This window comes from Martes martes, assembly GCF_963455335.1.
Source record: "Martes martes genome assembly, chromosome: 15".
NCBI lineage: Eukaryota > Metazoa > Chordata > Mammalia > Carnivora > Mustelidae > Martes > Martes martes.
Window position 1 is genome coordinate 23,874,159 of NC_137903.1, and position 144,179 is coordinate 24,018,337.

The 144,179-nt window shown below is 36.7% G+C and overlaps 2 protein-coding genes across 5 annotated transcripts in view; both read left to right on the forward strand.

Moving 5' to 3' along the window:
• The first annotated feature begins 337 nt into the window (after positions 1 to 337).
• Positions 338 to 48,169, forward strand: LOC308355514 (complement factor H-like). The gene is made up of 8 exons (XM_080823785.1): positions 338 to 498; positions 28,814 to 28,996; positions 33,554 to 33,730; positions 34,462 to 34,644; positions 42,044 to 42,226; positions 43,187 to 43,360; positions 47,171 to 47,353; positions 47,779 to 48,169. Exons 1-8 carry the CDS (start codon positions 417 to 419, stop codon positions 47,979 to 47,981), a joined length of 1,368 nt encoding a protein of 455 aa, XP_080679911.1. The 5' UTR covers positions 338 to 416; the 3' UTR covers positions 47,982 to 48,169.
• A 51,435-nt stretch (positions 48,170 to 99,604) lies between these two features.
• LOC308355511 (complement factor H-like) overlaps positions 99,605 to 144,179 on the forward strand; it is a 52,877-nt gene continuing 8,302 nt past the window's right edge. For 2 of the 4 annotated variants that reach the window (XM_080823778.1, XM_080823780.1), the window contains exons 1-10: positions 99,610 to 99,769; positions 127,041 to 127,223; positions 128,859 to 129,032; positions 131,761 to 131,937; positions 132,680 to 132,862; positions 132,970 to 133,152; positions 135,555 to 135,728; positions 140,699 to 140,881; positions 141,356 to 141,565; positions 143,445 to 143,621. In XM_080823778.1, the coding sequence (XP_080679904.1) occupies positions 99,712 to 99,769; positions 127,041 to 127,223; positions 128,859 to 129,032; positions 131,761 to 131,937; positions 132,680 to 132,862; positions 132,970 to 133,152; positions 135,555 to 135,728; positions 140,699 to 140,881; positions 141,356 to 141,565; positions 143,445 to 143,621 (1,702 nt within the window). In that variant the 5' untranslated portion in view covers positions 99,610 to 99,711. Of the gene's footprint in view, positions 99,770 to 127,040; positions 127,224 to 128,858; positions 129,033 to 131,760; positions 131,938 to 132,679; positions 132,863 to 132,969; positions 133,153 to 135,554; positions 135,729 to 140,698; positions 140,882 to 141,355; positions 141,566 to 143,444; positions 143,622 to 144,179 lie in introns of all 4 variants that reach the window. The other 2 variants (XM_080823777.1, XM_080823779.1) reach the window with 2 other exon arrangements.

The window sequence follows — 144,179 nt, forward strand, 5'->3', positions numbered from 1 at the left end:
CTCCTTAATACCCACCACCAGGCTCACCCATCCCCCCACCAAGAGTTTCTATTCTTTTATCTTTTGAGGGTTTACGAAATCCAGAGGATATCAGCAGTTACTGCTTTGCACATTCCACGAACTTGAACGTATTCCATCGGAGAACATGCCTGGGTTAATGAAACAAATGAAAAGCAGTCACAGCATTAACATTCAGTGGGAATGCAGGGAGAATCAGATTCAAACTCAGATAGAGCTGGGGTTTGGGGTTAATTTTTTTCTTCTACCTTGCAAAATTTCTGATGGGCGGAGCATCTGGTAGTCCCTTTAATTCCCGAGTTGTGTTTCAATTTCCTTTTGAGCAAGTGCTTTCCTGCACTAATCACATTTCTTAGAGGAAGAGAATTTGACATAGTGTGAGCACTGTCAGCTATTAAATGTACTCCTCAAAGATCCTCAGAATGAGATTTCCAGGGGAGATCATTTGGCTTATATTGTGGGCTGTTTATGTTTCAGAAGGTAAGAGTAAGAAAAGGGAGACTTTTTCCTATATTATAAAACACTTGGTAATATGCTTTTCACGGTGGTAATAGGAATTTGGTCTAGAAAACATGATTTAATTACTGTTCTCTAGCTTTGTGTGTGTGAGTGGCTTTTGACATTGCTAGGTTTAAAAAATTGTAAGTAGCTTATTTAAAGGATATGATTATCATAATTTTATTTAATGTAAAAACTCAAAAATTGGTTTTTTTAAGATTGTATTTATTCATTTGCGAGAGAGAAACAGAGAGGCAGAGAGAGAACAAGCAGGGGAAGAAGGCAGAGGGAAATGGAGAAGCAGACTCCCCGCTGAGCTGGAATGACCCCCTCCCCCCACAAAACACACACCCTGAGGCTCCATCCCAGGACCTGGAGATCATGACCTAAGCCAAAGGCAGACACTTAACCATCTCAACCACCCAGGTACCCCTCAAAAAATGTTTTAATAAACATTTTGAAAACTAATTATCATAATAATTTCCCTTGAAATTATCATAATTTTTTTCTGCTTAGAATTTTCACCAAAATGTTTTGGGTGAAGATATTAAGAAGCATATGAACATATATAGAACCAGAACAGAAATTAGAAAATAGAAGCCGTCAAATCATGTAATGATGGAATTTATTTCAGAGATTGTTGTTAACTCTCTCTAAAGAAAAATCCATGTATCATTTACAATTGATATTGCCACAGCCTTAGAAGTCTTGTAGTGAAGCAAGCATTACTTGTATCATTAGAATGAAAATATCACATACATTTGAAAAAGTTGAACATGCAATGTTTGTAACACTGAGTTATTCAAAAGGGTTTCTTCCTGTGGTGTATTTGAGATATATTCTAGAACAGTCTTTAGGAGTAGTGAATATGAATGTAGAAAGTTTTTTTTCTGGTATCAGTAAGACAATTACCAGATTTATAATTAAATTTAATTCTAACCTTCCTTCTCAATAGATTAAAAAGTTTCTTTGGAAGAAATTTGGTTTCTAATTCATAATAGGTAACTAAGTTATGTGATAATATTTGACTAACATTTTTAAACCAAATTAGTTACCTATCATTCATCAATTTCCAAAACTTTTCACTAAGTCGACAAGTTTTGATTGAACCCTTACTTCATGTCAGCCTCTAAGAATTGAGAAATATTAGCAAATAACAGAAAACCTCTCTCCCTGAGCATCTTGCAATCTAGAAAATAAAGGTAGGTATCTCTTTAATTATATCCTTTAGTCATTTTTGTAAGGTTTATTCAAATGTGTTTAATTTTTTTCTAGGATAGAGCCTTTTTTCAGTTTTGCATTCTAATATACTACTGCTTGATTTTTACCTTGGAAACCTTAAATCTAGTCACCTTGTAAACTAGGTATTCCATCGTTCCTCTGCACACATAAATATTACAGTTAGTATTCAAAAGTAAAATATTGTATTGGCAAAGACTTCCAGAATCCTGTTAATGTTACCAACCATACCAAATATCTTTTTCTTTTTTTTAAAGATTTTATTTATTTATTTGACAGAGAAAGAGAGCACAAGCAGGGGGATCACCAGACAGAGGGAGAGGGAGAAGCAGACTCCCTACTAAGTAGGAGCCCAATGTGGGACTCGATCCCAGGACCTTGGGATCATGACCTGAGCCAAGGGGAGATGCTTACTTAACCAACTGAGCCACCCAGGGACCCCACAAACATCTTTTTCTTTACCTAAGCTTTTTGTGTGTGTGTCTTTTCTTTAACAGGAATATTTTCAGTGTCTCAAAATTTACATATTATTTGCTGAGGCTTTATGTAGATATCATTTGTCACATAAGGAAGATTTGTTTTATTTGTAGTTCATGTTTAAAACTCAAGAATCGAGGCCAAGTTTAATTTAACAGTTTAAGAGGTTACAAAGTGGAATTGGAATTAAATTTGGTGCTACAAAATATGTAATAAAAATTACATATTTTTATTAAAATATGTAATATTGTAAAATACATATGCAAAATATGTAATAGTAACTTAAACTCCTTACTTACATAATTGATTCTAGCTGACTCATTTTATCTGTATTTTATATTTCATCAAAATGTGTTTAACTGTCATATAGGTTTCTTCTGGTTGAATACTGGCCTGAATACTATCACAATCTGCTTTATTCAAAGGAGCTTGACATTTTAGCTTTCATAAATGACCTCTGGTCTGTTTAAAACTGAACATTCCTCAAGAAATGCTACTCACCAGTAAAGAGGAATAACAGACAATAGCAAGAATATATTGGCCCAAGTTTCTCAGAGACCAACTACTACCTTTTTAATGTGATGCGCTCTCTGCATTCCCATTGCCATTTGTATAGAAACGTGAGCTGCTTCCTTATAAAACATCATGTTTGCAGGAGTCCCCACAGGCTGCTAAGAATCTGGTCAGATTTACAGGACAGAGTTGAGAATAACAGCCCCTTAAACATACCACATACTCTTTGAAATTAGCCACAGCCCAGAAATTCCTGGCTGATAAATGTGAAGAAATTAAAACTTATTGAAACATGTCCATGTATACACAGGCTATTTTGTGTGGAGAGATATATGTGTTATCTAATTCTGGAAGTTTAAAGGGCAAAAAAGTTCTTTCATTAAGGGCTTAAAATATATTATAGATCAAAGTTAGACAGATTCTCTTCAATCAGAAGAGGAAGAAAAGAAATTTTATATATGGTTTCAAATACAGGGTGATTTCAAATTTGAGTTAACCCTAAAAAGGAAAAAATAATTGATGTTATAAAATCATGAGAATTAATTCTAAACTATCTTCTTTTATGAGGTTATATGTGAATGTAATACACGGTTATCTAATTCAGAAAACTTGAGGTAGAGGTTTTTAAACCAAAATTCTATGTTTCCATTCCAATATCATAAGCTTTCTCCTTCTCCTTTCACCAAAAAACTCCATTTTCAGAGATAGTTGCCCGGTGTTTACCTTTATGGTGTGATTTAAAGTTGTGCATTGACCCAACTGCCTTCCATATTCTCTCTTCTTCAAAAATTTGAGATCACCAGATTGAACAAACCTGAAGTTTATGTGGAATGAACAAATGCTTTAGAAGAGTGAAAGCTAGTGTTACTCGCTGCAGTTCACTGTGAATTATAAGTTGATAACTTCTCTAGCATTTGAGTAAAGAAAGGTAGAAAGGGATGATTAGAAGAACTGGACTCAGCAAGTCTGGCCCGTGGGGTATTCCTGAGGAGGGAAGATCCGAGCAGGAGAGCCCCATGAGAAGGGTCAGAGCAGATGTCCCAGAACGTCATGAGAGGGAGAGGTCAGCCGAAGCGAGCCTTGTTTATTTTAAGGGTAGGCATGTCCGGAGAACGCACGTGCTACTCTTCTGCCTCCACGTAATGTTCAACTAGAACTGAATTACTGAGTATCGCTGAAATTATTCTTAGCCAGAAGTAAGTTCCCAAATGACACACGAATTAATAAAAGTCTTCGTTTTTGGCTTTTGATTGCTAGGGCTTGAGCCAAAGTCTAAATCGATCCGCTTTTCTTTGCTCAGCCCCTGATTGTAGGACAGTCTTTGCACTTCTCCTTCTTCCCAGCAATGCCTCCCCCTCCTCACCCCACACACCATCCCCCACCTGCCCAGGCCTGTGAGATTCTTGTGAACCAATCTCTCCTGTGCTCACTTTACCCATTTACAACTTTAACTGGTTTCAGAATATGGTGCACAAAAAGGACATGAAGTAATTGGGGGTGAGAGGAAGTGTTACAATTCAGCCGAAAATTATAAGGAAACATTATAAAAATGGCTCAGAGAAATTAATGTAATAGAACAGAAAAAAAATAACAGAAATAACAGAAGTAAAAAGATTTGTTAGAACACTTCTATTTGCTTTGACATTTTAACTCAGTGCACCAAGTTTCTCAAACCTTGCTGACCAAAAATATAATAGACAGAAAAGTGGTTACTGAAATGTTCACTTCGTAGCTCCCAAAAGTTTTTATTTTTTGAACTAAACTAAAATGATTCCTGACTTCAAAATTATAAATTAAAATTTAGGACATGTGGACAAGACATACAATGGAATTACAGATATCAGAGTTTCTTGAATTCATGCAATAGAGCTTTAAGATCACTAAATATTTGTTCCCAAGTCTTATGTATTACATTTGCTACCATCCACTATGCTCTTTCCTGAGGTTGTCTATAATCTGCAGATGTAATGGAAAGGCTCCATGAGAATTCTCTGGTCTTCCACTCATTTTTTTTTTTAATTTCATTTCTTTGTTCGTCCAATGATCATTTTTTGAGTAACTGTTAAGTGCCAGGCCCCATGACCAGAATTTTCTAAAAGACCATTTTTAGTAAGGAAAACAAAAGGAATGGTTATTATATTTTATTAACATACTGTATTTTATCATATAAGGTATTGTGATGGAGAAAGCAAAAAGAGAGACTATAGGATCATTTAGAGGAGGCAAGAAAACCAAATAGGAATGAGAGGATGGAGTGGGATAGGGTTGGGGAGTTGATTTGTAAGAGTCGGAATGGAGAGAGGGAAATAGGTCAGGGTCACGATGGCATCTTGGGTAGGCTTTGCAGGTTGAATAGGAGTTAAACAGATAAGGATGATAGGAAGGAGGACATTTAAGACTGAAGAAACATCAATTGGTGTACCAAAGACTAACAGTAGATCTGCAAAAATGGAGGATTGAGATCAGCCCCCACATTTCTAAATCTTCCATTAATGGCATTTCCACAAGTGCTGCAGGTGTAACTGGGTACAGTGTGTGTTGCTTTTCTTCTTTTTCTTTTTCAATTCTTATCCTTCAAGATTGTCATGAGAATTATTCAGATGCCAAATCATTCCTGCTACAGAGTTTTCAAAGGTCCGCAATTAATGTCACCCTCTGACCCAGCTCCATTTTACAACAACCAGTCGGTATAGACTGTTTTAAGAAGCTACCATTTTGACTTGAACAATAATTGACATTAGGTTTTAGTGATCCAAACACTACACATTCTAAGAAACTTGATTTCAGTGATATTCAAGCTTATCCGGAGTGTAGCTTGTTTCAGCCCTCATTATTGCATACTTGTTTTCTGCCTGACTTCTTTCAGCTAGTACCTGTTCTCCCATTTGTTTCTCATAACCCTGGAATTATCTTCATGGCATTTACACTGTTAAAATTTCAAGAAGAAATTGTATAATCATACTTCTAAATTTTAAAAATATTTTATTTCTTCAAATGCTTTAATAATGCAATATAATCTCTCTTTTTCTAGAGTTAATTTTTGAAACTTTATTTGTGGACACCTGAGGGGCTCGGTCGGTTGAGAAACCACCTCTTGATTTCAGCTCAGGTCATGATCTCAGGGTCATGGGATCGAGCCCTGAATAGTGCTCTGCAGTCAGTACAGAGGGGCTGAGATGCTCTCCTCCCTTTGTCCCTCCCCCAACCCCTCACCCCTGCTCACATGTGCACACAATAGTGCTCCCTCTCTCTCTCTCTCTGTCTCTCTCTCTCTCTCAAAATAAATAAATAAATAAACTCTTTTAAAAAATTAAAACAAAAAATAAAAACTTCATTACAACTGTTTTCTTTATATGGATATATATATTATTGGCCAAATACCTTTAATTATTCTCATGTTATTTATAAAATACTTTGAATATGTTTTATTTTAAAAAGCTAATTGGATCATATATATGTGCACATATAACTAATATGCATATATACCAATAAGAAGTTGGGAAAGAAATTTAATATAAAATACCTACTTTTGCTATTTCCATTTTTTCCATTTGATTTATTTTTTCTAATTTGATTTTTAGTTTTCTTAATAATATATTTTAATATCTACTAAATTTAAAATTAGACTAGCTGAAAGATATTATCTCCTGGGTTTTTTTCCCCCAAATTATTTTAGAAAAACAGAGTAATTGTCTGAAGAGAACAACTTTAGTCTACCAAAGCAATCTGGTACACATTTCATTAAGGTTTTCTTAAGTATATAATTTATCATGATTTATTTCATTTGATTAAGAATACTTATCAAATAAGAGTTTATAGATACACTGATTTAAAAATGAGTAATTAGCTCTCTGTTTTATGTTACTAATATCCCTTTAAAATTTGAAATTGGAAATATTAAATAAATGATGATTATTAAATTATCAAGGATACTTGTTTTTAACTTGAAGCAATTATTTGTAACTATGTCCCTCAAATAAGAAGCAAAATGAATCCTAGTCCTATCCAATAGTCAAAACCATTCTCACTCTTATTTATGGAAAGAATAATCTTAAATTACAAAATCAGGCCAAGAGAATAAAAATTTCACCCAGACAGTTTTACAATTTTTTAAAAAAATTTAAGTGACTACATAAACATATAAGTTGAAATATTTGTTGTTTAAACTTAAAGAGTACATAAGACAATAGAAAGTTTAGTTCACTCATTAACTTAGAACTTGAGAAGAGAGATATTATTAAAAAAAAAAATAGAGTCGTCAGCTAATTCTTCCCTGGAAGTGTTTGTAGGACTTTGAAATATGTTTATGTTACCTACTTAAAACTGCCAACTTAATTCAAACAATAGTGGTAACTGTAAATTCATGCCAATAGTTTGACTGCATGGGCTGAAATTACTGTTTTGTCTAATTAAAAAAATTTTTTGAGAATGTAGTTTAACTAAACTTGCCTTTTTTTGGTCAATTCAGGCAAGTAAAAGTCATGTTTTGTAAGATATGCCTAATTCCTGTTAGAACACAAGATAGTAAATCATTTAAATACTTTGTTATGACATGAGCTGACAGTGCTCAGCGTATTGAAGATTAGGACCAAAGTAGACAGGAGGTGAATTTGAGGTTAGAGGATCTGAGTATTACTGAGAATCGATCCTTCTGTAAAACAGGATGGAGATGGTTGTTCTTCTCAGGGAGGCTGCATTTTGATGTCAGGATAGTTGAAATCCTTGTAAACAAAAATAATTATGAATCGTGAACTATGTTGGGAAGGAAGTAAAGTAGGGGCTGAGGGAGGACAACAGAGGTGGGGTGGTGGGGTAAGAGCCTTTAGCTGGGCTGGTCTGAAGTGGGTCACTTTGAGGAAATAATATTTGAGCAGAACCTGAAAGATGAGCAAAGGCAATCACCAAAAGTCTCCGGTGCACGTGTTGCAGGAGAGAAAACAATCAAAAGACCTACAGGAAAAAAATACACTTGAGATGCTGGACAAAATATGAACAAACCAGGGAGGCTTTGGTGCAATGAGCACATGGTAGAGGAGACAAGATGATGTCAGAGAGAACGACAAGAGCCAGACAGGGGGTTCCAAGGGCAGAGTAAGGAGTTTCGAATGTCTTACACGTTAAAGGGAAAGTCACCAAAGAATTTTAAACACAGGAGCTGCGTGACCAATTTTGCAGGCACTCCTATGTAGCCCTGTGGAGAATGGGAGGATGAAGGCATGGAGACTGGTTAGCAGCCGTTTCACAGTCAAAGTGGCAACTGATAATAATCAGAACTAAGATTCTGGAGATGGCAGTAGAAGGATGGACAAAAGGAGTAGGGGGTGGTGATACCATTTTCTTACAGTCAAGAGGTGCCATTTAAAATTCATGGAAGGGGGGCCTGTGTGGCTCAGTGGGTTGAGCCTCTATCTTTGGCTCAGGTCGTGATCCCAGGGTCCTGGGATGGAGCCCCCCATCGGGCTCTCTGCTCAGCAGGGAGCCTGCTTCCCTTCCTCTCTCTCTGCCTGCCTCTTTGCCTGCTTGTGATCTCTGTCTGTCAAATAAATAAATAAAATCTTTAAGTATTTTATTATTTTATCTATTTTATTTCTTTGACAGAAAGCACAAGTAAGCAGAGCGGCAGGTAGAGGGAGAGAGAGAAGCAGGAAGCCCGATGCGGGGCTCGATTCCAGGATCCTGGGATCATGACCTGAGCCAAAGGCCGCTGCTTAATTGACTGAGCCATCCAAGTGCCCCAAGAATTACTTGAAGTAAAAAGGGTAATAGATAGGAGAATTCTTCCTCTGTAGTAAACATATATAACAGTAAATACTCTGAGAAGGTGGTAGGAAGATGATGTCAAAGAGATATATCCTTGTCTTTTATATCTGGTTGCTAAAAGTGGTTAATAAAGTTGAAAATTCAAGAATTATCTTGAAATACAACCAAGAAGAAATGCATTTGGCTTAGGCTACCTAATGGGCTGACCCTGTGTGTACGTGTCTGTGTATTGGTTAGTGCTTTGTGGATGGATTACTCCTTTGGTAGGATTGTTACTTTTTAAAAAATACTTTAGAGGAACCTGGGTGGCACAGCCCACTAAGCACCATACTCTTGGTTTGGACTCAGGTCATGATCTCAGGGTTCTGAGATCAAGCCCTCTGTGGGGTTCAGAGCTCAGTGCAGAATCAGGTTAAAGCTCTGTCTTTCTCTTCCTAGGCCCTTTCCCCTTCCCCATCTCTCCCCTCCCCACCCCATGCAAGCTTGTGCTCCTGTGCTTTATCAAATAAATAAATACTTTTAAAAAATAGTAATCTAAAGTGAGTAAATTAATTGATAAAAAATTTATTACTCCTCCCATGCATTAACTTAATAGGATAGGAAATAATTCTATCAAATGTTAATACTCTAGTGAAAGATAGTTCTGTACTCACAATATAGCAACCTTGTTTGAAATTTAACTAATTTATTTTTCCAGTAATCTGAATGCCATGAAGTAGATCTGAATTTCTACTCTGAAAAATACACATATTAGCCTGTAACTAAGCAAAAAATTTTCATACATGAAAACATGAACACTAAACTAAAAACTAACAACTACCAAAAAAAATCTGTATTGGAGAGGGGAGAGATGCAGAAATGCTTGAAGAGCAGGTTTGTGTTGTTTTATAATGGGGCATCATCACTATGTAGTGGAGAAAAAGTATGTTTACTTAAATTCTAAAAATCAAAGCTATACTGTGGAATCATTTATTAAAAGTTCCCTAACAAAAATGTGGTAAACATTTGCTAAAACTGCAAGGAAAAATGACTATATATGAAATACAACACACTTATTATTTATGACACAAAATACAGTTTTATATGGAGCTTCTATGAAATGTTAAACATTTTCACAATGAATATGTTCCATGATGGGATTCAGCTCAGTTGGTTATTTGCCCTCTGCCTTTAAAAAGAAATTCTAGAATGGACTGTTAAGCCATTTTCATAAAACCAAGTAAAGAAATGAGTTTAGCAATTAAAGTAATACTAATAAATATGTATGGTGATAAATATTATTGAATTTCCCATTTTTTTATTTGAATTCAATCAGCCAACATATAGTACATCATTAGTGTTCAATGATTCATCAGTTGCACATAACAGCCAATGATCATCACATCACATGCCCTCTTTAATGCGCATTATCCAGTTACTCCATCCCCCCACCCACCTCCCTTCTGTACCCCCCAATTTGTTTCCCAGAGTCAAGAGACTCTCATGGTTTGTTTCCCTCTCTGACTCTTTCCCATTCAGTTTTCCCTCCCTTTCCCTATGGTCCTCTGCACTGTTCCTTATGTTCCATATATGAATGAAACTATATGATAATTGTCTTTCTCTGATTGACTTATTTCACTCAGGGTGATACCCTCCAGTTCCATCCATGTCTATGCAGATGGTGGGTAGTTATCCTTTCTGATGGCTGAGTAATATCCCATGCATATATAAACCACATCTTCTTTATCCATTCATCTGTTGAAGGACATCTCTGCTTCCATAGTTTGGCTATTGTGGACATTGCTGCTATGAACACTTGGGTGGAGGTGCCCCTTTTTTTCACTACATCTGTATTTTGGATGTAAATAACCAGTAGTGCAATTGCTGGATTGTAGGAAAGTTCTAATTTTCAATTTTTTTTAAAATCAACATATAATGTATTATTAGCCCCAGGGGTACAGGTCTTTGAATCACCAGGTTTACACATTTCACAGCACTCACCATAGCACATACCCTCCCCAATGTCCATAACCCCACCACCTTCTCCCTACCCCTGTCCCCCCAACAACCCTCAGTTTGTTTTGTGAGATTAAGAGTCTCTTATGGTTTGTCTCCCTCCCGGCCCCATCTTGTTTCATTTATTTTTTTTCCTACCCCCCAAACCCCCACGTTGCTTCCCCACTTCCTCATATCAAGGAGATCATATGATAGTTGTCTTTCTCTGATTGACTTATTTCGCTAAGCGTAATACCCTCTAGTTCCATCCACATCATCCCAAATGGCAAGATTTCATTTCTTTTGATGGCTGCATAGTATTCCATTGTGTGTGTGTGTGTGTGTGTGTGTGTGTGTGTGTGTGTATTGAGGTCCTTTGTCCATTTAGAGTCTACATTCGTGTGTGGTGTAATGAATTGGTCCAGTTTCATTTTTCTGCATGTGGCTGTCCAATTTTCCCAACACCATTTGTTGAAGATATATATATATATATATATATATATACACACATACATACATACATATACACATACACATACATATACATACTACTTCTTCTTTATCCATTCATCTGTTGATGTACATCTTGGTTCTTTCCATAGTTTGGCTATTGTGGACATTGCACCTATAAACATTCGGGTGCACGTGCCCCTTCGGATCACTACATTTGTATCTTTAGGGTAAATACCCAGTAGTGCGATTGCTGGGTCATAGGGTAGCTCTATTTTCAACTTTTTGAGGAACCTCCAGGCTGTTTTCCAGAGTGGTTGTACCAGATTGCATTCCCACCAAGAGTGTAGGAGGGTTCCCCTTTCTCTGCATCCTCTCCAGCATCTGTCATTTCCTGACTTTGTTAATTTTAGCCATTCTGATGGGTGTGAGGTGGTATCTCATTGTGGTTTTGATTTCTATTTCCCTGATGTTGAGTGATGTGGAGCACTTTTTCATGTGTCTGTCAAACATCTGGATGTCTTCTTTGCAGAAATATCTGTTCATGTCCTCTGCCCATTTCTTGATTGCATTATTTGTTCTTTGGGTGTTGAGTTTGAAAAGCTCTTTATAGATTTTAGAACTAGACCTTTATCTGATATGTCATTTGCAAATATCTTCTCCCATTCTGTCAGTTGTCTTTTGATTTTGTTGACTGTTTCCTTTGCTGTGCAAAAGCTTTTGATCTTGGTGAAGTCCCAATAGTTCATTTTTACCCTTGCTTCCCTTGCTTTTGGCCATGTTCCTAGGAAGAAGTTCCTGCAGCTGAGGTCGAAAAGGTTGCTGCCTGTGTTCTCCTCAAGGATTTTGATGAATTCCTTTCTCACATTGAGGTCCTTTGTCCATTTTGAGTCTACATTCATGTGTGGTAGAAGGAATTGGTCCAATTTCATTTCTCTGCATGTGGCTGTCCAATTTTCCCAACACCATTTGTTGAAAAGACTGTCTTTATTCCATTGGACATTCTTTCCTGCTTTGTTGAAGATTAGTTGACCATAGAGTTGAGGGTCTATTTGGGCTCTCTATTCTGTTCCATTGATCTATGTGTCTGTTTTGGTGCCAGTACCATACTGTCTTGATGATGACAGCTTTGTAATAGAGCTTGAAGTCTGGAATTGTGATGCTACCAACTTTGGCTTTATTGTTCAATATCCCTCTGGCTATTTGAGTTTTTTTCTGGTTCCATACATATTTTAGGATTATTTGTTCAATTTCTTTGAAAAAAATGGATGGTATTTTGATAGGGATTGCATTAAATGTGTAGATTGTTTTAGGTAGCAGAGACATTTTCATAGTATTTGTTTTCCATGACCATGGAACATTTTTCCATTTTCTGTGTCTTCCTCAATTTCTTTCATGAGTACTTTATAGTTTTCTGAGTACAGATTCTTTGCCTCTTTGGTTAGGTTTATTCCTAGGTATCTTGTGGTTTTGGGTGCAATTGTAAATGGGATTGACTCCTTAATTTCTCCTTCTTCTGTCTTGTTTGTTGGTGTATAGAAATGCAACTGATTTCTGTGCATTGGTTTGATATCCTGACACTTTACTGAATTCCTGTACAAGTTCTAGCAGATTTGGAGTGGAGTCTTTTGGGTTTTCCACATATAAGTTCATATCATCTACAAAGAGTGATAGTTTGACTTCGTTGCTGATTTGGATGCCTTTAATCTCTTTTTGTTGTCTGACTGCTGAGGCTAGGACTTCTAGTACTATGCCGTACTTCTAGTACTATGCCACCATAGCAGTGGTGATAATGCACATGTTCCTGACCTTAGCGGAAAAGCTCTCAGTTTTTCTCCATTGAGAATGGTATTTGTGGTGGGTTTTTTATAGATGGCTTTGATGATATTGAGGGATGTACCCTCTATCCCTACACATTTGCAGAGTTTTGATCAGGAAAAGATGCTGTACTTTGTCAAATGCTTTTTCAGCATCTATTGAGAGTATCATATGGTTCTTGTTCTTTCTTTTATTAATGTATTGTATCACATTGATTGATTTGCAGATGTTGAGCCAATCTTGCAGCCCTGGAATAAATCCCACTTGGTTGTGGTGAATTATCCTTTTAATGTCCTGTTGGATCCTATTGGCTAGTATTTTGGTGAGAATTTTCACATCTGTGTTCATCAAGGATATTGGTCTGTAATTCTCTTTTTTTGATGGGCTCCTCATCTGGTTTTGGGATCTAGGTAATGCTGGCCTCATAAAATGATTTTGGAAGTTTTCCTTCCATTTCTATTTTTTGGAACAGTTTCAGGAGAACAGGAATTAATTCTTCTTTAAATGTTTGGTAGAATTCCCCTGGGAAGCTGTCTGGACCTGGGCTCTTGTTTGTTGGGAGATTTTTGATGACTGCTTCAATCTCCTTACTGGTTATGGGTCTTTTCAGGTTTTCTATTTCTTCCTGGTTCAGTTGTGGTGGTTTATATGTCTCTAAGAATGCATCAATTTCTTCCAGATTGTCAAATTTGCTGGCGTATAGATGCTCATAATATGTTCTTATAATTGTTTGTATTTCTTTGGTGTTGGTTGTGATCTCTCCTCTTTCATTCATGATTTTATTTATTTGCATCCTTTCTCTTTTCTTTTTGATAGGTCTGGCCTATCAAAACCCTATTGGGTTTTGATAAACCCTATTGGGTTTACCAATCTTATTAATTCTTTTAAAGAACCAGCTCCTAGTTTCGTTGATTTGTTCTACTGGGTTTTTTTGTTTGTTTGTTTCTGTTTTGTTGATTTCTTCTCTGATCTTTATGATTTCTCTTCTCCTGCTGGGTTTAGGCTTTCTTTGTTCTTTCTCCAGCTCCTTTGGGTGTAGGGTTAGGTTGTGTATTTGAGACCTTTCTTGTTTCTTGAGAAAGGCTTGTACCGCTATATATTTTCCTCTGAGGACTGCCTTTGTTGTGTCCCACAGATTTTGAACTGTTGTGTTTTCATTATCATGTGTTTCCATGAATTTCCTCAATTATTCTTTAATTTCCTGGTTGACCCATTCATTCTTTAGAAGGATGCTCTTTAGTCTCTATGTACTTGGATTCTTTCCAAATTTCCTCTTGTGATTGAGTTCTAGCTTCAGAGCATTGTGGTCTGAAAATATGAAGGGAATCATCCCAATCTTTTTTTTTTTCTTTTTTCTTTTTTCCATCCCAATCTTTTGATACTGGTTGAGACATGATTTATGACCCAGGGTGTGATCTATTCTGGAGAATGTTGCATGTGCACTAGAGAAGAATGCGTATTCTGTTGCTTTTGGATGGAATGTTCTGAATATATCTGTGATGTCCATCTGGTCCAGTGTGTCATTTAAGGCCTTTATTACCTTGTTGATCTTCTGCTTGGATGATCTGTCCATTTCAGTGAGGGGAGTGTTAAGGTCCTCTACTATTATTATATTATTGCCAATTAGTTTCCTTGATTTTGTTATTAATTTGTTTATATAATTGGCTGCTCCCCTGTTAGGGGCATAGATATTTAAAATTCTTAGATTTTCTTGCTGGACAGACCCTTTGAGTATGATATAGTGTCCTTCCTCATCTCTTCTTATAGTCTTTGGCTTAAAATCTATTTGATCTGATGTAATGATTGCCACCCCAGCTTTCTTTTGATGACTATTATCATGGTAAATTGTTTTCCACCCCCTCACTTTAAATCTTTGAGTCTAAAATGAGTCTCTTATAGACAGCATAGTGATGGGTTTTGTTTTTTTATCCATTCTGATACCCTGTGACTTTTGTTTGGGGCATTTAGCCCATTTACATTCAGGGTAACTATTGAGAGATATGAATTTAGTGCCATTATATTGCCTGTAAGGTGATTATTACTGTATATTGTCTCTTTTCCTTTCTGATCTACTACTTTTAGGTTCTCTCTTTGCTTAGAGGACCCCTTTCAATATTTCCTGTAGAGCTGGTTTGGTGTTTGCAAATTCTTTCAGTTTTTGTTTGTCCTGGAAGCTTTTTATCTCTCCTTCTATTTTCAATGATAGCCTAGCTGGATATAGTATTCTTGGCTGCATGTTTTTCTTGTTTAGTGCTCTGAATATATCATGCCAGTTCTTTCTGGCCCTTATGTGTGGATAAGTCTGCTTTCAGGATTTTCCCTTTGTCCTTAAGACTTGTAAATTTTACTATTAGATGATGGGGTGTGGACCTATTCTTATTGATTTTGATTAGGTCCCTGGCCTTCAGTCCTGCCTCTTGTTCTTTTTTTGTGGTGAATTTTTCTGCCTAGTCATTTTATCCAGATAAGAATATATGAAGAAGTGAATGAAATACTAAAAGGGTGGCAAAGACCCCAGTAAAATGTGCTTTAACCAAATCAGAGGAGACCCCAAATCATGGGGGGAAGAAAGGGAGTAAAAAGAAGTTTAGGGGAAAAAAAGAAAATTAAAAAGAGGAAAAAATAAAGAAAAAATATAAAAATTTTGGGAGTGTTTTGGTCTCTGAGAAGAAACTACCTGCCCAAATTTTAAAAAATGAAAAACATATATAAGGGTAAACACGATGAAGGGATGGAATATGATTATAATGATGAAAAAAAATTTTTTTAATTTCTAAAAAAGGAGTTGATAAGATAAATTGGTTGGGAGATTAAGAAGAAAGTGGAGAGAATTTGCTCAGTCTGGAGACTAGAACAAAGCCCTGTGCTAGATTTAGGGTATAATTTGATCTATTAGAAGAAGTTGTTTCCCAAATTTTTTTAGAAGAAAAAACCCTATGTGTATTCAAAAAATAAAGTTAAATACAATGAAGAATAAAGTATGAGTTTAATAATGAAGGATCAAAAAAGATTTTTTTTGAAAGGTATTGTTAAAATAAACTAGTTAAAAGACGTTAAAAGAGGAAAGGGTAAAAGCTTTTAAAAAAATTAGCAGAAGAAAAAAATAAAATGAAAAAAAATTAATTAACTTTGCAAGACTAAAGAATCATGGGGAGAAAGCCATGAATCCATGCTTTGCTTTCTCCTCCTATGGAATTCCACTGTTCTCCTTGGTAAGCGAACTTGGTCCTGCTGGATTTCTTGCTGATCTTCTTGGGGAGGGGCCTGTTGTAATGATTCTCAAATGTCTTTGTCCGAGGCAGAATTGCACCACCCTTACCAGGGGCCAGACTAAGTAATCTGCTCAGGTTCTCTTTCGGGAGCTTTTGTACCCTGAATGCTTTCCATAGAGTTCTGGAGGATGGGAATGAAAATGGTGGCCTCCCAATCTCCGGCCTGGAGGAGCCGAGAGCTTGGGCCCCCACTCCTCAGTGCACCCTCAGAGAAAAGCGTTCAATCCCTCCCACCTCCCTGGCCTCCAGCCACGCTCCGAGCTCACCCAGCCTGTGACCAAGCATCTCTGTCTCTGGCACACAGCCCCACCTGGAGTCTCTGAACCCTGCAGATCCCTGCGCTCTTCCAGAGGAGTCTCCCCGGGGCTTGTGGGGTCCCCGTTCACAGAGCAGTGACCAGTGCCACGGATCACGATAAGGTAGCCCAGAGTTGAGAGCTCACTCCTCAGCTCCATCTTTGTAGCCAGCTTCCCTCTCTAATACCTGTGAGCTCTGTGACACTCAGACACCCCCAATCCTTCTGTGACCCTGCGGGACCTGAGACCACACTGTCCCCACGTGGGCTTCACCCCTGTTTAGTCTCTGGAGCGATGTCCCTCAGTGGAGCAGACTTTTAAAAGTTTGGATTTTGGGCTCTGTTGTTTCGCCACTTGCCAGGAGCCGGACCCTCCCCCCACGGTCTATCTTCCTGTCGCTTTGGATTCACTTCTTCGCCAGTCCTACCTTCCAGAAGGTGGTTGATTTTCTGTTTCTAGAATTGCTGCTCTTCTTCTCTTCGATCTCCTGTTGGATTTGTAGGTGTTCGGAATGGTTTGATAAGCTATCTAGCTGATCTCCTGCTACCTGATGTCATCTCAGCCTGCTACTTCTCCACTATCTTGACTCCTTCCCCTATTTTCAACTTTTTGAGGAACCTCCATACTGTTTTCCACAGTGGCTGCATCAGCTTGCATTCCCACCAACAGTGCATGAGGGTTCCCCTTTCTCCACATTCACCAGCACCATTGTTTCCTGTATTGTTAATTTTAAACATTCTGACGGGTGTGAAGTGATATCTCATTGTGCTTTTGATTTGTATTTCCCTGATGACAAGTGATGTTGATCATCTTTTTAAGTGTCTGGTAGCCATCTGTATGTCTTCTTTGGGAAAATGCCTATTCATGTCTTTTGCCCATTTCTTGCTTGGATTATTTGTTCCTTGGGTATTGAGTTAGATAAGTTCTTCACATATTTTGGATGTTAACCCTTTATCAGATATGTTATTTGGAAATATCTTTTCTCATTCTGAAAGTTGTCTTTTAGTTCTGTTGATTGTTCTCTTCACTGTGCAGAAGTTTTTACCTTGATGAAGTCCTAACATTTCATTTTTTCTTTTGTTTCCCTTGCCTCTGGAGATGTGTCTAGTAAGAGGTTGCTAGGTCAAAGAGGTCAAAGAGGTTGCTGCCTGTGTTCTCCTCTAGGATTTTGGTGGTTTCCTGTCTCACATTTAGGTCTGTCATCCATTTTGAATTTATTTTTGTGTATGGTGTAAGAAAGTGGTCCAGTTTTACTCTTTTGCATGTGGCTGTCCAGTGTTCCCAACACCATTTGTTGAAGAGACTGTCATTTTTCCACTGGATATTCTTTTCTGCTTTGTCAAAGATTAGTTCACCTTATAGTTGTGGGCCCATTTCTGGGTTTTATTTTATTCCATTGATTAATCTATGTATCTGTTTTTGTACCAGTACTAATCTGTATGGATGGCTGCAGGTTTGTAATACAGCTTAAAGTTAAAGAATCCAGCTTTGCTTTTCTTTTTCAACATTCCTTTGGCTCTTTGGGGTCTTTTGTGCTTCCATGAAAACTTTTGGATAGGTTGTCCTAGCTCTGTGAAAAATGCTGGTGGTATTTTGATAGGGATTACTTTAAATGTGTAGACTGCTTTGGGTAGTGGAGACATCTCAACAGTATTTGTTTTTCTGATCCATGAGCATGGAATGTTTTTCCAATTTTTTGTGTCATCTTCAGGTTCTTTCATCAGCATTCTATAGTTTTCAGAGTACAGATCTTTTACCTCTTTGTTTAGGTTTATTCCTAGGTATCAGGTGGGTATTGGTGCAATTATAAATGGGATCAATTCTTTGATTTCTCTTTCTGCTACTTCATTATGGGTGTATTGAAATGCAGGAGATTTCTGTATGTTGACTTTGTCTCCTGCAACTTCTATGAATTGTGTATCATTTCTAGCAAATTTTTAGTGGAGTCTTAAGGGTTTTCCACATGGAGTATCATGTCATCTGCAAATAGTGAAATTTGACTTCTTCCTTCCCAACGTGAATGCCTTTTTTGTAGTTGTTGTCTGATTGCTGAAAGCTTTGAGTTCTAGTACTATGTTGAATAGCAATGGTGAGAATGGACATCCCTGTCTTGTTTTTGGTGATAGAGGAAAAGCTCTCAGTTTTCCTCATTAAGAATTATATTACCTGTGGGTTCTTCATATTGAGCCTTATGATGCTGCAGTACATTACATCTATCCCTACTTTGCTGAGGGTTTTCATCAAGAATGGTTACTCCACTTTGTCAAATGTTAATCTTAGACAAAAATGCCAGGACCAAGGAAATTCATCCCAAAAGAAAGAAAAAGAAAAGTCACAGGGGCAGGGAATGCTGCCAGCCCTCTCCCCTGTCCCTGGAAAAGGGAGTTCGTGCCCACTGCTGCCTGGGAAGCCCTCGCAACAGAGGGAACAGTCTCCCCTTATGTGTTTCAGATGTCCCTCAGATCCTGCCTTCACCCTGACTGTGTCTGGGCCATCTGCTTGCCCAGCAGCACAGTGCACTTTGTTCTATCCCAGGCAGACCAGCTGAGTTTTAGAACTCAAAACTTTAAGGACCTGACATGGTGCAGACCCACACTGGTCCTCTGCAGAAGGATCTCATCATGCTGGGACTAAGGCAGGTTTGACCCAAAAGGGCAGTTGCACCAAAGAACAAGGGCATGGAGTTTGGAGCAAAGTGCATCAAAGAACAGGTGTTTGGGTTAGCGGCCCTCAGCAGGTGTCTTGGGAAATGGTGCCTGTCAGCTCCTTTTTCTCCCAGAGAGACAATGAATGCTAGCTCTCCCAGAAGTGCTTCAAGAGGAGGAAACAGTCTCTCACAGGACATCCCAGGGGATCCTCAGACTGCATCTTCTGCCCCCAAGCTATCTGCCCTCCTTCTCCACAGGAACTCTGCAGGGCCCACAAGACTCTGCACTGGCCATGCTGCAGACTTCTAAAACTCTAGTCTTTGAGCCCACTGGTTGTAAAAACTCACAAAAATCAGCCCCTCTCATTTTCCCAGTCAATGTCTTTGGGGAAGTGTTTTCCTTGTGCAATCCCCTGTGTGCTTCTCTCTCTCTCTCATTCTCTCTTTCTTTCTCCTGTCTCTCTCCATGACCATGGCTCCCCTCCACAGCACCTGTGATCCATTTCTCCCCTAAATCCAGTCTCCACAACTCCTACCTTCCATGATGTGGCCCCTTCTCTCCTTAGTTGTGCAGTTTATCAATATGCAGACCGATTTTGTGGGTGTTCAGAATGATTTGATATTTCTCTAGCTGTGTGTAAGGGATGAGGCAAGCCTAGGGTCCTCCTACCACCCTGCCATCTTAGCTCTTCCTGTAGTCATTGTAGTAGCAAGGGTATTTATACCCGAATTAAACAGCAGGCAGTATTAAAAATATTAGCAATTATACGCAGTAGGCATGAGCTTCCTATTAACATCCTGTGATCTCTTTATATGAAAGTTAGTTAATTTTTGCAAAATAAGAATCATACTCTGTATGCAGATTCTGTTACTTTAATACATTTATTGTGAGATATAAGATGTAAGGGTGAACAAAATATGAAGGTACTGTATTACAAATAGGACAAATCACCCATATACAAGGAAAACATTCCCAGTATCCCAGAAAACCCCAGTGGCTTTCTGTTATGTCAATAGCCCTACCTTTCCTCTAGAAGAAAACGTTATCTTAATATTTCTGGTAATTACATTTTTGCTCTTCTTTAATAGCTTCACAGCCCATGGACACATCTCTAATATGTATGTTTGTTCTTGAATTCTATATAGATGAAATCATCCCATAATACCAATGTACCTATGTGCCTTTTTAGTTCATGTGATTATTATTTTATCTCTTCATGTCATTTTGAAGCATTGGTGTACTATTCCATTGCATGAATATACCATAGATTTTTATCCATTCAACTATTGATAGATACTGTGAAGTTGTTTCCATTTTTGGCTATGGAAAAATCATATTCTATAAATATCACCACACATGAAACCTGGTTGACATGTGTGCTAGTTTCTCAGTGACATATTCCGGGGAGTAAAATTGCTAAGTAATAACCAATGTGTATTTTCAACTTTACTACAAGTTGCTAAACTCTTTCCAATTGTGGTGGTTCCCATTTTCCTTTGGACCAGTAGTTCCTAATGCTCCATATTATTTCCAAATAGTGGGATTTTTAGACTTTCTAAACCAATTTCATACCATTTTATTCATGGTTTATTATGGTTTTCATTTTCATATTCAGTTTGAGCAATTTTTCATCAGTTTACTGATCACTTGCATTTTCTCTTTGGATAAATACTTGTTTAGATCCTTCACCGTTATCTTTTTTTTCCCCCTAGCTTTTTCGGGTATTAATAACAATGTTGTTTTTCCTTGCATGTTTTGTGGAAATGGCTGGGGAAGCTAACTAGTTCTACAAACTGAGGCTAGAGGGGGGTTTTGACATATTTTTGTTGTGGGACTGTTGAGGTTTGTTTTGTTCTGTTCTAAAGATTTTATTTTGAAGTAATCTCTCAACACAATGTAGGGCTCAAACTCAAAACACTGAGATCAAGAGTCACATGCTCTACAAACTGAACCAGTCAGACACCCCAGGACTCAAGGTTTTTGAAATCTCCTGGCAACAGTGATATCCTGTCTCCTGAATGATTGTGGCTTCTACCCACTCAGGGGAAGGACTAAAATCTGTCCAGAGCCAGACACCTTTCTGCACTATCTGAGGTCACAGTGCAGGGCTTTTGTGGACAGGTTCCCAGATGTAAAGTTCAGGAATTCTGCTTCATGTATCATCCCACAAATTTTGATATATATCATATTTTCATTATTTTTTATTTCAAATTATTTTCTAATATGTAATTGGGATTTCTTCTTAACCCGTGAGTTATTTAGAAGTGTTGTTTAACTTCAAAACTTTTGAGAATTTTCCAGTTATTTTCTGTTAACAATGTCTAGTGGTCGAGGTGTCTACTTAGAATGATTTTCAATCTTGAAATTTGATGAGCCTTGTTTATGGTCTATTTGGGTGAATATTCCATACGCACTTGGAATGAATATGTATCTGAGCCTGTTGAAGGTTGCATTCTATCAGCATATAAAAGGTCGATTTTGTTAATATTGTTCATATATTTGGGGTACCTGGGTAACTCCGTTGGTTATGTGGCTGACTCTTGATTTCAGCTCAGGTCATGGTATCAGGGTCATGAGATCAAGTTCCACATCGGATTCCATGCTGAGTGTGCAGCTAGCTTAAGATTCTCTCTCTCCCTCTCCCACATCCCTCCCCACTCCATTCATTCTCTCTCTCTCTCTTTCTTAAAACAAAATAGTATTCATATATCCTATATCCTTATTTGTCGATCTGCTTGTCTATCAAATACTTGGAGAAGTGTATTTAAATCTCAAGCTATGAGGATGGATTTGTTCACTTCTCTTACTCCTTTATATCTTGAGGACATATTATTAGGTTTATGTACAGTGGTATACTGGCAAATATGTAACAATCACCTATTCAAAAAAAAAAAAGAAAGAAAGAGTCTTGATTTGAAGAATTTTCCAACACTCAATATGTTAATATTCACAATATTGTCAATTTTGAGTTAACAATGTGACATCACTGAATACTGCATTGGGAAGAGATGTTTATAAATTATCTCCTGTGAGTTGGTATGAGCCAACTCCAGAAATCATTCAAAATGTTCAAACACATTTAGAATTATTTCTGTTCAAGTAGTCCTTTTATTATTGTGAGATAGCCTTCTTTTATCTAGCAATACTTTCTGCCTTAAATCATTATTTGCCTGATATTAATATATTAACTCTGTCTTCTTGGGCTAATATTTTCATCATGTATTAGTTTTCATCATTTACTTTCAACTTGTCATTCCCATTTTTTTAAAAGATTTATTTATTTGAGAAAGAGAGAGAGAGAGAGCATGAGTGGGAGAAGGGGCAGAGGAAGAGAATATCCAAGTAGACTCCTGCTGAGCAGGGGGCCCAGCAGGGTGCTCGAACCCCAGGAGCCATGAGATTAGGTCCTGAGCTGAATCCAGGAGTCAGACACATAACCACAGAAGCCACGAGGTGGCTGGGTCCCATTTTATCAAAAGTAATCAGCATATACTTCAGTTTTATTTTCTGTTTTTCTGCAGTCAGTGCTTGTACTTTAATTGGAGTGGTGAATCCATTTACATTTATTGTAATTACTGATACAGTTAAGCTCAAGTCTAACATACTGCTATTTATTTTATTGTGTCATCTCCTTGTTCTTCTATTCCACCTTTCCTGCCTTTTAAAAATATTAATCAAAGGGCACCTGGGTGACTCAGTGGGTTAAAGCCTCTGCCTTCAGCTCAGGTCATGATCTCAGGGTTCTGGGATGGAGCCCCACATCGGGATCTCTGCTCAGCGGGGAGCCTGCATCACTCTCTCTCTCTGCCTGCCTCTCTGTCTATTTGTGATCTCTGTCTGTCAAATAAATAAATAAAATCTTTAACAAAAAAAAATTGAATATTCTTTACCACCTCACTATATCATTTCTATCAGTTATATAACTCTTAATATTAATGTTTTACAATAAGCATACTCAGATTATTACCATCTACTCTTAATCAATACTTTTGCTACATTCTAAACTATGTAAGCATTAAAACAGTTTAAATTCATCTGTTATGTCGACATTTTTATTATCATTTCTACGTGTTATACTCCCGAGCTTTTTGCACTATAAGACATTGTTATCAATTTTAAGTCAATAGAGTTTTTAAAATTCTGTTAAAATGTATATAGCACATTGTTTATTATTTTTTGGTAATCTTTTAATAACCCATATATTTATTTTCTTCAGTTCTCCTCATTTAATATTACCCTTTTTTGTTTATATATGGGTTCATATTCCTTCAGCCTAGAGAGCTTTCATGGGGATTTTTGTAGTGTTAGTCTGTGATTGTTGAATTCTCTTTGCTTTTGGTTTGTTTAAGAATATGTTTCTATTCTCCTTCGTTTTGCAGTATGTTTTTCCTGGGTTCAGAGTTCTCTGTCCCATTCATTTTCCAGCACTTTAGAAATGGCAGTACATTGACTTCATGCCTCAGTGTTACTATTACAAACATACTGTTATTTTTATTGTTCTCCTAAAAGAAATGTGTGTTCTTTTCTTTGTCTTGTTTTAAGATTTTGCCTTTATCTTTGGATTTCAGCAAAGCCTCAGTATACTTTTATAGTTTTTCTTTGTATTTACCCTTCTGGGTTTTTTTCCCCCTTAGCTTTTGAATCTGAGAGTTGATTTTTTCATCAATTTTTGAAATTTTTGAGTTATTCTTTCTTCAAATATTTCTGTCTTTTCTCTTCTCTAGTGTTGGAATTTTAATTAGACATACACATATCACTTGATTTTCCTTCATATATTGCTTATACTTTTTTGTTGATGGTATTTTATACACTTTTACCTTTCTGTATTCATTTTGGATATTTCTACATCAAGTCTCAGATTTAATATATTTGTGTTTTGTTATGTCCAATTGGTTTTTAAGGCCATCCAATGCATGCTTATTTCAGATACTTATTTTGTACTTTTAGTGTAACACATGATTATTTTTAAAGTATCAATTTTCTTTTGAATATCTTTATATTTTTTCTCATTTTATCTATTACTTTCCTGTATTTCCTTTAACATACATATAACAGCTAAAGAACTTGACACTAATTTCAACATCTGGTTTTGAGTGTCTGCTTCTATGAGCCATTTATTTTTGCTACATTTTTTATCACCTTTTTTTTGCTTTTCTGTGTGTGTTTTAATTTTTTACCCAAAGCCATACATTTCATATGAAATAAATGTAATGATAATGTTTATATTAATTACCTCCCATTGACAAGTGTTTGTGCTTTCTTGATTTAACCAAGAAGTGAACTCAGATGGGTCTGGGTTGTACTTCTATTTTGAGTTGGTCCACTACTAGTTTGGAAAGTCTCAAGGTAGAGACCTTCTTAGCTTTTTATCAAGAAACTGGTTGGTCTCTCTTCCTCCATCCTGAACACTCTGAGATATTCATCCTGCTTTTCTGATGTTCTGACCTCTGCTCCTAAGTCTCACTCTGAGTGGCTTTCAAAGGTAGCAACTGTCTTGATGGTGATACAGTTGTGTATTTGAAACAAGATCCTTCTCTTATTAAGATTTTCTCTAAGAGACAATAGGAACTTCCACTCCACTCTTAAGAAACTACATGGGCTCCAGGAAAGCACCCTTATTCTGCAGGGTTTCAGAATTTTTCATGTTAGACATTCCTCCAAAATTTGTCTAGTTTTTCTTTTCCTCATCACAGTCGCACATTCAGGCAAAGCCTGATCTTCAGTCCATACCCAGAGTTGGCAAACACGACCAGCTAACAAATGGTTAAAATAATATGTTTGCATGAAACAGGCCCTTCTTTCACTTTGGTTTAGGTCATTTAATCTTTTTTTTCTCCTCAGAATATCCAGTTACTTTCAATGTACACACACGAGTTTGTTGTTTTTCCAATTTGCATTAGGAATATTGTTCTGGTCCATCCTACTCCACCATATTTGGAATGTTCCCACTCAAGTTTGTATCACCTTGCCATGTTTTATTTTTCTAAATAGAATTTATCTACTGTAATGCACATCATACATCTCTTTAATTACTTATTAATAACAAACTTCCTGAATAGAGTGGAAATACTTGAGAACAGTTACCTTGTCTCTTTTTAAATCAATGTGTTCTCTTCAGAACTTAGAATAGTTTTTTGATGAATACACGCAAATGTCCAATTGCTATTCAAAATCATGAAACATCAGACATATTCAAATCAAAACCACAATGAACTATCACCTCACACCTGTTAAAATGGCTTTTATCAAAAAGGCAAGAGATAGCAAGTGTTGGTGACAATGTGGAGTAAAAGGCACACTTATATAATTGGCTGGGAATGTAATTTGTTATATGCATATGGAAAACAGTCTGGAAGTACTCAGAAAGTTAATAGAACTACCATAAGACACAGCAATCCCATTTCTGGTCTATATCTGAAGGAAATGAAATCAGTATCTTGAAGAAACATCTGCACCCTCATGTTCATTATTGCTTTATTCACAATAGACAATATATGGAAACAACCTGCTTCTGTCCATTGATGGGTGAATGGATAAGGAAGATGTGATATATATATGTACAATGTAATATTATTTAGCCATGAGAAAAAAAGAAAATCTTGATATTTACTTCAACATGATTGAACCTAGGGGACATTATGTTAGACGTGATAAGCCATAGACAGACAAATATTTCACGATTAACTTGTATATAAAATCAAGAAGAGAACAAAAAGAAAAGGTAAAATTCATTGAAGCAGAGAGTAGGATGGTAATTATCAGTTACTTGCAAATGGGTGAGGGGGATGAAGAGATGATGGTCCATGGGTTCAATCCTTCAGTTATAAGATGAATAACTCTGAAGATCTAATGTACAGCATGATGACTATAGTAGGTAGTAATGTATTGTAGATCCAAAATTTGCTGAGAAAGTCAATCTTAAGCATTCCACTTACCAAAAAGTAATTATGAGGTGAATAATCGATTTTGAAAATCATTTGCAAATGCATATGTGTAACAAGTCATCTCATTGTACACTTTATATATACAACTTTGTCAATTATACTTCATTAAGTAGGAAGGAAAACCATTAATAGATGTACAAAGAATCAAAGTGAATAACTATAAAACATAATCAAGGGGCGCCTGGGTGGCTCAGTGGGTTGGGGCCTCTGCCTTTGGCTCAGGGCGTGATCTCAGGGTCCTGGGATTGAGCCCCACATCGGGCTCTCTGCTCCGCGGGGAGCCTGCTTCCTCCTCTCTCTCTGCCTGCCTCTCTGCCTGCCTCTCTGCCTACTTGTGATCTCTGTCTGTCAAATAAATAAATAAAATCTTAAAAAAAAAAAAAAAAAAAAAAAAAAAAAAAACATAATCAAATAATAAAGGAAGTCATCAAAAGTGAAAGAGATTGAAAAAAACAATTATAAGACAGAAGACAATTATCCAAATGTGACAAATGAGTGTTCACTGATCAAAATTGCTTTAAATGTAAATGGATTAAACTTAACCTATTAAAAGGAATATAGTACTTGAATGAGTAAAACAGTAAGAACTCGCTTTAGATTTAAAGACACAATAGGCTAAAAGTGAAGGAATGGAAAAAGATATTTCATGTGAATGGCAACCAAAGAGTATTGGAGGGGCTATACTTCTATTGGAAAAAAAATTGGCTTTATGTCCAAAACTGTCTCTCGAAACAAAGAAGGTCAGTATATAATAATAATGAGTCGATTCAAGAGGAGAATGTAGCAATTCTCAACATATGTGGATCCAACATTGGAACTCCTAAATATATACAGCAAATATTGACAGATCTAAAGAAGAGAAATTGGCAGCCACACAATAATATTAGGAGACTTCAATACCCCACTTTGAATAATGGATAGCACACCCAGACAGAAATTCAAGAAAGAAGCCCTAAATTTGAACAACAATATAAACAAAATGGACCTAATAGATATATATGGAATTTTCCACCCAACAGTGGAAGAGTACATTCTCCTCAACTGCACGTGAAAGATTCTATGCAGTATCTTTTTCAACCACAGTGGAGTAAAACTAGAAATCATTAACAGTAAAAAGAATGTGAAAATTCACAAATAAATAGAAAGAAAATAGCACACTCTCGAACAACAATGGAATCAAAGAAGAGAATGCAAGAGAATTTTTAAAAAATCTTTAGAGACAAATGAAAACAAAAACACAATGTAACAAAATTTAGAGATGCTGCAAAAGCAGTGGGAAGAGGGAAATTTTTAGTGACAAATGCCTACTTTGAAATAGAAAATCTTATATAAACAACCTAACTTTATACCTCAAGGAACTAGAAAAACAAACCAAACCCAAAGTTAGAAGGGAAGCAATAATAAAGACTGGAGCACAAATAAATCAAATAGAGAATAATAAAACACCCTATCCACCATCTCCCTAATAACAGCCTGTATTTTCAAATTTATATGGATGTTGGGTCTTTTTGCCTTTTTTTCTAATATCTTAAAGCAGAAACAATAAGTTGATATGCAGTCTATTGTTTTCTATTACAACTATACAATTGTAAAATTTCCCTCTCAGCACTACTTTAGTATCATCTCACAAAATTTTATTTAAAATGTTTTTCTTTTCATTCAATTCAAAAGACTTAATGTCTACTTATTTTTTATTTATTTATTTATTTATTTTTATTTATTGAGTAGGCTCTATGCCCAGCATGGAGCCCAGCACAGGGCTTGAACTCACAGCCCTGAGGTCAAGACCTCAGTTGAGCATTAAGAGTCGTATGCTCAACTGACTAAATCACCTTGGTGCTGCTTTAATGTCTTTTATTTTTTTTTTAAGATTATATACTTTGAATTCCATATCCTCAGTGTTTAATATTCCAAGTATCCCATATCCTGTCTACTAGGTGCCCCAAGAAAGGGAATAAAATTATGAAATGAAATTGTGAAATAAAATAAAATTATGAAAATATGCATACTTCATGTTTTCTCCTTTGATTTCTTCTTTGTCCATGGGCTAGTCAAAAGCTGAATTTTGTGATGAGATCTGGTAACTGACAGAAGTCTTCTTTATTGTTTCAAGTGAAGTTATACATAATTTGAGGATCATCATTTTGTTCTTAGAAGATATATGAATTTAATATGTTAGTCTGTGTCATATTCATCAAACTCTATGCATCCGTACGGTTTTAAGCACCAGGTTATGATGACAAACATTTCAAATTCTCAGAGTTGTAGTAGCTATGGTGGCAGATTCTCTGAGATCATCACCTGATCTGAGATACCCCAATTAGTTAACTGAATGCTGGGTTTGCTAAAGAGATCCTGAGTACACAGTATTTAAAACAAGTGCCTGGAAAGAATCCATTGCCAGTGTAATTCTGGCATGCTGTAGGATTCCAGATCCACTAGACAAACAAACTTCTGATAATGTCCTAGAGGGGATTCTGGATATTTTAAATATTGCTTCTTTATTCCAAAAGAAATTTTAATGAACTATCCTGATTTAATATCTCATAGGTTATTTTCTCTGTCACAAGAATTTGGGTGATTCAGGTTTTCTAGGTTTTCATTTATAAATGACTCCTTAGGGGCGCCTGAGTGGCTCAGTGGGTTAAAGCCTCTGCCTTCGGCTCAGGTCATGGTCTCAGGGTCCTGGCATGGAGCCCGGCATCAGGCTCTCTACTCAGCAGGGAGCCTGCTTCCCCCTCTCTCTCTGCCTGCCTCTCTGCCTACTTGTGATCTCTGTCTGTCAAATAAATAAATAAAATCTTTAAAAAAAATGACTCCTTATTTTTTATATTGTTATATTACTTAAGTCTTCAAAAAATATTTATTTCTATGCTTTTCTTTTCCTTATACTTTCTCCCTTTCAGAAAGATGTTTAAAATCAGAGATAACAATTGAAAATGGATTTTTTTCTGAATCTGCATTTGCATATCCCTTGAATCATGAAACACAGTATCAGTGTAAATCAGGATATGTAACACCAGATGGTAAAACTTCAGGATCAATTACATGTCTGGGAAGTGGATGGTCACCTCAACCCACATGTATTAGTGAGTAATTTTATGTTCATATTCATTATCCTGATGATTGTTATGTAAAAGTTTACTTTAACTTAATTCTTCTCTGCAGGCAAGGGCTGACATGGTTCCCATTTGAAAAGATAAATGAAAAAATATGTAATTTTTTTACTATTAAGATTAATCCCCTGTAGGGTGGAATATCAGTCCATTTTTCAGTTCAAGTTTTCTTCCACTTTAAAATATCCTGTGATTTAATTAATTAATCAATTAACTAAAATACAACATCCTGTGATTTCGAAACGAGATAGAGAGCCTTATGTGTATTCTCCTATAAACTCATTTATTTTTAGCTGACATCCTTGTGCCAACTGTACCTGTTTTAAAGTGACTAAACTTTTATGTCAGTCTTTGTTCCTAGACATAAAATTTATGTTTTTTAAGTGAAGATCTGGGTCATAGTGCATAATTTTAATTTAACCTATAGAATTTACATGTTTGATAATCCAGGGTAGGTCCACATCTAAAAAATCCTCTCCCTTAGGAAATCTTCATAAACATCTATTTATTGGAGACAGAAGTGTTTCCAGGGAGTACCAAATGCAGCTGTGTTGAAAGATTTCCCTGTCCCTAGATATTTACAAAGATTTTCTAAGAACAATTTGCTCGGTTTATCTTATCCTCCAAAGCTACACAGTGATAGTCTGAACTGATATTTAGCATATTCACTTTAAGTAAACTGGATATTTGAATATCCGTTTCTACTCTTTTCATTTCCTTATTTTTTTCAATATCCATGCTTACTATGGGCACTAACCACAGGAAAAAAAATGATAAAACTTGTTCCCATATCGAACTCATTTTATACTAAATTATAATCAGTTATCCATTAAAACACTCTTATTATGAAAGAGAAAATCTCTCTCATTTTTCACTAGTATAGTTTTGCTTTGTTTTTTTAAGCTTTAAGGTAGATATCTACATAACATGGTATAACATTTGAGATGAATTATTAAACCTTTATTAACATCATTCTAGTATTCTGTTAGCAAAAATTGAGACTTTTAACACTTTACTTCCTTATAACAAATTATAAAAAATAGAATTATCTCTCTATACAATCTTGGTAAATTTAAAAGAATACACAGCCATTAGGAATATTTTGGAGAAAGAAAATCAGCATATGAGCTTTAGAAATTATTATGTTGTCAAGTACAGTTTTATAGAATGTTTAAAACTTTACTTGCACAGTTGAAAATTAATCTTGAATCAACCAATCTGGCCTATTTGTCAGAGTGCTAATGAGTCTGGCAACTTAATTCACAAAATGCCATTCTGCTTTGCTAGATAAGGTATGATACATCTGTAATGTCCTATCTTATTATAAGCGTGGGATATACATGTAAGTATATTGAGAAAAGTGTTCTTAGAATAAATTTTTCACAGTATTTAAGTGATAAGGAAAACTGTGTAGACACATTTTTTTCATTTTGAGTAACTTTTTCAGGACAATGATTTATCACTGGTATTCTTAGATTCTTTTAATATAATACATAGTTTATTAGCACATACTAATTGATAAAGTTTTTTTTTACCTCTTTGGGTTGAGATTTAATTGCATTGTCCATTAAATAATATTAGAAATGAAACCTAATTCTAATGCATAATAGAATTATGCATTAGAATCCTGTGACATGCCAGTATTGGAGAACGCCAAAATCAGAAGTAATAGCCTGTGGTTTAAAGTCAATGACAAGTTGGACTATGAGTGCCTTGATGGATTTGAAAGCAGAGATGGGCGCACAGGTTCCATAGTGTGTGGTAATGACGGTTGGTCTCCTAAACCAGCATGTTATGGTAAGTGCTGTTTTTTCAGGTATTCTTTTTTTCAGGATTCATGAAATCAACAAAATGTGTTTGAAGTGTTCCATTTGGAACAAATTTGCATTATTTAAAGTCATTTTTAAGAGATAATGACTAAAATCAAGTGTCTCCTGATTCAATACAACCTGGATGAACAGGGTGTTTTAAAGCCCAAGGACAATAATTTATCTTTAACACAGTACATAAATGTTTCCTATGGGCCATATGCATGATAGATTTGTAAATAAAGTATAGCCATTTTCCTTAATCCAAATGCAGTCTTTCATATTATTTTAAATGGGGTTCTTTTAGTGTATGGCATAAGAAAACCAAAACTATGCTTTTTAACAATTTCCTCAGCTATTTTGCTCTTGAGTCTCAGCTTTTAGAGCTTCTACCTCGAGTGTTAATTTCCTCAGGTCCCGAAGCTCACTCTTTTCTGACTTTGACAAGTTCCATGGAGAATTATTACATGACTCTGTTTGTGTTTGTGAGTCCACTATTTTCTAGGAGTACGAGTAGGACTTGAATCTGTGGGAAACTTGAGTGGATTTAGAGTGTTCCAAGCCAAAGGAACAGTTTGTGCAAAACCTTGACAATGAAACAATATTTGGGAAATATCAGGGTGAGCAGATGCTGCTCAAGATTTGGGAGAGTTTTATGAACTGAGGCTGGATAGGAAGCAAAAAAGGATTATTCAGGTTATTTTCAAGGCATGTCAGCCTTTAGATTAATTTTTTTAATTGATAAAAAGCCATAAAGAAGTCTTAAGGAAAGAAAGAATATAAATGTACTTAGAATTTTTTAAAGTTTTTTTTTTCTATGCATTGTACTAGTGGTGGGGAAGAGAAGATCCATGAGTTTATGCAGGATGAGTCAGTGTGGGGATTGGGTAAGGTGATGGCTGACCAGATGCAAAGCAGAACACATTCGAGATCTACTTTCTTGGTTAAAACACAGCTGATGTTTACTAAATATTGGATGCAAGACAGAGTAATGGTCAAGGGATTCACATGCTTGTTTTAATTTTTTTTCATAAGCAAGCGGGTAAATGGCAATGCCTTTCTGTGAGGTGGTGCTGACAGAAGAAAGAGCACTTTGGGATGAACATCACAGCTTTTGACTTGAGCACGTCATGGTTGAGCTGCCCATGGACAGTCAAAATTGGATATGGAAACTACAGAGCTGAATATATGGGTCTAACTAAGAAAGATATATTTGGAATTGTCACCCACTAAATGATGATAGCAACCTGGAAAAGAACACAGAATAAAAAGGGAAGGGAGCTCAAGACTGAGCCCTGAAGCATTCCAACGTTTAGGTGTCAGGCAGAAGAGAAGTAGGTGGCAAAGGAGCTAGAAAAAAGGAGGACCCAGAGAACAGGGAGAAGAAAACATTTTGGAACGGCTGTTCTCATAGATGTGGACAGAAGGAAGTGATTAAAGGATAAGGAAGTATAAGTGAATCCTGTGGAGTCAGCCTGGTCAATTCCAATTCCTTCATTGACTAAATTCCAATTCCCTCATTCACTAAATTCCAATTCCATCATTGACTAAACATGTATCCTAAGGCAACAACCAAGCTTGTTTGGCGCCTTGTTCACTCTTCCTCATCTGCAAAATGTTTTAATAATTACAAATGCTTTAATATGTCAAAGGATTGTTTTTCATTTTAGTATGACTCTAATATTTAAATTCCAGTTTTTAATTTTGCAAATTAATTAGCAAGATAGGAGGGTTCCAAATTTGAAAAATGCATTTTTTATAATATTTAGGAATGTCGTAAATGTCACAAATGTCACAAACCTGATAAATTTAAAGGGATGATTTTCTTAATTGAATAAGAATAATCTTAAATTGAATCATCATAATCAACAGTTTATTAATAGATGATATAAATTCTAGGTCCAATAAGAATAGATAGTTGTATGTTATATAAATATTCAGGACACCTTGAATATGCCTAATTATATGGCCTTAAACATGTTTCTTTATTTTGTTTCATGTTTCAGTTTATGGTTCAGTTTTATTTCTTTACTAATATAATTAACATGACATAATACAAATTAAGCAATTTTAATAGTGTCTTTAAACCATATTAGAAATACCTTATGTTTGTTCTGGTTCTCCAATTATATTTACATTAAACAAAAACACCAACTATTATTTGAGTGCAATTTTAAAATTATAGCATCACTTTTTTAATGCAAAAGAATACTTTTATGTTTTGACAGTACAAAACAATATTACATATTTTATAAATAAATGGCAGTTCTAAAATCAGATCCAATATAATCTAGTTGATGTTACAAATAAATTTTCAGGATATGTATATTGCTATTCAATGCCTTAATATTTCTGAGACCTCTATGAATTTAGAAGTTGTGTAACATCTAATATGGAATATTTTTCAAGGAGAAGGATTTAACTGATGCCCCTCTGTATATGCAGTATTCAGATCCTCATTTTTTTAAAGATTTTATTTACTTATTTGACAAACAGAGATCACAAGTCGGCAGAGAGGCAGGCAGAGAGAGAGGGGGAAGCGGGCTCCCTGCTGAAAAGAGAGCCCGATGCGGGGCTTGATCCCAGGATCCTGAGATCATGAGATGAGCCGAAGGCACTGAGGCACCCAGGAGCCCCCCTCATTTTTGTAAGACACATAAAATTTACTGTGATGATGATTGATTAAATATTCTCACCAAATTATTTGACCTTTTCTTTATAGAAATAGAATGCGAGGTTCCAGAAATAGAAGAAAACTTAATTGCTCACCCCAGAAACAACAAATACAGAGTTGGAGATGTGTTGAAATTCTCCTGCAAACGAAGACTTAAAAGAGTTGGACCAGACTCAGTTCAATGTTATGACTTTGGATGGTCCCCTAACCTTCCAACATGTAAAGGTGAATATCTATCTTACAATTGCTAAAACAAGAATTAGGATTTGGATATCAGCCTTTTTTTTACCTCTTAGTTTTCTGATGGCTTTGAGTGTGTCTGTAATCTAGTGCATTAAGCTAGGACATGTACTGGGGGGTAGATACCTGAGACTTCCTTAATTAAGCAATTAATCTCCAATTGTTTCTTGAAATATGTAGTGGAAGTATGCATAGATACACATATGATGTCTCACATTCCTTTTGTTATTTTTCCTTTTGCCTACAGTTCCACCAATAATATTGGACACTTTGTATAGCATGGGCCTTTCCTCAAGTTTCATTGTGTCTAAACGATATTCAAGCAACTTATTGTCAATTCAATCACATGTATGCTTTAATCAAAGTTAAAACATCTTGATCAAATGCCTCAAATCATGGCATTTTCTCAAACACTTTTGATAAAATGAATTTGCTGTAATTTACACAACCACATTTATTAATTGGTTTGCATACATCTTTAGAATATCTAGATTATTAAACATATTTTCTGGGCTTAAATATACTTCCAATACCCTCGTTCAGTGTAAGTAATAGAACTGGGAAACATGTTTCTGGTGTGACACTGTTGTTTAAGAATGCTATAATAAATTATATTGTAAATTACATAAATTAATTTTTAAAACTCTCTATTTTATGGATTTTTAAGTTGTAGAATAGATCATTTAACCATTATTTACACAGTATTTCTCTTCTAGAGCAAACAAAACAGTGTGCTCCACCTCCTCAACTCCTCAATGGGGAAGTTAAAGAAACACAAAAAGAAATCTATGAACACAATGATTTGGTGGAATATGTTTGCAATACTAGATTTCTGATGAAGGGTTTTAAAAAAATTCAGTGTGTTGACGGACAATGGACAGACTTGCCTATGTGTATTGGTAATGTATAAAAAATATTCATATTTAAACAGAAATCAACACTCTCTGTACTCATAAATTTCATTTTGTAAGGAAACATACTTTTGTGAAATTTTCACAGAGGTGGAGGGTACATGTAGAGAGATACCTGAACTTCATTACAGCTCTGTTGTTGAGTCTTCTGTCCCTCCCTATCACCATGGAGAATCAGTAGAGTTCAATTGCATGGAAGACTTTACAATGATTGGACACAAGTCAATTACATGTATTAATGGAATGTGGACCCCACTTCCTCAAAGCATCAGTGAGAAGACACTTCTCAAATTGACAGTCAGTGAAACTTAATATTTTATTGTAAAGGCTATATTTGCAAACATATTTTTGAAATTTAGGTATATTCTTGAAAATGACCATTCATGGGGTACCTGGGTGGCTCAGTCAGGTAAGCCTCTGCCTTCCGCTCACCTCATGATCTCAGGATCGTGGGATTGGACCCCCACATCAGGCTCCCGGCTCAGCAAGGAGTCTGTCTGCTTCTGCTTCTCCCTCTGACCCTCCTTCTCATGCTCTCTCTCTCTCTCTCAAATAGGTAAATAAAATCTTATTTTTAAAAAGTCAGTTCTTAAATTATAATGAAAGCAGACATTGCTTATAGCTCATTATATGTCTACAAATTAGCAATAGAATTTTATCAGTATTTCTGTCCCTGATATTAACACTGTTTTTAAGTACAAAGCTAAATTTTGCTTATGGTTATTCATATGATTTAAATATGAGTACTAATTGCCAGGAAAATAGAACACTTTTGTTTTTAGGTGGTACTCTTAATTTCAAGCCCTGGAAAAGGAAGTTAATACCCACTTGCTACATTGCTATAGGAATCTTGCCTCTCTCCAAATCTCTAACAATTTCCCAATCTGTCTCAAATGCAACAAGTTAATGTGCTGAGGGTGGGTGGGCTGCAGACCCTCTCAATCAGTAGGAGAACTCCGTCGAAAGAGGCAGTCAGGGTTAGGCCAGGAAACAAATCTGATGGATGACTTCACTCAGGTTGATGTATGTAAATCATCCTGACCTTTGGATGAACAAGTCTTTTATGACTAACATGGAAAATATTGGGGACCCTTTTCATTTTTCTCTTGGAATGAGTTCTTTCCTAGAGTTTTCCTAAGTCCTACATTCAAAGAGAGCTCTGGGTGTCCCGTCTTACTTATTCATCAGATTTCTAGGCATTAATTGTTCCAAGGAGAAGGCAGGGCTTAGTTAGGCACACCGTCCATGAGAGCAGGCATTTACTCCTCTTTTGTTCGTGATGTATTCCCAATACCCAAAAGACTGGCAGACATACAGCACACATTAAACAGGAGTTTGTTGAATGAATCATAAGCTTTGCTGTTTATTAATCCTTATGTTTTTGCTAAACACATTCCCATTGGAAGTATTGTCAGTCCTTTAAGACCAAACCTCATCTTCGTCCTCTTCTATCTCCACAATGATCACCCCTTATTTCACATCAGGGAAAAACCCAAAGTTATAGCAGGCATGAAAAGGCTCAACTTTTCACTCTTATTCTAAATTATCTGCTTCAATTATTCTTCTTTTCTGATCTCAGAGTTTGCCTTCCAAAGGTTAATCTTCTACGTATATTCAGCTTAACATAATCCCCTTACACCTATCATAGACCTTACTCCAGTTTTCTTCACTCAATATTAATATCGTACCTCCAGCTAGTCTAGCTGTTCACTCTTCTCCAAATGTTTATTTTCTCCTAATAAACAAAGAAATTCTTTCAGAAACCAATCAGTCATAGGGCAACGACAACAACTATCAGCACTCCTTTTGTCCCTCAGTTACCATCACCTGAACACCTTGTTTTGTTTCCCTCAACATTGTGGACAAGCCTTAAAAACAGGACTAATTCTCAGCCTCTAGTGTATTTTGAATTAGTCTCCTTTGTTTTATTTTTTACTACAAATCTTTACTTCTTTGGCTAACCATTAACAAATCATTAACAAAGACCTACATCAACTCATATTTTCTCAAATCCAAAATGTACTTCAATCTGCATTGAATTTTGGAAATATGTATTTATATAAAAAGTTGGTATATTTAACTCAGAATCTGTAAAAATGTACTATTATGGCATTATAATATTGAATTATAGGGTGATCTGATACATAAAATAGCTCTTCAAAGATTGTAAGAGTATAAACAGGAAACAGGTTGTGGCTTTAAGCACTCAATTACTTATTCCAAAAAATCTGTTCCTATTTTTCAGTGATCATGCAGAAGATCTACTTAAATATTCATATTCTGTAAGAGACATCTTAGCTGTACTTTTCATATTGTATTACATTATCTTTATTGAAAAAATATATTTAAGCTAGCAATTTCGTATATTCTACCTCCACAGATAAATGTGGGACCAAATGTAGTCAAGGTGATGACTGTTCAGTATGTAGATCATCTTAAAAAGTGAGCCTCTTACACTTTTCTAATCCCCAAAGTGCAGAAGGTATTTATGATGGACATTTTCCCAGAAATCTCCAGGACTGGACATAAGACTTACGTTCATACATAAGAGCCCATCTCATGCCATATGGTCAGGAGTAGATTGGTTGGTGGGATTTATGGGCTCAGATGCTAATTTCATTATACCATTGACTCCAAGTTATTTTTTTGTGGTAGTTGCTTTGATTCTTATTAGTCTTTTCAAGGGAATATTTTCATTTTATAGCAACCGATGAACTTGAAAAATGTAAATATGGCTTGACTAGAAAAGAGGTACAAACCATTAAGTAAGACTTTATATGATCATAGCGAGAAGGTAAGTTATAAATGCAGAGGAGCAGCAAAGCCGAAACACTCAACATGCATACATGGGCGATGGAACCCCGAACTAAGCTGCATAGATAAGCTCTTGTTTTCAAAAACTTACTCTATTTCTTCCTAACTTGTAATTTTAGTATTTTTGCGTCTTTTAAAATTTTTTGCTTATGTATCACTACACATAATTTTTCAGCTGGAAGGAAACTCAGAAACTAGCCCAAACCCTATTCCTAAGTATTAATTGCATCAGTGCCTTAGTCTGCTATAAAACAAAACCCAGAAACGTGGTGGCCTTAAATTAACATCCCATCAGGTAGCTTTAAGAATCAGCGTTTGGGTTTTCTTTGAGGCTGAAGAGAGCACAAAGTTGGCGTCCCCCTCCTCCCCTTCAAGTTCCTGTTCCCAGGGAAGCCTCCAGATGTGCCAAAAATCTGAAGTCTGTCCCTGGAGCTAACATTCCAGGACAGGTAAAAAGGCCTTTGTCACAGCAAGCCTGGGAGTGCGTTTCAGTCCAATGTCTGTGGAGTGCCCTGGAGGTGGTAGCCTGCCACGAACGACCTCCCCAGTGTTACAGTCCTGTGGGACCCAGAAAGCAAGCCCCTCTGGCCAGGAGAGCCAGGAGATCAAGGAACGTCCCCTCTGTGGGCTGAGCATGCTTGCCAGCTTTAGCGAGGCAGCGGGAGGAGGCAGGGCTGGGGCCCCAGGAGAGCCGGGCTGGAGTGCACCCGCGGGTGTTACCAAGGTGGAAAGTGTCAGCATCTCCATGGGGGAAAGAGTCCCAACAGACCCCTGCCTCTCAGGTGGATGCTTTAAGATTGGCAAATGAATCTCCTTCTCATATGTCTAGGTGTTTCTCCAAGTCTTCTTTTCAGGTGGGTCCCCTGAGGTTCGTGACTCTGGCAGCGCCTGGGTGGCTCAGTGGGTTAAGTGACTGCCTTCCAATGCGGTCGTGATCTCAAGGTGGGGGGATCGAGCCCCACATCAGGCTTTCTGCTGAACAGGAAGTCTGCTTCTCCCTCTCCCTCTGCCTGTCGCTCCCCTTGCTTGTGTGCGCTTGTGCTCGCTCTGTCAAATAAATAAGTAAAATCTTTAAAAAAAAAAAAAAATCTCTGTTCTCTGCAGCCCTTTGGGTCTCCTGGATGTGAGACGCTTTGGTTTTCAAAGCCAGGTGTTTTGGGGGCTCATCTTGCTTTTGCAAGTCCCAGAGTTTGTGGGACACGAACCTCTCTCTGCTCAGAGAGAAGCTTGTGTGGGAGAACACCTGACTGTGTGTGGCCCTGCCAGGGGTGGGGTTTCTGTCCCTACTGGGTCTCTGACTCTCATACCCATCTGGAAGTGGCCCTTTCACTGTTTATTGTGACGGAGTTATCCAGCTAGTTTTCAAAGGGAATTGTTCCATATACACCTGTGAGTCTCTGGGAGGAGGTAAGGTCAGTTTCTTCCTATGCATTTATCCTCCCACTTGAATTGTACACATTGATTTTATACTCTGACACTATACCAGTTGCATTATTCATTTTAGGTACTATTTTTTAGATCTGTTGCAATTTCTGTAAGCAATTATTTCACTGAAAATACAAGATTTTATTTTTGCTGGTTCATTTTTATTTGCTGACTAGGACCTCTGGTAAACTGTTGCGATGAGAACATACATCTTTGTCCCATTCCTGATCACTGGGAGAGGGTATTCAACTTTTTACCACAAGTATAATGTCAGTTTAGGATTTCTGTAAATGCCCTTAACAGTTTAAGGAAATTGCCTCCTATTCTCACTTAATAGAAATTTTATGATCACCAATGTTGAATGTTTTTAAATGCTTCTTATGTATCTCTTGATATGATAATATGACTCCCTTAATTCTGTTAATACAGTGAGGTATAGACATAAATCTTAGGATGTTGAACAAATCTCTCTTCCTTAGAGTTAACTCTACTAGATGGTGACATGTTATTCTTCCTACATTTTCATGTACTCAATTTGCTGATATATTTATAAGGAGTTTTGCGTCTGTATATAAATCTATAGTTACTTTTTCTTTAAATGCATCTCCCAAGTTTTGTTATTAGGATTATCGTGGCCTCATAAAACAAAATGAGGACTGCTTTCTGCTTCTTTGTTTTCTGAAAGTATTTATGTAATTTTATTATTACACATATTATTATTTTATTATGTTTACCTTAAATGTTTGTTAGCCTTCACCCACAAAGTTATCTGATACATAATTTGCTTTTTTTTGGAAGTTTTTCTTGATGAAGAATTCAATTTGTTTAATAAGTAGTGAAATATTCAGATTTTCTTATTGTCTTTTGTCAATGCAAGGAAGTTGTATTTTTGAAGAAATATCTCTCTTTTATCTAATTTATGAAGTTGATTGGTGTATAATTGTTTTAATAGTCACTTAATATTCTATCTTCCTTTTAAGTATATAGTTTATTTGTTGGTATCACTTCTTTCATTCTTGACATTGATATCTGTTTCTCTCTTACACTTGATTACTCTTCCTGGGTTTTTTTTTTCTTCAGTTTTATTAATATTTCCAAATAACCAATTTTAACACTTAATTTTCTTCATTTACGCTCTCTTCTATTTTTTTAGCCTTATTAACATTCACTGTCTTTTCTGTTTTCTTTTTTCTATTTGTCTTTTTCAATTTTTTCTCTTCTGTGGACTTAACTGGTTTTTTTTTTCATTCTAATTACATTGATTTTAATTTTATATTTCATTTTTTAAGGTAGAAAATTGAAACATGGATTTAAGCCATCCTACTCTTTAAAGTAAAACTCCATTTCTCCCTCCAAGTACTGCTGTAGCAGTCTCAAAAATTTTACATACACTTCATTTTCACTTAATTCTATCTGAAATGGTTTCTAATATTCCTTGTGATTTCTTCTTTCATCTGTCAGTTATTTACAAGGTTTTTTTTTTGCTTAATTTCCAAATATTTATTTTTTCCTAAATAGATTCATTCTATTTAAGAGTTTTTTTGGTGGAGTGATTGCTGTACAAAGTACTGCAAAAAATAATGACAATAATAATAAGAATTTAAAAAATAGAAATAAAATATAAATAATTAATTAAAATACAAAAATATAAAGAAGCTTTTTTTGAAAAGCTTAAACAAATGATTTGCAGAATAGTAATTTTGCCTGTAGGGAAATTTAGTTGCTAAACCAAACTCTGGCAAATGTATAAGAGGAAGTGCAAATTAAGATTATTAGTGCAGAAATGGTTAAACATCAGATACAGAAGAAACTCAGTCCTTGATACTGCATTGAAAAAATATGCCAAGATATTTAGAACAAATAAGAAAAAGGTTTCTGATTAAATATAAAATACTTCTACACTTAGAAAATATGAGAAATAGAAAATATAAGATAGAAATAGAAAATATTAGTTAGCATGAATGAAGTGTATTCAGTCAAATATTTCTCTGCATTGACGACAAAATCTCGGGTAACTGAAGGGACTCACAAGACTTCCCCATGTACACTCATATAAGGCCTTTAATGAAATAAACACACTACAGGAGAAAGCAAAATCAAGGAATCATAAAGAGGTCCAAAAGCCTCCAGGTAGAGCCATCCAGAGTCTTCCCTCAGTTTTGAACAAACATGCTTTGTCTTCTGATTAAGAGCTGCCACCATACAGGTGTGGTATTTCAGTTCTTTGGGAGCTCAAACACGAGGAATCATGACTTGCTGGTCATGCAACTGAAGCCAGCCTGTCTGATCTGTTCAAGAGGGTGCATTTCATTAACTTTTCTATCTCTTAACAGTATAGGCAAGCTAGGAAACAGTACCTCCAGAGAGTTTTGTAACTTTAAAAACACAGTTTAAGGGTGCCTGGGTGGCATAGTAGTTAAGCGTCTGCCTTCGGCTCAGGTCATGATCCCAGGGTCCTGGAATCCAGGCCCCATATCAGGCTCCCTGCTCAGCGCGAAGCCTGCTTCTCCCTCTTCCTCTCCCTCTGCTTCTGTTCCCTCTCTCTCTCTGTGTCTCTCTCTGTCAAATAAATACATAAAATCTCAAGAAACAAAAACAAAAACACTATAAATCATTGAGGACTATATCTAATTCTTATCTTAGCCAAGAATCTGTAACTGATAATTATCATTTGTTTCCATTTGTATCAATTGATAATTGATCATTAACTATATGTAATTCTTCCTCTGACTAATTAGCTTCCATTCCACATCTTGTGAAGGTTTTAATCCAATCACAATACATTTGATTATGGATATCTGTAAACAGGATCCCAATATCAGTATTTATTTAGTGCCTCTTCCTGAGTGGACAATTCAGTTAGAACCTCCAAATGGTTAGAAATCATTAAAATAAGTTTTACATAAATTATGCAAGATTTATCACAGAAAGAATAAAACACAGTTACTACAAGACAGTGAGACTATAAACCACATGTGATATATTAAAGTGCTCTACAAGCTGATGAGCATAACATGTTTAAATATAGATCATAATGTCATCATTTGATCATTAATGGTACATTATTATTGAGTTTCCTGTTTAATTATCTTTGTAATATGTTTAACTTATGATTTTTAATCAAGAAATCTAATTTTAATATTTTTAGAAGTTAGAACGCAGTCGTGCCCCCCTCCACCTCAGATTCCCAATGCTCGAAATATGGCAACGACGGTGAATTATCAGGATGGAGAAAAAGTATCTGTTGTCTGTGAAGACAATTATATAATTCAGGGTGCAGAAGAAATTGTGTGCCGAGATGGAAGATGGCAGTCAATCCCACGCTGTGTTGGTCAGTAGCCCATAACTTGCTTTATAACATTCTTCCAAATGAGGTTAACGTTCCTCTGTGCTTTGTATAAAGGAACAAGATGAAGACTTTTCTCTAGATCTGTTTCACTTTACCTCGAAGCAGTAAATTACAAACTAAGTATACAAATCAATCAGTATTCTTTCACTTCTGCTGTGAAATGAACAGACAACAGCTTTGGGTTATTGTGCAAATACCATAGAAAATTTCTGTTTACGCCTATTTTACCCCTCGTAATGAACAGGACAAGAATGAAGGGGCGTAGCAAACAAGTAGATAATAGCACAGGTTTTATGGAGATACATATGCTTGAAAGTTTCAAATGTTTTTCAGTTTTTCAGTATCTAATTTGTCCAAGTTATCCTTATTTTAAAACCCCAAGTGGTATTTGATTGCACTTTTCAGTTTATACATTGTATCTATACTTGACCCTTTGATCTCTGTTCTTCATACAGAAAAACTCCGGTGTCCTCATCTCCTGTTTGGATCCTCAGTTAGTCATCTTCTCCCTTCAACTCTAGTACTCTTCAAAGTGTGTTAATTCTTCATTTATTGTCTAAGGAAGTGCCTACTGTGTTTATTTTTCTAAGGGCCTAAAATCACATTCATAAACAGGATAATTGCAAGCCAAAATTTGACATCAAATGATTTTTTTATTATTATTTTCTTGTGGTTTACAAATTCATATTGAATTTGTATAATTTGTAATATTGATTTTACTAAAAATGGGAAATGTCCAGAAAAACTCTCAATTTCATAGAAACTTAAATATTACCAAAAGATATTTATCTCCTTTTCTTCAATCTTATACGTAAATTTCCTAAATTGGCACTCTTTCATGACAGATTAACTGTTGATTTTAAATCTCCCTTATCCTGTTCATTGGTTTGCTACTCAAAATGATCATTATGTTAGAGACGCTATTTTTTTCTTTCTATTCAGGTATTTCCTGTGAGAATCCACCCAAAGTGGAAAATGCTATTATACTAAATGAGAAGCCTAGGTATCTACCTGGTCAGACTGCACGTTATGAATGTGTCAAACCTTTTGAACTGTCCGGGGAAGTAGAAGTGATGTGTTTAGATGGGTACTGGTCACAACCACCTCAGTGTACAGGTAAAGTATCTTATTTCCCCTCGGGTTTTAGAAAATATATTAGAAACTATATATGTCAATATAAATAAATATAGTGACATAGTTCTTATGGAATCTTTTTTTCATCTCAAATAAAATTCATTTTTTTCTTTTTGTGGACTGCATAGTGATAATATATATTTATTTTATGGAAGATTTGACCACATTAAGACAGTTGGAATCACGGAAAATTCTCTCTCTCTCTTTCTCTCTCTCTGGTTTTTTTTTTTTTTTTTTTTTTTTGGATTTTGTTTTTGGTTTTTTTTTTTTTTTTTTTTTTTTTAGAGAAAGAGCACATGAGTGTAAGCAGTGAAGGGAGGAACGAGGGGAGGGAGAGAGAGAATCTTTAGCAGATGCCACACTGAGTGTGGAGCCCAACACTTGATCTTACGACCCTGAAATTATGACCAGAGCAGAAATCAAGAGTCAGACGTTTAATCAACTGAGCCACCCAGGCGCCCAGAAAATTCTCTATCTTAAGTGTTAAGAAGTTCAGTTATTACCTGAGGAATAAATGTACTAAAGATATGTTGGGGGGGGTGGGGGCTATTTCACTTTGAGATACACAATCAATCAGCAGCTGGGGCATGATCATGGAATGTGATATAAATTTGGGCTTCTTCAGCATGTGGACTATAAAAAGGTAGGTTTCTAGCTGAGCTCAACTGGAGAATTCATATATATCGGAAAAAACTCTGAGAACCTGGTCATAACACACTCCGTATTTAGAGTTTCGGAAATATTAGAGGAGGAGATATTATAAGGAGATAGAAGTATTATAAAGAGGAGATATTATAGCTGGTTGTTTTTCAAATCAAATTTTACCTGGCATATACAGTTTCCAGTCTTTTACTTTGAGCCCACTTATGTTTTCACATTGAAGTTAGTTTCTTTTAGGTGTCTTATAGTCGGCTCTTGTTTGTGTGTCCACTCTGCCACACTCAGTCTTTTAACTGAAGAATTTAAACCATTTACAGTTGGAGTAATTATTGAAAGATTAAGGGCTGTGTCAGTGCTTTTGTTATTTGCCTTGCATTTCTTTCCTCTGTTTCTCACTCTCATTTCCTTTTTTGCCAATTCTGTGGATTTTTTGGAACATTTTTAAAAAATCTCATTTTGCTATGTCTTTATTGTTTTGGCACATATTTCTTTGTATAGTTTTATCCATGGTTGCTCAAGGTATTAAGATGCACATATATAGCTTGTCACTTCTCCCCTTGGTTTTGACATTTTACCGCTTTGAGTGAAATGAGGAAAACTTACTTCCTCTTAGGGTCCATTTACTCACCCCACATTTTATTTTATTTTATTTATTACTTATTTATTGAGAGAGGAAGAGAGAGAGAGGCGGGGGGATTGGAGTGGTAGAGGGAGGAGAGAGAAAATCTTCAGTAGACTCCATGCCCAGTTTGGAGCCCGACACAGGGCTCAGTTTCACAACCCTGACATCATGACCTGAGCTAAAGTCAAAAGTGGACAATTAACCAACTGACTGAGCCTCCCAGGCACCCATGAGTTCCCCGCAGTTCAAACGTAAATGTCTGAAGTATTTCTTCTACATATATGGAGCACCATATCAAATGATATAATGTTGCACAAACACCAAACCTGACAAACTCCTTAGGAAAAAGAAAGTCTATCATATTTACCCTTAATTTTTTCAGTCTGTTGTTTTTGATTCCTTAGTGAAGTCTCAGTCCTTGCTCTGTTATCTTTTTCCTGATATCTGAAGTATTCCTTTAGCAATTCTTTAAAGACAGATCTTCTGGAGATAAATGCTCCATTTCCCTTTGTCTCAGAATATCTTCTTCTCTCCCTTAAACCCCAAAGAATACTATGACGGGATATAGCATTCAGGGCTGACAGTTCTTGTCTTCTAGCACTTGAAAAATATTGTCACTTCTTTCTGCTTTGAAGGTCACAGATGAGGACCCCACTGACATTTGAATCGTTTCTCCCTTATTAGTTTGCATAGTTTCTATGTAGCTGCTTTTGAGATTTTTTTCTTTTCCTTTCCTTTTCCTCAGTTTAATTATGGTGTATGTTGACATGAATTTTTGGGGGTTTGCCCTGTTTGGTTTTTTCAATATGAATGTTTATGTCTTGTAAAAATTTGGGAAACTTTCAGTCCATATTTTTGAGAGATTTTTGGTTTCGTTTTCAATCTATTTTCAAAGTGAGTCATTTATATTCTGTAGTCAAGTTTATTTAGCCTCTGTCATCCGTAATCCATAATTGAGTCCTTCCAGTGAGGTTTTTATTTTAATTCCACTATTATATTTTTCAGTTCTATAATTCCCGCTAGATTTTTAAAAACCATCATCAAATGATTCCAATATCTGTGTCATCTCAGTGTTGTGATCTGTTGATTATCTTTTCTCTTTTGAAATTTTTCCAGGTCCTTGCTATGATGAATGGCTTTCAGTTGTATTTTAGAATTTCAGGTGTTGTAGTTTAAGACTCTGGATTTTATTGAAATCTCTTATTTATCAGGTCTCCATTACTGCAGAGTGCAAGTCCAGGCTTCCCACTTGGCCTCCACTGACACAGTGGAAAGTAGTGAGATGTCTTGTTCCCTGATTGTGGCTGGAAGTCGAGGCTCCACCCTTGACCTCTGATCCACATAGGGAGAGGGCTGGATGAGGTTTCTTCTAGGAGTTTCTTAAGGAGTAATTCAAGTATTGTTAAAAAAAAAAAATTAAAAATCTGTCTTGCTAGAATACTCCTTTCCTGAGCCTTTGGCTAAAGACAGCAAGCAGTTCTTGAATTCTTGGGACTTTTTTTCCCCTGAACTTGATCTCATTTCTGGTTCCAGTCTTCTTCAGTGCCCAGTCCAGGATCCATAGGTGGCAACATGAAAACCCAAACAACTCACTGCAGTATAATTCCCTGAATACCAAGGCCTCTGATCAGACTGATGTCTTCTCTTCATCCTTCACAATCTCTTTTGTTGGTCTTTATAATATGTTCAGGATTTTTAGTGATACTGAGCAGAAGGAACAAGCACAAAGTTTCCTATCTCATCCTGTCCAGAACAGCAAGCCAGCAATTCCCTTTCCCGTTATACAAATGTGTAATTCTTTCACTTTAATTAATGAAGTTGATGTTCCTTTTGTAATAGAAATGACAATCAATAAACAATGACTAGAGATCCAATAGAAACTGCAGTATGTTGTATGTAACAAGAAAGTTTCTTTGTTCCTATTAGCTATCCATCTGCCCAGTATTGATTCAGTAGGAAAACACTTTTTAACACCAGAATACGGTAAAGCAGACATATTTGTTAATGCTTGATGTATGCTTTTATGTGGCATAAAAGAAAAGGTTTAAAAGTGTGATTCTCAGTTTAAGTGATTAAAATTTCTTCAGTGGGGGTGCCTGGGTGGCTCAGTTGGTTATTTTAATGTTACGTATTTTTGTAACATATGTAATGTGATATATCTTAACATTAGGACTGCATCTTAACCATTGTTTATTGTTTAAGTGTATGCCTTCTACTCAGGTCATGATCTTGGGGTCCTGGGATGGAGCCCCACATCAGGCGCCCTGCCCAGCATGGAGGCTGATTCTCCCTCTGCCTCCCCCTACATGGCTTGTGCTCTCTCTGTCTCCCTGACTCTCTCTCTCTCTCTCTCTCAGTAAATACATAAAATCTTTTTTAAAAAGTAAAATAAAATTTCTTAAATGAATCATTTCTGTCAGTGGAAATCACAAGTCTTGATATTGCTTTTTTATTTGCTTTATTTTAACCTGTTTTTCTTTGGTCTTTCAATAAATCAAATATTTTTTTAGAACCTAGTGGAAAATGTGCATCTCCTCCATCTATTGACAATGGAGACATTACCTCATTCCCACTAGCTGCATATGCTCCAGGATCGTCAGTAGAGTACACATGTCGGGCCTTCTATGTACTTCAGGGACCCAGGACCATAACATGCAGAAATGGAGAGTGGTCACCACCACCAAAATGCTTAGGTAAATATTTCAATATTCTCATGGATCCTGGGGAAATCAGTATAATAGATGCTTTGCTGTTATTAATAGACTTGTCATGGGTTAACAAACATTCATTGAATGCTGACTACCAAGTACTAATGTGTAATGAAATAAAGTTGGAAAAAAAACCTCTGTTTCAAGCAAAAGATCCTTTAATGAAAGAACTTGATTTCATTGATACTATGAATCTTTGATTATAACATTTAATTATCACAGCTTAAACACAGTACCTCATTTTACATCATTAATCATTTAAAGTGATTAAAATGGACACGATGGTCTTTCAATGAATTGGTTTGAAAAAGGTTTTGGAAATGAAGCCCTGGACCAGTGTAGAAGATTCTACCTGAAAGTCTGAAATTCTGTTTTCAATGTTTTATGTTCTTTTTTTTTTTCTATATTAGTGCCCTGTACAGTATCAGCAGAAATCATGAGAAGACATAATATAAGATTTCGATGGTCTCAGGAGGAAAAATTATATTCTACACCAGGGGATGAGATTGAATTTGACTGTCTCCGTGGATATCGTAGAAAGACACCAGCGTATACATTCCGAGCTAGGTGTTGGGATGGGAAACTGTTATATCCTGAATGTGGAAAAAACTAATGATTAAGATGCAGTCCTAAAATTAAAATATGTACATTTACTCAGAATTTTTCATTATCAATCCAATTCTGTTTATTTTTTCAAGTATTGTGTAACTCACTTATATTCATAAATCAGAATTTGTATTGAATATTATATGCATGATGTGATGATAATCAGAGGGATGAATAAATCACTTCTTAAAAGCACCTCATTAAAACTTGGCCAACCAAAATGCTTTGTGTCCTACTCATAAAATACTTACGGCAAGAAACTAGATTCAATCACTCCAGTGCCTACTTCTGTCCATCTTTCCCTCTAACTTTCTCAAAGCTTCTTCCATAACTTCTGGGACTGTCTGAGACTCTCTGTTCAGAGGAAATGGGAGAAAATGCTTTTCTCCATCTTTAAGGTAATTTCACTTCAAAAATACATAAAAGCCTAACTATGTCATACCTACATTAGTAACGAGATGTAAATAGTTATTATCTACTTTTGCTTATCTACCAAATGATGAAATGCAAGATCTTCTACAAGATGGCTATCTAGCACACATAAAAATTTGAACAAATCATAAAGAGAAATTAGAATTTAATTGGGTACATCACTGGCATACTCTAACATGAAAAGTGACCAAAAAATCCTATATCAAGTATAAACACACATACACACACAGAGTATAACTTGATCCTGCATAAATGTTTATAGAACAAAGATTGTCAGGAAGTACAATAAAATATTTATAATAACTATAGTTGAATTCAGAAATGTTAGGGGTAAGAGTTGGTGGTTAACAACGGAATGGGTGAAAATATCCACAAGTGACAGTACAAAGGGCTGATGTCCAAGATCTATAAGGAACTCCTCAAATTCAACACACACAAAACAGATAATCATGTCAAAAAATGGGCAGAAGACATGAACAGACACTTCTCCAATGAAGACATACAAAGGGCTGATATCCAAGATCTATAAAGAATTCCTCAAACTCAACACATATAAAACAGATAATCACATCAAAAAATGTGCAGAAGACATGAACAGACACTTCTCCAAAGAAGACATACAGATGCCTAACAGATACATGAAAAATGTTCATCATCACTAGCCATTAGGGAGATTCAAATCAAAACCACACTGAGATACCACCTTACACAGTTAGAATGGACAGAATTAATAAGAGAGTAAACAACATGTGTTGCATAGGATGTGGAGAAAGGGGAACCCTCTTACACTGTTGGTGGGAATGCAAGTTGGTGCAGCCACTTTGGAGAACAGTGTGGAGATTCCTTAAGAAATTCAAAATAGAGCTTCCCTATGACCCTGCAATTGCACTACTGGGTATTTACCCTGAAGATACTGATGTAGTGAAAAGAAAGGCCATCTGTACCTGAATGTTCATAGCAGCAATGGCCACAGTCGCCAAACTATGGAAAGATACCCTACAACAGATGAATGGATAAAGAAGATACGGTCCATATATACTATGGAGTATTATGCCTCCAACAGAAAGAATGAATACCCAACTTTTGTAGCAACATGAACGGGACTGGAAGAGAATATGCTGAGTGAAATAAGTCAAGCAGAGAGAGAATCATCATATGGTTTCATTTATTTGGGGAGCAATAATAAAAGTAATAACATGGAGGACATTGGGAGATGGAGAGGAGAAGGGAGTTGGGGGAAATAGAAGGGGGAGAGACTGTGGACTCTGAGAAACAAACTGAGGGTTTGGGAGGGGAGAGAGGTAGGGGGTTGGGTGAGCCTGGTGGTGGGTATTAAGGAAGGCACCTATTGCATGGAGCACTGGGTATGGTGCATAAACGATGAATTCTGGAACACTGAAAAGAAATTTAAAAAATAAAGATTTAAAAAAAAAAAGAGTTGGTGTTTAAGTCCTTAATGCTCACCTGTATTTTCCATGTTTTCTATCTTTGTATCACCTTTGAACTACAATGAAGTTGGTTATTTTATTTGGGTGCCTGGCTGGCTCAAGCAGTGGAGTGTGCCCTCAATCTCAGGGTGGTGAGTTTGAGCCCCACATTGGCTGTAAAGGTTACTTAAATATGTAAATAAATCATTTTAAAATTAAAATAAAATAAGAATATATTAAAAGTAAGGTGGTATATGTGGAGAATTATAAGGACCTTTTTGGTAATGATTTCAAATCTAATGACAAACTCATGATTTTGCTGCTCAAGGGGGTTTTGGAATCATTCAACCACAAGAGTCTGAAATATGATTTTTATGTTCATACAATTCAAACAACATAATTAGTTGAAATCAGTTGACTGTGAACATTTTTAACTTCTACAAAACCATGAAAACTTTACAATGAAAATAAAGATATAATTAAAGTAAAAACACTTTAAGGTGATATCTTATTACTTCATTTTACATCAAATCTAGTGGCATTCTTAGAATGAGAAACTGGCTGTCTCTAATGGAGTCAATTTATCTAAATCTGAAACACAAGCGACAGCCAGTTTTCTCACGTTGAAAGGAACATTGTTACAATTGGCAAGTTATCTTTGCTGTTAATATTGGTATATATATACTATTTCTCCAAAACTTTTCACCTAATGCTTGTGGAATCTATTTATGACTCTTAACCTGTAATCAAAATAGCATCAATCATTTTCATTGTTGGCTACAAAACAGTGATTTTTAAAATGAGTTCTATTCTTTTTCTTTACTTACTGATTGTCATTCTTGTGTAAAGATGAGTGTTAATTTATGCTCTTTAATTTCCAATATTTAGAGTAAGAACTTCATGATAGTGACCAGTGATGGCTTTAAAGATTTTTTTCTTTTTTTTTTCCAACATCTATCAGCATGGAATTTTTATTTATTCAGTTTGTCACAAATAATTATAATCATTATTCTTTGAAGCTCAAATTATCCCAAATCTGGCTAGTGAGTGCCTCTTGAACCTCGTCCTGATTGCTTTGTTATAGCCACTAGTCTTTGAGTGTTTCATTTCTTTTTAGCACAACACATTGCTCTAGGCTCAGTGTATATCTCCCTGACCAATACCCATAATAATACAGCTTTCCAAAAAGGTCTGAATCTTTTTATTGGGAAATGGTGTTTAAAACACAAGAATTGTGTTATTAGTACTACATGGGAATGTTCAATACTGTTGAAATGTCTTTAAATGTCTTTTTGCTTGTGAGAAATCTGAAGTAGAAATGAAATTTAAAATTCATTGGCTCCTATGGGATCTTACAATTCAGTGTTATAAATAATACAGGGATAAGAAACTTTTAAATACATTTTCTGTCTTTTCTCTTTATTCACATATTCTTATATTTCAATATTTTTAAAAATAATAATGCAAACATTACTATTAGCAGTTAAACTACTCAATGAAGGTTAAAATGCCTTTGCCTTTATTTTGTCCCAGGAGGTTTGACTCTTGAGTTTAAGCACTCTCCTCAAAAATGACTTGAAATAGGGGTGCCTGGGTGGCTCAGTGGGTTAAACCTCTGCCTTAGGCTCAGGTCATGATCTCAGGGTCCTGGGATTGAACCCTGTATTGGACTCTCTGCTCAGCAGGGAGCCTGCTTCCCTCTCTCTCTGCCTGCCTCTTTGCCTACTTGTGATCTCCCTCTCTCTGTCAAATAAATATATAAAATCTTTTTTAAAAATGAATTGAAATAATCCTTACCTCTGGTTCAGTTACCAAATTAATAGAGTTTTACACTTATTTGCATTAGTATTTTTTTTTCGATTTTAGATTTCACTTCTTTCTCTTTTACGCTAAACTTTTTTTTTTAAGATTTTATTTATTTATTTGACAGACAAAGATCGCAAGTAGGCAGAGAAGCAGGCAGAGAGAGAGGAGGAAGCAGGCTCTCCGCTAGCAGAGAGCGCGATGTGGGGCTCGATGCCAGGACCCTGGGATCATGACCTGAGCTGAAGGCAGAGGCTTTAAACCACTGAGCCACCCAGGCGCACCAGGCTAAACTTTTTTTAAAAAAAATATAAAAAACATTTACATTTTTTAAAAGATTTATTTATTTATTTCAGAGAGAGAGAAAGGAGGGAGGGGCAGAGAGAGAGAAAGAGAAACTCAAGCAGACTCCAAGCCAAGCACCATCCTGATGTGGGACCCGATCTCACCACCCAGAGAGTATGATCTGAGCTGAGAATCAAGAGTCAGATGCTTAAGCAACTGAGGTACCAGGCGCCCCAAACACTTGCATACTTCAAAAGTCAAAGTAATATGAGAAGTATGCAGAGTAGTCTTACTTTCATCATATCTGTTCCCTCATTTCACAGTTATATTTTTATTGGTTTCTGACATCTTTCCAGTGTTCATTAATCTCCTTTTTTATAGATAAAGGAGATTGTGTTACACCTTTGTACGTTGCCATTTTCGTATTTACTTATGGTTTATTTATTTTTAGTATCTATTTCTAATATTCCCTTGAATAACCTTTGTCTTCTGCCTGGGCAGAGGCTGCCTCAGTAGCTGTGCTGCAATCGACCTGGTCAACAACACCGTCTGGCATCATCCCCCACCCAAGTGTACATGACATCGATAGGGAGAAGTCAACCCATAATTTGAAACTAATCTGCCTCACAGATTTTTTTTTTAAATAAGCAACGTTATTTCATTAGTTTTGGAAACTCCCGTCTCCAAATAACGCCTGAACTTAAAAAGCAATAAAGCTTTGAAAAATTTATCTGAAAGTGGCCAAAAATATTTTAAAATAGACTTGAAGATCATTTGTAGTTTTCTCCTCATAACATGCAGGGCAAACTGACAGAACGCAACACCGACGGAGTGGAAACTAAGTCATCCTGGTCGCCACTGCCGGTCACTGAGACCAGGGGGCGCCTGCAATTCTCACAGGCACAGAGCCAGGCCAGGGGACAGCGATGGAGCCGGAATCCGCCCCGCCTTCCCCAGGCCCCGCCCACCCAGGTTCAGTTCCCGGCGTTGCCACTGGGGGAGGCCGCGGTAGCTGCGGAGCTGAGTGGTCCGGGTTTCCAGCCGATCCTATTTTCCAGCTGGGCCGCAACATGGCTGCGCACAGGGCTGCGAGTCGGGAAGTCGTCGCGTTCTCGTTTTCCTGCCAACCCCCGGCTTCTGTGAGCGCCTTGCCTTCTCCAGGTCACTCCAGCAGACATGTTTGCCAAGGCCTTTCCGGTCAAGTCCAACACGGCCATCAAGGGGTCGGACAGGTGAGGGAGAGAAGGGGCCTGCTCCGCCCACCAGGCACCCAGACATTTCTCAGTGCAGGCTGGCCCACAGCCCTCTCGGAGCTAGGTCCGCCGCCCTGGGGTGGAGGCCGGGGAAAGTCCAGCCAGGATGGGACCCCGGAGAGCGAGCGTGGGTTAGACACATTTTGAGGGCGAAGGTGGAGCACAGGCCTAGTGTGTCTCCCGGGCTATTAAAGCAAAACGTAATTCAGTCAGCGCTTCCTGACTGCGGCTAGATAAGGTGTGGGGGGTGCAAACACGAACAATTACAGGCCCCGCCCTCCACAGCGCTTCGATTCCCTTAGGAAGAATCAGATGGGACACCGAGAACTACGACAATAGGAGAAAAGGGATCTACTTCTCGCAGGAGAGACAGATGCAGGGTGAGGTGGGAGAGAACCAAGGGACATGTTTTAAGAACCGTGTCTGTTACACAGTGTTGCTGTATCTGTGCACAGTGTTGCTGATGCTGATACCACGCTGCGAAGTTTGGGACCAGTGTTCCCTAGTTGTCACTCTTGGTACATTCCTCTAGCTTTTTGACCATAAGCTGACAGATTTGCAAGGCAGATAAGAGAAAGGAGTGGGTCGGAGGGCAAGACTGAGTTTCTAGTCAGACTAACTTGGTTACTCACGGGATCTCAGTTTTCCTCCTTCTTTGTGAAATGGAAAGACTTGCCCCCAGAAATATGTGAAAATAGATGAGACATTGAATGAGACATAGGATGTTTTGGAAGAGTAGGGCATCATATACCATACATAGGGCATCATAAACCAGTTTTCCTTGGCCCCTGTGATTTAACAGTAGGTCCTCTGGAGTCCTTCGTATTTATTAAAATCCATCCAGGCAGGATTCTTGCCAAGTATTGGTTTGCTTTCTGCAGGAGAAAGCTTCGGGCTGATGTGGCGGTTGCTTTCCCCACTCTTGGAACAGATCAGGTCTCTGCCTTAGTACCTGGAAAGGAAGAGCTCAACATTGTGAAGTTATATGCTCACAGGGGGGATGCAGTGACTGCGTATGTGCGTGGTGGTAACCCCATCCTGTTTAAACTGGAGGAAAATCTATATCCAACAGGGATGCCAATAGGATGGAGAGGACCATTACTGTAATCCTTGCCTAACCTCTGTTTCTCCTTCTTTCTTTCATTAACTTGCCTTACTTAAAGCATGAAGTACAGAATCTCCCAATATCATCCCTAAGGATCTTTTTGGACCCAGTGTCCCTAGAATTGGGTCTTTGAAGATCAAAAACTGCTATAGGTGGAGAATAAATGATCTAACATAGGAAGAGGGTAGTTGGCAAGGGATGTTCTGAGAAGAAGGAATAATAGTTCGTCGTGGGTTAAATAGGGATGGAGGAGAGGTCTTGAAAAGGGTGGAATTTCAGGGCATGTAAAAGATATTCTTAAAATTATCAGTAGCAGGATTTTCTTAAGAAACTGAATAGGAAGGAAGCTGGGTTAATGGAACTACATACGCAGCTGACCAGTGATGTCCTTCAGTGCAGATATCTCACAGGGATTCTTTCTTAGGCTCTACCTGGCTCTCAGGATCCTTTGCTTTCTGTCTTTGTCACTTGGGGCTCTTTTTCCCCCAGCTTGGCTGCAGCAGTGCAGTGGGGTCTCCTTGGGTTACCTGTGCCCGCAGCCCACTTTACGCCTATGCAGACACAGGCCCTTTTCAATCTAAGGTTTTACTGCTAGTCACTGGGAACACGGGGAATAAAAGTAGTAAACATGGGGAAGTTCCAACATGTCCTACAGGCTGTTCACTTACTTGCTTCTGAGGTCCCAGATGGAATCCTTGTTGGGTCTCTGTCCCCGCTTCTATCTCCTGTGCCCGCGGCTGCTGCTGCATCCAGGTGGAATCACGGGCCTCCCAGTCTCAAGGGACATCCCATTTTTTAAGTATCTGCCTGCTTTAAGAAGGAAACCTCTTAGGGCCTCACAGCCTCCTCTCTAACTTCGAGTTGACGTTCTTTTCTGTTTCTTAATTAAAGTGACCTTAGTGTTTGGCTTGTCCGGTTCCCTCAGAGATTGAACTTTTGGCAGTAAGTCTTCCTGTGTCTCTTTTTGGGCCGTGTACACCTTGTGGTCCTATCCTGACCTTCTCCCAACGTTCACAACGTGGCCTCTGGTGCTCGAAAAACTGGTGGGGGGAGCAGGTAAGAGGATTTTCCTGTATTCTGGCTATTGGCCGAAACCTACTTAGTAAGGGCCAACTACTTGAATAAATGCACCCATTTCCTGTGTTCATACAGTTGAAAAATGGAATTTTTCACGCATGTGTGTTTCCTCCCTCACCTGGCGGCTTCCATAAGGTCCCTGGGCCTCTTCAACCCCGTTGAAAGGCTTCAGTAAGCTTCGTACTTTGTACTTACACCAGAAAATACTCTGTGAACGACCATGTGCTCTGCTTTACATCAATAAGCTAAAGTTAGGAAAAGCAGAATAAGAGATCATGGAACCTGACCCTCCGTATGGTGCTTCAGTTTGACCACTAGCCCCCGAAGGGAAAAGGTCTGACACTCAGGTTGCATTTCTTAATTTTCAGTGTGAATAACCTGGTTGATACTTAATAAGTGTTTGTTGGTTGAGTGAATGAATAAATGTTGAAGTAAAACTTGGAATTGCTTAGAGGCAGAATGTGGGTTGTGATGCTTTTGTCTTGTTTCCCACAGATTTGATGCTGCCCGGCCTCGTGGTGCCCCCTGCTGGTCTGCCTCAGGTACAGAAGGGTGACCTCTGTGCCATTGCCTTTGTGGGGAACAGGTACTGTGCCTGTCCCCTGTGCCTTTGGGGGAAAACCTTAGGTAAAACTGGGGAGAGGGGATGGGAAGGGATAACTTCCAAGGCTTATGGATAAAGAATTAAAAGAAAAAAAAACAGATCCTTCTTCCAGAAGCAGAAAGTGGGCCATGGGAGAGTGGCAGTGAGCCTGTGTGAGTGATTGCCAGGAGTTGGGGCATGAGAGAAATAGGGAGAGTTTGGTCAAAGGATACAAACTTTCAATTATAGGATCCAGTTGGAAGATCTAATGGATAACAAGGAGATTATAGTTGGTAACAATATCATATAACTGAAATTTGCTTAGAGAGTAAAATTTACTTCTTTTCACCACTGACCTCTAGCCACATAAGCACCCCAAAAAATAAATAAATAAAATAAGCTTGGAGAAGATGGTATATGTCTTTCTCACTCACTATTTTAAAGTTACTTTCTAACACAATATGATAGTGAATAGTGAATATTCAACAAATGTTTGTGAAATAGATAAATGAATATTTATGCCTGATAGTTCTATGTTGATCTCAAAATAAAGCAAGATGCTATGTCTTATTTGTTTCGTTTATAAAAATTACTTTTGTCTACTAAATACAAACATGCACACATAGATAATTTCAAACACACACACACACACACACACACACACACCCTGAACTTTGGGGAAACAATAAGTCACAAACAATCACTTATTTTTGTTCTTGTTGCAGGTCCTGCTGAGATAATATATGAAATTACTTTTCATGCCAAAGATAGTTGTTTAAGGAAATTCAGAGTGCCCACAGCAAGAACATACCTAGCCTCTTTACGTAGGAAAAGGAAGAACATACAGGCAATACAATCCATAACTAAATGATCGCCCAGTTTCAGGATGGGAACGGTTCATTCTGACTAACTGAACTGTTTCTCTAGCGACTTCGGACCGTGAGAGCTGCAGGCTTTAAAGAATTGTTCACCTGCAGATGCTCATAGAGGTCTATCAGAATGCATTTGGGTTCTATATAAACTATATAGAGTAAGGAAAACAGTCAAAGAATTTAGAAAAGCAATACATTTAGCCCATTTAATAAAACTGGAATAATATTATAACCACACCAGGTAAAGAAATATTTTAAAATGAGAAAACTTGCTGTCTGTACTTAGAAGGAACACAGAAAATAGTCTAATTCCTTCCATTTCTGAAGGGGGTTTATTTTTGTAACTAACTGATAGTTTTAATTTTGCTTCAAAATGTTTGTGACATATTGACACTTACTATTACTAATACTTGGCAGTATGTGTATCTCTATGTTACCAAGAATATGTTCACATTTTATATTCTCTTCCACTTGGTTTCAGCCAATACAGTCAAAGCAGTAAACATTTTTCAGTGTTTACTGTCTGTCTGTAATCTGTTTGGTTCCAGAGGCATAATGAATAAAACACAGCCCTTTTCCTGAAGGATCATACAGTTTATGTGAAGGAGTCAGGGAATTAAATAGGAAAACAAATAATATGATAACAATATATTGTTTCTTTAAATTGATTTTGTATTTAATATTCTGGCATGATTATTATCTGACACTTAATATTTTCTATAATATCATTTCAGTGAATACATTATTTACTGTTGTTAACATATAATTAGCATGACCAATCCTGTATCATAGAACATTTATGTCTTTCTATTTTGGATTTAGGATATAATGTCACAATTAAAAGGAAGACATTTATCTCAGTATTTTTATCTCTCTCTGGATTTCAGGAGCCAGATCAGGTTAAGGAATATTAAATTTATTTTTGTATACTAACTAGTTGATGGAGTGGTATGCTCAGAGCTGGACCTTGAGGCATTAAATTATTTACAAGGGCATAAAGCAATATTAAAGCATAAGAAGTGGTAACTAGTTGGATGATAGAGGTAATCAAAGACAAAAGACATCAAATATGATGACTTTGGCCCTACAAGACCAGTTCAGTTAAAAATATTATTGAAAGGCTATTATGCATTTGTATTACAAAGGGGAAGAAGTCACCATCCCTACCTGTTATGGACTAAATATCTGTGTTCCCCAAATTCATATATTGAAACTCTAACCTCTAATGTGCCTGTATTTGGGGACAGGTCCTTTATAAAATGTAACTAGGGTTAGATGAAATCATGAAGGTTGGTGTCCTCGTGATGGGATTAGTGCCCTCATTAAGAAGAGGCACCAGAGTGTGCTCTCTCTCTCTCTCTGCTCACATAGAAGAGGTCATGTGAACACACAGCAGGATGGAGGCAACCTGTAGCAGCCAGGAAGAGAAATCTCTTCAGAAACTGACCATGTTGGCATCCTGACCTGAACTTCTGGTTTCCAGAATACTGAAAACCTAAATGTCTGTTGTTGAAGCCACTGTCTATGGTATTTTGTTATGGTGGCATCAGTGCCTAATAATCTGCCCTTGGGAAACAAACCGGTTAACACAGTCTTAAGTGGATAGGACTCATGCTAGGAGACATACACACATAGCATAACTATCACAGCTTATCAGAGGAAAACTTAGCTGAGGTTATGAATTCAGGGAAAGTACACATTCTGTAGAATATTATGCCTAAGCAAAATCTCAAATGGTGAACAAGGATCAACCAGGACCAAAAGTTAGGAAGGAACATTTCATCAGAAGAAATAGCATAAGCACGAACGTGAGTATTGGCAGCAAATCCACACTGGTTGGTATCTGTGATGGGCAGGAGTCTAAGACGACCTCTCTAAGATTTTCACTTTATTCTCTTAGTTCCAGAAAGAAATGTAAACATGATGAGATATCAGTGCTATGATTAGGTGATTAGTCAATTGACTTTGAGTTCACCTGGGCATATCTGACTAACCAGAAAAGGCCTTAGCAGGATCCAGGGGCTTCCTGAAGAGAGACTGAGGTGTGAGAGGGCCTGGGAGGAGGTCCCAGGGGAGGGAACTGAGAAGAGCCTGAAAGAGCTTAGAGCCATCCCTGGCCAAGAGCCAGCAAGAGAACGGAGACCTCAGTCCTACCACTGCAAGAAACTGAATACTGTCAGCAACCCTGTGAGCTTGAGAGAGGACACCGACCTGCAGAAGAAAGGCACAGGCCAACCAACACCTCGATTTCCATCTTGTGACAAGTTGACCAGAGGACCCAGATTCCTGACCCATAGACGGTCAGTCTCTGCTGTTTTATGCAACCAACTTTGGTAACTGGTTAGGTAGCAGTAGCAGCTACTACATTCATAGAGATCATAAAACATGAAACTAAAGGAAACTAGATATAGGAAAGGTAGATAGGATTTTGTGAATCTTCTGAAGCTTTTAAAGGAAACATGGGCTTCATTTTGTGGATCATAGAGATATTTCTGCATGGTTACAAGCGAGGGTACGGGGTCAGATTTCAATCGTGCAAGGTTGCTCTGCCTGCAGTTTAGAGGATAGATATGTGGGAGTTACCACGCCCATGTACAGGGCTGTTGCTCTGGCCTGGCAGATACCTGAAGAGAGCTTGGGGAGAGCCAAAGTGGTCAGAGTGAAGTGAATGCATTAAATAAAATTAACATGTGAGGTGACAGGCATGGGCATTATGCAGGTGTTGAAGACAAACAAAAAATTGTCTAGAATGATTCTGAGATTTCTACTGTGTATGTCCCAGTGAATGGTGAGCTACAACCTTTAATGGAAAGACATTTGGTCTAGATATGACTTGCTGAATGGGACAAAATGATGAATTAAATTATAAAATACTGTATTTGGGGTGTCTATAGAAGAAAATGAAGATTTCTGAAGAATAAATGATGTCCCAAATCTGTAGTTCCTTTTGGCTTGAAATGTAATTCATAATCTTCTTCTCAGAAGAAATTAGCATTTCTGATAAAATGTTCAAGCAATTTCAAGGTAAGTTTTAATGGTATTCGGGCAGATTCTGGGAAATGAAGCTCCTTCCCACTCAGTTGTCAGTCAAGGAACCTAATGATCCAAGTTTTTCTTTTTCTTCCTCTTTTAATTTTGTATGGATATTCTGTGTTCCCCCCGGCTTCCCTTTTAGATGTCTCTCACAAGCATGAATCTTAACTTGCTTGTTTCGGGAATCAGAAATCTTTATATCATGGTTGAAATAATACTTGCATATATGGTCCTATCCAATATTTTGGAAATTTTATTTAAGACAATGATCTGTCTGGGAAGACGTTAGTATTATCAGTCTGCATTCTGTGGAAAAGATTAGAGGGTGAGGTAGAGCTAGTGTAGCCCAGGAGGAGAGAGAAATGGGACAACCAAAAAGCTGAGAACCAGAAAAACACAAGAGCCTTGCTGTGTGAAAACACAGGTCAAATGTAACCATTATATTTTGTAACAGTTATAATTGTAAATGATAACGTATATTAAATATACCAGGGGTGCCTGGTGCATGTGACATATACCAGGGGTGGCTCAGTGGGTTAAAGCCTCTGCCTTTGGCTCGGGTCTTGGTCCCAGGGTCCTGGGATTGAGGCCCGCATCGGGCTCCCTCTCACCCTTTCTCTCAAATAAATAACCATCTTTAAATCTATATCTATTATCTGTATATACACATACAGATATAATTTATACAAAATACTTGAAAAACTGCCTTTGTAAATATCCTTTATAGAAAACATTAAAAGCTAGAATTGGGCTCCCAATCCAGCCAAATTTAAAAAAGAAAGAAGAAAGGAAGGAATGACTGAGTTATGAGACTTTCTGGAAAATTAATTTGCTGGTGAACAGAATCACCCAAAAAGACTAGCTGAAGGCGCTATGAGCTGATAACCCTCGAATCTGACCTGGAATCAGTTTGGCCACAAGTACTTCCACTCCAGTCAAAATCAAAGGTGACATGGGAGAATGGGCTGTTTACTTCGCCACAATCAAAGCTGCCCTCTGAGACATTAAATCACCAGGAGATCCGAATCACAAATCAGTCATTTCTCATTTGGTGGGTTATCAACTTCGGTGAATATAATTTATAAGGAAGACTCAAACACACCAGACTCCTGCCTGACTCTTGAGAATCAAGTAGCTCCACAGCAGAACCTGAGGCTGCCCGTCCCATAAATTCAGACACAACCACTCGTGAATGACGTGTCCGTAATTGTCTGTAAAAGGCTTTGTGCTCATCCACCCACCTCTTCATTTATGGGTCCACTCACGGAGGCATTAATTCCTTGCCTGCTCTGCCTGGACTTTGCTCGGTGCTGAGGATACATGGTGAACTAACCGGACAGACTCCCTGCCCTCATGAAGCTTCCCTTTTATCAGGGGATATGGATATTAAATAAATTCTATAAAATTAATATTTCTAGCAAAAGTATTATACGTGCCACAAAGAGGGCTATGAAAGAGAATGAAATGGGGAGAATTTCAAAACTTGAGAGATGAAGGAAAGTTTCTTTGAAGAAATTTGGGTTGACCTATGAACAGAAAGAAAATAACTAGAAAAAAGAGCGATAAAATGCTATCCAATGAAAGAAGCATGAAGGCGCACAGCCAGCGTATCTTGCAAACTCTACACACTAACATATCTTGCCAGGGATTCTGTGGGTTTAATGAGAAAAGACAAGATAAAATAATTCAACACTTTTTGTTACTTGGTACTTTGTCCCAAGTCAGCTTTCTCATTTGCAGAATTATTTGTGTTATTGATAAATAAGAAATATACCTCTTTAAGAGTTTATTTTTAAGTAATCTCTACAACACTAATTACTGGTTTTAAAAAAACATTGAACATAATAGAAATTGATGAGGAATTCCCTAACATAACTTACAAATGCTTATAACCATGATCCTTGTTATTTGCCAATTTGTATCTGCAGTTTCAACTACTGACTAAAATCTACTTGTAACCCTAAAATTAATACCTTGGGCTTTTCACCATCATTCCAGGGCACGAACACACACACATCAGTGAAAAATTAGAGTCGTCCATATGCGCACATCCCCTGCTGGGGTCCAAGGTGCTGCTCTGCCTTGTCCTTTTCAGCAATTGTAGGGAGACGACCATGGGATGGAGACAGCAGGGGGCAGCACCGTGTGGTACAAGACACAGGCTCTGTGGCCAGTTAGGTAGGGTTTGAATGTCAACTCTGGTACTGGTATTGGGATGGTCACTTAACACTTCTAAACCTACTTTTTCTCTGTAAAACAAAGCAAGTATAATCTACCAGGATGAAATGCTTTAGGAATTAAGATTATATGTGAGGTATGTCTCTATCCACACACACACAAAAAAATACGTGTACACATAATATCCCTATCTGCAGTGGTTCAGTGTTTGCTAATATAGATTTTTGTGGTGATTTTCTAAACATTATTAGCAGGAAAAATGAGAATTGAGTGTCTGTGTCTGTGTGTGTACAGGTGTGTATTGTACACACATACGTAAAATGCATATAGAAATATGAAATACATATGTATGTATATATATGTACACCTAGATATATCTTATATATCATGTGTATCATATATATGTGAAAAGTAAGCATCGTATATATGGGCTAATACTGAAAGCTTTATTGCTAAGTCAAGAAGATGGAAGTACTATAGTCAGCTCTACTATCTAACACAGCACTAGATGTTCTCACTCGTGTAACTGGTCAAAAGAGAGAAATTAGAAGTATAAACACCAGAAAGAGAACACTAAAAATATCAATATTTGCAGATGATGTGATTTAAACCCAGCAATTCCACTAGACTTCAGTGGAAAGATTCTACAGACGACAAAGTAATTCAGTTAGTGGTGTGGTGTGAAATTAAAATACAGACATCAATAGCCTTCATCAATACACACAATGACCAATTGAAGATAAAAGGTAAAAGAAGGCCTTATTTATATTTTCTGCAAAAATAAAAGCTTAGAAAAAAACAAAAGCTGAGAAAAATCTATGTGAGAAAATATTTTCAACATTCTTAATCACAAACATAAAATGAAATACATGGAAATATATACCATAGAAAGACAGCTTCCTAAAGGTGTCGTGGACAGGCTATAAATATCCAAGAAAACTTTGGAAAGAAGAGTGACAATGATGACAAGAGTGATAAGATTAGGCCTATTAAAAAACAAAACTCAATTTAAAATTAAGTTAATGACTTCTGGATACACAGACCAACAAAATAAAGTTTCAGAAATAGACCAAATCTGTACATAAATTTACTATATGCCATCGTGATCTCTGGGTTCTGAGACTGAGCCCATCGTCAGGTTCTGTGCTTAGCATGGGATCTGCTTGAAATTCTCTCTCTCCCTCTCCCTCTCCCCTGCCTGTTTATGCTCTCTCTCTCTCTAAAATAAGTACATCTTTAAAAAAAGAAGAAGAAGAAGAAATGTACTATGTCCTAGAGGTAGCATTTCAAATATATCAAGGAGTCTTGGAATTTTAAAATTAATGGTGTTGTGACAGACGGTAGTTATTTGAAAAATAATGGGGTTCAATTGATACATTACACACGAAGATAAATTCAAATCAGTTAAAGAGACATATTCACACACACACACATATATATATATATATATCTCCAGCAAAAGTGTAGAAGAAAAGGTTGTTTCAACTTTACTCAATAAAATATTTCTTTTTAGTTGATATAAATCAGAATGTGTGGTTAACCACCCCCCTCCCCAATCATGGTAACCAAAGGCAAAAGACAGGACAAAGTGAACGAAATTAGAATTCACAGTACATATAAAAAGACAAACATGCCTAATTTATAAAAAGCTCTATATATCAATAAGGAAAAGTTCAATAGAAAATGTGCAAAACATGTGAATAGGCAATTATATATATTGAGCAAGAAGTCATCACTTAAATAGCTGGATTTTGAAGAAAAACACCTTTTTGCTAACCTATTTTTGTTCATATATATGTACGAAAAATTAACTTGAAACATCCTCTCAACTTTCATTTCCACAATGATCACAGAATGATCTCAAAAAGGCTCTCTGAAATATTTGATATCTGAAAATATTGCCGTTTCGAATACATAGAAGTAAATAAATAGGTTAGTGATCTTTTTTCATTTTATGTAATGATGATTTTTAATTCCCTTTCATGGCCTTCTTAGTTTTAAGTAAAATGTGCTCTTCATTGTTATAAAAACAAGAGTTTCTTCAGGCAGGATGCCTTTATAGGTTTTTCTGATGACAACAATACCCTTGTAACCAAAACCACACAATTTTTTTGTTTATTTTCATAACAAATCAAATACTAAAAAAAAAAAAAAATCCTCATTGTGTCTATGAAGAAACAGGATTATAGATCTTATCCCTGCAGTGTTTAATACGTGTAATACTTTATGAACAAGACTTCTGCTCATATACTAGCAGCTCCCTGAGAGTAACTGCTTACCTTTGGGTCTTTGCAGCTTTTTCATTCAGTAATTGCTTTGATTAAGTGAAATGTAGAAATAGCATCAAATATAGAATGTTCAGAATACTCAAGGAAAGCCACCTTTAATAAATTTCATATTAAATCAGTGAATATTACTCAGAGTTTAAAGCAGGCATAACGAAATTGAGCTGTATAACGAAATCATGGTATCATCTTTCTGCTCATCTATTTAAACCTGTTTTCATAAATATCTCTCTGTGATTCAGTAAGCATTTCAGACGTGCTAGAAATTGTGTTATAAGCTTTATTTCCTTATTCTCATAACAATACATACTTAAAAATATCATATCCCTGTAATATCTTTGAAGAAAAAGATGATAACAAGTATTCCTTAATCTGTTTTGAGGTAGAATACAAATAAGAAGTGTGACATCATAGCATAATTTCTTAAACATTAGACCATATTGTCTGCCCCAAAATACTGTCATGAATATTCATGTATAACAAATGTATTCTGTTGAACTTCTGACATAAACAAATGCATCTAACTTGCCTCAATGCTAGTTGACTTAAGTATGTTACATTAGAAAAATACTTTTCTCTTTCTAAATGCTAATAGTTCTATTCACTTTTCTATTTTCTCTTTCTTATCCCTGAAAAGGGAAGAAAAGCAGAGACCAACACACAGGCGGGATTAAGGGCAGTGCTGCCCATAGAATTTTCTGTGGTTATAGATTTGTTCTGTCTCCATTCTCTGAGATGATAGCCACTAGTCACATGGGGAGAAAGGATGAAAATGGTCAAAGGGCATAAACCTCCAGTTATGAGATGAATAAGTTCTGGGGATATAATGGACAGCCTGGTGACTACAGTTAACTGTGCTGTACTATTACTAAAGTTTAAATCCAAGCCTCACCACATATTACCTGCATGACTTTGTAAGTTACTAATGTCTCAGTTTCCTCACATGTAGAATGAGAATAAAAATAAAACCTACCTTATGAGACTGTTATGGGTATAACATAACATATGTTATGGGTATAACATTAATTAATGTATTGTAATATAAGTCCTCAGACTGATGTCTGGCTCATGGTAAATGTTACTGTATTCCACTTATTATTATCATTATTGCCCAAGAGTTATCTTCCCTTCTTCCTCCTTCTTCCTGCTCCTTCCTTATCAAAAGAAAACAGTTGATGTACTTCGCAGGCAGCAACCTTCCCAGTGGAAGAAGACCTTATATCCAGTTGTAAAGGATACATCTCAGTTGAGCTAAATCCAACATAGAAATTCCCTTCCTACTTGACAGGTTTTGGTCTAGAAGTAAATATGTGATCCAGTTCTGGTCAAGGAGTCTTAATAAAAATCTCCTGGTATCTCCCCAGGAAAGACTAACATTGCTAATAGGGAAAAAAAAAAAAAGTACAGGAAAAAAGTCTCTTTTTACATTGCTCTGTCCTTTCTGCCTTGAACAGACCTGTGCGAAGACATGATTTTGGAGCTAAGGTAGCCCTCTTGCAACACCAGACCATTAGGAGCCAATTCTCCATGGTGTTTCTATTCCTACTGTGACAGCTTTCGTTTTGGATTATTTGTTCAAGAATGTTTGCATGGCAAACAGTTTTGAAACTTAGAAACAATATTTCCCTTGGACAAGAGGGTATATTTGTTTCTGACTGGGATAACAAAGCCAATGCCCTCCTCCAGTACAAAGGTTGGGCATGTTTGCTGGTGGTCTACTTTTAAGATTTGGGATTTCCTACCTTGGGGTTACTCGGCTGTGACACAGCCTGAGTGTGTGTGGAGCATCCGTCCAAGCTGCCCTAGAGAGACCCTGAGGGTCTGCAGGACAGAGAGAACCAGCGTGAACATAAAGTTCATGCCACCTGCTGTGTTAAGACCAAAAAAGTCTCTGTCTCTGATCCAGGAGTTCGGTGTCTTCTGCCAGCAGCTGGGAGCTGTGGCGGGGTAACTACAGTTAACCCTTGAACAATGCAGGGGGTTGGGGCGATGACCCCCACACAGTCAAAAATCCACATACAACTTTTGACTATCCCTGAAAACTGAACTAATAGCCTACTGTTGACCAAAAGACTTACTGATAATCATAAACAGAATTAACCCATGTTTTATATGTGATACTGTATTCTCACAATCAAGCTAGAGAAAATAATGTTATTAAAAAGCCATATGGAAGAGAAACTACATTTACAGTACTGTATTGTATTTACTGAAAAAAATCCATATGTAAGTGGACCCACACAGTTTAAACGTTCAAAGGTCCACTGTACTTATTTTGCAAGCAGGGTGAAGTATCAGACCTCAACACTTCCTGACAAACACAAGTTTGACGACAAAAGCCAGCTTGCTGAGAACAGTAGAGCAAAAGATTGGAACTTCTGGCAGAAGCACAGTACCAATCTTGAAGTATCTACCTCCAGATTTAGTACATGATTAAAACACACCCACCCAAGGAGCACCTGGGTTCCTTAGTTGGTTAAGTGTCGCACACTTGGTTTCGGCTCAGGTCATGATCTCAGGGTCGTGATTTTGAGCCCCGTGTTGGGCTCTGTGCTCAGGCAGTCTGTTTGAGACTCACGCTCCCTCTCCCTCTGCACCTGCCCCCACCCCAACAAAACCCCAAAGCACACACACCCAATAAAATATATTCAGCTAGTGAACACATTGTATCTAAAGTTATGAAAATTTTTTGTGAGATTCATTCATTTACATGATGAAAGCGAAGTCACCATTTGCTGATTTGAGTACCAAGAAAAAAGTTGAGAATATCTATTTGAAGAGATGTTCTTTTACTTACCCTTCTCATACTTGTAAAATCTGTTATAGGTCAAGTTCAACTCTTAGGCAATCAGAAATTTTAAAAAATATAAAAACAATTTGTTACATCAAAAAAGGTTACTATGCTTGAGAATATTTTTAGTTCTTGAGAAGCAACTTCCTCATCTTGTCACCTTGTCGAGAAGGAATCTTATCAAGTAACGTACACTTAAATCTAGACGTAAGGTGCACGTCTGAGGTTGTGGATTCACTGCTTCCAAGATGCTGACAATCCTTAAGGATAGTTGGTATAGTTCACCTACTTTACGGATAACAAAACTGGTCACATAGAGAAAAAACAACCTGTGCACGGTTGCATAATTAATAAAATAGAGAAGCCGGGCATTGAAGTCTAAGCTCATTTCTATCACGCCACTCTGTCACAAAAAGTATATTTAATCTTCCTCATTATGATATTATAAACTAATGAAGTTAGGTTGATAAGTCCAGTTGTCCCCATTTTCTTCTCAATGAAAAATAGGAGCCTCAAAAATACTTGATAATTTGTTCACACTCACACTGATGATCAGTAGTCATGGCTAGCATTCAAGTCTCAACTCTTGCACAAATACTGTCTTCCCCAGAGCCCATGAGGTCATGTTTCCTACCTAGTCTTAGTCCCATTATAAAATAAATTTTAGTTTCTTCATTTACCTGGGTTTTTTTCTTAAATTTATTTATTTATTTATTTATTTATTTAAGAGAGCGTGAGCGTGAGTAGGGGTGAGGGGCAGAGAGAGAGAGGGAGAGAGAATCTCAAGCAGACTTCTCACTGAGCACAGAGCCCTCCACGGGGCTTGACCTCAAGACCCTGAGAGCATGTCCTGAGATGAAATCAGGAGTCAGACACTTAACTGGCTGACCCACCGAGGCCCCCCTACAGTTATTATTTACAAAACTCTTAAGTATGTTAGTCCCGTTTCCTCATTTTCACTATCCTTTGTTTCCTTGACATTTTCCTCCATCAAAAAGGCATTGGCGATCTCAGTACATGTGGCAGCACAGGCTTTTAGGGAAACCAGACCACTGGCATGGCTACTTACCATTATGTGCTGAGCCAGCCTTGAGCTTCAGGAACAATACTCATATTATTTTTATTATAAGATATGACAACTTTACTTTTTAAAAGGGTAATGAATTTGAAGGAAATATAAGCATGTATTTGTGTTTCTTATCTCTATCCTTAGACTTTGCTATCTCTAACTTTACAGAATCTTTTAAAATTTTTCATTGGTAGCACACAGATATCTCAGTGACCTCAAGATTTCCATTTAGCCTAAATCATTTAAAAATATCCATTAATTATCAAATAATAATAGTAATGTAAATGAATCATAGTGACTTGTACCTTTTTCATTAAATCTAGCAGTTACCACTCATTCATGTTACAACCCAGTTTCATTCACCACACACTGATATCTTATTGGTCTTAGGCATATGGATCAGTACTTATTTCCAGGATTATTTCAATATTATTTCCCTTTTCTTAAAGATAATTTGTGAAATTAACTTCTTCAGATTTTATATGGTAATTTCCTTGTTAAAAAGTCTTAAAGTAAGCTTAACTCCTCTGGGTAAAGCTTACGATGTGCAAATTTGAAAGTAAAAAGGCAAACTAATGAGTAGTGACAGAAAATTATATGCACACATACAAGACATAGATACACATATTGCATAAGGTCAGTCATACCTTGCAGAGAACATATGATAATTCTTTTTCTCTTTTAATATTAGCTCTTGTTTTAAAATGTAATATAATCTACTTCACGAATAATCTACTTCACGAAATCTAAAAATCTTCATTACCATGATCTTTAAGTTCCATTTCACCTTTTTACTGACATGAAATATAAAATTGAAAAACAAAAACAAAAATATCCCAAGATGCATGTGCATACCTCTAAAGAATCTTGAGGTTTTTTGTTATTTCTTAAAATCCTCTAAACTTTTCCTAATTACTTCCTACTTAGAAATCCTGTCACAGCTTTCCTTGTCTACACACCTGGGATTTACATTCTCCCTCCTAATAAACCATCACAAATAAAAACATTGTTTTTGGTTCCAAATGCATATTCAGTAGCTGTTGAGAAAATGAGAAATGTGTGCTCATTGACTAACACACTCAGACTTCACCTTATTAGTGTAACAAATTGAAAAAAGTCCCAACCTACAAAGTTCTACAAAAGATCACACTGAGCCAGGAATGAATTTATTTAGAGAAGAAAGGAATGGGGCACTAATTGCTTAATCTTCCTGAGAAAAGGACAGTTTACCTTTGGCAAATACTGAAGAAAAGTATACATTTATTAAACTTTTTTTTTATTGAACTTTTTGTCCCTTCAGATCATGCCATTCAAAGTTAACCTTTGTCTGACAATTCAAATGTCCTTCTAATGAAATTCACCTGCCTTCAAATATTAAAATTTCCCTTTCATGATAAATTTCCTTTCATGAACTTACCAGACACTGAATTGGCCAAAGCACAGTTCTAACAGTTCTGTTTACAGTGTGAGATCCAAATAAAAGTGCCCGAGTTATGGACCTTGAGGTTCCAGCCAGGTAGGTGAGTTTCCCGACCCAATCTGGGAAGAGCAGAAGTGCAGTCATTTCAATCACTGCGGCCATGTAGACCCACTAGCCTCATTCTAAATTTCCTCAAGTGCTTTCATCACATGGGTTTGGCACATTGACAACTCAGAGTAGATACAGTACTGATTTGTGCCTTCTCAGTGGTGCGGGTGGAACAGGGCTATGAAAGGAGGCCCTTGAAATTAATATATTGGCACTCATCTACTCCTGGAAGTATTCTTTTCCTCTCTATTAACCTCAGGAAAATATCCAACTGGGTGCTTTGTGTGAGGTCATTCACAAAGATATTCTCTGTTTTTGTTTTTGTTTTTTAACGTTTTTAGGAGAACCTAAATTTCTCATTCTCATATTAAAAATAAGGGATGCCTGGGTGGCTCAGTGGGTTAAGCTTATACCTTCGGCTCAGGTCACGGTCCCAGGGTCCTGGGATTGAGCCCCATATCTAGCTCCTTGCTCACCAGAGAGCCTGTTTCTCCTTTTGCTGCTGCCCCTGCTTATGCTCTCTCTGTGTCAAATAAATAAATAAAATCCTAAAATAAATAAGAATAGTCAAGACTTATTGTGAGCCCTTGTAAGACTCAACTCCCTTCCACCTGCCTGCCTCAGCTTTTGCTTCTTCAGCTTGCAGGCCTCAAACCTAATTCAACGTTCAGCCTCCTTGTGACCCTCCATATACTATGGTTTCAAAGCCTGGCTATGACTGGGACACCTGGGTGGCTCGGTCAGTTAAGAATCTGACTCTTATTTTCACCTCAGGTCATGATCTTAGGGTCCTGAGATTAAGCCCTTCGTCGGGCTCCATGAAGCTGGGCATAGAGCCTGCTTGGGATTCTCTCTCTCCCTCAGCCCTTCCCCCCACACTCCCACCAGTTCTCTCTCGCTCTCTACATACATACATAAATAAATAAACAAAACTGGTTATGATTAAAAAACAAATGGTGCTCTCAACATACTCATTATATTGCTGTCAAACCTAAAGCAATGCATGATGGATCCCTACTGAACATGTGCCTCTAAGAGTTTACTTTTTCTAAAAAAGATTAAATCTTATGGCCCCTTCCCCCACTTCCCTCTCCCTCTCTCTCTCTCTCTTTCAAATAAATAAATAAATCTTTGGGGCCCGTGGGTGGCTCAGTGGGTTAATCATGGAACTCTTGGTTTGGCTCAGGTCATAATCTCAGAGTCATGAGATTGAACCCTACATCAGGCTCCACACTTGCATGGAGTCTGTTCAAGAGTCTCTCTCCTTCCTCCTCTCCCTCCTTCTCTGCCCCATCCCCCACTCCCACCAGCTAGCTCACACTCTTTCTCAAATAAATAAAATCTTCTAAAAAATTAAATAATATGAATTATTTTGCCATATAAATCATCCTTTCTGAAATATTTGTGCCCCTGATATTAAAAAACATTCATGGAAAATTTGAATAATTCTATATTTTCCATGTGAGTACCCACTTGCAAGCTAGAGGCTGTTTAGCTTGTCTAAAAGAGAAAGCAAATCTTAACATCAATATTCATTCCTTAGCTAACCTTCAAATATTAGAAAACTCTAATTACAAGAGTTCCTTTGTGGTCAAAAGGGAAAATGAAAAACTGAGTGTTTTGACATCATTACATTTAGAAAACTTAAAATGAATCTCAGAACTCTGAAATCCATTTTTAAAAACAAAAATGAAGCTATTGCATGCTCACCAATTTCTTATTAAAGTAATAGAGTTCAGAAAACTAAATCTGGTATATTTCTTTTCATTATCTTTGTTTCACAAGGACAAAACATAAAAATCTTATGAATTTTAAGTGTAAATCATAGGTCACCCTTATAAAAAAATTTTGTTCAGTAATATGTATAATTGAGCTTGAAGACAAATAGTACGATTATTTATCCCATTATTATTCTATCTAAACTTAGTTTTAAAAATATTTTATTGTAATAAATGTATACTTAAAACTATATATAGAAGTAGTTTTTTCAGGTTTTGGTATCTGATGCCAAGTGAACAAAGATGGCAAACACTACTCGCTCCCCTAGGTTTTTTTATATATTTTCTTTGTATGGTTCCTAGTCTTAAAGATTATGTGCATACATACATTCACACACACACACACACACACACACACACACACACACATTTTAGGTTCCTAAGAATCTGTAAAGAAATCAATGTTTATAAGAAACAGAAACAAATTGTGAGTTACTGGAATATAAGCCTTTGAAATTATTAGAATAAAACAGTCCCTATAAAAAAAATATTTCTGGGTCAATATGGAAATGTCATTTGAAAGCATTTTCTTTTTTAAAATAAGTTGTTTCTCGGGCACCTGGGTGGCTCAGTGGGTTAAAGCCTCTGCCTTCGGCTCAGGTCATGATCCCAGGGTCCTGGGATCGAGCCCCACATCGGGCTCTCTGCTCAGCGGGGAGCCTGCTTCCCTTCCTCTCTCTCTGCCTGTCTCTCTGCCTACTTGTGATCTCTGTCTGTCAAATAAATAAATAAAAATCTTTAATAAAAAAATAATAAGTTGTTTCTCTTGAGTGGTTTTAAAATATCAGCTGTGTTGTACAATATGTTTACAAGCAAACCAAATTTATGGGCCAAAGTAGATTTTTAAAATAAATCTATATATGAATCTTAAATAAGATTCAGTAAGCACACAGATGGTTCTGCAGGCGGTAATGTCTCAGCAACAGGAGCTCTTCAAGAAGGAGCATGTGTTAGCGTCTCGAAGTAACAATGGACACGCACAACTGCTCTAATTCTCCAGTCCATTGAGTTGACATCATCTGCCAATCATTTGGCCACCATTACATCTCCAGTTGTTTCAGCACGTCACACTCTCTCAACAGTCCTCGTGTTACTGTCCCTGAATGTACATCCTGAGCAGGTGTATATGACATGTGTGAAAAAGGCTGGAGATTGTCGGACCTAGAAAGGATCCAAAAACAGAAAAGAAAACTCTATTGATAAATGCAGTTAGATCAGACTTCCTACTTTCATCCTAAGAACAGAATAAAATAAGATATTCAGCAATCATTCTATTTGTAACACTGAATTAGCCAAATTGACCAATTCTTTCATTTCTAAAAAAATGTCACATTTTATAGAAACAAGTTACACTGTCAGCACTAGACTATGTGTAATTAATCTATGAAATGGTCAAATAACTTTAGTAAAGTGTTAGGTCTTGATAAATTTTGGTTTAGAAAAATGAGTTTAGTCCTTTGATCTTTGAAAATGTCTTCAAACCATCATCCTTGGCAAAAATCTTATTATTCTTTGAAAGTGAAACATCCCAAATCCTCTCACTTACTCAGGTAGCATCAGCTATCTTTTTTTTTTTTAAGATTTTATTTATGTATTGACAGATAGAGATTACAAGTAGGCAGAGAGGCAGGCAGAGAGAGAGGAGGAAGCAGGCTCCCTGCTGAGCAGAGAGCCCGATGTGGGGCTCGATCCCAGGACCCTGGGATCATGACCTGAGCCGAAGGCAGAGGCTTTAACTCACTGAGCCACCCAGACGCCCCTAGCATCAGCTATCTTGTTCAAAGATCCAGCAAAGACAGCTGAGGTTGTATAGATTGCCGAGTCTGAATGAGGATGCAAGCAAAAAGACAGTGCTTCCAGTGAGATTTTGGCCCTTCCAGGCATCTAAAGGTTTCTATTTTAGTTACCAGAAAGAGGTCAGAACAAGCTTGTTCACTGAAACCTCTCGAGTGCAGAAGTGTTAGTTTCCTGCCCTTTTGACTCTAGAAAATATAATAGTTGCATGATTCTCACTTAGTATGAAAAGAATGACACAGATATCATCTTGGTACTGGCTGATCTACTGACGAGTGCACAAGCCTTTAACCTAGCTCTAATTGCTAATCACTAGATTTTTCATATGTATTCCCAATAATTGTCCTTTTTTTAAAGTCACAAATGTCTTATTTTGCATGCTAGATGGAACTGACATGTAAAAATGACTAGCTGATTCATGAAGAACAGTAGAAATTATTTGAGCAAGATGTTTTGCTTATTGCTATTTGAAGTGCTATAAAATGCAACTAGGTTTCTTGGGAAACCCCAACTTTCAGAAGGTTCCTTAGTCCACTGTGACCTATGAACTATTGAAGAAAAAAAATGATCCTAAAGATGAACCTCTACATTAATTTATTCATTCTTATGTAGAAATATATCACTATATATCAGTCGGACGAAAGGGGATTCTCCAGCTGTGATAAAGCATGGTCACAAGTTATATTTTATGAAAAGTAAATGTCATTCCCTATGAAATAAATCTTCACTCCGTTTCTTGAAACTAGTTATATATGTGATTATGTACATAAATATCATTTTTGTCTATCTAGACCCCACACAACATAAAGAGCATATGTTAATGATTAGGATTTTAAGAGACCTGAAATCACTCTGTCCATAATCTCTAATCTTCTTGAAATTTTTATTTCCAAACTTTCTAATATTCTCAATTGATCCTCACATAAAACTTTCTTCATACCTTTTATGATTCTCATAGCCTTTTCTGCACCATTTCATGCTTCCATACATTATGCCTACCACAACTCCATACAGTGCTTTCATAATTTTTAAAAATATGACTAATTTTTAAATTTTATTTTAAAAATTCTTATATGAAATGACTGGGATTATAATGTTTTCCTGATGTCATTCCTATAAAAATAATGGGTCACAATCATTGGAAAACAATCTATAAAAATACACTTAGATAAAGAAATTTCTGAGCAGAATTTACACTTAGAATGAACATAAGACACAAGAGTCAAGCCTGGCTGGACCCAGAGGACAGGCTATGTGAGAAACTTGAATAAATAACTTGGACAAAATTTGTAAGCATTGGAGGTAAGGCTATATTTTTACCTTTGATGGGTTGCCGGATTAATAAAAGTAATTTTCACAAAGTTTACTATGGTATTTCTATGAAGAACAGATTGGAGGTATGATATAAAATTTCTTTGATTCCTATATGACCATTTGATGAGTTTTTTCTTTTCCACTTAGTTTTGAAACCGTGATTCCAACACACAAAGACATACATACCCTATCCATCTTCCCTGCTGTGTTTTTTCTTCACAACACCTATCACATCCAACACATGTACATACCTATTCATTTGTTTAATAATATGCCCTCAACTAGACCATAGTTTCCATAAGGTAAGACATTTTTGTCTTTGTTTTTTCCCATTGTGGTAATCCCAGAAACCAGAATGTTCTCTAGCAAACAGTAAAATACAATTAATAGTCGTCAAATAACAATAAGCATGAATTAATGGCTGATTTAAGGTAGAAATAGTCAAATGTTTTATTGTAAAAGAAACTGTAATAACTATATACCAGATATGACCTAAGGAAATAGATAATTACAGCTAAGAATATGAAAGTGATCAAGTTTTGGAATATTGATAAGGTTTAGTGGGGTGAGATCTGGAGCTGACAATCAAGAAAGAATTCTTGAGACATCTTTTGTGAAAAATCATGGTTTTCTTAAGGCACAGGGTCAGGACCCGTGGGCAGAAAGAGCTGCTGCTGTAAGGTGTGGCTGATTATATACGTGGGAGTTGGGGAGGTGAGGACAAAGGGGTTGCCCAGAAGGACTATCCTATGTCCTATTGACTCTTGGGATACTGGAGGCCTGGTGATTGGCAAGCCAAGGCTTTTTTTTCCCTCTAATGAAGCACTAACATGAAAAAAGTTGGGAGTTTTCCAGAGGATGTTAACATTCTTCCTATCACACATCCTTGTCCATGGGCTTCAGGTTCAAAAGAAATTGAACCTGTAATGTAAAATGTCAATCTTATCTACATTTCCTTCTGCCTCATCCTCCCTCAGTTTCTTGGAGGGGAGGGTGATGTTTGGGCTCCAGGAAACTTATGCGTCTCTGGAAGTTCAGCTTTTGATAAGAAAACTTTTTGCTTGTAAGTCACGAAGACATTTGCAACTGAGGGAGACTCCAGTCCTGTGGGACAGTGATCTTTATCACAGTGATATCTAGAAACCATTTGTTTTTCCCTTAGGGCAGCCTGGAATGCCTGAGGAATGTCACACACATCACATGGAAGGTGGGGTGTAGCGTGCCAACTTCTGCTTGGTCCTCAGCTAGCCTTCTGCTTCCTCATCAAAAGTTTTTAGTAAAAGGTATTTTTAACCTATTGCTGGGTGTGCAGATTTATGTGTAGGGGCTGTAAAACACATATTTATTGTTGGGGTTAATGTAGAGTATGAAATCATCCATAATACCTGACTTGCTAAAATGTAACATGGAGGCTGCTGCGGGAGATGGACAGTTTCAGAGAAGGGCATAGGCCTTTCGGATGTCAGGCCTGGCAACCACTCTACCTGAGGAATGCCTGCAGGAAGTTGCCTTCCCTGCAGCTTTCTTAGCCCAGACAGCTGCCATGTGATCTAAGAGATGTATGCATTGTCCCCTAAAGCTATGTTTAGCAGCATAGAACAAGTGAACCCCACATTGTGTCTTTCCCGTAATCAGACTCCTGTTTTCTGTAAGACCCCTTGCTACACATCACTTGCTTGGGAAACAGAGTAATAAAGGTTTGTGATTATCCAGAAGCATGAGTAAAGGTGGGAGCAAAGAAGAGCAAAGGGTCTTTGTCTCTGACTGTTGACCCCCTGCCTCCTGTCTTTCACAGCAAAGTCGGAAATAATCTTCCATCGGTGGATACAGGGATTGCTGGCCATTCCGTGCATTTATACAGAGTTAAAGCTGAATTCTGAGCAAGGAGTTATTCAATTTTATGAACAACCATAAATGACAAAATAAAATTTAGTGTTTATATTCTGGTTTTTTCCTTCTGTTGAGTAACAATATGTGCTAACTCTATTGGAATTTACACAAGTATTAATACATGAGAAAATAATCCCAAATTACTCCACAGATTAAAATAAACCACTCCTACCATTTTGGCACATGCATTCAGGCCTTCAAAAATAATATTGGGGGTGCCTGGGTGGCTCAGTCATTAAGCATCTGCCTTCAGCTCAGGTCACGATACCAGGGTCCTGGGATCGAGCCCCAGGTCAGGCTCCCTGCTCAGGGGGAGCTTGCTTCTCCCTCTGCCTCTCCCTTTGCTTCTGTTCCCTCTTTTGCTGTGTGTGTCTCTTCTGTCAAATAAATAAATAAAATCTTGTAAAAAATAATAATTGTGAAAATATAGCTGTAATCCAACAGCATTAAAAATATTAGTATATTTGTTTTCCTTTCTATATATTTTATATAGCATTATCTATCATTAGCCTTTCAAAGATCGTTAAAAACTCAGCGTTTCCATCTAATTATATTCTTTCTTTGTCCAAAAAATATTGTGGTTTCTTCTGAATGTTGGTAAGTTCAAAGGTTTTAAAATTTCTTCAAGTTACTCATTCAGTCAAAGTTGTGGAAAATATTTTGGAGCTCTTACTATGTGTCAGACACTCAGCTGTGGTGATAACTGAATAAAACTAGCCTGGGTCTTGCACACAGAGAGCATGTTTTCTTATGAAAAGGGAGCAGACATTAAACAGTAAACAATGGAAGAACATATTATAATTATGTATATGAAGGGCAGAGATAGATCCATGAGATTGTAACTGGGGAACCATAATACGTGTCCTTGTCAATATAGATATAGATTTCATAATAAAAGGAAAGAGGTTTCCAATATACATGTGCCCTTTTTTATACACTTATTAAGTATGTGTATATATGTATATATAAATATATATATATATCTCTATATATATAAACTTGTCATCCTCCTTTTGTCCCTAGTCTGTTACTTCTGTATCTGTAAGCACTCTCCTCCAGCCAGACTGACCTCTTTACAGAAATTTCCAGTTATGTGCCTTCTAAGGCCATCATATGGAGAGGAATTCCCATTTTATACTTATCTGATCCTACTCCCAGGGCTCACTGGGTCTAAAAACAGCTGTTCAGAACAATCTCCCTCTTGAAAACTTGGATATTCTCCATCACACACATGAGAAACAAGGTGGTGCTATTTGGGGTTCCTTTTCTTTCTAAAATGCCACAACGTAATCTTTACTGTAAAGCACCCATTGAAAGTTGTTTTCTTCCAAAGTTTCAGGAGAAAAGTGGAGCAGAAATATCTCTGAGATTTCCTATTATCTCCTTATACTCATCTTCTACCTGCTCTTCCTCTCCTCTCCTCTCCCCTGGCTGAGAGCACTTCCATTAACTTTCTGTAAGTAAAAGAACTGCCCTGCATCTGGTGCTCTAAACATTAGAATAAAAATTCTCTGGATTAAAATGTGTTCTAATAGAGTAAAAAAAATCTCTGTGATGAGGTCTCTGAAATCAGGTTCTCAAAGGTAAGTTTATAAAATTCATTTTATTTAATGGTTAGCTCTTGCAAACAGAAAGCACCTTGGTATTATACCATATGGTCAGCTGAGACTAAAAACAATACAAAACAGAACACTCAGCACTTTAACTGATACTGTTTTCTCTTCAGGCGAGGAAATAGAAAAGGACTCCTGTATTAAAATATCCAGCTATTACGCCATTGCATTAGAACAAGAATGTAAAAGTTGTATAAGTAGGATAAACATGGAATGATGAATTTGAATCCATCTACATGTAGGAGTGTGCTTTTCTTTTAGTGTAGATATTTGTTTCTTGGTCTTCACTAGGACGCTTTCCAGTATGCTGTCTAATGTGTCAGAACAGGGCTAGCTATTTGACTCAGGACCACTGCTGCCCTCAAAAGTCAGATGTCGGGACGCCTGGGTGGCTCAGTTGGTTAAGCGGCTGCCTTCGGCTCAGGTCATGATCCCAGCGTCCTGGGATCGAGTCCCACATCGGGCTCCTTGCTCAGCAGGGAGCCTGCTTCTCCCTCTGCCTCTGCCTGCCACTCTGCCTGCCTGTGCTCGTTCGCTCTCTCTCCCTCTCTCTCTCTCTGACAAATAAATAAATAAAATCTTAAAAAAAAAAAAAAAAAAAAAAAAAAAAAAAAAAAAGTCAGATGCCTCCACTCCCATTCCTTTCAGAATATTGAATCAACCACACAACTGTTTCTTTAATTTAATTTTAATTAATTTATTTAATTAATTAATAATGTTAAAAATTATTCTCAAATTGGGTCTGAACTGTGGACCTAGTTCACCTGTTCATACCACACTATAAAAAAAAGGCAAAGGAAGTTTGAAGCTGAAATTCACTATAGGTTAAAAGGTGATGACTTTCATAATATAGTAAGGGGAGAATAAGGCAAAATAATGCCTATTGAAAATTAAAATTTGAGAAATTACTATAAATTTTGTATACTCATAGAATATTAGTGATCAATTAAAATCATCATGCAAATGTATTTGAAAGAGGTTTGAAATATAATCATATTCTCTTTCTCATGCAAATTGTATCTTTTCAGCCTCTTTCCTTTAACACTCAGACCAAATATTCAGGTCAGAAAAATCCACAAACATTGTCCAGTCTATTTCTTTCTGATGAATTCTAATTGAGTTGTAGGAAGAAATGAAATTGAACTAATGTAGCAGTTCATGCTTTTACCTATACTATTTCCTAACACATTAATACATATAATTAAGTAATTGAGATTATTAATTATAGGAAAAAATATTTTTAATCCAGATTATAAAAGGAAATAATTATTTAAAATTGTAAAGTAAGAGAATTAATTTCCCTGAATATTATAAATATAAATGAAGAACTATGTTTAAAATCAATTTACACGTATGTACTATAGACGCCTCAGTTAATTTTCCATGTATTCCTCAGCGACAAGACAAAACATATTTTAGTAAATATTGCTTATATACACAACATTAAAGGCCACAAAGTAAGAGATCCAAGATGGCAGAGGAGTAGGAGACCTAAATTTTGTCTGGTCCCAGAAATTCAGCTAGACTGTTATAAAACCATTCTGAACACCTGCAAACTTAACACGAGATGGAAGAAAAGTATAGCAGCAACTCTAGGAACATAAAAACGAGCACTTCGTGGAAGGTACAACCTGCGGAGAAATTAATCCGAGGCAATATACAGGAAGATAGTGGGGAGAGGGAGCCTCTGTCAGCCAGCTGCCAGCAAGAGAGAGCAGGGGTGCAAAAAATCAGAGCTTTTAGAAATCTGCTTCCATGAGGGATGATGTTTCAGTGGCTTAGCGGAGGGATGGAACCCTTACTGGGACAGTGTGGTGTCAGAACCCTCAGGGTCACAGAAAGACCACAGGTGCCTGAGTGCTGCAGATCTCCAGGTATCAGAGCAAGGAAACCTGTCACAAAGAATGAGCTGAGGAGTGGGGTCTCAGCTCAGGGATGCCATAAACTGGGGTTGCCATAAACTATGATCTGCAGCAGATCCGGGGAGACTCACATTCCTCCAGGACGAGTGGTACAGGAGCATGCTGCAGGAATCTGCTGGGTTTGGAGACTCCAAATGGGGCCATGCACCAGAGAAAGCAGCACTCCATCACAGGATGAGTGAGCTTGGAGCGCAGCTGGACACAGGGAGACAGAAGGGATTAACTGCTTTTCTCCGAAGGTGCACTGAGGAGTGGGGCCCTGGGCTCTCAACATCTCCAGGTCAGAGATTGGGAGGCCGCCAAACATTTTTTTGGATATTAAATGTTAAGAGCTTCAATGGGAAAAAATAGGCAACATGCAAAAACAGATGGGAATGAAGAGATAAAGATTCTGAGAAAGAATCCAAAGGAAATGTTAGAAATCAGAAACATAGTAACTGAAATGAAAAAAAAAATATGCCTTTGGTGTTCTTCTCACTAGACTGAACACGGTCAAGGAAAGAACCAGTGAGTAGTAAATAGGTCAATAGAAACTTTCCAAACTAAAATTCAAAGAGAAAATCATAATAACAGTTCAACAGAACAGAACAGAACCTCTGGGTACTATAGGAAAATTTTGAAAGGTGTCAAATATGTGTAATTAGAATATCAGAAGGAGAAGAAACATAGAAAGGAACAGAAGAAATACTTGAAATAATAATGGCCAAGAATTTTCAAAAATTAAAATTGGGCACCAAACCAGAGATTCAGGAACCTTAGATAACACCAAGCAGAACAACTTCCAAAAAGTGCTCCTAAGCATATCACATTCAAACATCAGAAAACCAAAGACACAAAACAAACACAAAATCTTAAAGACTATATACAGAAAATCCAGAGGAACAAGGGTAAGAATTATGGCCAAATTTTCTTCAGAAACTACAAAAGCAAGAAAATAATAGAGTGAAATAAAGTATTCAAAGAGCATTCTACTGACCTAGAGTTCTATATCCAGCAAAACTGTCTTTCAAGAGTGAAAAGGAAATAATTTTCTCAATGAAACAGCAACTGAGGGATTTCATCACTGATAAACCTGCCTTATAAGAAATGTTGAAAGATTTTCCGTAGGCAAAAGAAAAATAATATAGATCAGAAGATAGGATCTACGTATATACAGCAAAAAATTTCAGAGTAAGAAATGAAGGTAAAAATAAAATGAGTTTTTCTTACTTACTTAATCAACTATACAGTCTGAGAAAACAGGAAGTAAAGTTGAGACACAAAATCCAATATAATAACCATGTCAAATCTGGTATCCATAAATTCAAGAATGTTTGAAGTCTTCCCCTGGGAGAAAAGTAGGGGATCAAGTCCTATAACTGGTTCTTACCCCCACTTATTCCCTCTTTAATTATTTGAGGAGCAGTCCAGGTTTTGGCACCAACCTACTGCTTGGCTGCTATAGATCTACTTGTCTCTTATTTCATCATTTTCTTGGCCTTCAGCCATAGAGTATTTACCTTTCTAGAGTTTCTCTCCAGATCTCAAAGGACCTGGACTCATCTCTGCTACCAGCCCTCTTTCTGTACAAATCCAGCTCTTTTTCAAATGACCTGTTTGCTTTGGGGACTTTAGAGGCTAACAAACTCTTCTGCTCTTTTCCATTCTCCCTGGGGCCTGCATCAGGCAGTTCCGAAGTCTTGCTAGGTGCTGAGTTAGCCAACTCCATGTCTGCCCTGCCTCCTCCTAAACCCTGAATAGAATTCTCGGCAATTTCTCTGAAAGTCCAGGATTGGTGGACACCCTGCCCATTCTTGATTAATGACTACCTGATAACTGGTCTTCCAGTAACCTGTCATTGTCTCAAGTTGGAAAACTTCAGTTTACTCCAATTAAACTCCTGCTTCCAAAAACACATAGCGCCAGGAGAAGTAGAGCGTGTCCCATGTTAAGAGGCACCTATCAAGCAAGGGAGTCACAGACAAATACCATTAGTGCCTTACAGTATGTATATGGCACCGGATTTATTGGGGGCTGGGAGTAGATTTGCAAGCAGAGAAGTAGTGGATCACAAGAAGTCTCCTGAATTTTCATTGCCTCACAACATAAGTTGAGTATAGACTCCAAAAGAGAGAGGACTGCTCAGTTGAGATTCCTTGAGGAAGAACAAGCCTGACTCCCACTGCATGCTCCGTATTTGTAGGTTAGCCTAAGGGGGACTAAAGAGCATCTTTCTCTAAATAAATGTGTCAAGGAATCTCAGAACCCAGGAGAAACACTAACAGTGTGTACCTGGAGGACCATAGTCTGCACCTCAGAAACCCTAGAACAGCATGAAAATATCAAGAAGTCAAAAGCTTTGATTCTCCACAGAATGTCTTGGTCCAGCTGAGTCAGCTCTCTGCTTTGTGATCTCAGTGGGGAAGCCGATGAAACGTCAGGATCAGCCAGACTAGTTTCCCATCAAAAATGAACCTTGACAAGGTAAATCTGTAAGTCCTACGAAAGAGTACATTCCCGAGACTTCACTGGGGGGACTTACCCCCAGTGGCAGTGTGGTTTTATTTTATTTATTTTATTTTTACTCTTTTATTATTTATTCACATGGGAATGAATGAGTAAATTGGCCACTGGAACAGAATTAACTGCTTAAAGAGAGAACTATCCATGATTATAGACTCTACTTATGTTACAAGAAGCTGCCTTTCTATAAATAGTGCTGGTCCCTTTATCCTTAAGGAAGATAATCAACTGGGATTTCACCCCCATGAAGCTGAAACACACACACAGACAGTCAACGGTGGTGATTGGTCTGACTTTGAATTCACAACCAGCTGAGTCCTTAATGCTGCCCTAAAATCATATGTTTACAGAATACAAGTGTATTTCCATATTTTTAGACAACTATTTCAAAGTTCCACTTTCTGTTTCAAATGTCCAATTCCTTCTGTCTTATCTTTAATCTGAGCTAGGGTCCATGCTTCTATTTCTTTGAAAAAATTGAAGCAACAAACAAAAATGTCCACATTCCCACCATTGCATCTACCTTATGCAGCCATTAGCACCCCCTAATTCCTGCTCTCTTCCTTCTCTTCTTTGACTATAAACTGCCTCTGCACCTACATAGAGCCAGTCCTTCTCATTGTGGAGTCAATTCCATCTGGTCTTTCCATTAAGAACATCACTTTTATTTGACTATATTCTACAATATACTGGGTCCTCCCTACCAGCTTGTATTTCATCTCCTCTATCTTATGAAAAGAAGAAACAAAAGTAAATGTTATCTTCATGTCTCCCTACCTCGAGTTTTACTTAGTTATTTATGTCCTATTTATAGCAAAAGTCATGGACAACATTCACTATCGTCACTTCACTTTTTTAACACCATTCCAGGAAGATTTACTCTTTCTGTACTACCAAAAATTGTTTTGGTCAAGGTCGTCAGTGATTCTAATGTTGCTAAATACAAAGGTTTTTTTTTTTTTTTTTTAAGGACAAATCCAACTTCTCAGTTGCTTAGGCCAAAAAACTACAGAGCATTTTTGACTCCTATTTTCTAATTACTGTATCTCTTTGACTAGGAATTTGAGTTATGCTTACCTTAAAATTGTATCAAGAATCCTACCATACTATCGGGGTGCATCAATGGATAAGCATCTGCCTTGGGCGCAGGTCAATTTCTAGAGTCCTGGGTTCAAGTCCCCCATCAGGCTCCCTACTCAGCAGGGAGTCTGCTTCTCCCTTCCACCCCCCCCATGCTCTCTCTCTCTCTCTCTCTCTCTCACAAAAATAAATAAATAAATACGTAAATAAATAAATAAATAAATAAAGTTACTACTGTCTTCCTCCACATTCCTCTTCAGGGTACATCCTGGGTTTTTTTGGACAGATATATGCATTAGTTTTTCTCCCTCCTTCAAGCCTTGCTCAAATGTTATTTTTTCTGTGAGGTTTAATTTAAGCTGACAAACCTGTTCAAAACTTGAACTTATACCTGACTGGTAATATCAAAACTGACAAGGATGTAGAGAAACTGGTACTTTCATAACTGTACAGCCATTTTGGAAAACAATTTAGCAGATTTTTATAAACATAACAAACACTTATGATAGGAACCAGCATTTCCACCCCTAGGTATTTACCCAAGAAAAAGAGATTTTTTTTTATTTCCATATGAAGACCGGTATACAAATGATTATAAGAGCTTTATGAATAATCTCCAGAAGAAGAAAATAACCTAAATATTTTTCCACTGGTAAGTGAAAAACACACTGTGATATATCTATACACCTGAATGCTACTCAGCAATAAAAACAAATGGACCACTGGTTTGTGCAACATTGTTACTAAAACTCGAGCTCTGCTGCTCACCTCTGAAAAGTCAATACGCAAGAGACAAGTGTTGGTTGGAAAGGAAAGTTTGCTTTACTCCGGAGGCCAGCAACCTGGGAAACAGCTAAAGGAAGTCCAAAGATCACCTCTGAAGTTCCGGGTTAAGGAGCAGGTTTTAAAAGGGGAAACTCAGGGCAGGAGATTACATACATATTGATGAAAAGGGGCAGGGAAATTTAGGACTAATCATGAGAGAAGATAGAGCATGCGCATTGAGCAAACATGGATGTAACCTACATCTCATGTTCATTTTCAGATGGAAAACTTAACACCAGAAGGAGGCAAAATTTGGCCTCTGACATCAGGAGGTTATTGTAGGACAAAGAAAAGTTGTTATAGGCCTGCTCTGAGAGCAGGTGTAAACTGGTTGGAGTCTTGGACTCATTATCTTGGATAAGGAATGCAAGACCTTGCTTGTTCATAGGCTGGAATCATATCAATGACTCTGAATCCAGGCTTCTGCAGAAATAGCTAGTGGATGTGTTAGTGAGACCTGAAAAAACACAATAGCTGATTAGAGGAAAACAGTTTTCTGAAAAATAAGCTTTAAACTTCCTGCTAGTTTTAACCACCTTAACCCCATAGGGCATGGTTTCAATACCACGGATGAATCACAAAATCACTTTTCTAAATGAAAAAACCTTGAAACATATGACTATATATGTTATAATTTTATTTATAGGAAATTTAGGTAAAAAGAAAGCTATAAGGACAGTAATAAAATTAATATTTGGGAAATCATGGAAATGAAAGGATACTGAACATAAAAGGAGACTAAGGAACACGTTTGGTGATGGAAATAGTCTATCTTGATTGTAGTGGAACTTATATGACAGCATTTCCCAAAATTCATTGAACCATACATGAAAATAGCATGAATTTTACTGACTACAAATTATACTGAAATAAACATTTGTCTTAAAAGACAAAGTTGTTTTTTTGGCAAAGATGAGTATAATTAACATTCTGACAATATTGATCAAATAAAAAGAGAACACACATGCAATGTTGAGAACAAAAAAAAGGGACATGACTACAGTTACAGCTACAACTCATGATGACAGTAATATATAAACATTTCTGGCAGGAAATTTGCAAAAATAAACAAAATTGATAAAACTGAATCATGAATCAAGAGGAAGCCACAATAGCCCAATAACATATAAGATACTTGAATCTGGGACACCTGGGTGGCTCAGTTGGTTAAGCAGCTGCCTTCGGCTCAGGTCATGATCCCAGCGTCCTGGGATCGAGTCCCACATCGGGCTCCTTGCCCCGCAGGGAGCCTGCTTCTCCCTCTGCCACTCTGTCTGCCTATGCTCACTCGCGCTCTCTCTCTCTCTGACAAATAAATAAATAAAATCTAAAAAAAAAAAAAAAAAAAAAGATACTTGAATCTGCAGTCAAAACTCAACCAATATGGAAAACATATTCTAGATCTAGAAGATTTTTTTTATTTTTTTAAAGATTCTATTTATTTATTTATTTATTTATTTATTTTGTCAGAGGGAGAGCACAAGCTGTGGGAGTGGCAGGCAAAGAGGTAAGCAGGCTCCCCACTGAGCAAGGAATCCAAAGTGAGACATATTCCCAGGACACTGGGATCATGATCTGAGCTGAAGACAGAGGCTTTACCGACTGAGCCACCCAGGCATCCCAAGGTCCAGATGATTTTAGTGCAAATTATACCCCACTATCAAGGAATAGATATTTCCAATTTTATACAAAGTTTCCCAGAAAATACAAAAAACAGGACAACTCCAAGAGTCACTTTAAAAAGATAGTGTAACTTATTATCTACTTTGGGTCTGGGTACTATAAGAAGGAGGTATTATAGACTGATGTCAATTGTGAAAACAAATGGAAAAAAAAAAACCCAGCTCAGCAATATAAATCAAAATTAAAACAGCATGAGTAATTTGAATATATTCCAGTAATATAAAGTTATGTTGATAATATAGATTTTTTAGAATTTATAAATATATAGCAGATTAAGAGGAGGAAATTTGCTTCATAACTAGTATAATTTCTCATAGATTATATTTTAAGCAGTACGTTGTTCTGAGGGACAGTTACAGGGTATTCTATAAGACTGATAAGTCACCAGACCTGTAACCCTGAAACAAGTACATTTTATGTTAATTAATTAAACTTAAGTTAAAAATAATTATTTTTTAAAAATCTATGGCAATGTAGCAGAGAGATTTAGAAATGTTATTTTAAAAATTCCATAAGTTAGCAATGCATAAATATGAGAAAAGTGGCTGAAGACCTGTGTAAATAAAATTATTAAATTTTATTAGAAGAATTTAAAGAAAGCCAAAAGGAATTATACCATATTTGTGGAAATGAAAAAAAATGTAAGTTGAGGTACACATTATGTGTGGTTTCGCTAAATGTCCTTACTGACTCAAGCAGATTCAAAATTATTGAAGGAGCAAAGATTCTAGAATATTCTATAATAAAGTGGAGAAATTCTTTTTTTTTATTTTTTAATTTTTTAATAAACATATAATGTATTATTAACCCCAGGGATACAGGTCTGTGAATCACCAGGTTTACACACTTCACAGCACTCACCATATCACATACCATCTCCAATGTCCATAACCCCACCACCCTCTCCCTACCCCCCTACCCCCGGTCACCCTCAGTTTGTTTTGTGACAGTAAGAGTCTCATGGTTTGTCTCCCCGCCATCCTATCTTGTTTCATTTATTCTTTTCCTACCCCCCATGTTGCATCTCCACTTCCTCATATCAGGGAGATCATATGATAGTTTTATTTCTCTGATTGACTTATTTTGCTAGGCATAATACCCTCTAGTTCCATCCACATCGTCGCAAATGGCAAGATTTCATTTCTTTTGATGGCTGCATAGTATTCCATTGCATATATATATCACCTCTTCTTTAGCCATTCATCTGTTGATGGACATCTAGGTTCTTTCCATAGTTTGGCTATTGTGGACATTGCTGCTATAAACATTCGGGTGCACGTGCCCCTTCAGATCACTACATTTGTATCTTTAGGGTAAATACCCAGTAGTGCAATTGCTGGGTCATAAGGTAGCTCTGTTTTCAACTTTTTGAGGAACCTCCATGCTGTTTTTGAGAGTGGTTGCACCAGCTTGCATTCCCATCAACAGTGTAGGAGGGTTCCCCTTTGGAGAAATTCTTTTATCTAATATCAAGATCTATCAGAAAGTTGTGATAGCTGAATAACTATGGTATTGCCAGTAGGAAGAAAAAAACTACTCACTGGACTAAAATTTGGTGTCCTGCATATGACCATTTATGTATGCAAATATGACATAATGAAAGTGACATTGGCCATCAATGTGAAAACGAACATCTAGTACATAAATTATGTTAGGAAAATTGGTTATCTATATTGGAAAAAATCACATTGTATTTGATTCCACATTATCTATAGAAACATAGTTTTAGATAGACGTAAACATGAAATGAATATTTTGAAACTTTTACAGGAAAATAGAGAATCACTGTGCTTTCAGTGTAAGGAATTACTTCATGTACAAACAAAAAGTCCTAATCTATATTTGTAGGTTGAAATCACCTACAAACATAGATTGTATTTAATAAATATTGATTGTATTTAATAAAATTAAATTTTCTATTGAACAAAGGACTCCAAAAACATGAAATATTAAAAAGCACAGAGGTAAAAGAAATTAAAACATGTTATCATCTTATAAAGAATTCCTACAAATCAATAATAGAAGAGACATACAACTTATTTTTTTAACTGGGCAAACGAATGAATAGGCATTACAGAGAAAAAGTACCCAAACAGGCCAATGAATATATCAATAAATATAGTGAAGATTTATGTATGTAAACATATGTGCGCTATGGAGGAAAATGAAGAAGCATAAGGGGTGAAACGGGCTGGACTGGGAATATATTTTGGGGATAGGATAAATATGTCTTATGATGCATCAGCTGTGGTATAAAAAGAAAATGAGAAATTGAAGATGGCCCCTTGATTTTGGCCTTGAGCAACTGATTAACATTCATTAAGATGGGAAGACAAAGGCTAAAGTAGGCTTTTTTGGTGGATGATGAATTAAGAGTTTTGTTTTATATATGTTAGGTTCTAGATGCCTATTAGGGTTAACCAGTTTTTGATGCCTCAGTCTGGGGAGTCTCTTTACTATAGTAATAAACCAAAAGAAAAATCATGCCTGATATTTTCACACAATATAAAAAGGTATTTGGCATAATTTACAGTCATTTCTCTTATTTAAGAAACTGATTAAATAGGAATAGATGAAAATTTGCTCTTTAATGACAAAACATTGAAAGAATTTTTGTGATGTCAGGATATGACACTTTAGCCACTACTATATTAATGTTGTGACAAACAAAATTATTTAAGATAAATAAATGATGTGTATAAAATGCAGATATAATAGCAAGTTTATTATACATGTGTTAAGATCTAGACAGATTTGTTTCATTGAAAAAGCCCTTTGAGGCATTAAGAAATAGAACTTGAAAAAAAGTAATTTTGCAGACCTAGGATTCCTTAACAAAGTGAATTTTTCCGTTATATTCCCCTCTTCTTCCAGCCTCTATCATAACAGTCCAGAAGAGTGGTAATTCAGGGCATTAGCCAAGGCAGTAAGAAATTTACTGGAGAATAAGGGAGTCAGGTAATAAAAGTTAATGATCTGGAAATTCACAATTTGATTAGGTGAAGTACAGGAGATATTTTCCTGGGGCAGTAAAACTTTTGTATGGTACTAGGGTGGTAGATACATGACATTACGCATTTGTCAAAACTCAAAAAACTTTACAGCACAAAAAGTAAAAATTCATATACTCAAAGTTTTAAAAAACAGGAGGTTGAAGGATCTCAGGATGGAACACAAAATGTAACAAAACAAATAAACTGTATTATAAATGCATGATATAATGTCACTGAAGAGGGAGGGAAAAAGGATTTTGACCTAAATAACTTCAGAAACTATTGGGACTGTAAGACTAAAGACAAAGGAGCTGTACATAAGGAGTACTATAGTTGGTGAAATTATTTCTCATGTGGATGTGGGTAGATGAATCTGAAAATACCATACATGTATACTGGAATTAAACAGAAGGAAATCAGTGTCAAATGGTAGGAGCCAAGCTTCTTAGTGTTAGAAAGGGAGCTTACAGATAAGCAAGGAGGGAGACTAGAATGAACTATCTAGTATTGGGTTAGAGTCAGAGCCATTGGTCTAAACATGTAGATACAGAGAGATATGGAAATATGGGTATATACACAGATTAGTGTATATGCATATATTTCTTAGCTCTGCTGGCTGAGAGAGCCTACAAACAAGAACTTCAGTAACAACAAGCACGTCAGCATCTGGATCTTGGTTTCTAATACTGTCCTCAATAAAAGGACCCAGGATCCTGGGGAAATGGCTGGTTCTAGGTCTGTGGCAAGAAATGTACAAGATGATCCTGAGTCATCTTGTAGGGTTAGAAAGTAAGGAAGTGCTACAAAAATCAAAATCATAGGAACATGCCAAGAGTACATAGGAGTCACCTGAAAGAGCTCAAAATGACCAAAGTTGGACCAATTTAAGAAACAAAATAAATAATATAGTATGCATGAATATAAGACATAAGTAGAGCCATTTAAAATGGAGCCAGAGCAGCCATTTCAGAGGAAATGCCTTGCATGTCCAATTTTCTGAACCTTTGAATTGGACTAAAACACCAGTGTTCCAGGAAGTCAGCAGGAAATCAAATAGCCTGTTTGAGAAGATTGATAAAATTGAACTTGTGCCTAGTGATCACTTTGCCTGACGAATCAAGGAAGTACAAATATAGACCTGCTTCTCAGCACCAATGAACTCTTTTCAAAACAACTTACCTAATCTTCTTTTTTCCTATAAAATTCCTAAGTCCAGCTTCTGTAATCAGTACACTGTTTGAGTTTCCACCTAAATCCATATACCCCAAATTGCAATTCTTTGGTCTCAGGTAAAAGCTTTGTTTCTTGAACTGGTTTCTTGTTTTTAGGTTGGCATATAAGGTTATCACTTGAAGTATAAACCAAACATCTAGAAATCCATACGGATGCTCATAAATGACTGAGTAAATAAATGGGAAGTAAAGAAATGAATTTCCATACTGAAGAATTCTAAGGAATTTATGTAAATACCTACCATAAGGTGGTGGAGCTTAATTCTTAAGTCCCAACAAACACCTCTTCATCTAGGTAATTCAGGTTAACATCATCAATGATGTCATGTTGATAATGTGCAACTTTGATATGAAGTAATGAGAAAGACACTTCCATTCTGTGATACTTCTCCAAAAACGGATAACCTCAATAAAATGAAGAAAAACTTCAGACAAACTCCAACTGAGGGACATTTCAAAATAGCTGAACAAATTGTCAAGAAAACAAAGAAGACATAATGACTAAATGTAACGTGATGTGATACTATGGGTGGGATTTTGGTAAAGAAAAGGGATGTTAGATAAAAAACTAAGAAAATTGAAGTAAAGCATGGAGCTTAGTTAATTACAGTGTATCATTCTTGTTTCATTAGTCACGACAAATGTACCATAATAATGCAAAACGTTAACCACAGGTAGGGGCACCTGGGTGGCTCAGTCAGTTAAGCGGCTGCCTTTGGCTCAGGTCATGATCCCAGGATCCTGGGATGGAGCCCCACATTGTGCTCCCTGCTCAGCAGGGAGCCTACTTCTCCTTCTCCCTCTGCTTGCTGCTCCCCCTGCTTGTGTTCTCTCTCAGCCAAAAAAATAAATAAAATCTTGGGGAAAACAAAAAAAAGCCCTGTTAGTGATTGTGGGATCCTCCTTCTCTACCCTCTAAAAAAAAAAGAAAGAAAAAGAAAAAGAAAACGTTAACCACAGGGGAAGCTGAATACAGTTATCCAGGGATTCTGTGCACTATATTTGCAACATTTCTTTAAGTTGGAAATTATTCTAAAGAAAGTCTATTAAATGTTAGCACAAAGAGAAATGACAATATGGATATTCTTATATCAATTTTAAAAATGTACTTCATAATTAAAATCTTTCTACCAAGAAAAGAAAATGGAGTAGAAGTTCATGAAAATTAACCTGTTGAGCACTCATTTTTTTCAAAATTCAGTTAGAGTATCTTCTCTATTTTGAAGTCTTCCTATTACATGATTTATGTTCCTTTTCTACTCAGTGTTACACTTATTTGTATGTTTACCTCTGTCCCTCTGTTTTACCATAAGTCCCAAGTAGGACTATGATTATTTTTCTGTTCATGGTCATCAGCCAACTAACATAAGTACATGTAGTTACAAGTATGTCCTTATTAATGCATGGAGATTGAGACTATGGAAAAGAAAGAACTAAAGACAACGATATAGGAATGCCACATGGAAACACCAACCAGAAAGTGAAACAATCAAGAAGACATAACTGAACAAAGTTTAAGATTAAGAACAAGAAAAATTCAGTTTCATGAAAGACAAGAACAGGGAGTTTCAAAGAAAAAAATCAATAATGACAAAAACATCAAAGAGGTTATGGGAAATTTTAATAAGATTGAGTATTGTTGGTTGAATTATGTCCCCCAAAATAGTATGTTCAAGTCCTACCTCCCATAACTTTGAATGTGACTTTATTTGGAAATAGGATCTTTGCAGATATAATTGAGGTAAGATTAGGTCATACTAGATTAGAGTCCATAATCAGTGATTGGTGTTCTTATAAAAGAAAGAGGGAGATTTAGACACAGAAACATGGAGACAGCACACGAGGAGGAAGGCCACATGACAATGGAGGCAGAGACTGGAGTGATGCCCCTGCAAAAAAAGGAACCACAAGGATAACAACAACCATCAGAAGCTAGGAAGGGCATAGAAAGCTACGCTCTAGTATCTCTGGAAATAGTGAGGTCCTGCCAACACCTTCACTTCAGACTTCTGACCTCCAGAACTGTGAGGAAACAAATTTCTGTTCTAAACCACCCAGTTTGTGGTAATCTCTTGTAGTAGCCCTAAAAAAACAATACAGTGAAAAGGACTAAATAAATGATTAGGAAGCTCACTGGGAGCACTCCAAGAGAACTGTTTCAGATGAGAGACATAAACCAAAATTATGAGTAGCTGGGATGTACGTGAGTGGTGAAGAAATTAATTTCATAATCAAAAACCATCACTTCAGAATTATTGAAGTCATCAAAACAAAATTAAATTATACTTTTCACTTATAATAATTATTTAAAATTTGTATATTAAACAAGTTGGCAAGGTTAGCAAAATCCTTAACAACATGTTTTAATGTGCTATTGGAGGGTTGGGAATTAGGATGACATTCTTGGATGACAATTTCAAATGGTTTTAACATAAAAATTCATAGCACCTGTAACTTCACAAATTTATTCTCATTTTAGAAATTTCCATCCTAAACTTATTTTAGCCAATAATACATAATCAATTTTCACAGTTAGGCTCATAATGAAGTAAGACATATCTCTTTTTTCTCCCTTTCTTTCTTTCCTTTCCCTGCTGTGTAATCTGATTCTGCTTTTCTTGGCAGCCAGTTCTATGAGCAAAGATCAGGATACCATTTCATTTCTTGTTACTCAGGTCAATGTGTAGATCAAGCTTAAAATAATATAAAGAATAAATGAATACTTCTATTTGGCTCCACTAACCCTGAATCCTGTACTGTGTTTGCCATCAGATGGGTACTGCTGGTAGAGAAATTATATCCAAACTAGCGGCAGCCATTTTTTTCATTAAGGATAGACCTCAACTAACTTTGACCACTGTTTCTAGGAACAAAATAAAGTTATTGTTTACATAACCTTTTTTTTCAATGTTTTTATTTAAATTCAAGTTAGCTAACTAATACTGTAGTATTGGTTTCAGGAATAAAACTTAGTGATTCATCACTTACTTAAAACACCAAGTGCTCATCACAGCAAGTGTGTTCCTTAATGCCCATCACCCAATTAACCCACCGCCCTGCCCACCTACCCTCCAGCAAATCGTATAATAAGGCTGTCTGGGTATAGCCAGTTTCCCCCCACTTTTAATGCTTTTTTAAAAATTAAATGCTATAACCATTTCAAGATGTCAGTATCAGAACAGTCAGTCTTACCCTCATGGAACATGAAACAGAACATTGCAGTAAGCCTCAGTTTACACGACAACTGAAGATAACAGGACTAAAGATAACAAAGGAGACAAGAATGGTTGGCAATCTTATTCAACAGTTCAACTATTTTTCGTATATAAGTCCCCAGGGTTACACCCTTCTGGGAATGACAATTTTAATCTGTGAATAATTAAAAAATTGATTTTTATATACAATCTAAAGGATTGTATTATTTATATTAAAGGATTTATTTCTGATCATTTCAATTTTTTTCTAATCATTTCTTTACAGAGAAAAATAAAAGCTGGAATACCATTAAGGAGGAGCCCAAGGATTTGAAAGTATGTTCCATCTTTTTGTTTATCGAAACTGTGCTATGGGTTGGTTTTGAAATTATGGTATTTCTACAAATTAAATTTTGGAGATGATTACTATAAATTATCTTTTGAGAAATACTTTGTGAATGGAATTTTATTCTCCCAGAACAACTTAAAGAAAAAAATCTCGGTTTTATAGTCAATTGTATTTTTGTTGATTTGCTAGTGACATTAGAAATATTATAGCATGATGTTTAATTACTAATTAACAGGATTTCTTAAGGATTTTTTAAGAATATAAACTTAAACAGTGGAACTGGCAGCAACCACAATTTTAGGATATAAATAGAACCTTATATCTAATTTACTAAAACTCGGTTGTGTATGCAGCCTGATATTTACATACGTTTTATTACTTTGATTTTTAAATTCATGTCAAAACTGAACCAAAAAGAAGTTCTCAGGTATCATTTTATGTTTGAATTTCATTTAAATGATGACATATAAGCTGACTTAACTGGCTATATTAACTGGGCTATTAACCATTTACTTTCAACTAACTACACATCATAGGCAAGACTTATTTTATTTTCCCAAGAAATATTCACTTCCCTCTTGTAGTACATAATTTAATGGATGTTTCTAGAAAGATAAATGACAAAAAGAAACTATATTCTACCAAATACATCTTAGTATCATTACACAAAATCTTACATTGTGTTCCTATAAGTCTTCATTAGAGAAAAGAAAAAAAAAGGAAAAGATTAATTGTAAGTTTCCTCAGCCCAGAGCAAAAACTGGTAACAGAGTTTGGGAATACAGTAGCCCCCACTTATCTGTAGGGGATACATTCCAAGATTCCCAGTGCAGATAGCATTGTGTCATGGACCAATGCAAGAAGTCCCAGGGAAGACTGAGAGAGAACGGTGGGGAATTAAGAAAAACAAGAGACTGAAAGCTGGGATCAGGAGGTCTCCATGGGCAGATGACCCAGTGAAGCCCCAACATGCATAAGAGACTTTATTTTATAATTCAGTAACAGGAATGTTTATCAAAGAGCTTGAAGTTGGAGGACCACAAGTCCCACATGACCGCCTTGCTTCAAAACAAGAGTTTCTCAAGCATATTTACATAGGAGCTCGAGGACTGTGTCAGCGTGACCCAGACTGATCCTGTGAGCCAAATCAAGTAGTGAGTGAACTGCAGGGATTGCGGGAGCTAGCCCTTGGCAAGATTCCCTTGACTGAAGGACTGTGTCAGCTTGCAGTTAGTTCCCCAACAGTATTGGACCCTTATATATTTGATGTTTTTTCCTACACATACATACATATATCCCTATGATAAAGTTTAGTTCACAAATTAGGTATAATAAGAGATTAACAACAATAACAAACCATGAAATAATTATTACACTATACTGTGATAAAAATTATGTGAATGTGGTCTCTCGCTCTCTCTCAAAACATCTTTTTTTTTAATTTATTTATTTGTCAGAGAGAGAGAGAGAGCGAGAGCAAGCATTCGCAGACAGAGGCAGAGGGAGAAGCGGGCTTCCTGCCGAGCAAGGATGTGGGACTCGATCCCAGGACGCTGGGATCATGACCTGAGCTGAAGGTAGCTGCTAAACCAACTGAGCCACCCAGGCGTCCCTCTCTCAAAACATCTTATAGCACTGTACTCACCATTCTCCTTGTGATGATGTGAGATGGTGAGATGAAATGCGGTGAATGATGCAGGCATTGTGATCTAACATTAGGCTACTACTGACCTCCTGATGACATGTCAGAAGGAGGATCAGCTGCTTCCAGACCAGGGGTGACCATGGGTAACTGAAACTATGGCTAAGAGGGCACTACTGCGTATATGCTTGGAGTCAGAAAAATGGCTACCCTAGTGTTAAATCTTCAAATATGATACCAGATAGCCTGGCTTCTAGTCTACTTGAGGAATCTACTTAATTCCCTCTGAAATTCAACTTCCCCTATGTGGGAAAAGGGAATGACAGAACTATCCTACAAGGTTTATAAGGGAATGAAAGCAGATAATACATTTAATACAGCACCTAACACATAAAAATTAATCATTAATCAGCAATTATCATTTGATCAGTACAACTTGGAAAGCTGAAACAGTGTCACTGCAGAGCCAAACAAGAGACTTGCTCACAGATCTTTTTCTTAATTATGTTCAATTAGCCACCATATAGTACATCGATAGTTTTTGATGTAGTGTTCAATGACTCATTAGTTGCATATTAACCCAGTGCTCATTAGATCACATGCCTTCCTCAATGCCTATCACCCAGGTGTCTCATCCCTCCCTTCTGCAACCATCAATTTGTTTCCCAGAGTCAAGAATCTCTCTAGGTTTGTCTCCCTCTCTGATTTCTTCTCATTCAGTTTTCCCTCCCTTCTCCTTTAATCTGCACTATTCTTTATGTTCCATATATGAGTAAAACCATATGACAATTGTCTTTCTCTGATTGACTTATTTCACTTAGCATAATACTCTCCAGTTCAATCCATGTTGATGGAAATTGTAGGTAATCACCCTTTCTGATGGCAGAGTAATATTCCATTTTATGTCTGAACCATATCTTCTGTATCCATTCATCTGTTGAAGAACATCTCAGCTCCTTTCACAGTTTGTCCATTGTGGACATTGCTGCTATGAATATTGGGGTGTAGGTGCCCCTTCTTTTCACTTCATCTATATCCTTGGGTCAGTAGTGCAATTGCTGGGTGGTAGGGTAGCTCTATTTTTAACATCTTGAGGAACCTCCATACTGTTTTCCAGAGTGGCTGTACTACTTTGCATTCCCACCGACAGGGCAATAGAGTTGCCCTTTCTCTGCATCCTTGTCAACACCAGTTGTTTCTTGTGTTGTTGACTTTAGCCATTCTGACGGGTGTGAGGTGACATCTCATTGTGGTTTTGATGTGTATTTCTCTGATGGTAAGTGATGTTGACCATCTTTTCATTTGTCTGTTGGCCATCAACATGTCTTCCTTGGAAAAATGTCTATTCATGCCTTCTGCATGTTTTTTAATTGAATTATTCATTTTGGGGATGTTGAGTTTGATAAGTTTGTATATATTTTGGATATTAATCTAGTCAAATTTCAAAAGAATAGAATAATTGAGAGTACATCTTTAGATCACAATAAAATTAAACAAGAACACTTACATAATAAACCCAGTGCTAATCACCGGTGCCCTCCTTCATACTCATCACCCATTTAAACCATCCACCTGCCCACCACCCCTCTAGCCACCCTCAGTTTATTCTCTGTAGTTACAAGTCTGTTTTATGGTTTTCCTCACTCTTTTCTCCCCCTATGTTCATCTGTTATATTTCTTAAATTCCTCATATAAGTGAAATCATATGGTATTTGTCTTTATAAGAAATCAACTTAAAAGATAACTAGAAAATCTCCAAGTTCCCAGAAAATGGCACTTCCTCAGAAATTTTATTTTCTTTTTTTATTTTTTATTTTAAAAATTCGAGTGGGACTTGTAGATATTGCTGCGTGCATTCACTAAGCCTAGAGAGGAGACAAGGAAATGGACTTGTCTGATTTATAATGAAAGTCAGAGTAAAGCAGTGTCATAGGAAAGAGATGATATTTTCAGTAAACAGAGCCAACAGAGTTGGGTCACCATATTTTAAAAAATGTATCTGTTGCCCTTCATTATACCATACACAGAAGTCAAATGCAGTCTTAAATGTGAGAGAAAAAACAATGCTTTTAGAGGAAAGCATTATTGTACCTTAGGAGTAAGCAAAGAATCCTTAAATAGGACACAAAATGTGCTAACCCAGAAGAAAAAAAAAATTGAAAATTTGTTCTATTTTAAAATTTAAAAAAGTCTTTTCTTCTTAAGCTCCAAACATTTTCTTTTTTTATTGCAATTTTTATATCCTGTGATATTTACAAGGAAATATTCTCCTGTAGCTAGAACAATGAACAGGCAAGGGGTCTTAGTGACCCAGAATTCTTTTCTGCTTAAACATGGCAGTGAATTCAGCATGACTTTGTGATTTGAACCCTCTGAAAAACTTCCAGCTTCAAAAGCAGGCTACCTTTGTCAGTTGGACTCTTCAAGAATATGTTTGAAAAAATTAGAGTCAAGCATACTTATGTAAACAAAACATTTAATTGTTCAATATAAAATGCAGAAATTCTGCCCATTAAAAAACACTGAGCAAAATGACAACCCACTGACTGAAGAAGATAGTCATAATAAATATGTCCAAGAATGTCTAGGAATATAAAAAGAATTCCTACAATGAGATAAGTAGAAGACAGATAACTCAATAGAAAATATATGTATATATACACAGAAGACTTGAATGCATAGTTCACCAAAGAGGATCTCTAAATGACCAATCACGACATGAAAGTCGCTCAACTTCATTTGTCCTCAGGAAAATGCATACTAAAGCCCCAGAGAATTACAGCTCTGTGTTCACCAGAATGGCTAAAATTACACAGATTGAAAACATGAACTGTGTTGAAGATTTGGAGCAGTTCACTCACTGCTGATGGAAACACCAATTGGCATAATCCTTTCAGAAGTCTCTCTGATGCGACCTGTTACACCTATACATGTTCATCTTTCTGTCCTACCGTTCCATCCCTAGGTGTGCACTCATCAGAAATGAGGACATGTCTTTGTCAAAACCCTCACAACAGCCCTATTTCTATCGGCTCCAAACTAGAATCTACTCAGATGCCACGAACAGACACACAAATGAAATGTGGTACATTCACAGAATTGAATATTACACAGCAATAAGAATTAGTAATCTGTAATTAAACCCAGCAGTATTTTTCATGAAAGGCTCTACACACTAAAAAAATAAGTATCTTTCACTTTATGTAAAATACAAAATAGACGAATGGATTCCATGATCTTAGAGATCAAGACCATGGTCCCCCTGTGTGTGGTGAGGGAGAGGTTAAGAGGGGCTCACCAAAAGGACACCTGGGGCTTCCTGGAGAGCTCGTGCTCTTCAGTGTCCTGAGCTTGGTGCTGGGTTCATACAGAGCCGTCTCCGTCTCCACTGTCTCAATATTCATCAACCCACTTGTTTATATGCTCTTTACGCATATTATGTTTCAACAAAAAGTTTAAAAACTCAGTGTTCAAATGTCTTGATTTTTGAATTATTAAATGCAGTTATGACAAGGAGAGTGATCCTGTTGCTTCACACACATTTTTAAGAAACCCTAAAAGGAATAATTTCCTAGATTGTGGGAAAAGCAGGCCAGCACTACGTTCTTGGCAAAGTTTGCTCACATTGGTCTGGGTCTTGTTTGTGAAAGCACTGACTCACTCCAAGTACTGTAAATGATTTTTTTTCAATATTATTTTATTTTTTCAATGACCAAGATTCATTGTTTATGCACCACACCCAGTGCTCCATGAAATAAGTACCCTCCTTAATACCCACCACCAGGCTCACCCATCCCCCTACCAAGAGTTTCTATTCTTTTATCTTTTGAGGGTTTACGAAATCCAGAGGATATCAGCAGTTACTGCTTTGCACATTCCAAGAACTTGAACGTGTTCCAGCAGAGAACATGCCTGGGTTTATAAAAACAAATGAAAAACAGGTCACAACATTAACATTCAGTGGGAATGCAGGGAGAATCAGATTCAAACTCTGACACTGCTGGGGTTTGGGGTTAATTTTTTTCTTCTACCTTGCAAAATTTCTGATGGGTGGAGCATCTGGTAGTCCCTTTAATTCTCGAGTTGTGTTTCAGTTTCCTTTTGAGCAAGTGCTTTCCTGCACTAATCACATTTCGTAGAGCAAGAGAACTTGACATAGTGTGAACACTGTCAGCTATTAAATGTACCCCTAAAAGATCCTCAGAATGAGATTTCCAGGGGAGATCATTTGGCTTATATTGTGGGCTGTTTGTGTTTCAGAAGGTAAGAGTAAGAAAAGGGAGACTTTTTCCTATATTATAAAACACTTGCTAATATGCTTTTCATGGTGGTAATAGGAATTTGGTCTAGAAAATGTGATTTAATTACTGTTCTCTAGCTTCATGTGTGTGTGAGTGCCTTTTGACATTGCTAAGTTTAAAAACTTGTAAGTAGCCTATTTAAATGATATGATTATTTATCATGATTTTATTTAATATAAAAACTCAAAAGTGGGTTTTTTTAAGATTGTATCTATTCATTTGCAAGAAAGAGAAACAGAGAGGCAGAGAGAGGACAAGCAAGGGAAGAGGCAAAGGGAAAGGGAGAAGCAGACTCCCCCCTGAGATGGAACTCCCCCCTACCCCCCACACACACCCTGAGGCTCCATCCCAGGACCTGGAGATCATGACCTAAGCCAAAGGCAGACACTTAACCATCTCAACCACCCAGGTACCCTCCAAAAATGTTTTAATAAGCATTTTGAAAACTAGAATTATCATAATAATTTCCCTTGAAATTATCATAATTTTTTCTGCTTAGAATTTTCACCAAAATGTTTTGGGTGTAGGTATTAAGAAGTGTATGAACATATATAGAACCAGAAAAGAAATTAGACAATAGAAACCATCAAATCATCTAATAATGAGAATTATTTCAGAGATAGATGATAACTCTCTCTAAAGAAAAATCCATGCATCATTTATAATTGATATTGCCACAGCCTTAGAAGTCTTATAGTGAAGCAAGCATTACTTGTATCATTAGAATGAAAATATCACATAAATTTGAAAAAGTTGAACATGCAATGTTTGTAACGCTGAGTTATTGAAAAGGGTTTCTTCCTGTGGTGTATTTGAGATATATTCTAGAACAGTCTTTAGGAGTAGTGAATATGAATGTAGAAGTTTTTTTTTCTGGTATCAGTAAGACAATTACCAGATTTATAATTAAATTTAATTCTAACCTTCCTTCTCAATAGATTAAAAAGTTTCTTTGGAAGAAATCTGGTTTCTAATTCATGATAGGTAACCAAGTTATGTGATAATATTTGACTGACATTTTTAAACCAAATTAGTTACCTATCATTCATCAGTTTCCAAAACTTTTCACTAAGTCGACAAGTTTTGATTGAACCCTTACTTCATGTCAGCCTCTAAGAATTGAGAAATATTAGCAAATAACAGAAAACCTCTCTCCCTGAGTGTCTTTCAATCTAGAAAATAAAGGTAGCTATCTCTTTAATTATATCCTTTAGTCATTTTTGTAAGGTTTATTCAAATGCGTTTAATTTTTTTCTAGGATAGAGTCTTTTTTCAGTTTTGCATTCTTATATACTACTGCTTGATTTTTACCTTGGTAACCTTAAATCTAGTCACCTTGTAAACTAGGTATTCCATCGTTCCTCTGCACACATAAATATTACAGTTAGTATTCAAAAGTAAAATATTGTATTGGCAAAGACTTCCAGAATCCTGTTAATGTTACCAACCATACCAAATATCTTTTTCTTTTTTTTGAAGATTTTATTTATTTATTTGACAGAGAAAGAGAGCACAAGCAGGGGGACCACCAGACAGAGGGAGAGGGAGAGGCAGACTCCTATTAAGTAGGAGCCCAATGTGGGACTCAATCCCAGGACCTTGGGATCATGACCTGAGCTAAGGGGAGATGCTTACTTAACCAACTGAGCCACCCAGGGACCCCACAAATCTCTATTACTTTACCTAAGTGTTTTTTGTCTTTTCTTTAACAGGAATACTTTCAGTGTCTCAAAATTCACATATTGTTTGCTGAGGCTTTATGTAGAAATCATTTGTCACATAAGGAAGATTTGTTTTATTTGTAGTTCATGTTTAAAACTCAAGAATCGAGGCCAAGTTTAATTTAACGGTTTAAGAGTTTACAAAGTGGAATTGGAATTAAATTTGGTGCTACAGAATATGTAATAAAAATTAAATCATAGCGATTTAAACTCCTTACTTACATAATTGATTCTAGCTGACTCATTTTATCTGTATTTTATATTTCATCAAAATGTGTTTAACTGTCATACAGGTTCCTTCTAGTTGAATACTGGCCTGAATACTATCACAATCTGCTTTATTCAAAGGAGCTTGGCATTTTAGCTCTCATAAATGGTCTCTGGTCTTTTTTTTTAAAGATTTTATTTATTTATTTGACAGAGAGAGTTCACAAGTAGGCAGAGAGGCAGGCAGAGAGAGAGAGGAGGAAGCAGGCTCCCTGCCAAGCAGAGAGCCCTATGCGGGACTCGATCCCAGGATCCTGCAATCATGACCTGAGCCAAAGGCAGAGGCTTAACCCACTGAGCCACCCAGGTGCCCCTGGCCTCTGGTCTTTGTATAACTGAACATTCCTCAAAAAATGCTACTCACCAGTAGAGAGGAATAACAGACAATAGCAAGAATTTATTGGCCCAAGTTTCTCAGAGACCAACTACTACCTTTTTAATGTGATGTGCTCTCTGAATTCCCATTGCCATTTGTATAGAAACATGAGTTGCTTCCTTATAAAACATCATGTTTGCAGGAGTCCCCACAGGCTGCTAAGAATCTGGTCAGATTTACAGGACAGAGTTGAGAATAACAGCCCCTTAAACATACCACATACTCTTTGAAATTAGCCACAGCCCAGAAATTCCTGGCTGATAAATGTGAAGAAATTAAAACCTATTGAAACATGTCCACGTACACAGATTATTTTGTTTGGAGAGATATTTGTGTTATCTAATTCTGGATGTTTAAGGGGCAAAAAAGTTCTTTAATTAAGGACTTAAAATATAGATCGAAGCTAGACGACTCTCTTCAATCAGAAGAGGAGGAAAAGAAATTTTATATATGGTTTCAAATTTGAGTTAACCTAAAAAGGAAAAAAATAATTGACCTTATAAATCATAAGAATTAATTCTAAACTATCTTCTTTTATGAGGTTATATGTGAATGTAATACATGGTTATCAAAGCCAGACAACTTGAAGTAGAGGTTCTTAATCCAAAATTCTATGTTTCAATTCCAATATCATAATAAGATTTCTCCTTCTCCCTTCACCAAAACCCCCCATTTTCAGAGATAGTTGTCTGGTGTTTACCTTTATGGTGTGATTTAAAGTTGTGCATTGACCCAACTGCCTTCCATATTCTCTCTTCTTCAAAAATATGAGATCACCAGATTGAACAAACCTGAAGTTTATGTGGAATGAACAAATGCTTTAGAAGAGTGAAAGCTAGTGTTACTCACTGCAGTTCACTGTGAATTATTATAAGTTGATAACTTCTCTAGCATTTGAGTGAAGAAAGGTAGAAAGGGATGATTAGAAGAACTGGACTCAGCAAGTCTGGCCCGTGGGGTATTCCTGAGGAGAGGGAGAGGTCAGCCGAAGCAAGCCTTGTTTTTTATAAAGGTAGGCATGTCCGGAGAATGCACGTGCTACTCTTCTGCCTGCACGTAATGTTCAACTAGAACTGAATTACTGAGTATCGCTGAAATTATTCTTAGCCAGAAGTAAGTTCCCAAATGACACACGAATTAACAAAAGTCTTCGTTTTTGGCTTTTGATTGCTAGGGCTTGAGCCAAAGTCTAAATGGATCCGCTTTTCTTTGCTCAACCCCTGATTGTAGGACAGTCTTTGCACTTCTCCTTCTTCCCAGCAATGCCTCCCCCTCCTCACCCCACACACCATCCCCCACCTGCCCAGACCTGTGAGATTCTTGTGAACCAATCTCTCCTGTGCTCACTTTACCTATTTAACAACTTTAACTGATTTCAGAATATGGTGCATAAAAATGACATGAAGTAATTGGGGGTGAGAGGAAGTGATACAATTCAGCCGAAAATTACAAAGAAACGTTATACAAATGGCTCAGAGAAATTATTGTAATAGAACAGAAAAAAAATCACAAAAATAACAGAAGGAAAGGAGTAAAAAGATTTGTTAGAACACTTCTATTTGCTTTGGCATTTTAACTCAGCGCACCAAGTTTCTCAAACCTTGTTGACCAAAAGTGTAATAGACAGAAAAGTGGTTACTGAAATGTTCACTTCATAGCTCCCAAAAGTTTTTATTTTTTGAACTAACCTAAAACCATTCCTGACTTCAGAATTATAAATTAAAATTTAGGACATGTGGACAAGACATACAATGGAATTACAGATATCAGAGTTTCTTGAATTCATGCAATAGAGCTTTAAGATCACTAAACATTTGTTCCCAAGTCTTATGTATTACATTTGCTACCATCCACTATGCTTTTTCCTGAGGTTGTCTACAATCTGCAGATGTAATGGAAAGGCTCCATGAGAATTCTCTAGTCTTCCACTCATTTTTTTATTTCATTTCTTTGTTCATCCAATGATCATTTTTTGAGTGACTGTTAAGTGCCAGGCCCCATGACCAGCATTTTCCAAAAGATCATTTTTAGTAGGGAAAACAAAAAAATGGTTGTAGTATTTTATTAATATACTGTATTTTATCACATAAGGTATTGTGATGGAGATAAGCAAAAGAGAGACTATAGGATCATATAGAGGAGGCAAGAAACCCAAATAAGAATGAGAGGACGGAGTGCAATAGGTTTGAGGAGTTGATCTGTAAGAGCCAGAATGGAGAGAGGGAAATAGGGTCACGATGGCATCTTGGGTAGACTTCGCAGGTTGAATAGGAGTTAGCCAGATAAGGGTGATAGGAAGGAGGACATTTAAGACTGAAGAAACATCAATTGGTGTACAAAAGACTAACAGTAGATCTGCAAAAATGGAGGACTGAGATCAGCCCCCACATTTCTAAATCCTCCATCAATGGCATTTCCACAAGTGCTGCAGGTGAAATTGGGTATAGTTTGTGTTGCTTTTCTTCTTTTTCTTTTTCAATACTTATCCTTCAAGATTGTCATGAGAATTATTCAGATGCCAAATCATTCCTGCTAAAGTTCTCAAAGGTCCACAATTAATGTCACCCTCTGACCCAGCTCCATTTTACAACAACCAGTCAGTATAGACTGTTTTAAGAAGCTACCATTTTGACTTGAACAATAATCAGCATTAGGTTTTAGTGAACCAAACACCACACATTCCAAGAAACTTGATTTCAGTGATGTATTCAAGCTATATCCTGAGAGTAGCTTGTTTCAACCCTCATTATTGCATACTTGTTTTCCGCCTGATTTCTTTTTGCTAGTACCTGTTCTCCCATTTGTTTCTCATAACCCTGGAATTATCTTCATGGTATTCACACTGTTAAAATTTCAAGAAGAAATTATATAATCATACTTCTAAATTTTTAATATATTTTATTTCATCAAATGCTTTAATAATGCAATATAATCTCTCTTTTTCTAGAGTTATTTTTTTAAAACTTCATTTTGGGCACCTGAGGGGCTCAGTCAGTTGAGAAACCACCTCTTGATTTCAGTTCAGGTCATGATCTCAGGGTCATGGGATCAAGGCCTGAATAATGCTCTGCAGTCGGTACAGAGGGGCTGAGATGCTTTCCTCCCTCTGATCCTCCCCCCAACCCCTCACACCTGCTCACATGTGCACACAAGTGTGCTTCCTCTCTCTTTCTCTCTCAAAATAAATAAATAAATAAACTCTTATAAAAAATTAAAACAAAAAATAAAAACTCCATTACAACTGATATTTTCTTCATATGGGTATATATATTATTTACCAAATAATTATTATTTACCAATTAATTATTCTCATGTTACTTATAAAATACTTTGAATATGTTTTATTTTAAAAAGCTAATTGGAAGGGCACCTGGGTGGCTCAGTGGATTAAAGCCTCTGCCTTCAGCTCAGGTCATGATCCCAGTGTCCTAGGATCTAGCCTCGCATTGGGCTCTCTGCTCAGCGGGGATCCTGCTTCCCCCTCTCTCTCTCTCTCTGCCGGCCTCTCTGCCTACTTGTGATCCCTGTCAAAAAAAATAAATAAAATCTTTAAAAAAATAAAATTAAATTAAAAAGCTAATTGGATCATATATATATGCACATATAACTAATATGCATATATACCAATAAGAAGTTGGGAAAGAAATTTAATATAAAATACTTACTTTTGCTATTTCTATTTTGTCCATTTGATTTATTTTTTCTAATTTGATTTTTAGTTTTCTTAATAATATATTTTAATATCTACTAAATTTAAAATTAGACTAGCTGAAAGATAGTATCACCTTTTTTTTTTTTCCCCCAAATTATTTTAGAAAAACAGAGTAATTGTATGAAGAGAACAACTTTAGTCTACCAAAGCAATCTGGTACACATTTCATTAAGGTTTTCTGAAATATATAATTTATCATGATTTATTTCATTTGATTAAGAATACTTATCAAATAAGAGTTTATAGATACACTGATTTAAAAACAAGTAATTAGCTCTCTGTTTTATGTTAATAATATCCCTTTAAAATTTGAAATTGGGAATATTAAATAAATGATGATTATTAAATTATCAATGATATTTGTTTTTAACTTTAAGCAATTTTTTATAGCTATGTCCCTCAATTAAAAGCAAATTGAATCCTATTCCTATCCAATAGCCAAAACCATTCATACTCTTATTTCTGGACAGAATAATTTTAAATTACAAAATCAGGCCAAGAGAATAAAAAGTTCACCCAGATAGTTTTATAATTTTTTTTTTTTAATTTATGGGATGCCTGGGTGGCTCAGTGTGTTAAAGCCTCTGCCTTCAGCTCAGGTCATGATCCCACGGTCCTGGGATCGAGCCCCACATTGGGCTCTCTGCGCAGTGAGGAGCCTGCTTCCTCCTCTCTCTCTCTCTGCCTGCCTCTCTGCCTACTTGTGATCTCTCTCTGTCAAATAAATAAATAAAATCTTTAAAAAAAATTTAAGTGACTACATAAACACATAAGTTAAATATTTGTTGTTTAAACTTAAAGAGTACGTAAGACAATAGAAAGTTTAGTTCACTCATTAACTTAGAACTTGAGAAGAGAGATATTATTATTTTTTTTTGAGAAGAGAGATATTATTAAAAAAAAAATAGAGTTGTCAGCTAAGTCTTCCCTGAAAATGTTTGTAGGCCTTTGAAATATGTTTATGTTACCTATTTGAAACTGCCAATTTAATTCAAACAATAGTGGTTGTTGTAACTCCCATGCCAATAGTTTGACTACATAGGCTGAAATTACTGTTTTGTCTAATTAAAAAAAATTTTTGAGAATGTAGTTTAACTAAATTTGCCTTTTTTTGGTCAATTCAGACAAGTAAAAGTCATGTTTTATAAGATATGCCTAATTCCTGTTAGAACACGAGATAGTAAATCACTTAAATATTTTGTTATGACATGAGCTGACAGTGCTCAGCGTATTGAAGATTAGAACCAAAGTAGACAGGAGGTGAATTTGAGGTTAGAGGATCTGACTATTACTGAGAATCGATCCTTCTGTAAAACAGGATGGAGACGGTCGTTCTTCTCAGGGAGCCTACATTTTGATGGCAGGATAGTTGAAATCCTTGTAAACAAAAATAATTATGAATCGTGAACCATGTTGGGAAGGAAGTAAAGTAGGGACTGAGGGAGAACAACAGAGGTGGGGAGGTGGGGTAAGAGCCTTTAGCTGGGCTGGTCTGAAGTGGGTCACTTTGAGGAAATAATATTTGAGCAGAACCTGAAAGATGAGCAAAGGCAACCACCAAAAGTCTCCGGTGCATGTGTTGCAGGAGAGAAAACAATCAAAAGACTTACAGGAAAAAAATACATTTGAGATGCTGAACAAAATATGAACAAACCAGGGAGGCTTTGGTGCAATGGGTACGTGGTAGAGGAGACAAGATGATGTCAGAGAGAACGACAAGAGCCAGACAGGGGGTTCCAAGGGCAGAGTAAGGAGTTTGAAATGTCTTACACGTTAAAGGGAAAGTCACCAAAGAATTTTAAACACAGGAGCGGCGTGACCAATTTTGCAGGCACTCCTGTGTAGCCCTGTGGAGAATGGGAGGTTGGAGGCTTGGAGACTGGTTAGCAGCCGTTTCACAGTCAAGGTGGCAACTGATAAGAATCTGAACTAAGATTCTGGAGATGGCAGTAGAAGGATGGACAAAAGGAGTAGGGGGTGGTGATACCGTTTTCTTACAGTCAAGAGATGACACTTAAAATTCATGGAAATTCTTAAGAATTACTTGAAGTAAAAAGGGTAATCGATAGGAGAACTCTTCCTCTGTAGTAAACATACATAACAGTAAATACTGTGAGAAGGTGGTAGGAAGATGACGTCAAAGAGATATACCCTTGTCTTTTATATCTGCTTGCTAAAAATGGTTAATAAAGTTAAAAAATCAAGAATTATCTTGAAATATAACCAAGAGGAAATGCATTTGGCTCAGGCTAGCTAATGGCCTGACCCTGTGTGTATGTGTCTGTGTATTGGTTAGTGTTTGGTGGATGGATTACTCCTTTGGTATAATCGTTACTTTTTAAAAAATAATTTAGAAGAACCTAGGTGGCACAGCCAGTTAAGTGCCTTACTCTTGGTTTGGACTTGGGTCATGACCTCAGGGTCCTGAGATCAAGCCCTCTGTGGGGTTCACAGCTCAGCGCAGAGTCGGCTTAAAACTCTGTCTTTCTCTTCCTAGGCCCTTTCCCCTTCCCCATCTCTCTCCTCCTCACCCCCCATGCAAGCTTGTGCTCCTGTGCTGTCTCTCAAATAAATAAATCCTTTAAAAATAATAATAATTTAAATTGTGTAAGTTAATTGATAAAACACTTTATTACTCTTCCCTTGTATTAACTTAATAGGATAGGAACTAATTCTATCAAAATGTTAATACACTAGTGAAATATAGTTCTGTACTCACAATATAGCAACCTTGTTTGAAATTTAACTAATTTATTTTTCCAGTAATCTGAATGCCATGAAGTGGATCTGAATTTCTAAACTGAAAAACACACATATTAGCCTATAACTAAGCATAAAATTTTCATATTAAAACATGAACACTAAATTTAAAACTAACAACTGCCCCTGGGGCGGGGCGGGGCGGGGGCAGAACCGCTGGGGATGGGGTTTGTATTGTTTTATAACAGGGCATCAGCACCATCTAGTGGAGAAAAAGTCTGTTTACTTAAATTCTAAAAATCAAAACTATATTGTGGAATCATTTATTAAAAGTTCCCTAACATATGATTATCTGTTTTGTGTGTGTTGAGTTTGAGGAGTTCTTTATAGATCTTGGGTTTCCTCTTTGTTTTGTTGACTGTTTCCTTTGCTGTGCAGAAGCTTTTGATCTTGATGAAGTCCCAAAAGTTCATTTTCGCTTTTGTTTCCTTTGCCTTTGGAGACATATCTTGAAAGAAGTTGCTGGATTCTGATGGATTCCTGTCTCACGTTGAGGTCTTTTATCCATTTCGAGTTTATCTTTGTGTATGGTGTAAGAGAATGGTTGAGTTTTATTCTTCTACATATAGCTGTCTGATTTTCCCAGCACCATTTATTGAAGAGACTTTTTTCCACTGTATATTTTTTCCTGCTTTGCCAAAGATTATTTGACTGTACAGTTGAGGGTCCATATCTGGGCTCTCTATTCTGTTCCACTGGTCTATGTGTCTATTTTTATGCCAGTACCATGCTGTCTTGGTGATCACATCTTTGTAGTAAAGCTTGAAATCAGGTAACGTGAAGCCCCCAGTTTTGTTTTTCTTTTTCAACATTTCCTTAGCAATTTGGGTCTCTTCTGATTCCATACAAATTTTAGGATTATTTGCTCCAGCTCTTTGAAAAATACCAGTGAAATTTTGATCGGAATGGCATTAAAAGTATAGATTGTTCTAGGCAGTATAGACATTTTAACAATGTTTATTCTACCGATACAAGAGCATGGAATGGTTTTCCATCTTTTTGTGTCTTCTTCAATTTCTTTCATGAGTGTTCTGTAGTTCCTTGAGTACATATCCTTTACCTCTTTGGTTAGATTTATTCCCAGGTATGTTATAGTTCTTGGTGCTATAGTAAATGGAATCGATTCCCTAATTTCCCTTTCTGTATTTTCATTGTTAGTGTATAAGAAAGCCACTGATTTCTGTACATTGACTTTGTATTCTGCCACCTTACTAAATTGCTGTATGAGTTCTAGTAGTTTGGGGGTGGAGTCTTTGGGGTTTTCCATATAAAGTATCATGTCATCTGCAAAGAGAGAGAGTTTGACTTCTTCATTGCCAATTTGGATACCTTTTATTTCTCTTTGTTGTCTGATTGCTGTTGCTAGGACTTCTAATACTATGTTGAACAAGAGTGGTGAGAGTGTCTTTTGTGCTTCCATGCAAACTTTAGGATAGGTTGTCCTAGCTCTGTGAAAAATGATGGTGGTATTTTGATAGGGATTGCTTTCAATGTGTAACCTGCTTTGGGTAGTAGAGACATCTCAACAGTATTTGTTTCTCCAGTCCATGAGCATGGAATATTTTTCCAATTTTTTGTGTCATCTTCAGGTTCTTTTCAGTGTTCTATAGTTTTCAGAGTGCAGATATTTTACTTCTTTGGTTAGGTTTATTCTTGGGTACCAGATGGGATTTGGTGCAATTATAAATGGGATCAATTCTTTGATTTCTCTTTCTGCTACTTCATTATGGGTGTATTGAAATGCAAGAGACTTCTGTATGTTGACTTTGTCTCCTGCAGCTTGTATGAATCATGTATCATTTCTAGCAAATTTTTAGTGGAGTCTTAAGGGTTTTCTACATGGAGTATCATGTCATCTGCAAATAGTGAAAGTTTGGCTTCTTCCTTCCCCATGTGAATGCTATTTTTGTAGTTGTTGTTGTCTGATTGCTGAAAGCTTTGAGTTCTAGTACTATGTTGAATAGCAATGGTGAGAATGGACATCCCTGTCTTGTTCTTGGTGGTAGAGGAAAAGCTCTCAGTTTTCCTCATTGAGAATTATATTACCTGTGGGTACTTCATATTGAGCCTTATGATGCTGCAGTACATTACATCTATCCCTACTTTGCTGAGGGTTTTCATCAAGAATGGTTACTCTACTTTGTCAAATGTTTATTCTTAGACAAAAATGCCAGGACCAAGGACACTCATCCCAAAAGAAAGAACAAGAAAAGTCTCAGGGGCAGGAAATGCTGCCATTCCTCTCCCTTGTCCCTGAAAAGGGGAGTTCGTGCCCACTGCTGCTTGGGAAGCCCTCGCAAAAGAGGGAACAGTCTCCCCTTATGTGTTTCAGATGTCCCTCAGATCCTGCCTTCACCCTGACTGCCTGCCCAGGGGCACAGTGCACCTTGTTCTATCCCAGTCAAGCCAGCTGAGTTTTAGAACTCAAAACTTTAAGGACCTGACATGGTGCAGACCCACACTGGTCCTCTGCAGAAGACCCACACTCATCATGCTGGGACTGAGGCAGCTTTGTCCGAAAAGAGCAGTTGCACCAAAGAACAAGGGCATGGAGTTTGGAGCAAAGTGCATCAAAGAACAGGTGTTTGGGTTAGCTGCCCTCAGCAGGTGTTTTGGGAAATGGTGCCTGTCAACTCTTTTCTCCCAGAGAGACAATGAATGCTACCTCTCCCAGATGCACTTCAAGAGGAGGAAACGGTCTCTCCCAGGACATCCCAGGGGATCCTCAGACTGCATCTTCTGCCCCCAAGCTAACGGCCCTCCTCCTCCACAGGAACACTACAGGGCCCACAAGACTCCGCACTGGCCATGCTGCAGACTTCTAAAATTTTAGTCTTTGAGCCCACTGGTTGTAACAACTCACAAAAATCAGCCCCTCTCATTTTCCCAGTCAATGTCTTTGGGGAAGTGTTTTCCTTGTGCAATCCCCTGTGTGCTTTTCTCTCTCTCATTCCCTCTTTCTTTCTCCTGTCTCTCTCCATGGCCATGGCTCCCCACAGCACCTGTGATCAATTTCTCCCCTAAATCCAGTCTCCGCAACTCCTACCTTCCATGATGTGGCCCCTTCTCTCCCTAGTTGTGCAGTTTATCAATATGCAGACCGATTTTGTGGGTATTCAGAATGATTTGATATTTCTCTAGCTGTGTGTAAGGATGAGGCAAACCTAGGGTCCTCCTACCACCCTGCCATCTTAGCTCTTCCTGTCGTCATTCTAGTAGCAAGGGTATTTATACCCAAATTAAACAGCAGGCAGAATTAAAAATATTAGCAATTATACTCAGTAGGCATGAGCTTCCTATTAACATCCTGTGATGTCTTTATATGTAAGTTAGTTAATGTTTGCAAAATAAGAATCATACTCTGTATGCAGATTCTGTTACTTTAATATATTTATTGTGAGATATAAGATGTAAGAGTGAATAAAATATGAAGGTACTGTATTACAAATATAACAAATCATCCATGTCAACAAGGAAAACATTTCCAGTATCCCAGAAAATCCCAGTGGCTTTCTATTATGTCAATAGCCCTACCTTTCCTCTAGAGGAAAACGTTATCTTAATGTTTCTGGTAATTACATTTTTGCTCTTCTTTAATAGCTTCACAGCCCATGGACACATCCCTAATATATTTTTGTTCTTGAATTTTATATAGAGGAAATCATCCTATAAGGTACCTATGTGCCTTTTTAGTGCATGTGATTATTTTATCTCTTCATGTCATTTTGAAGCATTGGTGTACTATTCCATTGCATGAATATACCATAGATTTTTATCCATTCAACTATTGATAGATACTGTGAAGTTGTTTCCATTTTTGGCTATGGAAAAATCATATTCTATAAATACCACCACACATGAAACCTGGTTGACATGTGTGCAGTTTCTCAGTGACATATTCCTAGGAGTAAAATTGCTAAGTAATAACCAATGCGTATTTTCAACTTCACTACAAGTTGCTAAACTCTTTCCATTTGTGGTGGTTCCCATTCTCCTTCCGACCAGCAGTTCCTAATGCTCCACAGTATTTCCAAATAGTGGGATTTTTAGACTTTCTAAACCAATGTCATGCCATTTTATTCATGGTTCATTACGGTTTTCATTTTCATTTTCAGTTTGAGCAATTTTTCATCAGTTTACTGATCACTTGCATTTTCTCATTGGAGAAATACTTGTTTAGATCCTTCACCATTATCCTTTTCTTCCCCCTATCTTTTTCAGGTACTAATAACAATGTTTCTTCTCCTTGAATGTTTTGTGAAATGGCTGGGGAAGCCAACTAGTTCTACAAACTGAGGCTGGGGGGAGGGGGGCTGGTTGACATATTTTTGTTATGGGACTGTTGAGGTTTGTTTTGTTCTGTTCTAAAGATTTTATTTTGAAGTAATCTCTCCACACAATGTAGGGCTCAAACTCACAACCCTGAGATCAAGAGTCACATGCTCTACAAACTGAACCAGCCAGACACCCCAGGACTCAAGGTTTTTGAAATCTCCTAGCAATAGCGATATCCTACCTCCTGGATGATTGCTGCCCCTACCCACTAAGGGGAGGACTAAAATCTGTCCAGAGCCAGACACCTTTCTGCACTACCTGAGGTCACAGTGCAGGGCTTTTGTGGACAGGGCTCCCAGATGGAAAGTTCAGGAATTCTGCTTCAGTATCATCCCACAAACTTTGATATATGTTGTATTCTCATTATTGTTTATTTCAAATTATTTTCAAATACTTGATGGGATTTCTTCTTAACCCACGAGTTATTTAGAAGTGTTGTTTAGAAGGAGGAGTCAAGATGGCAGAGAAGTAGCAGGCTGAGACGACATCGGGTAGCAGGAGATCAGCTAGACAGCTTATCTAACCATTGTGAACACCTACAAATCCAACAGGAAATCGAAGAGAAGAAGAGCAACAATTCCAGAAACAGAAAATCGATCACTTTCTGAAAGGTAGGACTTGCAGAGAAGTGAATCCAAAGAGACAGGAAGACCGCGGAGGGAGGAGCCGGCTCCTGGCAAGCGGCAGAGCAACGGAGCACAAAATCGGGACTTTTAAGAGTCTGCTTCACGGAGGGACATTGCTCCAGAGGCTAAACCGGGGGGAAACCCAGGTGGGGTCGGTGTAACTCTAGGTCCCACGGGGTCCCAGAAGGACCGGGGGCGTCTGAGTGCCACAGAGCTCGCAGGTATTAGAGGGGGGAAGCCGGCTACAGCGACAAAGCCGAGGAGTGAGCTCTCAGCCCAGGGTTACCTTGTGCCGGTCGCAGGCTGGGTGGGCTCGGAGCGCAGCCGGAGGCCACGGAGACGGAAGCGACCGGGCGCTTTTCTCCACGTGCCAGCAATTGACTGCTTTCCTACAGGCGCAAATGCAGGCCAGGGAGGCGGGGCGGTTGGGCGCTTTTCTCTGAGGGCGCACTGAAGAATGGGACCCCAAGTTCTCGGCTCCTCTGGGCCGGAGATTGGGAGGCCGCCATCTTCATTCCCGTCCTCCGGAACTCTATGGAAAGCGCTCAGGGAACAAAAGCTCCCGAAAGCAAACCCAAGCGGATTACTCAGCCCGGCCCCTGGCAAGGGCGGTGCAATTCTGCCTGCGGCAAAGACACTTGAAAATCACTACAACAGGCCCCTCCCCCAGAAGATCAACAAGAAACCCAGCCAAGACCAACTTCACTCACCAAGAACAGCGGGACTCTAGAGGAGGAGAAAGCAAATCTTATCTGGACAAAATGACAAGGCAGAAAAACTCACCTCAAAAAAAAGAACAAGAGGCAGTACCAAAAGCTGGGGACCTAGTCAATACGGACATTGGTAATATGACAGATCTAGAGTTCAGAATGACGATTCTCAAGGTTCTAGCTGGGCTCGAAAAAGGCATAGAAGATATTAGAGAAACACTCTCTGGAGAGATAAAAGCCCTTTCTGGAGAAATAAAAGAGCTAAATATAACCAAGTTGAAATCAAAAAAGCTATTAATGAGGTGCAATCAAAAATGGAAGCTCTTACTGCTAGGATAAATGAGGCAGAAGAATTAGTGACATAGAAGACCAAATGACAGAGAATAAAGAAGCTGAGCAAAAGAGAGACAAACAAATACTGGACCACGAGGAGAGAATTCAAGAGATAAGCGACACCATAAGACGACACAACATTAGAATAATTGGGATTCCAGAAGAAGAAGAAAGAGAGAGGGGAGCAGAAGGTATATTGGAGACAATTATTGGAGAGAATTTTCCTAATATGGCAAAGGGAACAAACATCAAAATCTAGGAGATGCTAATAATGCCCCTCAAAATCAATAAAAATAGGTCCACACCTCATCACCTGATAGTAAAATTTACAAGTCTTAGCGACAAAGAGAAAATCCTGAAAGCAGCCCGGGAAAAGAAGTCTGTACCATACAAGGGTAAAAACATTAGATTGGCAATGGACCTATCCACAGAGACCTGGCAGGCCAGAAAGAACTGGCATGATATATTCAGAGCACTAAACGAGAAAAACATGCAGCCAAGAATACTATATCCGGCTAGGCTATCATTGAAAATAGAAGGAGAGATCAAGAGCTTCCAGGACAAACAAAACCTGAAAGAATTTGCAAACACCAAACCAGCTCTATAGGAAATATTGAAAGGGGTCCTCTAAGCAAAGAGAGACCCTAAAAGTAGTAGATCAGAAAGAAACAGAGACAATATACAGTAACAGTCACCTTACAGGCAATACAATGGCACTAAATTCATATCTCTCAATAGTTACCCTGAATGTTAATGGGCTAAATGCCCCAATCAAAAGACACGGGGTATCAGAATGGATAAAAAAACAAAACCCATCAAAAAAAAAAAAAAAACATCAATATGCTGCCTACAAGAAACTCATTTTAGACCCGAAGACACCTCCAGATTTAAAGTGAGGGGGTGGAAAACAATGTACCATGCTAATGGACATCAGAAGAAAGCTGGGGTGGCAATCCTTATATCAGATCAATTAGATTTTAAGCCAAAGACTATAATAAGAGATGAGGAAGGACAGTATATCATACTCAAAGGGTCTGTCCAACAAGAAGACCTAACAATCTTAAATATCTATGCCCCTAACATGGGAGCAGCTAACTATATAAACCAATTAATAACAAAATCAAGGAAATACATCGACAGGAATACAATAATAGCAGGGGACTTTAACACTCCCCTCACTGAAATGGACAGATCATCTAAGCAAAAGATCAACAAGGAAATAAAGGCCTTAAATGACACACTGGACCAGATGGACATCACAGATATATTCAGAACATTCCATCCCAAAGCAACAGAATATACATTCTTCTCTAGTGCACATGGAACATTCTCCAGAATAGACCACATCCTGGGTCATAAATCAGGTCTCAACTGGTATCAAAAGATTGAGATCATTGCCTGCATATTTACAATCAAAAGATTGAGATCATTCCCTGCATATTTACAGACCACAATGCTCTGAAGCTAGAACTCAATCACAAGAGGAAATTTGGAAAGAACGCAAATACATGGAGACTAAACAGCATCCTTCTAAAAAATGAATGGGTCAACCAGAAAATTAAAGAATAATTGAAAAAATTCATGGAAACAAATGATAATGAAAACACAACGGTTCAAAATCTGTGGGACACAACAAAGGCAGTCCTGGGAGGAAAATATATAGCGGTACAGTCTTTCTCAAGAAACAAGAAAGGTCTCAAATACACAACCTAACCCTACACCTAAAGGAGCTGGAGAAAGAACAACAAAGAAAGCCTAAACCCAGCAGGAGAAGAGAAATCATAAAGATCAGAGCAGAAATCAATAAACTAGAAACTAAAAACAATAGAACAAATCAACGAAACTAGGAGCTGGTTCTTTGAAAGAATTAATAAGATTGACAAACCCCTGGCCAGACTTATCAAAAAGAAAAGAGAAAGGACCCAAATAAATAAAATCATGAATGAAAGAGGAGAGATCGCAACCAACACCAAAGAAATACAAACAATTATAAGAACATACTACGAGCAACTCTACACCAACAAATTTGACAACCTGGAAGAAATTGATACATTTCTAGAAACGTATAAACTACCACAACTGAACCAGGAAGAAATAGAAAACCTGAACAGACCTATAACCAGTAAGGAGATTGAAACAGTCATCAAAAATCTCCAAACAAACAAAAGTCCAGGACCAGACGGCTTCCCAGGGGAATTCTACCAAACATTTAAAGAAGAATTAATTCCTATTCTCCTGAAACTGTTCCAAAAAATAGAAATGGAAGGAAAACTTCCAAACTCATTCTATGAGGCCAGCATCACCTTGATCCCAAAACCAGACAAGGATCCTACCAAAAAAGAGAATTACAGACCAATATCCTTGATGAACACAGATCCGAAAATTCTCACCAAAATCCTGGCCAGTAGGATCCAACAGTACATTAAAAGGATTATTCACCACGACCAAGTGGGATTTATTCCAGGGCTGCAAGGTTGGTTCAACATCCACAAATCCATCAATGTGATACAATACATTAATAAAAGAAAGAACAAGAACCATATGATACTCTCAATAGATGCTGAAAAAGCATTTGACAAAGTGCAGCATCCCTTCCGATTAAAACTCTTCAAAGTGTAGGGATAGAAGGCACATACCTCAATATTATCAAAGCCATCTATGAAAAACCCACTGCAAATATCATTCTCAATGGAGAAAAACTGAAAGCTTTTCTGCTAAGGTCAGGAACACGGCAAGGATGTCCGTTATCACCACTGCTGTTCAACATAGTACTAGAAGTCCTAGCCTCAGCAATCAGACAACAAAAAGAAATTAAAGGCATCCAAATTGACAAAGAAGAAGTCAAACTATCACTCTTTGCAGATGATATGGTACTATATGTGGAAAACCCAAAAGGCTCCACTCCAAAACTGCTAGAACTTGTACAGGAATTCAGTAGAGTGTCAGGATATAAAATCAATGCACAGAAATCAGTCGCATTTCTTTACACTATCAACAAGACAGAAGAAAGAGAAATTGAGGAGTCAGTCCCATTTACAATCGCACCCAAAACCATAAGATACCTAGGAAAAAATCTAACCAAAGAGGCAAAGAATCTATACTCAGAAAACTATAAAGTACTCATGAAAAAAATTGAGGAAGACACAAAGAAATGGAAAAATATTCCATGCTCATGGATTGGAAGAACAAATATTGTGAAAATGTCTATTCTACCTAAAGCAATCTACACATTTAATGCAATCCCTATCAAAATCCCATCCATTTTTTTAAAGAAATAGAACAAATAATCCTAAAATTTATATGGAACCAGAAAAGACCTCGAATAGCCAAAGGAATATTGAAAAAGAAAGCCAAAGTTAGTGGCATCACAATTCCAGACTTCAAGCTCTATTACAAAGCTGTCATCATCAAGACAGTATGGTACTGGCACCAAAACAGACATATAGATCAATGGAACAGAATAGAGACCCAGAAATAGACCCTCAACTCTATGGTCAACTCATCTTCGACAAAGCAGGAAGGAATGTCCAATGGAAAAGACAGCCTCTTCAACAAATGGTGCTGGGAAAATTGGACAGCCACATGCAGAAAAATGAAATTGGACTATTTCCTTACACCACACACAAAAATAGACTCAAAATGGATGAAGGACCGCAATGTGAGAAAGGAATCCATCAAAATCCTTGAGGAGAACACAGGCAGCAACCTCTTTGACCTCAACCGCAGCAACTTCTTCCTAGGAACATTGCCAAAGGCAACAGAAGCAAGGGCAGAAATGAACTATTGGGATTTCATCAAGATCAAAAGCTTTTGCACAGCAAAGGAAACAGTTAACAAAACCAAAAGACAACTGACAGAATGGGAGAAGATATTTGCAAACGACATATCAGATAAAGGGCTAGTATCCAAAATCTATAAAGAGCTTAGCAAACTCAGCACCCAAAGAACAAATAATCCAATCAAGAAATGGGCACAGGACATGAACAGACATTTCTGCAAAGAAGACATCCAGATGGCCAACAGACACATGAAAAAATGCTCCACATCACTCGGCATCAGGGAAATACAAATCAAAACCCCAATGAGATACCACCTCACACCAGTCAGAATGGCTAAAATTAACAAGTCAAGAAATGACAGATGCTGGCGAGGATGCGGAGAGAGGGGAACCCTCCTACACTGCTGGTGGGAATGCAAGCTGGTGCAACCACTCTGGAAAACAGTGTGGAGGTTCCTCAAAAAACTGAAAATAGAGCTACCCTATGACCCAGCAATTGCACTACTGGGTATATATCCTAAAGATACAAACGTGGTGCTCCGAAGGGGCACATGCACCCGGATGTTTATAGCAGCAATGTCCACAATAGCCAAACTGTGGAAAGAGCCTAGATGTCCATCAACAGATGAATGGATAAAGAAGAAGTGGTATATATACACAATGGAATACTATGCAGCCATCAAAAGACATGAAATCTTGCCATTTGCGACGACGTGGATGGAACTAGAGGGTATCATGCTTAGTGAAATAAGTCAATCGGAGAAAGACAACTATCATATGATCTCTTTGATATGAGGAAGTGGAGATGCAAGGCGGGGGGGTGTTGGGGGGAGGTAGGAAAAGAAAAAATGAAAAGATGGGATTGGGAGGGAGACAAACCATAAAAGACTCAATCTCAAGAAACAGACTGAGGGTTGCTGGAGGGAGGGGGGACGGGAGAGGGTGGTGGGGAAATGGACATTGGGGAGGGTATGTGCTATGATGAGTGCTGTGAAATGTGTAAACCTGGCGATTCACAGACCTGTACCCCTGGGGATAAAAATACATTATATGTTTATTAAATTAAAAAAAAATTTTTAAAAAGTGTTGTTTAACTTCGAAACTTTTTAGATTTTTCCAGTTATTTTCTGTTAACAACGTCTAGTGGTCATTGAAAATCATAGAATGATTTTCAATCTTTTGAAATTTGATGAACCTTGCGTATAGTCTATTTTGGTGAATATTCCATGTGCACTTGGAATGAATATGTATCTGAACCTGTTAGAAGGTTGGATTCTATCAGTATCTAAATGGTCGATTTGGTTAATATTGTTCATATATTTGGGGTGTCTGGATGACTCAGCTGGTTAAGTGTCTGACTCTTGATTTCAGCTCAGGTCATGGTATCAGGGTCCTGAGATCAAGTTCCACATCGGATTCCATACTGAGTGTGCAGCTAGCTTAAGATTCTCTCTCTCCCTCCCCTACATCCCTCCCCACTCCATTCATTCTCTCTCTCTCTCTTAAAAAAAAAAAATAGTATTCATATATCCTATATCCTTGTTTGTCTATCTGCTTGTCTATCAAATACTTGGAGAAGTGTATTTAAATCTCAAGCTATGAGGATGGATTTGTTCACTTCTCTTACTCCTTTATATCTTGAAGACATATTATTAGGTTTATGTACAGTGGTATGCTGGCAAATATATAACAATCAACTATTCAAAAAAAAAAAAGAAAGAGTCTTGATTTGTAGAATTTTCCAACACTCAATGTGTTAAAACTCACGGTATTGTCAGTTTTGAGTTAACAATATGACATCACGGAATACTGCATTGGGAAGAAATGTTTATAAGTTATCTCCTGTGAGTTGATATGAGCCAACTCCAGCAATCATTCTAAATGTTCATGCACATTTAGAATTATTTCGTCTTTCTGTTCAAGTAGTTCTTTTATTATTGTGAAATAGCCTTCTTTTATCTAGCAATACTTTCTGCCTTAAATTATTATTTGCCTGATATTAATATAATAACCCTATCTTCCTTGGCTAATATTTTCATTGTGTATTAGTTTTCATCATTTACTTTCAACTTGTCATTCCCATATTTTTAAAGATTTATTTATTTATTTATTTATTTATTTGAGAAAGACAGAGAGAGAGCATGAGCAGGGAAAGGGGCAGAGGAAGAGAATATTCAAGCAGACTCCTGCTGAGCAGGGGGCCCAGCAGGATGCTCGAACCCCAGGAGCCATGACATTAGGTCCTGAGCTGAATCCAGGAGTCAAACACATAACCACCTAACCCATAAATGGGCTGGGTCCTATTTTATCAAAAGTAATCAGCATATACTTCAGTTTTATTTTCCGTTTTTCTCCATTCAGTGCTTATACTTTAATTGGAGTGGTGAATCCATTTACATTTATTGTAATTACTGATACAGTTAAGCTCAAGTCTAACATACTGCTATTTATTTTTTTGTGTCATCTCCTTGTTCTTCTATTCCACCTTTCCTGGCTTTAAAAATATTAATCAAATATTCTTTACCACCTCACTATATCATTTCTATCAATTATATAACTCTTAATATTAATGTTTTATATATATTTATTTATTTAATATTAGTACTCAAATTATTACAGTCTACTCTTAATCAATACTTTCACTACATGCTAACCTATGTAAACATTAAACAGTTTAATTTCATCTATTGTGCCTTGACATTTTTATTATTATTTCTACATATTATTTCTACATGAACTTTTTGCAAACACTATAAGACATTGTTATCAATTTTAAGTCAATAGAGTTTTTAAAATTCTGTTAAAATATATATAGCACATTGTTTATTATTTTTTGGTAGTCTTTTTATTAACCCATGTATTTATTTTCTTCAGTTCTCCTCATTTAATGTTACCCTTTTTTTTTTAAGATTTTATTTATTTATTTGACAGACAGAGATCACAAGCAGGCAGAAAGAGGAAGAAGCAGGCTCCCTGCTGAGCAGAGAGCCCGATGCGGGGCTAGAGCCCAGGACCCTGGGATCATGACCTGAGCCGAAGGCAGAGGCTTTGAGCCACCCAAGTGCCCCAATGTTACGCTTTTTGTTTATATATGGGATCATATTTCTTCAGCCTAGAGATCTTTAGTGGGGATTTTTGTAGTGTCAGTCTGCTATTGTTGAATTCTCTCTGTATATTCTCTCTCAGTATAGTTTTATAGTTTTTCTTTGTATTTACCCTTCTGGGGTTTTTTTCCCCTTAGCTTTTGAATCTGAGAGTTGATTTTTTTCATCAAGTTTTGAAATCTTTGAGTTATTCTTTCTTCAAATATTTCTGTCTTTTCTCTTCTCTAGTGTTGGAATTTTAATCAGACATACACGTATCACTTGACTCTGCTTCATATATCACTTGTACTTTTTTGTTACTGGTGTTTTCTACACTTTTATCTTTCTGTACTCATTTTGGATATTTCTACATCAAGTCTCAGATTGAATATATTTGTGTTCTGTTATATCCAACTGGTTTTTAAGGCCATCCAATGCATGCTTATTTCAGATACTTATTTTGTATTTTTAGTATAACACGTGATTATTGTTAAAGTATCAGTTTTCTTTGAATATCGTTATCTTTTTTCTCATTTTATCTATTATTCTCCTGTATTTTCTTTAACATACTTATAAGAGCTAAAGAACGTGACACTAATTTCAACATCTAGATTTGAGTGTCTGCTTCTATGAGCCATTTATTTTTGCTTCATTTTTTATCATATTTTTTTGCTTCTCTGTGTGTCTTTTAATTTTTTTACCCAAAGCCATACATTTCATATGAAATAAATGTAATGATAATGTTTATATTATTTACCTCCCATTGACAAGTGTTTGCTCTTTCTTGACTTAACCAAGAAGTGAACTCAGATGGGTCTGGGTTGCACTTCTATTTTGAGTTGGTCCACTACTAGTGTCAAAAGTCTCAAGGTAGAGACCTTCTTGGCTTTTTATTAAGAACCTGGTTGGTCTCTCTTCCTCCATCCTGAACACTCTGAGATATTCATCCTGCTTTTCTGATGTTCTGACCTCTGCTCCTAAGTCTCACTCTGAGTGGCTTTCAAAGGAAGCAACTGTCTTGATGGTGATACAGTTGTGTATTTGAGACAAATACACAACTTTCTTATTAGGACTTTCTCTCTGAGACTATAGAAACGTCCACTCCACTCTTAAGAAACTACTTGGACTCCGGGAAAGCACCTTTATTCTGCAGGGTCTCAGAATTTTTCGTGTTAGACATTCCTCCAAAATTTGTCTAGTTCTTCTTTTCCTCATCACAATCGCACCTTCAGGAAAACCCTGATCTTCAATCCATACCCAGAGTTGGCGAACACAACCACATAATAAATGGTTAAAAACAATATGTTTGCATGAAACAGGTCCTTCTGTCACTTTGGTTTAGGTCATTTAATCCTTTTTTTTTTTTCTCAGAATATCCAGTTCCTTTCAATTTGCACACACACACACACACACACACACACACGAGTTTGTTGTTTTTCCAATTTGCATTAGGAATGTTGTTCTGGTCCATCCTATTCCACCATATTTGGAATGTTCCCACTCAAGTTTGTATCACCTTTCCATGTTTTATTTTACTAAATAGAATTTATCTACTGTAATGCACATCATACATCTCTTTAATTACTTATTTAATAATAAACTTCCCAAAGAGAGTGGAAATACTTGAGAACAGGTACCTTGTCTGTTTTAAAATTAATGTTTTTTCTTCAGAACTTAGAATAATTTTTTGATGAATACATGCAAATGCCCAATTGGTATTCAAAATCACTAAACATCAGACATACTGAAATCAAAACCACAATGAACTATCACCTCACACCTGTTAAAATGGCTTTTATCAAAAAGACAAGAGATAACAAGTGTTGGTGACAATGTGGAGTAAAAGGCACACTTATATAATTGGCTGGGAATGTAATTTGTTATATGCATATGGAAAACAGTCTGGAAGTTCTCAGAAAGTTAATAGAACTACCATAAGACACAGCAATCCCATTTCTGGTCTATATCTGAAGGAAATGAAATCATGTTCATTATCACTTTATTCACAATAAACAATATATGGAAACAACGTACTTCTGTCCATTGATGGGTGAATGGATAAGGAAGATGTGATATATATATGTACAATGGAATATTATTCAACCATGAAAAGAAAAGAAAATTTTGACATTGACTTCAACATGATTGAACCTAGGGGACATTATGTTAGACATGATAAGCCAGAGATAGACAAATACTTCATGTTTAACTTGTATATACAATCAAAATAGGGTGCCTGGGTGGCTCAGTGGGTTAAGCCTCTACCTTCAGCTCAGTTCATGTTCTCAGGGTCCTGGGATCGAGCCAACATTGGGCTCTCTACTCAGCAGGGAGCCTGCTTCCCCCTCTCTCTGCGTGCCTCTCTGCCAGCTTGTGATCTCTCTCTCTCTGTCAAATAAATAAATTTTTTAAAAATCTAAAAAAAAATCAAAAAGAGAAAAAAAAAGGTCAAATTCATTGAAGCAGAGAGTAGGATGGTAATTATCAGTGGCTTGCAAATGGCAGGGTGGGGTGGGGGTGGGGATGAGATGATGGTCCATGGGTTTAAGCCTTCAGTTATTTTTTTTTTATTTGATCACAAGTAGGCAGAGAGGCAGGCAGAGAGAGAGAGGAGGAAGCAGGCTCCCTGCTGAGCAGAGAGCCCGATGCAGGGCTCGATCCCAGGACCCCGAGATCACGACCCGAGCCGAAGGCAGAGGCCTAACCCACTGAGCCACCCAGGCGCCCCTAAGCCTTCAGTTATAAGACGAACGAACAATTCTGAAAATCTAATGTACAGCATGATGACTACAGTAGGTAGTAATGTATTGTATATCTGCAATTTGCTAAGAGAGTCAATCTTAAGCATTCCACCTACAAAAAAGTAATTATGAGGTGAATAATCAATTTTGAAAATCATTTCCAAATGCATATGTGTACCAAGTCATCTCACTGTACACTTTATATGTACAATTTCATCAATTATACTTCATTAAGTAGGAAAGAGAACCATTAATAGATGTACAAAGATAAAAATAAGGTGAATAACTATAAAACATAAATAATAAAGGAAATCATCAAAAGTGGAAGATATTGAAAAACAATCACAAAACAGAAGACAATTAGCCAAATGTGATGAGTGTTCACCAATCAATAATAGCTTTAAATGTAAATGGATTAAACTTACCTATTAAAAGGAATATAGTACTTGAATGAGTAAAACAAATAAGAACTCACTTTAGATTTAAAGACACAATAGGCTAAAAGTGAAGGAATGGAAAAAGATATTTCATGTGAATGGCAACCAAAGAGTATTGGAGGGGCTATACTTCTATTGGAAAAAAATTGGCTTTATGTCTAAAACTGTCTCTCGAAACATAGAAGGTCAGTTTATAATAATAATGAGCCAATTCAAGAGGAAAATGTAGCAATTCTCAACATATGTGGATCCAACATTGGAACTCCTAAATATATACAGCAAATATTGACAGATCTAAAGAAGAGAAATTGGCAGCCACACAATAATATTAGGAGACTTCAATACCCCACTTTGAATAATGGATAGCACACCCAGACAGAAATTCAAGAAAGAAGCCCTAGATTTGAACAACAATATAAACAAAATGGACCTAATAGATATATATGGAATTTTCCACCCAACAGTGGAAGAGTACATTCTCCTCAACTGCACGTGAAAGATTCTATGCAGTATCTTTTTCAACCACAGTGGAGTAAAACTAGAAATCATTAACAGTAAAAAGAATGTGAAAATTCACAAATAAATAGAAAGAAAATAGCACACTCTCGAACAACAATGGAATCAAGGAAGAGAGTGCAAGAGAATTTTTTAAAAATATCTTGAGACAAATGAAAACAAAAACACAATATAACAAAATTTAGAGATGCTGCAAAAGCAGTGGGAAGAGGTAAATTTTTAGTGACAAATGCCTACTTTGAAATAGAAAATCTTATATAAACAACCTAACTTTAAACCTCAATGAACTAGAAAACAAACCAAACCCAATTTTTAGAAGGGAAGCAATAATAAAGACTGGAGCACAAATAAATCAAATAGAGAATAATAAAACACCCTATTCCACCATCTCCCTAATAACAGTCTGTATTTTCAAATTTATATGGATGTTGGGTCTTTTTGCTTTTTTTTCTAATATCATAAAACAGAAACAATGAGTCAATATGCAGTCTACTATTTTCTACTACAGCTTTACAATGGTTAAATTTCCCTCTCAGCACTACTTTAGTATCATCTCACAAAATTTTATTTAAAATGTTTTTCTTTTCATTCAATTCAAAAGACTTAATGTCTATTTATTTATTATTTATTTATTTATTTATTTATTTTTATTTATTAAGTAGGCTCTATGCCCAGCATGGAGCCCAGCACAGGGCTTGAACTCACAGCCCTGAGGTCAAGACCTGAGCTGAGCATTAAGAGTCAGATGCTCAACTGACCGAGCCACCCTGGTGCTGCTTTAATGTCTTTCTTTTTTAAGATTATATACTTTTTTTTTTGAAGATTCTATTTATTTATTCAACAGAGAGAGATCACAAGTAGGCAGAGAGGCAGGCAGAGAGAGAGGAGTAGCAGGCTCCCCGCTGAGCAGAGAGCCCGATGTGGGGCTCGATCCCAGGTCCCTGGGATCATGACCTGAGCTGAAGGCAGAGGCCTTAACCTTCTGAGCCACCCAGGCGCCCCTAAGATTATATGTTTTTAATTCCATATCCTCAGTGTTTAATATTCCAAGTATCCCATATCCAGTCTACTAGGTGCCCCAAGTGAAGGAATAAAATTATGAAATGAAATTGTGAAATAAAATAAAATTATGAAAATAGACATACTTCATGTTTTCTCCTTTGATTTCTTCTTTATCAATGGGCTAGTCAAAAGCTGAATTTTGTGATGAGATCTGGTGACTGACAGAAGTCTTCTTTATTGTTTCAAGTGAAGTTATACATAATTTGAGGATCATCATTTTGGTCTTGGAAAATAAATGAATGTAATGTGTTAATCTGTGTCATATTCATCAAACTCCTTGTATCCGTATGGTTTTAAGCACCAGGTTATGATGACAAACATTTCAAATTCTCAGAGTTGTAGTAGCTATGGTGGAAGATTCTCTGAGATCATCACCTGATCTGAGATACCCCAATTAGTTAACTGAATGCTAGGGTTGCTAAAGAGATCCTGAGTACACAATATTTAAAACAAGTGCCTGGAAAGGATCCATTGCCAGTATAATTCTGGCATGCTGTAGGATTCCAGATCCATTAGACAAACAAACTTCTAATAATTTCCTAGAAGGGATTCTGGATATTTTAAATATTGCTTCTTTATTCCAAAAGAAATTTTTATGAACTATCCTGATTTAATATCTCATGGCTTATTTTCTCTGTCACAAGAATTTGGGTGATTCAGGTTTTCTAGGTTTTCATTTATAAATGACTCCTTATTTTTTAAATTGTTATATTACTTGTCTTCATAAAAATGTTTATTTATATGCTTATCTTTTCCTTATACTTTCCCCCTTTCAGAAAGATGTTTAAAATCAGAGATAACAATTGAAAATGGATTTTTTTCTGAATCTGAACTTGCATATCCCTTGAATAATGAAACAAAATATCAGTGTAAATCAGGATATGTAACACCAGATGGTAAAACTTCAGGATCAATTACATGTCTGGAAAGTGGATGGTCTCCTCAACCCACATGTATTAGTGAGTAATTTTATGTTCATGTTCATATTCATTATCCTGATGATTGTTGTGCAAAAGTTTACTTTAACTTAATTCTTCTCTGTGAGCAAGGGCTGACACGGTTCTCATTTGAAAAGATAAATGAAAAAATATGTAATATTTTTTACTATTAAGATTAATCCCTTGTAGGGTGGAATATCAGTCCTTGTTCCATTTCAAGTTTTCTTCCACTTTAAAACATCCTGTGATTTAATTAATTAATCAATTAATTAAAATACAACATCCTGTGATTTTGAAACGAGATAGAGAGCCTTATGTGTATTCTCCTATAAACTCATTTATTTTTAGCTGGCATCGTTGTGCCTACTGTACCTGTTTTAAAGTGACTGAACTTTTATGTCAGTCTTTGTTCCTAGACATAAAATTTATGTTTTTTAAGTGAAGATCTGGGTCCATAGTGCATAATTTTAATTTAACCTATAGAATTTACATGTTTGATAATCCAGGGTAGGTTCACTTCTAAAAAATCCTCTCCCTTGGGAAATCTCATAAACATCTCTTTATTGAAGACAGAAATGTTTCCAGATAGTACCAAATGCAGCTGTGTTGAAAGATTTCCCTTTCCCTAGATATTTACAAAGATTTTCTAAGAACAATTTGCTCAGTTTATCTTATTCTCTAAAGCTACACAGTGATAGTCTGAACTGATATTTAGCATATTCACTTTAAGTAAAGTGGATATTTGAATATCCATTTCTACTGTTATCATTTCCTTATTTTTTTCAATTCCCATGCTTATTATGGGCACTAGCCACAGGAAAAAAATGATAAAAGTTGTTCCCATATCAAACTCATTTTATACTAAATCCATTAAAACACTCTTACTATGAAAGAGAAAATCTCTCTCATTTTTCACTAGTATAGTTTTGCTTTCTTTTTTAAAGCTTTACGGTAGATGCCTACATAACACAGTATAACATTTGAGATGAATTATTAAACCTTTATTAACATCAGTCTAGTATTCTGTTAGCAAAAATTGAGACTTTTAACACTTTACTTCCTTATAACAAATTTTTAAAAGTTGAGTTATCTCTCTATTCAGTCTAGGTAAGTTTAAAAGAATATATAGCCATTAGGAATATTGGGGAAAGAAAATCAGCATATGAGCTTTAGAAATTATTATGTTGTCAAGTACAGTTTTATGGAATGTTTAAAAATTTACTTGCACAGCTGAAAATTAATCTTGAATCAACCAATCTGACCTATTTGTCACACTGCTAATGAGTCTGGCAACTTAATTAACAAAATGTCATTCTGCTTTGCTAGATAAGGTATGATACATCTGTAATGGCTTATCTTATTATAAGCATGGGATAAACATGTAAGTATATCTAGAAAAGTGTTCTTAGAATATATTTTTCACAGTATTTAAGTGATAAGAAAAACTCTGTGTAGACACATTTTTTTTTTCATTTTGAGTAACTTTTTCAGGACAATGATTTATCACTGGGATTCTTAGATTCTTTTAATATAATACATAATTTATTAGCACATACTAATTGATAAAGTTTTTTTTTACCTCTTTGGGTTGAGATTTAATTGCATTGTCCATTAAATAATATTAGAAATGAAACCTTGGATTCTATTATGCATTAGAATCTTGTGACATCCTAGTATTGGAGAACGCCAAAATCAGAAGTAATAACCTGTGGTTTAAAGTCAATGACAAGTTGGACTATGAGTGCCTTGACGGATTTGAAAGCAGAGATGGGCGCACAGGTTCTATAGTGTGTGGTAACGACGGTTGGTCTCATATACCAGAATGTTTTGGTAAGTGCTGTTTTTTCAGGTATTCTTTTTTTCAGGATTAACAAAATCAACAAAACATGTTTCAAATGTTCCATTTTGAAAAAATTTGCATTATTTAAAGTCATTATTAAGAGATAATGACTAAAAACAAGTGTCTCCTGATTCAATGCAACCTGGGAGAACAGGGTGTTTTAAAGCCCAAAGACAATAATTTATCTTTAACATAGTACATAAATGTTTCCTATGGGCCATATGCATGATAGATTTGTAAATAAAGTATAATCATGTTTCTTAATCCAAATGCAGTCTTTCATATTATTTTAAATGGGGGTCTTTTACTGTATGGCATAAGAAAACCAAAATCATACTTTCTAACAATTTCCTCAGCTATTTTGCTCTTGAGTTTCAGCTTTTACACCTTCTACCTCGAGTGTTAATTTCTTCAGGTCCCAAAGCTCTTTCTTTTCTGACTTTGACAAGTTCCATGGACAATTATTACATGACTCTCTTTGTGTTTGCGAATCCACTATTTTCTAGGAGTACAAGTAGGACTTGAATCTGTGGGAACTTGAGTGGATTTAGAGTGTTCCAAGCCAAAGGAACAGTTTGTGCAAAACCTTGACAATGAAACAATATTTGGGAAATATCAGGGTGAGCAGATTCTACTCAAGATTTGGGAGAGTTTTATGAACTGAGGCTGGATAGGAAGCAAAAAAGGATTATTCAGGTTATTTTCAAGGCATGTCAGCCTTTAGATTAATTTTTTTAATTGATAAAAAGCCTTAAAGAAGTCTTAAGGAAAGAAAGAATATAAATGTATTTAGATTTTTTTAAGGTTTTTTTTTTTCTATAGATTGTACTTGTGGTGGGGAAGAGAAGATCCATGAGTTTATGCAGGATGAGTCAGTGTGGGGATTGGGATAAGGTGATGGCTGACGAGATGCAAAGCAGAACACATTCAAGATCTACTTTCTTGGTAAAACACAGCTGATGTTTACTAAATATTGGATGCAGGACAGAGTAATGGTCAAGGGATTCACATGCTTGCTTTAATTTTTTTTCATAAGCAAGTGGGTAAATAGCAATGCCTTTCTGTGAGGTGGTGCTGACAGAAGAAAGAGCACTTTGGGACGAACATCACAGCTTTTGACTTGAGCACGTCATGGTTGAGCTGCCTATGGACAGTCAAAATTGGATATGGAAACTACAGAGCTGAATATATGGGTCTAACTAAGAGATACATATTTGGAATTGTCACCCACTAAATGATGATAGCAACCTGGAAAAGAACACAGAATAAAAAGGGAAGGGAGCTCAAGACTGAGCCCTGAAGCATTCCAACGTTTAGGTGTCAGGCAGAAGAGAAGTAGGTGGCAAAGGAGCTAGAAAAAAGGAGGACCCAGAGAACAGGGAGAAGAAAACATTTTGGAATGGCTGTTCTCATAGATGTGGACAGAAGGAAGTGATTAAAGGATAAGGAAGTATAAGTGAATCCTGTGGAGTCAGCCTGGTCAATTCCAATTCCTTCATTGACTAAATTCCAATTCCCTCATTCACTAAATTCCAATTCCATCATTGACTAAACATGTATCCTAAGGCAACAACCAAGCTTGTTTGGCGCCTTGTTCACTCTTCCTCATCTGCAAAATGTTTTAATAATTACAAATGCTTTAATATGTCAAAGGATTGTTTTTCATTTTAGTATGACTCTAATATTTAAATTCCAGTTTTTAATTTTGCAAATTAAGTAGCAAGATAGGAAGGTTCCAAATTGGAAAAATGCGTTTTTTTATAATATTTAGGAATGTCATAAATGTCACAAATGTCACAACTTGATAAATTTAAAGGGATAATTTTCATATTCTTAAACTGAATCAGCATAATCAACAGTTTATTAATAGATTATATAAATTATAGTCCAATAAGAATAGATAGTTGTATGTTATATAATATTCAGGACACCTAGAATATGGCTAATTATGTGGCCTTGAACATGTTTCTTTATTTTGTTTCATGTTTCAGTTTATGGTTCAGTTTTATTTCTTTACTAATATAATTAACATGATATAATACAAATTAAGCAAATTTAATAGTGTCTTTAAACCAAATTAGAAATACCTTATGTGTGTTCTGGTTCTCCAATTACATTTACATTAAACAAAAACACCAACTATTATTTGAGTGCAATTTTAAAATTATAGCATCACTTTTTTAATGCAAAAGAATACTTTTATGTTTTGACAGTACAAAACAATACTACATATTTTATAAATAAATGGCAGCTATAAAATCAGATCCAATACAAGCAAGTTGATGTTACAAACAAATTTTCAGGATACATATATCGCTATTCAATGCCTTAATATTTCTGAGTCCTCTATGTATTTAGAAGGTGTGTAACATCTAATATGGAATATTTTTCAAGGAGGAGGATTTATCTGATGCCCCTCTGCATATGCAGTATTCAGATCCTCATTTTTTTAAAGATTTTATTTATTTATTTGACAGACGGAGATCACAAGTAGGCAGAGAGGCAGGCAGAGAGAGAGGGGGAAGTGGGCTCCCTGCTGAACAGAGCCCAATGTGGGGCTTGATCCCAGGACCCTGAGATCATGACCTGAGCCGAAGGCAGAGGCTTAACCCACTGAGCCACCAAGGAGCCCCCCTCATTTTTATAAGATACATAAAATTTACTTTGGTGATGATTGATTAAATATTCTCACCAAATTATTTGACCTTTTCTTTATAGAAATTGAATGCAAGATTCCAGAAGTAGACAAAAGCTTAATTGCTGACCCCAGAAATGACAAATATAGAGTTGGAGACGTGTTGAAATTCTCCTGCAGATCAAGACTTAAAAGAGTTGGACCAGACTCAGTTCAATGTTATGACTTTGGATGGTCCCCTAATCTTCCAACATGTAAAGGTGAATATCTATCTTACAACCGCTAAAACAAGAATTAGGATTAGGATATCAGCCCTTTTACCTCTTAATTTTCTGTTGGCTTTGAGTGTGTCTATAATCTAGTGCATTAAGCCAGGACATGTACTGGGTGGGTAGATCCCTCAGACTTCCTTATTTAAGCAACTAATCTCCAATTGTTTCTTGAAATATGTAGTGGAAGTATGCATAGATACATATAGGATGTCTCACATTCCTTTTATTTTTCCTCTTGTCTACAGTTCCACCAATAATATTGGACACTTTGTATAGCATGGACCTTTCCTCAAGTTTCATTGTGTCTAAACGATATTCAAGCAACTTATTTTCAATTCAATCACATGTATGCTTTAATCAAAGTTAAAACATCTTGATCAAATGCCTCAAATCATGGCATTTTCTCAAACACTTTTGATAAAATGTTTCCATGGAATATGAATATTGCTGTAATTTATACAACCACATTTATTAATTGGTTTGCATACATCTTTAGAATATCTAGATTATTAAACATATTTTCTGGGCTTAAATATACTTCCAATACCCTCGTTCAGTGTAAGTAATAGAACTGGGAAACATGTTTCTGGTGTAACACTGTTGTTTAAGAATGCTATAATAAATTATATTGTAAATTACATAAATTAATTTTTAAAACTCTCTATTTTATGGATTTTTAAGTTGTAGAATAGATCATTTAACCATTATTTACACAGTATTTCTCTTCTAGAGCAAACAAAACAGTGTGCTCCACCTCCTCAACTCCTCAATGGGAAAGTTAAAGAAACACAAAAAGAAATCTATGAACACAATGATTTGGTGGAATATGTTTGCAATACTAGATTTCTGATGAAGGGTTTTAATAAGATTCAGTGTGTTGACGGACAATGGACAGACTTGCCAATCTGTATTGGTAATGTATAAAAAAATTCATATTTAAACAAAAATCAACACTCTCTGTATTCATATAAACACATAAACTGCATTTTGTAAGGAAACATACTTTTGTGAAATTTTCAGAGGTGAAGAGTACATGTAGAGAGATACCTGAACTTCATTACAGCTCTGTTGTTGAGTCTTCTGCCCCTCCCTATCACCATGGAGAATCAGTAGAGTTCAATTGCATGGAAGACTTTACAATGATTGGACACAAGTCAATTACATGTATTAATGGAATGTGGACCCCACTTCCTCAGTGCATCGGTGAGAAGACTCTTCTCAAATTGACAGTCAATGAAATTTAATATTTTATTGTAAAAGCTGTATTTGCGAACATATTTTTGAAATTTAGGTATATTCTTGAAAATAACCAGTCAGTAGGGGTACCTGAGTGGCTCAGTCAGGTAAGCATCTGCCTTCTGCTCACCTCATGATCTCAGGATCGTGGGATTGGACCCCCACATCAGGCTCCCTGCTCAGCAGGGAGTCTGCTTCTCCCTCTCCCTCTGACCCTCCTACTCATGCTCTCTCTCTCTCTCTCAAATAAGTAAATAAAATCTTATTTTTAAAAAGTCAGTTCTTAAATTATAATGAAAGCAGACATTGCTTATAGCTCATTATATGTCTACAAATTAGCAATAGAATTTTATCAGTATTTCTGTCCCTGATATTAACACTGTTTATAAGTATGAAGCTAAATTTTACTTATGGTTATTCATATGATTTAAATAGGAGTACTAATTGCCAGGAAAATAGAACTATATTTACATAAATACCACTTTTGTTTTCAGATGGAACTCAATTTCAGGCCCTGGAAAAGGAAGTTAATACACACTTGCTACATTGCTATAGGAATCTTGCCTCTCTCCAAGTCCCTAACAATTTCCCAGTCTGTCTCAAATGCAACAAGTTAATGTGCTGAGGGTGGGTGGGCTGCAGACCCTCTCAATCAGTAGGAGAACTCCGTCGAAAGAGGCAGTCAGGGTTAGGCCAGGAAACAAATCTGATGGATGACTTCACTCAGGTTGATGTATGTAAATCATCCTGACCTTTGGATGAACAAGTCTTTTATGACTAACATGGAAAATATTGGGGACCCTTTTCATTTTTCTCTTGGAACGAGTTCTTTCCTAGAGTTTTCCTAAGTCCTACATTCAAAGAGAGCCCTGGGTGTCCCGTCTTACTTATTCGTCAGATTTCTAGGCATTAATTGTTCCAAGGAGAAGGCAAGGCTTAGGCACCCCGTCCATGAGAGCAAGCATTTACTCCTCTCTTGTTCGTGATGTATTCCCAATACCCAAAGACTGGCAGACATACAGCACACATTAAACAGGAGTTTGTTGAATGAATCATAAGCTTTGTTGTTTATTAATCCTTATGTTTTTGCTAAACACATTCCCATTGGAAGTATTGTCAGTCCTTTAAGACCAAACCTCATCTTTGTCTTCTTCTATCTCCACAATGGTCACCCCTTATTTCACATCAGGGAAAAACCCAAAGTTATAACAGGCATGAAAACACTCAACTTTTCATTCTTATTCTAAAATATCTGCTTCAAATTATTCTTCTTTTCTGATCTCAGAGTTTTCCTTCCAAAGGTTAATCTTCTACCTATATTCAGCTTAACATAATCCCCTTACACCTATCATAGACCTTACTCCAGTTTTCTTCGTTCAGTATTAATATCGTACCTCCAGCTAGTCTAGCTGTTCACTCTTCTCCAAATGTTTATTTTCTCCTAATGAAGAAACGACAATGACAACAACTACCACCACTCCTCTTGTCCCTCAGTTACCATCACCTGAACACCTTGTTTTGTCTCCCTCAACATTGTGGACAAGCCTTTAAAACAGGACTAATTCTCAACCTCTAGTGTGTTTTGAATTAGTCTCCTTTGTTTTATTTTTTATTACAAATCATTACTTCTTTGGCTAACCTTTAACAAAGACCTACATCAACTCATATTTTATCAAATCCAAAACGTACTTCAATCTGCATTGAATCTTGGAAATATGCATTTATATTAAAAGTTGGTATATTTAACTCAAAGTCAGTAAAAATGTACTATTATAGCATTATAATATTGAATTATAGGGTAATCTGGTATATAAAATAGCTCTTCAAAGATTGTAAGAGTATAAACAGGAAACAGGTTGTGGCTTTAAGCACTCAGTATCTTATTCCAAAAATCTATTCCTATTTTTTAGCAATCATGCAGAAGATCTACTTAAATATTCACATTCTGTAAGAGACATCTTAGCTGTACTTTTCTTATTGTACTACATTTCCCTTATTGAAAAAATATATTTAAGCTAGCAATTTCGTATATTCTACTTCCATAGATAAATGTGGGACCAAATGTAGTCAAGGTGATGACTGTTCAGTATGTAGATCATCCTAAAAAGTGAGCCTCTTATACTTTTCTAATCCCCAAAGTGCAGAAGGTATTTATGATGGACATTTTCCCAGAAATCTCCAGGACTGGACATAAGACTTACGTTCATACATAAGAGCCCATCTCATGCCATATGGTCAGGAGTAGATTGGTTGGTGGGATTTATGGGCTCAGATGCTAATTTCATTATACCATTGACTCCAAGTTATTTTTTTGTGGTAGTTGCTTTGATTCTTATTAGTCTTTTCAAGGGAATATTTTCATTTTATAGCAACTGATGAACTTGAAAAATGTAAATACGGCTTGACTAGAAAAGAGGCCCAACCATTAGGTAAGACTATATATGATCATAACCAGAAAATAAGTTATAAATGCAGAGGAGCAATAAAGCCCAAACATTCAACATGCATAAATGGGCGATGGAACCCCGAACTAAGCTGCACAGGTAAGCTCTTGTTTTCAAAAACGTACTCTATTTCTTCCTAACTTGTAATTTTAGTATTTTTGCATCTTTTAAAATCTTTTGCTTAGTATCACTGCACATAATTTTTCAGCTGGAAGGAAATTTAGAAACTAGCCCAAACACTATTCCTAAATATTAATTGCATCAGTGCTTTAGTCTGCTATAAAACAAAACCCAGAATCGTGGTGGCCTTAAATTAACATCCCATCAGGTAGCTGTAAGAATTAGCGTTTGGGTTTTCTTTGAGGCTGAAGAGAGCACAAAGTTGGCATTCCCCACCTCCCCTTCAAGTTCCTGTTCCCAGAGAAGCCTCCAGATGTGCCGCAAATCTGAAGTCTGTCCCTGGAGCTAACGTTCCAGGACATGTAAATAGGCCTTTGTCACAGCAAGCCTGGGGGTGTGTTTCTGTCCAATGTCTGTGGAGTGCCCTGGAGGTGGTAGCCTGCCACGAATGACCTCCCCAGTGTCACAGTCCTGTGGTACCCAGAAAGCAAGCCCCTCTGGCCAGGAGAGCCAGGAGATCAAGGAGCGTCCCCTCTGTGGGCTGAGCATGCTTGCCGGCTTTAGCGAGGCAGCGGGAGGAGGCAGGACTGGGGCCCCAGGAGAGCCGGGCTGGAGTGCACCCGCGGGTGTTACCAAGGTGGAAAGTGTCAGCATCTCCATGGGGGAAAGAGTCCCAACAGACCCCTGCCCTTCAGGTAGATGCTTTAAGATTGCCAAATGAATCTCCTTCTCATATGTCTAGGTGTTTCTCCAACTTCTCCTTTCACGTGGGTCCCCTGAGGTTCGTGACTCTGGCAGTGCCTGGGTGGCTCAGTGGGTTAAGTGACTGCCTTCCAATGCGGTCATGATCTCAAGGTGGGGGGATCGAGCCCCACATCAGGCTTTCTGCTGAACAGGAAGTCTGCTTCTCCCTCTCCCTCTGCCTGTCGCTCCCCTTGCTTGTGTGCGCTTGTGCTCGCTCTGTCAAATAAATAAGTAAAATCTTTAAAAAAAAAAAAAATCTCTGTTCTCTGCAGCCCTTTGGGTCTCCCAGATGTGAGACCCTTTGGTTTTCAAAGCCAGGTGTTTTGGGGGCTCATCTTGCTTTTGCAAGTCCCAGAGTTTGTGGGACACGAACCTCTCTCTGCTCAGAGAGAAACTTGTGTAGAACACCTGACTGTGTGTGGCCCTGCCAGGGGTGGGGTTTCTGTCCCTACTGGGTCTTGACTCTCATACCCATCTGAAAGTGGCCCTTTCACTGTTTGTTATGAAGTAGCTATTCAGCTAGTTTTCAGAGGAAATTATTCCATATACATCTGTGTGTCGCTGGGAGGAGGTGAGGTCAGTTTCTTCCTATGCATTGGTCCTCCCACTTGAATTGTGCTCATTGGTTTTATACTCTGACACTATATCAGTTACATTATTCATTTTAGGTACTATTTTGTAGATCTGTTGCAATTTCTGTAGGCAATTATATCACTGAAAATACAAGATTTTATTTTTACTGGTTCATTTTTATTTACCGACTAGGATCTCTGGTAAAGTGTTGAAACAAAGCAATGAGAACATACCTCTTTGTCCCATTCCTGATCACTGGGAGAGGGTATTCAACTTTTTACCACAAGTATAATATCAGCTTAGGATTTCCATAAATGCCCTTATCAGTTTAAGGACATTGCCTTCTATTCTCACTTAACTGAGAAATTTTATGATCACCAATGTTGAATGTTTTTAAATGCTGCTTATGTATCTCTTGATATGATAATATGATTTCCTTAATTCTGTTAATACAGTGAGGTATAGACATGAATCTTAGGATGTTGAACAAATCTCTCTTCCCTAGAGTTAACTCTACTAGATGGTGACATGTTATTCTTTCTATATTTTCATGAACTCAATTTGCTGATATATCTTTAAGGAATTTTGCATCTATATTCATGGGGAATATAAATCTATAGTTACTTTTTCTTAAAATGCATCTCCCACGTTTTGTTATTAGGATTATTGTGGCTTCATAAAACAAAATGAGGACTGCTTTCTGCTTCTCTGTTTTCTGAAAGTACTTATGTAATATTATTATTACACATATTATTATTTTATTATGTTTACCTTAAATGTTTGATAGACTTAACCCACAAAGTCAGCTGATATATAATTTGCTTTTTTTGGAAGTTTTTCTTGATGAAGAATTCAATTTGTTTAATAAGTAGTGAAATATTCAGATTTTCTTATTGTCTTTTGTCAATGCAAGGAAGTTGTATTTTTGAAGAAATATCTCTCTTTTATCTAATATATGAAGTTGATTGGTATACAATTGTTTTAATAGTCACTTAATATTCTATTTTCCTTTTAATTATATAGTTTATTTGTTGGTATCACTTCTTTCATTCTTGACATTGATATTTGTTTCTCTCTTATACTTGATTATTCTTCCTGGGTTTTTTTTTTCTTCAGTTTTATTAATATTTCCAAATAACCAATTTTAACACTTGATTTTCTTCATTTACGCTCTCATCTATTTTTTTAGTCTTATTAACATTCACTGTCTTTTCTGTTTTCTTTTTTCTATTTGTCTTTCTCAATTTTCTCTCTTCTGTGGACCTAACTGGTTTTTTTTTTTTCATTCTAATTATGTTGATTTTAATTTTATATTTCATTTTTTAAGGTAGAAAATTGAAACATGGATTTAAACCATCGTACTTTTTAAAGAGAAACTCCATTTTTCCCTCCAAGTACTGCTGTAGCAGTCTCAAAAATTTTATGGACATTTCATTTTCATTTAATTCTATCTAAAATGGTTTCTAATATTCCTTGTGAATTCTTTAATCTGTCAGTTATTTACAATTTTTTTGCTTAATTTCCAAATATTTATTTTTTCCTAAATAGATTCATTCTCCTTTAATACTTGATTGCTGTACAAAGTACTGCAAAAAAAAAAAAAAGAAAGAAAGAAAGAAAAGAATAATTTTAAAAACTGGAAATAAAAGAAAATATAAATAATTAATTAAAATACAAAAATATAGAGAAGCTTTTTTTGAAAAGCATAAACAGATGATTTGCAGAATAGTAATTTTGCCTTTAGGGAAATTTAGTTGCTAGACCAAACTCTGGCAAATGTATCAGAAGAAGTACAAATTAAGATTATTAGGACAGAGGGGCGCCTGGGAGGCTCAGTGGGTTAAAGCCTCTGCCTTTGGCTCAGGTCAGATCCCGGGGTCCTGGGATCGAGCCCCGCATCGGGCTTTCTGCTCAGCAGGGAGCCTGCTTCCTCCTCTCTCTCTCTCTCTGTCTGCCTCTCTGCCTACTTGTAATCTCTGTCTGTCAAATAAATAAATTAAAAAAAAAATCTTAAAAAAAAAAGATTATTAGGACAGAAATGGTTAAACATCAGATAGAGAAGAAACTCAGTCCTTGATACTGCATTGAAAAAATATGCCAAGATATTTAGAACAAATAAGAAAAAAGTTTCTGGTTAAATATAAAATACATCTACACTTAGAAATAGAAAATATGAGAAAGAGAAAATATAAGATAGAAATAGAAAATATTAGTAAGCATGAATGGAGTGTATTCAGTCAAATATTTCTCTGCATTGACTACAAAATCTTGGGTAACTGAAGGGACTTACCAGACTCCCCAGTTAGGGTGCCTGGGTGGCTCAGTGGGTTAAAGCCTCTGCCTTCAGCTCAGGTCATGATCTCAGGGTCCTGGGATCGAGTCCCATGTTGGACTCTCTGCTCAGCACGGAGTCAGCTTCCTCCTCTCTCTCTACCTGCCTCTCTACCTATTTGTGATCTCTGTCTGTCAAATAAATAAATAAAATCTTCAAAAAAAAAAAAGACTTCCCCGTGTACACTCACATAAGGCCTTTAATGAAATAAATGCACTACAGAAGAAAGCAAAATCAAGGAATTATAAAGAGGTCCAAAAGCCTCCAGGTAGAGCCATCCAGAGTCTTCCCTCAGTTTTGAACAAACATGCTTTGTCTTCTGATTAAGAGCTGCCACCATACATGTGTGGTATCTCAGTTCTTTCGGAGCTCAAATACGAGTTTACAGAGAAATCGTGTGTCCCTTGCTGGCCATGCAACTGAAGCCAGCCTGTCTGATCTGTTCAAGAGGGTGCATTTCATTAACCTTTCTATCTCTCAACAGCGTAAGCAAGCTAGGAAACAGTACCTCCAGAGAGTTTTGTAACTTTAAAAATACATTATAAGGGCAATTGGGTGGATTAGTTGTTTAGCGTCTGCCTTCGGGCTCAGGTCATGATCCCAGGTCCTGGGATCCAGGCCCCACGTTGGGCTCCCTGCTCAGCACGATGCCTGCTTCTCCCTCTCCCGCTCCCCCTGCTTCTGTTCCCTCCCTCTCTCTGTGTCTCTCTCTGTCAAATAAATACATAAAATCTCAAGAAACAAAAACAAAAACACTATAAATCATTGAGGACTATATCTAATTCTTATCTTAGCCAAGAATCTGTAACTGATAATTATCATTTGTTTCCATTTGTATCAATTGATAATTGATCATTAACTATATGTAATTCTTCCTCTGACTAATTAGCTTCCATTCCACATCTTGTGAAGGTTTTAATCCAATCACAATACATTTGATTATGGATATCTGTAAACAGGATCCCAATATCAGTATTTATTTAGTGCCTATTACTGAGTGGTCAATTCAGTTAGAACCTCCAAATGGTTAGAAATCATTAAAATAAGTTTTACATAAATTATGCAAGATTTATCACAGAAAGAATAAAACACAATTACTACAAGACAGTGAGACTATAAACCACATGTGATATATTAAAGTGCTCTACAAGCTGATGAGCATAACATGTTTAAATATAGATCATAATGTCATCATTTGATCATTAATGGTACATTATTATTGAGTTTCCTGTTTTAATTATCTTTGTAATATGTTTAACTTGTGATTTTTAATCAAGAAATCTAATTTTAATATTTTTAGAAGTTAGAACGCAGTCGTGTCCCCCTCCACCTCAGATTCCCAATGCTCAAAATATGGCAACGACGGTGAATTATCGGGATGGAGAAAAAGTATCTGTTGTCTGTCAAGAAAATTACATAATTCAGGGTGCAGAAGAAATTGTGTGCCAAGATGGAAGATGGCAGTCAATACCACTCTGTGTTGGTCAGTAGCCCATAACTTGCTTTATAACATGCTTTCAAATGAGTTTAACGCTCCTCTGTGCTTTGTGTAAAGGAACAAGATGAAGACCTTTCTCTAGATCTGTTTCACTTTACCTCGAAGCAGTAAATTACAAACTAAGTATACAAATCAATCAGTATTCTTTCACTTCTGCTGTGAAATGAACAGACAACAGCTTTGGGTTATTGTGCAAATACCATAGAAAATTTCTGTTTACACCTATTTTACTCCTCATAATGAACAGGACAAGAATGCAAGGGGCATAGCAAACAAGGAGATAATAGCACAGATTTTATGGAGATACATATGCTTACAAGTTTCAAATGTTTTTCAGTGTTTTGGTATCTAATTTGTCCAAGTTATCCTTATTTTAAAATCCCAAATGGTATTTTATTGCACTTTTCAATTTATACATTGTATCTATACTTGACCCTTTGATCTCTGTTCTTCATACAGAAAAACTCGGGTGTCCTCAACCACCTCGTATAGAACATGGAACCATTAAATCGTCTGAATTTTCCAAAGAAATAAAAGAAACATTGAAACCCAAGCTTTACCCACATGGCAGCAAACTAAGTTACACTTGTGAGGATGGTTTCAGGATATCTGAAAAAGAGGAGATAACATGCGAGATAGGAAAATGGAGTTCTCTACCCCGGTGTATAGGTGAGGACAGTATACAAACTGAAATTCTAGTTTCAATTTTCAGTACGATCCATTAATATAAGTGTCATCAAAGTCATGAGAAAGAGTCCTAGAAAGAGAGAAAGAAAGAAAAAGAAAGAGTCCTTTAGGTTTCTTAATATCTAAAATCATTTATATATATAATCATGTACTTTACCAATTTTTGCATAATCAAATCTATCCCATTTTTGTTAATTTTATTGATTTGCTACAGAATCACTTTCAATGATGGCAATTGTTTAATTAAAACTAGGTGTGTAGTGCAGTTAAACCTACCTATTCATATAGGTATGCCTATTCATATTCCTACCTATTTATATAAGTTGTATATAACTTTTGCTTTGCTTTGCCATCAGCATTGTGTTGTTTTTCTTATCATTTCCTTCTTGATTTCTTTACAATATATGGTACTAATCTTAAGATGATTAATTCCTAATGCCTTATTTTTGTTATTCACTATATTGGTTTAAGAAGCACTGATAGACTCTCTCTTAAATATATTGACTTTTTTTTAAGTTTTTCTTAAATTCCAGTGAGTTGACATACAGTGTAATATTAGTTTCAGGTGTGCAATATAATAATTAAGCAATTCCATACAGCAACTAATGCTCATTACAAGGGCCCTCCTTAATCCCCTTCACCTATTTCACCCATCCCCCCAAACACTTCTCCTCTGTAACCATCAGTTTGTTCTCTAAAATTGAGTCTGTTTTTACGTTTGTCTCTCTCTTTTTTCCCCTTTGCTCATTTGTTTTGTTTTATTTTTTTAACTCCACATATGAGTGAAATCACATGGTATTTGTCTTTCTCTGATTTATTTTGCATAGCATTATAGTCTCTAGCTCCACCCATGTCATTGCAACTGACAATACTTCATTCTTTTTTATGGCTGAGTAATACACATACTGCCTTTTCTTTACCCATTTATCTACCAATGGACATTTGGGCTACTTCCATATCTTGGCTATTGTAAATATTGTAAATATTGGCTGCTGTAAATATCAGGGTACATGTATCCCTTTGAATTAGTTTTTTTGTTTGTTTTGGGTAAATACCTAGTGGTGCAAATGCTGGTTCACAAGGTAGCTCTATTTTTAACTTTTTGAGGAATCTCCATACTGTTCTCCAGAGTGACTGCACCAATTTGCATTCCCAACAAAGGTGCAAGAGGATTTCTCTCTCTCCACATACTTACCAGTACCTGTTGTTTCTTATGGTTTTGTTTTTTTTTTAATTTTAGCCATTCTGACAAGTGTGAGGTGGTATCTCATTGTGGTTTTGATTGTATTTCCCTAATGATGAGTGATATTGGGCATCTTTTCATGTGTGTTGGCCATCTGTACTCTTCTTTGGAAGAATTTCTGTTCATGACTTCTGTCCATTTTTAATTGGATTATTCATTTTGGGGGCGCTGAGTTTTATAAGTTCTTTCCATATTTGGATACTAACCTTTTATCAGACATGTCATTTGCAAATATCTTTTCCTGTTCTGTAGGCTACCTATTAGTTTTATTATTTCCTTCACTGTGCAGAAGTTTTTTATTTTGATGTAGTCCCAATAGTTTATTTTTGCCTTACTTTCCCTTGCCTCAGGAGACATATCTAGAAAGAAGCTGCTACAGCTGATAATATACTGAATTTTTTAGTTTCAAGCTCTTGCTCAGGTTGCCAGCTGGACACACATCAGAGTGGTGGTTTTAGGAAGCATTTGTGCACCTTCTCTGTGTTATGATCGTAGCTCCTGTGTTACCACTTCTTTTCAAATTAGACTGCCAAATATGGCAACCAGTACCTAAAATGAAATTTCAGAGTTAATGAAATATGGAGTCATTCTTTCACTTTTTTTTTTTTTTTTTTTTAGGGCTTCCTTGTGCACCACCAGAATATGTGGTTCCACATGGTATTCCTCCTCGCAAATCAGACACTTACCAGTATGGAGAAGAAATAGTATACGAATGTGAAGAAGGTTTTGGGACTAATGGATCTGCATCTATAAAGTGTTTAGGAGGAAAATGGTCTCATCCACCAGAATGCATAAGTACAGTGTATTTAATTTTACTCTAAAGTTGATCAATATTCTTAATTCAGAGCATAAGTGGTACAAATATGAAACCAAGCAGTAATTCTAGAATTTAACAAGGTATCTCTGGAAAGTTGTGGAGTCTGGCAGAGAAGTAATAACCCTACTAATAAGAAAAGTGTGAGAGCATGAGCCCAAATTATTTCACTTTCACGTCACTTCATGTGCACATTTGACATCCTCTGATACACGTCCACAGACTCCTCATCTCTGTGCCTGGATCACAGCTGGTCCCTGCTCAGCAAGCTCATCTTATTCAATTTACTGTTAGTTTATCAGTTATCTCCTTAGAAGTATATACTTTTCTAAGATATTTGATATAATTAAAAGAAACAGATTTTGACAGAAGCCAAAAATACAAATACATACATAATGTAGGTGGCTCGTATGGGCAAAAAAGAATTTCAGTGGAAGAAATGTGATATCAAGCATTACATGTATCTACCTTTTCAGACTTCCCATATCATCGTCCCCATATTTTACTTTTGATAAACATAGGGCAATTCAATATAATTA

What these genes read in the sequence shown, in the direction of transcription:
- LOC308355514 (XM_080823785.1), top strand. Translation starts at nt 417, where the DNA reads ATGTACTCCTCAAAGATCCTCAGAATGAGATTTCCAGGGGAGATCATT. An exon ending in ACCTCAACCCACATGTATTA is followed by an intron (nt 28,997 to 33,553) that starts GTGAGTAATTTT and finishes TTTTCTTTATAG; the next exon opens with AAATAGAATGCGAGGTTCCA. An exon ending in ACCACCACCAAAATGCTTAG is followed by an intron (nt 47,354 to 47,778) that starts GTAAATATTTCA and finishes TTTCTATATTAG; the next exon opens with TGCCCTGTACAGTATCAGCA.